The sequence below is a fragment of the Sceloporus occidentalis genome, unplaced genomic scaffold (genome assembly GCF_023333645.1).
Source record: "Sceloporus occidentalis isolate IW3139 unplaced genomic scaffold, rSceOcc1.0.p SCAF_529, whole genome shotgun sequence".
Taxonomy (NCBI): domain Eukaryota; kingdom Metazoa; phylum Chordata; class Lepidosauria; order Squamata; family Phrynosomatidae; genus Sceloporus; species Sceloporus occidentalis.
In genome coordinates, this window is record NW_028317509.1 from 7,501 (window position 1) to 117,500 (window position 110,000).

General features: G+C 41.1%; 1 protein-coding gene and 1 non-coding gene across 2 annotated transcripts; one reads left to right on the forward strand and one right to left on the reverse strand.

Annotated features, from left to right (window-relative positions):
- Positions 1-13,707: 13,707 nt before the first annotated feature.
- On the reverse strand, positions 13,708-13,837 carry LOC149271371 (small nucleolar RNA SNORA35). The gene has a single exon (XR_016279761.1). It is a non-coding gene; the product is annotated as a small nucleolar RNA SNORA35 (small nucleolar RNA).
- Positions 13,838-33,833: 19,996 nt separating this feature from the next.
- On the forward strand, positions 33,834-101,797 carry LOC149271372 (gephyrin-like). The gene is made up of 10 exons (XM_089507502.1): positions 33,834-33,975; positions 36,518-36,655; positions 37,068-37,160; positions 48,516-48,571; positions 59,274-59,393; positions 65,095-65,153; positions 65,737-65,890; positions 93,246-93,367; positions 96,156-96,243; positions 101,720-101,797. The coding sequence occupies exons 1-10, from the start codon at positions 33,834-33,836 to the stop codon at positions 101,795-101,797; spliced, it is 1,050 nt and encodes a 349-aa protein (XP_089363628.1).
- The last annotated feature ends 8,203 nt before the right edge of the window (positions 101,798-110,000 follow it).

A 110,000-nucleotide genomic window follows, 5' to 3' on the forward strand; every position in this document is an offset into this window, starting at 1 on the left:
CACTGATTTCTGGCCTAGAAAGTTTTGTGACTACAAATTCAGGACTCAGGATAATTAAAAATTAAATAGTTCTATTTATTCTAGGGATGCACCAAAATGAAAATTCTGGACCAAAACATTCACGGTTCACTTAGCCAAAACCGAAAATGACCCCCCACCTTTAAAAATAATAATAAAAACTCACATTTTTAATAAAAGTAGGTAACACACCACAACTGGACAAAAAAAATTAGCAATATGACTTGGCATGATAGGAGTGTGATTGCTAACAGCAATCACACTCCTATCATACCCAGGCAGCCAGTACATTCTGGTACAGGGTGGCTGTAAGTGATGTGCAGACCCCATACTGATGGCAGCATCAATACACAAGGGGGGCAGCTAGCTATGTTTCAGCATGTACTGGCTGACTTGGCATGATAGGAGTGTGATTGCTAACAGCAATCACAGTCCCATCATGCCTAGGTTCCAGCACTTACACATCCAACCAGTAAATGCTGTTAGCAATCACACTCCTATCATGCCAAGTCAGCCAGTACATGCTGGTACAGGGTGGCTGTAAGTGATGTGCAGACCCCATACTGCTGGCAGCATCAATACACAAGGGGGGCAACTAGCTATGTTTCAGCATGTACTGGCTGACTTGGCATGATAGGAGTGTGATTGCTAACAGCAATCACAGTCCCATCATGCCTAATTTCCAGCACTTACACATCCAACCAGTAAATGCTGTAACCTAGGCATGATGGGACTGTGATTGCTGTTAGCAATCACACTCCTATCATGCCAAGTCATGCTGGTACAGGGTGGCTGTAAGTGATGTGCAGACCCCATACTGCTGGCAGCATCAATACACAAGGGGGGCAGCTAGCTATGTTTCAGCATGTACTGGCTGACTTGGCATGATAGGAGTGTGATTGCTAACAGCAATCACAGTCCCATCTTGCCTAGGTTCCAGCACCTTCACATCCAACAAGTAAATGCTGTAACCTAGGCATGATGGGACTGTGATTGCTATTAGCAATCACACTCCTATCATGCCAAGTCAGCCAGTATATGCTGGTAAAGGGTGGCTGTAAGTGATGTGCAGACCCCATACTGCTGGCAGCATCAATACACAAGGGGGGCAGCTAGCTATGTTTCAGCATGTACTGGCTGACTTGGCATGATAGGAGTGTGATTGCTAACATCAATCACAGTCCAATCATGCCTAGGTTCCAGCACTAACACATCCATTCTATCACACACACACTCATTCATTCACAGATTCATTCCCTCAATTCAAACACCCTCCCCACCCCCTTACCTACACTGCAGCTCCTCGATGCCGCTCACAGTCTTCAGCAGAGGGCGCGGCCTCCCTCTGCGTTCTCTGGTACTGCACAGAGGATGTGATGTGATGTAATGTCACGTGAACTCTGCTGGGTTCCGGTTCCTCTGTGCAGTACAGAAGACCCTCCCACAGGTAAGTAGCAGGGCTCGAGGTGCGGACCGTGTAAGATCGGTTGCCCTGGCCCTGGGGGGGATTTCTTAATTATCGGTCCCCCCCGCATGAGTTACTGGGGGGATCTGTCCCCCCGTCCCCCCCGGTTCCTACGCCCATGCCCACTCATGATTCGCTCATAATTAATTTTTGCGGTGAGAATTTCACCTTTAGAATAGACCATGGAGTCAAAAGGGTTGGAAATATATAGCTCCACCACCTTGCAATGTGATTTTTTTTCAGCTCCACCAACTTTATATGGACTGTAGAAGCATATTGTGCGCACAAAATTTTGGCTCTGGGAAAAATTTTGCACAACTGAAATTTTCTGCGCACATCACCCAAGAAAAATTAGAGGGAACATTGCTTGTAAGTTATATAGTTTTATATAAAAATTGTTAAAATGTTTGCCTATATCATTAGGAGTCATATAACAATTTTCACCTTTTACTAGTTTAGAAATGCGGTTAGCTGCTCTTTGTGTTCTTAATTTGTTTGAAAGCATCTTATAAATCCTATCGCCCCTACAATAGAATCTTAATTTTAGTTTCCTCATATTCTGCGCTATCCTTTCGGTTTGATGCTGTTCAATTTGCTTTTGAATCTCAAACACTTTGATAGCTCTTGTGTGGGTTCTCTATTATTTGCAACCAATAGTTTGAGCTTAATATAAAGGGAGGTTAGATCCAGGACCTTTTTCTTTGGTGTTCTTTATTCATTTTAATTAGATATCCCCTAAATACAGCTTTATAGGTACACCAAGTGTTTGGAACAGAGATGTCCTACGAAAGGTTCTCTCTGAAAAAGCAAAGTGCCTTACGTTCTAAAAATTCAGTGTTATCTTTATTGTACAAGAGGCAATCTCGCATCTTCCAGGTAGAACTGGATTTTCGTGGGACTGCATCTTTTAACTGAAACATCAGAATATTGTGGTCTGACCAACTGTTGTCAATAATATTAATCTTTTGAATATTGCTTACTGCCTCCACGTTACCCCACACCATGTCGAAAAATGCACTCTTGAGAGGTGGGTATAATTTTTCTCGGTTGGATTAAGAGTTTTCCAATATCTAATAAATTAAAATTATTTAAGGTTTTATTCAGGGCTTTAGATTGCTTGATTAACTTATTGTTAATTGTGCTGGCCTTAAGGAGTTTTTTGTCCATCGAGAAGTCTAACGCACAATAAAATTGGCCTGCCACAATACATATGCCTTTTTTAATTTGATCCGTTTGCCCCATAATTTTATTCAGAATAACCACTGGAGCCACATTGGGAAGATATATATTGACTAATGTATACATAACTTTGTTTATATTGCAAGGCAAAATCATAAACCGCCCATCAGGGTCTAACTCTTGATGTAGAATTTCCACCTTGAGATTGATTGCAAAAATAATCGCTACCCCCTTTTTTCTTTTTTAATGATTGGAAGCGTGAACGATTAAAGGGAACCTTTTTCTACCCCAATTTAGGTTTTCCTTGTGGCGCCAATGAGTTTCCTGGGCCATGCAGATCTCCACTTGATTCTCCACTAAATAATCATTACATAAGTGTTACATTACCTCAACTATTAAGCCAGTATCACAACCTCATGCTGACGAGTCCCATGAAGGACGAAACAGCTGTCCATGAGTGGTGATCTGGCTATTGTACCTCTTCCTGAGTTTTATCTAAAGGCTGTCTTGTATAGCGGGCAATTACTTTCAAGGGATCCATGTATAAAGTGGATATAGAGGCAAAGGTGATAATTGTTAACCTTATTTGCATGTGCCTACCCAGAATCCCTTGTGGTTGTGAAAGCACCATGAGATTTCTGAGGGAAAAGCAAGCCTTCTGGCTTGTCTGGTGTCTGTAGATGAGTGTTTAATAATACTTCTACTTCCACTAAATAATTATATACTTGTGCTCTTTTATTTGGTGTATTTAGGCCCTGGGTGTTTACCAAAATAAACGTAACCATACTTGCGAGAAACTCCCCTCTTACTCTTCCCCACCTATCCCCCGACACCTGTAACATTAGACATATAAATAACATATAACAGCAAAAATATTTTTCGCAAGGAGACTAACACAGTCCCAATTGGTCTCCTAGCCCGATTGCCCCTGCACGGGCGGGGCTCACCCAGCCATCTTCTGCCTTTCTCTTAATGAGCATACCAGCTGCTGGAGAGAAGTGCCAACTGCCCCTTCTCTCAGCCATTGGGGAGTGATGCCGCCTGCATCCCTTTCCTGTTGCTCCTGCTGCAGCTGGGGAGATGGGCCAGTTGTGCCATCTCTCGGGCCCTCAGTCAGCCGCTGGGGAGTGATGCCGCCTGCATTCTTTCCCTGGTGCTCCTGCTGCCGCTGGCGAGTGAGGCTGGGTTCCTTCGCTACCAGACTTGTGAGCTGCCGCTGGGGATATAGGCCTACTGCGCCTTCTCCCCCGCTCTCACTCAGCCACTGGGGATTGATGATGCCTGCAACCCATCCCTGGTGCTCTGGCTGCCGCTGGGGAGATGGGCCGGCTGCCGCATCTCCTGTTTAGGTGTTGGTTCCCAGGGTAATGCATGCTTGGGTTAGTCCTGACTCTGGGCACTCCACTGTTGCACATTCTCACCTCTGTGGATTGTAAACAGTTTTTGAGTCTATGGTTACAGTCCCTTGTCAGGATTTTTGTTTTCAGAGTCACTGGAACAAGTCTTTTGCAAAAAACCGAAGTCTTACCTTCGAGTCAATGGAGGTTACTCTGTGCCGAGATCACCAGTGTTCATCCCTTGGCGATCCAGTGGGGGCAATTGCCTCTACCGAGAACTGGGAAATTTCCAGAATAAAGAGGTAAGTCCCAAGTCCTGGACTTACCTCTTTATGTCCCTGATTTCCAGCAACCTTGTATTGCATGATCCAATAGTAGTAGCATGACTATGTGTGAGCTCTGTTTAAGACAAACAAAGGGTTATCAGGGTAAGTAAGTTGTATATGTATGTGCTTGTTTCTGGGTATGTTAGTGTGTGTGTGTGTTTTGAGGTATGCTTGCGTGTGTGTCTGGGTATGTTTTAGTGTATGAGTATTCATTTGTTAGTGCGTGTGTGGGTAGTCTCTTAATGTGTGGTAGTATGTGTGTGTCATTTGGGTAGGTTAGTCTGTGTGTGAAAATGTTAGCATGTGCGTATGTTGGGAAATTTTATCATGTGTGTGTCTTGTGTTAGAGTCTCTAGGTGTATGTGTTAGTGTGGATCTGCTACTGGTTTATTCTTACACCTACACTCGCTGGCCACTTTATTAGGTACACGTGTTCAAAACACAAATAGCTAATCAGCCAACTCAACTCAATGCGTTTAGGCATCTAGACATGGTCAACATGAGTCTGAGTATTTTAGAAACTGCCGATCTACTGGGATTTTCATGCACAAGCATCTCTACAGATGGTCCGAAAAAGAGAAAATGTCCAGTGAGCAGGAGTTGTGTGGAAGAAAGCACCTTGTTGATATCAGAGGAAAATGGACAGACAGGTTTGAGATGACAGAAAGGCAACAGTAACTCAAATAGCCACTCATAACAACCAAGGTATGTGGAATACCATCTCTGAACACACACCACCACACCAGGTGCCACTCCTGTCAGCTAAGAACAGGAAAAAACTGAGGCTACAATTCGCACATGCTCACCAAAATTGGACAATGGAAGACTGGAAGAACGTTGCCTGGTCTGAAGAGTCTCCATTCCAGCTGCGATATTCAGATGGCAGGGTCAGCCTTGTATCAATTGTTCAAGCTGCTGGTGGTGGTGTAATGGTGTGGGTAAGATTTCCTTTGCACACTTTAGGACCCTTAGTACCAATTGAGCATCGTTTAAAGCGACAGCCTATCTGAGTATTGTTGCTAACTATGTCCATTCCTTTATGACCACAGTGTACCCATCTTCTGATGGCTACTTCCAGCAGGATAATGCACCATGTCACAAAGCTCACATTATTTAAAACTGGTTTCTTTAACATTACAATGAGTTCACTGCGCTCCAGTGGCCTCCACAGTCACCAGATCTCAATCCAATAGAGCACATTTGGGATGTGGGAGATTCCCATCATGGACAGCGGCTTCCTAAACTTAACCACTTGCTCGAGGAATGTCTGTGTATGCATACACAGATGTGTATATGTGTATATCTGTCACCCACAAATGGTTGTGGTTTAATTATAAGCCATACCATTTATCACCATAAATAATAAAATGTGAATAATAGTCCACCCCAACTCAGACATAAAATCCAGAGATGAATGATTTGCAGTGACATTTTCTTCATGATGTTCCATTCCACACATATACATAGGCTTAAGACAAATACAATACCTTATCATATGTAGAATAAAACCACTCTTTTATTAGAGATGCTGTATTATTAATGACATAAAGAATTAGAATGTTCACAGCTTTCAGGAAGTCACCACACCGTTCACTCCCATGCTGGAGTACAGGATGGTATCCACCTTTCCTTAAATAGGGCTATCGTGTAATAAGTTTCTTCAATACTTGACTTCCCTCTAGTGAGTTGTGTTTTATAATTAAGCGCTGGTGTTCTGTGTATGTAGTTTCTGTTTATGTAATTTGTGCTGCATGTTACTTAGGTTAAATAATTCTATCTACATCTGTAATCAGCTACAGTATCTTAGTGCTATTGGCATGCTAGTCTGTTAGACAAGCTAACCTGTCATGTCGCCAAAATGGGTGGGTAATAGGTGAGCTGCAAATACTCTACAAGCTGTGAGCAGTGTTGTGGTTTCAACTTCTTTACTTTACGAAACATGAAAGGCAAGCACTGACAGATTTCTCCAGCAGGTCTAGTTTTATTCAAATTACAATCAGTATAAGGTATTGATATCAGTGCACACAAATTGCTTTAGCATTTTTATATTGACTATGTTTTAGTATGTTTAGATCAAAGCAGACATAGTTAAAAAAAAGACAACAAAAAACAACTGAATATATAACACATTGATATTGCCTATATTTTATAGTTTGCCAGTTAATATTTTTTAAAAGCATTCACTTGCTCATTACCTTTCTTGTGGAATAGAACACATGGAAGCCTGCACAAACTTCCTCTTCTTATTGACTGTTCAACTTATACATTTCTTAAAGTATGTGAAGCAAGTTTGTAAATAAGTAAGGCTCCATTGTGTGGGAAAGACCTTCAGCTAGTTTCTAATCTGCTGTTAAGAAAAAAACTACTTAAGATTTAGTTTAGTCCTTTCATGACTGAGATATTGTGAACATGTTCTGTCTTTGCCAACAAAATGTTGTAATTAAAATAGCAAGATTTGAACAAAATTTGTGTCAAAGCATGTGCTTAACATTTTAAAAATGTTAACCAAAGCTCATTGTGTATACATATCTGATTTTGTTCAAAATTGATATGCCAAGTGGATGTTCATAGTAGGATGCACAGTATTGCCTAACACATTTTCAATTGTTTGTGTGGTAATACCATGGGCGTAGGAACCGGGGAGGACAGATTCCCCAAGTAAATCTTCCAAGGGGACTCGATAATGAAGAAATCCCCCCCAGGGCCACAGGAATCCCCCCAATCGAAACGCTGTACGGCACCCAGGCTGAGGAGAGAGGTGCAGAGCGGTCGCTCATTAAAGAGTTTTCAGCAACCGCTTGGCGGCGCCACTCTGCTCCCTACCGCCACCCGCCTCAGCGCTGCCCTGACTGCAGTGAGCGGAAGGCATCTGTCTCGGTGCCGGTGCTTCACACTGAGCGCCGGAATATGATGTCATATGTCGGTGCTCAGCAGTGAAGCTACGCGCAATGTGGCAGAGCAGCGAGACAGAGGCCTCGCCCTCCCACCACAGGACTTTAACACGCTAGGGAGAGGGTAGATAGTTAAGAAGGGGGGCTAGATAGTGTGAGAAGAGGGGAGAGGGGTAGATAGTGAGAAAGGGTGATAGAAAATAAGAAGGGGGGTTAGTAAGAATATTGAAATAAAGAGTGAGAATTAGAGAGAATGAAATATGTGGATGAATTGTGTGAATGAGTAAGAGAATGAATTAATGTGTGGATGAATTGCTTGAATGATTTGTGAGAAGGTATTAATGTGTGGATGAATTGCTTGAATGATTTGTGAGAAGGCATTAATGTGTGGATGAATTGCTTGAATGATTTGTGAGAAGGTATTAATGTGTGGATGAATTGCTTGAATGATTTGTGAGAAGGCATTAATGGATATATGTATCATGGATGTGACTTAGGGAAAGGCAAAGATGGCTTAAGCAGGGTGTTTGAGCCTTGGGGACCAAGATGGCACAGACAGCGTGTTTATGGGACAAAGATAGCAGGCGGGCTGTTAGGTGACAAAGTTGGCTCACTCTTGACTGTAATCTGTTTGTGTAATCTGGGTGCTGGTCAGGTTCTATGTGGGGAATGTGGACGCCAGGGCTGGCTTTGGGTTGAGCAACCTGTGATCTATGTCTGTAATTTATGGGGGTTTTATCTATACCTTTAATGCTGAGTTTTTATGTGAATTCCAGTTGATTTATACCTGCAAAGCTGGGTTTATGTGTTTTTCAATTGCTCTGTATCTGCTATGCTATGTTTCCATTATTTCCATTATTTATGTATACCTGCAAATATAGGGTTTGTATGTCATATCAGTTGATCTATACATGCAAGTGCTGTTTCATGTGTTTATTTGATCTATACCTGAACTACAGGGAGTAAGTAAAAGAGAGGCATGGCTTAGTGAATGAGTGGACAAAGGGACTCTGGGGATGATTATGGAGGAGAGGACCTCCCAATGTCACAGTAGAGTCAGAAGGAGGGAAGACTGCACTGACTCTCTGTCTTCCCCTAACCTGCAGCCAGTGTGGCAAATATTTTTTTTGGTGCGGGAGCGGAGGGAGTGATTGCATGCTAGGGAGTGTGGAGCAGAGCCCAAGGAAATGCTTGCCTATGGTCCAATTTTCCAATATTTCAAAAAAAGTTTTTGGTTACAAAGATTAGCTGTTTTTCCCCTCTATATTTAATGTATTAAACATACATTATTTTTACCAGTGTTTCAAGTAGGGATGCACCGATATATCGGTGACCAAAATATATCGGCTGAAAAGGGCATTGTCGGCAAAATGCCAAAATTAAAAAAACGGCTGAAAATAATCGTCCGGTGGGCCAGGCTGCTTACCGTTGCGTCGGTCGCACACACTGTGCGAGCAGTGTCTCTGGTACCGGCCAGAAAAAGCAGGAACCCAGCGGAGTCATGTGAATGCACATCACATGACTCTGCTCCGATCTTTCTTCCCCTGGGGGCGGGACAAGAGAAGTTGCTCGCACAGCAACACACAGAGGGAAGCAGCCAGGCCCCTGCAGAAGTCTGCAAGTGAGAGATCTACAGTTCAGGTAAGGGGGTGGGGGAGGGTGTATGAGCAAGTATGTGTGATTAAGGGAATGAATTAGTATATGAATGTTTGTGAATGAGTGTGTGATAGCATGGATGTGTAAGTGTGGGAGGATAACATGGCTTAGGGAGCCTGTAATCACACCCTTATCATGCCCAGGTTCTAGCTTGTCTTGGCTACCTGGGCATGATAGGACTGTGATTGCTGTTAGCAATCATAAATATCTAATATTGCTGTTGGGTTTTTTGGTCCAATTTTTAACAACACTTTTATTAAAAGTAAGTAACACACTAAAATTGGACAGAAAAATTAAATAACAATATTAATATATATATATAAATGCACTGTTAAACAATCACACCCCTATCATGCTAAGTCAGCCAATACATGCATGATAGGAGTGTGATTGGTGTTTACAATATATGTAATGTTATTGAAATTTTTTTGTACAACTTTGGTGTGTTACTTACTTTTAATAAGTATGGTTATTTTTTTTTTTAAAAGGTGGGGGGGGCATTTTCGGTTTCGGCCAAGTGAATCCTGAATTTTCGCTTTCGGTTTAGAATCTTCATTTTGGTGCATCCCTAGTTTCAAGTTATATATTACTGTACATGTTTGCAAAAAAAGAGATGGGGAGAAAGCGGGATAGGGGATAGTGAGGAAAGAGGTATCTGATGGGAAGCAAAAAGGGCTATCTGATGGGGGAAAAATGCTATCCCCCCAGATTTTTAGGGGTTCCTACACCCATGGGTAATACCAACATAAATCATCAACATAAATTTAAAACATCACTATGAGGGTTATTCTGAGAGCAACCTTGAGAAGACTGTTATTTAATATGTGACCCAATGTGTCTGCTTCTTGATTCAACAATATAAGTGTCTCTGCTTATTTTCAATCTTTTGTTTTTGTTCATGCAATAGCTCCACTATAAGTTGGAAGGGCTTAAAGATGAACTCAGAAGGAATAGAGGCTGCGAAACAAGAGTAACTATTACTGATCAAAGGAGCTGCTTCCATTCGCAAAAAAGACGCTTTGCGCTATGAGTTTGAGCTCCTTACTCTATTTTGTGAAGATTCCAGACTTTCATTTTACTTCCTTAGCTTTGTCTCTCCACTAACATTTTTCTCTTATTAGCTCTTCTCTTGTGTACTTTGGATATCTGTTCTTTTTTTCCGCACTAGTTCTTAATAGACTACTTGTTTATTTGTAGGAGATTTATGTTGTTATAGTTTCATTTCACTGTTAACTTTATTTTTAAGCACTTTTATTCACTTGTCTGTTCCCCAACTATATCAAACCATGAAAGTCTTACATTTGTAGGGAATGTTATTTTGTAGATTTAGTTTCACTTCGTTACATGATTTGTTCTACCAATTCATCCTGTCCTAATATTTATTTTGGTTCAGGTTTTGTTTCTTGAATTTAAAAATAACCTACACAACATAGATTATATTGCACATATTTATTTTGTCAGTAATTGCTTATTAAAGACAATGTATCAGTAATTATTGCTTTAAAATATAGTGTCTATATTTTAGAGGTTAAATGTACATTAATCCAATCTACTTGTTTCCACTTAAAATAACCGGTTTTTTTAATGTTCGGGTAGTAAAGTGTTATATAACGATTAAAGAAAGAGATATATTTGTAATGAAAGGCAGAAAAAATACACCAACATAATAGAATCTTCATAATTTTAACTGCTTTGTTTCTGTGACTTGTCCAGCCTTGACAATATCAGTGTGTGTACAAACAGAATTAATTCCTTGACCCTCTCCTATATAGAGAGAGAGATAGAACCACTTGAATTTCAGCATAATGGCATGATACTGATATGGAACTGTTTCAGTTTAGCTAGAATGCTGATCCTTGTTAATTTTTTATTTATAACTCTCTTATTTGAGACTATTTAGAAAGATAACTACACACCGTATGGCAACATCATATTATTTGTGCCTTGTTATAGCAGAAAGAAACTGATCTCTAGTCAACACATTGTAAGTACTGAACAAGTACCTGTGCCCTAATAAGTGCTGGCAATCTTTTAATAGTATTTTCACCGTCACCCCATTAGGATATTGTCAGTACATTAAAGTATTACTTGTCAAGACATCTCTTTCACAAACCTATCATATGGTTCCTAGCGGTCTTTTATTCTTTGTTAATTCCTGGGCCAGACCTTCCAAATAGATAAATGTATTTGTAATTTTCCTATTGTGTCCATTGATCAGATATTTAACTGTGATAAGAATTGTCATGTAATATCAGTTCTGATAGCACATAGTAAATTTGATCGAGGCTCAATGGTAAATATTTATTCCGGTTGAAGATGTTTATCTTTAGCATTATCAAATTTAATAAGCAAATCTGAACCAAAACCAGAAGACATTAACTTAATACATGTTTGTCAACTTTGGTTTTTCTTTCAAACATTGTTTTTTTCCCAGGAAGAACAGTCATAAACCATCATTAGTTGCAACATTACTGTCATAAATTAATCCATTGTAGCAATTAAGCTGTGTTGCTTGATAGAATTCAACCTGTTGTGTTAATATAAACATCTGCAATTTATGGGCAGGCGTATGTAAGGGAATTTGTGCTTGTAATAAAAAACAGGTCTGTCTATCATAAAGCCTTTTACAAGACATAAGTGGATTTGAATAATCATGCTGTGCTTTGCTAAAATAGTGCATAATAGCATCCCTTAGGTACATATATTAAGCAACAAAAGTCCAGTTTGATGTAACACTATTTTAAAAAGTCTACATTAAAAAGTGATCCTAATGATGTTTTTGTGAATATTATCCTAGATACAAATATACTTTTAGGACTTTCCAAGTCATAAGAGCCTGTCCAAGAATTGCTTGGTTGTTATAATGGTTGGAACACATTTCCAAACTGTGTCCATTTTGTAGTAATTTGTATTTATGGACTTGTGCTCTTGATAACAAGTTAATTGCTTTCTTTACAGGTCCAGTCCAGATGTAGCAGCAAGGAGAACATACTTCGAGCTAGTAAGTATGCACTGAAACTTTTCAGCAATGTCTTTCTGTAGAGTATAGGAATCTGTGGATATGAGTTAATTTATAGTCAAATAAACATAAAGAAAGTTCTTTGGGTATTAGAATAGCATGCAACAGTGCTTAGTGTGTGTGTGCTGTTGCTGATGGAGAGAGAAAAGACTGACCTCCTTTGCTCTACAAGAAAAAAAAAGGGTGAACTGAAATAGTTTTACAATGTGCTTTAGTAAAGAAATTAGTTGGTTTCAGAGCGAATTTTCCTCTTTTTTGCACAAAGCTGATATCAGGGATGTTGTACATTACCAATGTTGTACGTTCCCTTGCTGTAACAAAACTGTTACTTAACCTGGCTTATTTTTTTCATTTTGTACCCTTTGGGACCGAGGCTGTTTTAACACTATTGCGGTGCATGTGTTCAGCTGTAATTTTCTTCTCTCTCATTTAGTGTACCCACACAAGTTATATATTGTTTTTTTCAGGACAAGATGGGCTTTATCATTATTTTGATCATTTCATCTTATTTACTATAAAAAAATAATAATTATAAAACATGGTAAAAATGTGAAAAAAAACCCCACCTTTTATTTGAAACATCTTTTACTCACCTACAAAAGGAAGTAAAAACACTAGCTAAATAGATTCTATTATTTGTCCTGAGTTTAGAAATACACAATGTTTTTATGTGTTTGGGTTTTTTTTGCTCTTTTTTGTAAGTTATAGGGCAATAAGGACAAGTAGTGTTTTATGATTTCCAAACTTTTTTTTACAAATCTGGTCATTCTGCCTCCATCTCCTCTTTGGAATATCTTTGACACTGGTTAACTCAATTTATCCCCTTCAAACCATATATTTTTGAAAACTAGACGCCCCAGGGTATTTTAAATGCCTTTATTTGAACCCTTTCCATGCACTAATGATACAACTAGGGCTGCAACTAACAATTATTTTCATAATCGATAAATTGGCCGATTATTTTTTCGATTAATCGGATAAAAACAAAAAAATATGCAAAATTTAAAGAATGCACATAATTAATAGATGCCAAAGAAATTCTACCTGCCCCATCAGGGGTTAATATATCAACAGAAGAAACACGGGGCAAATGAACATAAAAATAAAGATAATATTCCAGGCTTAGTTTACCCAGTGGTGCTTATTTGTCCCGTTTTTCTTTTGTTGATATATTAACCCCTGGTGGGGCAGCTAGAAATGGAAGTAAAGGGAAGTAGCGGAGGTTGCGCACAGACTCCCACTGGCTGACAGAGAGGATCCAGGTCTCCTGCAGTGCTGCGGGGGATCTGGATTCTACTGTTACCATTACATAAGTTATGGTGGGTAAAGGTGATGGAAACCCTTCCACTTAAATTAAAGGGGTAGTAGAAGTATTATTAAACGCTCCTCTACAAACACCAGACAAGCCAGAAGGCTTGTTTTTCCCTCAGAAATCTCATGGTGCTGCCACGACCACAAGGGATTCTGGGTAGGCGCATGCAAATAAGATTAACAATTATTACCTTTGCCTCTATTTGAGATCGGATTATAGAAGGAGGGGAGTTTTTCAGAGCATTTGCTCTGAAAAAACTCATTTTATAAATCGATAAAAATCGATTCAACTAATTGATAATGAAAATCGTTGACAACGATTTTCATAATCGATTATCGATTTTATCGATTCGTTGTTGCAGCCCTATATACAACCACACTTTGTCAAACTTTATAATAGGATTTTTTTTTCACACAAATTGTGTTTTAATTATAAATATACAGGTCCTGGTATATGTCACATAAAAGGTAACATTTGGGACATGTGTAATTCACTGTTTACATTTTTTGTACCCAACTTTCAGAAGAGGCAGGCTACAAGAAAGCCTGGCCTGTCTCCAAGAAGGGATTAGGTCTAGCACCGTTAAGCCAACCCTCAGCCACAGAATAGACACAGGGGACACATGTCAGTGCAAATAAGGGCTTATAAAAATGGTGCCGCCAAAAACAGCTAAAAAGCATTAAACGTAAAAATGTTTTTTTTCAAAAATACAAAAGTGGAGCAGGAAAAATATTAAGTATAAAAAAAAAATGCTGATGTGCAATATCACTGCCTGTGCAGTGATTAACCGTAAGGAAGGGGTTAAAATAAAAAAGGGACCTCTGTGGTGAAACATTTATATTTTATATTGTTTGGTAAAAGTGGAATACCTGCTTTGGAATACGACCGGTAAAGATCTGCCTCCCAGATCTTTACCGGTCAAAGGCAGATGTTTATAAACATTGCCTTTGACTGGGGAAATCAAGATCACTCTCCTGATCGGGGTGTCAATCACTGGATGCACACAGATAACCTCCGCTGCTGCCGGCACTTCCGCCGGGGCTTCTATGGTGGAGCACCGGAAGGTCATGTGTACATCCATCATAGAAGCCCTGGCGGATGTACTGGCCAGCAGCAGCAGAGGTTTGCATTGCACAGACCTCCACCGGCTGCCCCACTAGACACCAGGGAGTCTGAAGCACGGGTCACAAGTAAATGGATGCACTGGTAAGTCGGGGGGGTTAAGAGTGGCATGGGGGGTTCATTGGTATTCTGGAGGCAGAGTGGCATATAGGGGGGGTTAAAATGCATGTCAGGGGGCAGAGTGGCATATCTGGGTGTATAAGGCATATCTTGGAGGCAGCGTAGCAGATAGGGGTTAAATGGCATATCTGGGGGAAGAGTGGCTTATTAGGGAGGCAGAGTGGCCTATAAGGGAGTATAAGGCATATCTGGGTGGCAGATGTGCATAACTGGGTCAGAGTGGCAAATAAAAGGAAATAAAAACAAAAAAATAATTTTTCTCAATCATTTTATTAAATATGAAAAAATAGTTTACATGTGAATTTAATAATTACTAGTAAAACTTTTTTTCTGACAGGGTAGTCTTATATTCAGGCTTTTCCCCCTAAATTAATATTTAAATTTTGGGAGGTCGTCCTTTAATTGAGCAAATACGGTATTCCAAACTCATGGCAAGGCCACCATGCAAATACTGTGAAATACTCAAGGTTGTTCTATTTTGCAGGAAAAAAAACATATACTTTGGATGAGGTGGGTTGGGCGCTGAGACTTACACTATATCGACAAAGGTATTGGGACACCTGTCCATTACACCAACAGAAACTTTTATGACATTGGTTTTTAAATACATAGACATTAATATGTAGTGAGTCCCCCTTTTGCTGCTATACCAGCCTCTATGCTTGGACATGTTGGACAATGCTATGCTTCCAATTTTGTGGAAACAATTTGGGAAAGGTCCTTTTCTATTCCAGCATGACTGAGTTGAATGAGTTTGGTGTGGAAGAACTTGACTGGCCTGTACAGCCCCTGACCTCAACCCCATCAAACACCTTTGGAATGAACTGTAATGGAGATTGCGAGCCAGGCCTTCTTGTCTTGTCACTGCCTGACTTCTCAAATGCCCTACTTGATAAATGGGGGAACATTTCTCCAAATTCTTATGGAAAGTCTTCCCAGAAGAGTGGAAGCAGTTATAAGTGCAAAGTGGGGACCAACTACATATTTATGTTGATGTATTTAGAATGCATGTCGCAAAAGTCCCCATTGATGTAATAGTCAGGTGTTCCAATACTTTTATCCATATAGTGTATTACTAAATTAATTTGGCAGTATACAAATATGGACAAATATACAACTTGAAAACACTGATATCCTGTAATAGCTGCCTTATGATTTCCAAAAATAGTACATTAATATATTTTGAGCTATTTTAGTCATACTAAATGATGGATTGTATGTAGGAATATGGTTTTGAAATATGTCCTACTTCTCCTTAAAAAGTAATTAAACTTCTAAAAGTTTCTATACTTCAACTTGTAAAAAATAATATTGTTTCAGTACTGCTGTTGCTCAAGAGATTACTGTATTTCCCCATGTATAAGACGCACCTTTTTTTAGAAAAATTTGGGGTCTAATTTGGGGCCGCACCAGAAGATCTGCAGATATTTTCAAAAAGTATGATTGAAATAATACCGTTTGTATAGAGACTTGAATATAGAACCATAAAAGAACTGATTAACCACAGCAAGAGTGCCTATTTGGCAGTCAGGTACTTACATTATTAAAATGTTGATATTTTATTCGTCAAAAGTGGAAGTTTTAGGAAGACATGAATCCCATTACTTCTGGCTTAAAGCTAGCACAGCATTCCACAATAAGAGCATCATACACAGTCAAACGCTGTGGTGGTAGTGTGACGGTCTGATATTCAGACATTTTAAAAACACCGTTTGAGTTCTTTTAAAGCATGCGGCCACCGCTATATTCTATATGGTGCATGTTAGAATATTCTTTGTCTTGAATATCTAAGCTTCTCCAGTGATCAAACAGCAATCAAGACCACAGCTTCTATGTCTTATTAATAAGGTTTATTCGATAACAAATTATCAATTCATACAATACCAATGCTGGAACAAATGTTGATAAAAGGTACTGTAGGCTAAGTATCTTGGTGAGATGAAGATGAGAGCGTGGAAAGAGCGTGGAAAGAGACCTTGTCCTTGTAGTCATGCCAATTTATACCCCTCTACATTTGGTTAGGGTATACGTAAAGGAATCCTATTGGAACAGTAATAGGATACACCGGCATTCCACAGAAGACCCTCTAAGCTACGTCACTTAATTGATACCATATGTTCCTAGCACTCAAGTTGCATTCAGGCCTAAAATGTGCAGAACAAAATAAAAGTATAAAAATGATTTCTTACACTTCCCCCTGTTTATGGTTATGTACCATAAATAAATGTTTGCTGTCCATTCATACAACATTCGTATCACATTCATATCACATTCAGTGAGTGCAGGAAGATATGTAAACGATAATATTATAAAAAAGAATCTGTGGAAGACTGATGCATCCTACGTCTTAAAGTTTCCCTTAATATCATCTCTCCTTGCTTTATCTTTTCTCGAATAATTAAATATGATTTTCTTATTCTACATAATAAACATATTTGAAAAATAATACATATAAAAGACACAAATAAAACAATAATAAATGGATGTAACAAAACATTGGTGATAGCGGAGCCAACAGATGATTTTGCCATAATTTCTGTTGACTTAGCAAAGTTTTTCCACCAAGATGTACCTGAGACTATTGACCATTCATGTTCTATGTTTTTGAGTTTACCTTGCTCATGTTGAAATACAATCTGTGCTTCTTTTAATTGTTTTTGCAAGACATTTAAAAATCCTACATCTTTCCTTATCTCATTTGCCCACTTTTGCCATGGAAATTCACTTACTTGTGATAAATTAAACTGTAGTGGCAAAACATTTAATTTTTGAGAATTAATTTGAGAAACATTAATCTGAGTTCCATATATATAGATTGCTATTGGATCGCCATCAATACAATACAGACCTTTCGATAATATTTCTGTATGCGTACATTTAGGAAACATTGCTTTAATCAATTCCCCATTAGACATTACCTGTACACATACTCTACCTTTCTCTATAGGCGTTACAAGATCGTTAGATGTTTTCACACTTTGAATTGTACCTGAACATGAGCTCTGGTTATGAAAACATGAATGATATATAGTCTCAGCTTGATGAGACAAACAAATAATTTTGGACACAAAATGTAAACATGCAGACAAGTCTAACTGTTCCGGTTCTGACATATCTGTGGAAAAAACAAAATCAGGATACTCTAATTTATAAAATAATAATTGTGTACTACTGACAGGTATTCCCAATACTCTCATCGGGAATAATGTTTCTTCTTTACCTGCCATTGGTATTAAAGATGTACCTTTACACACATCATTACTACATCCTAACCATTTATTTACCCATAAATCAGTATGATTTCGAGCAAATGTAAATTCTTCAGGTAAACTACGTAGAATTCCTAGAGGAGTAATACCACCTTGGAATGCTTGTGCCATTATTTTGAAGTCAGTAGAATATTCAATTTGGATTTCCAAGCAAGCTCTGGCTACTTCTGATATATCAGCATTAGTCATTAAAGCCATGGTTGCTTCCTGGAGATGTTGCACTGCAGGTCCTATCACAGAAGCTGTTTTTATTATCATATTCTCCAAGATTTTGTTTAAACCTTGTTGAATATGTGTTTCTTTACTTCCTATTAACCCTGCAGTTTCCAAATCAGACTTTAGTGTCTTAATATCCATAGTATTAAGTATACTTTCTACTGTATTTACACCTGTTAAAATTCCTTGTATTACATTTCTCTTTTTCCTATTCAAATTTGTATTATTTCTACCAAACCAGTCATCAACACCTCTTTCCATATTTAATAAATATTTTTTGCATTGTGGAAATCTAGATGAAATTTTCCATTCTGATATATTAAAATTCCAAATTATTGTTATAAATTTACCATCTAAAACAGGGGTGGGCAATTAATTTTCCCATGGGGCCACATGAGAAATTGGAATGGTTTTAGAGGGCCAGACCTCTACAAACTACAAACTCCGAAGCCTTGTCCATTTTGTTAACTTATGTGCTGTTTAATAAAGTTATTCAAGCCTACGTCATTGGTAGAGGTGCTTGAATAAGTAAGGCCTGAATAACTATTAGCACAGCACAGAAGTGAACAAAATGAACAAGGCTTCGGAGTGCATACCGTATTTTTCGCTCTATAAGACGCACCTGCTGATAAGACGCACCTAGATTTTAGAGGAGAAAAAAAAGGAAAAAATATTTTGAGCTAAAAAATGGGCTAAAATATTTATTACAATAACTGAATAAGCTATGAACACAGTAAGACACACGCAGTAAGACACACACAGACACAGTAAGACACACACAGACACAGTAAGACACACACAGACACAGTGAGACACACACAGACACAGTAAGACACAGTAAGACACACACAGACACAGTGAGACACACACAGACACAGTAAGACACACACAGACACAGTGAGACACACACAGACACAGTGAGACACACACAGACACAGTAAGATACACACAGACACAGTGAGACACACACAGACACAGTGAGACACACACAGACACAGTAAGACACACACAGACACAGTAAGACACACACAGACACAGTGAGACACACACAGACACAGTAAGACACACACAGACACAGTAAGACACACACAGACACAGTAAGACACACAGACACAGTGAGACACACACAGACACAGTAAGACACACACAGACACAGTAAGACACACACAGACACAGTGAGACACACACAGACACAGTAAGACACACACAGACACAGTAAGACACACACAGACACAGTGAGACACACACAGACACAGTAAGATACACACACACACAAACACAGTAAGACACACACACACAGTAAGACCTCCCTCCCTAACCCCCCTTCTCAGTATCTCCCCTCTAACTCCCTAACCCCCCCTTCTCAGTATCTCCCCTCTAACTCCCTAACCCCCCCTTCTCAGGATCTCCCCCCCCCCGCCCCGGTCACTTACCTTAAACTCCTGTGTTGGAAGCGTGAGGCGTTTGTCTCGGGTGCCGGCGCTTCACTGCTGATCGCCGGCGTCTGACGTCATATGCCGGCGCCCAGCGTAAAGCGCCGGCACCCGAGACAAACGCTTCCAACACAGGAGTTTAAGGTAAGTGACCGGGGCGGGGGGGGACACCGGACTCATTGGTGAGTCACCAGGACACTCTTTGCGGGCCGGTCCGAGCTATTCAGCGGGCCGGATGTGGCCCGCGGGCCGTGCTTTGCCCAGGTCTGATCTAAAAGGAGAGGTTTGGAATGGAGATAGTTTACCTGAAATGGACTTGATTCTTTAAAAATTTTGTTTTCACACACAGATATTGTTGGTGAGATGACAGTAACATTTACATCTACACATTTCCTTTCAAAATTTTTCAATCTTAAACAACACTGATAATTCCCCTTGTCATTGAGAGTAGGCTGGTCTTTATGATATGTAAATCTCTTCTCAGACCATTCTACTCTACCTACTAGACCTCTATGTATCATACTCGGATTTGCATTAGAAAAACTTCCCAGGAACTCATCACCCTTAATCCATGTCATTAAAGACTCAGGAGATAACACCGACTCAATACTACATGTCAACACTAATTGATCCCTTCCTTCTAGGATCTCTATAGAATTAGGAAATACTTCTATATTAGGAATAATCAAATCTGTTACAGTTATTGCCATTTCCACATTTACAAACTTTGAATCCCTAAATGCTTCTATTTTCCATACTATAGGTGTATTTGATATGTTATTTTGTAGTATTGTTCCTGGTTGCAGAAATTTATACCATACTTGTTCCGTGTATAATACCTTTGTTCTAGTTTCTCCATCTTTAGTTACTGCCAAACCTGGAGTATTTGGTGCTAGATCTCCAGACCAATTTACTATCACATCACCATGTATAACTACACTCAAGTACGCTACTTCATTTATAATATGATCCCAAGACCCAAATTTTTCATCATCTTGTGTGTAGGTCCCTTTAGTCCAACTAAATAAATGTTTAGGCCCTATCGTAACATTTAACCTTACATTACTTTGTCTAGTAAAGTTAATTCTAATGTTACATACTGATAAGTACCCTTTCATTACACCAAAACACACATGACCATTAAAATCATCAATTTCTCTCTTCTTTCTAATAATGTCTGGGAACACTCGAGTTTCGTTAATTTGGCTAGTTAGTTGTCGAATCTGCAGATCTTCAATTTGTGGATCCTCCTTAAAACAGTCAATCATCAGTATAGTCGTCATCAGAACTGCTATAAACAAAAAAGATTGTCTCTTCTTGAAAGTCAAATGTCTTTGCCATAAGGAACTTTTGTTGGAGTCTGCATCACCCATGGATCTGTTTTGTACACACTAGGGAAAACAAAATATACAATATCAATATTTAGTTATATACAATTTACATTGATCAGAATGAACCCAAAAACATTTTTGTCTGCGTTTGTTACTCGCATTATCCAATGGTCGTTGAACTTTTAACATTATCTTGCCCATTGTATCTATAATGTTATACGGGCCTTCCCAATTTGCCTCCCATGGACCAGTTTTCCTAAAAGTTTTTATCATGACCATACCCCCCTTTGAAAACTTTGAAAAATCTGGAGGTGCCATTTTCTGCATACGGGTTGCTGCAAATGGAAGGAGCTCTGCTAAGTTATCTTGCAACAATTGTAACCATTTTGTTTTAGTAATAGCATCTTTTTGTGGCGTGGACAAATATGGTTCATGAGGGAAAGCAAGTGGCATTTTTTTACCAGTCATAAGTTCAAATGGTGTATACTGTGTAGCTGATGATGTTGTACCTCTAATACCCATAAGAACAGCTGGGAGAGCTTCTACCCACGTATTACCTTTGTCAAGTAACATTTTTGCAAGTCTTGATTTCAATGTTCTGTTCATACGTTCCACAATACCAGATGATTGTGGGTGATATGGAACATGAAATAGTTGGTCTATTCCCAAAAGTGCGCATAAAGACTGCATAACCTTACCAGTGAAATGAGTACCTCTATCGGATTCAAGCATTCTAGGAAAACCCCATCTGCTGAAGATATGACACCACAAAGCTTGTGCTGTACAAAAAGAATCATCTTTCCTTAATGGTATACATTCTACCCATTTAGAAAATACATCTACTACCACTAAGGCATATTTCAACCCATTTTTTCCTGCTGGTAATGGACCTATGAAATCTATTTGCAATGTAGACCATGGACCATCTGCTGGTGCTATGCGTTGCATTGGTGGTTTTTGTCCTTTGGGCCTAGGATTTACCTGTGCACAGATGAGACATGATTGCACTACTTGCTGTACTGTTTCTTCCATTTTTTCCCAATAAAATTTCTCCTTTAGTACTTCTAACAACCTCTTTTGTCCTATATGACCTAGGCTTTCATGATTATACTGTGTAAAGAAAGTCTTCAAATGTTCAGGCATAACAGGACGTAATTCTCCATTTTGGTCATGACACAAAACCCCGTTCTCATGAACAAATGGAGGTTTCGGATCAACCCGAGAGGCAGCAAGGGATGGATCCTTTGCTTGTTCCTCTGCAAATGAGGGAGACTGCGTACTTGCCTTTTTTACCAATGCTATGACTATAGGTTCAGTTTGGTATACGGGTTCACCTGTTAAAGCTGCCCGTTTGGCTAACATGTCAGCTGTTTCATTCCCTACACTGTGAAAATCTTTGTCCTTTCTATGTGCTGGTACTTTAACTATGGCATGAAATTCTGGAACTTGAAAAGCAAGTTCAAATATAGCTTCAAGTGAATCTTTGTGTGTTAACACTTTGTTTGAAGCATCTACAAAGCCTCTTCTTTTCCATATTGGTAAATGTTCTGTCAATGATCTTACTACATATGAACTATCACTATAGATCACTAGGGGGCCTTTACTTTCTTTGTCCTCAATCTCCAATGCAGTTTTTACAGCTTCCAATTCTGCTCTTTGTGCTGAGAAGTGTCCTGGCAATTTATGTTCAATTGAATACCCTCTTTCTGGATACCAAATGGAATATCCTGTGTAATACTTTCCATCTGAACAAAATCTGGACCCATCAACAAATACAGATTCATCAAATTTTCCTACCTCCTTTCTGAAAACCGAAGGAAGATCATCTTCTAAGTTTACAATACACTCATGTGGTTTACCTTCATATTGCATAAGTTGTGGAAGCACATACTTAGCCTTATGATCCACCGTGATTCTTTTAGAAGACAATGCCAACAACCACTGTGAAAATCTCTGATTTGAAACACCTGGTATACCCTTTTCAAGTAAAAGTTTCAAAGGTGTATGTGGTGTTTGGAGAATGATATCTTTAAACCCCACTATGTGCTCAGATGCCATTACAGCAAAATGCACTCCAACTAAATGCCTTGCACAAACATCCAATCCTCTTTCCACTGGGGAAAGAACCTTGGAAAAGTATCCTACAATTCTCCATGTTTCTTGTTGCAATTGTAAAAGTACTGCTGAGACAGCCGTCTCAGACATATGTACTTGAATAGCAAACGGTGCAGTAGGATGTATGGTAGCTAAAGTAGGTGCCCTTTGCAGATCTTGTTTAAGAACTTCAAAAGAATTTTGATGCTCTTCCTGCCATGGACCAAAACAAGATTCATTATCTTTTAACAGGTCATATAACGGTTTTGCTTTTTCAGCAAATCCTTCAATGAATTCCCTGGAAAAATTCATCAATCCCAAAAACTGTCTTAATGCCTTAAGTGATGTTGGTACTGGAAGTGAAGCAATTGTTTTAATTCTTTCCTGTACTGGCTTTCTATGTCCTGGACCAATATGAACCCCTAAGTATTGTACTTCTGGTTGCATCAGTTTCACCTTACGTGTGTTCAATTTTAACCCAGATTCCTGCAACAGAGAAAATAATTCAGTCAAAAGAATCAAATGTTCTTCTTCAGTTTCAGTTTGCAGAAGCATGTCATCAACATATTGTAGCAAGCATTCTGGTTTAGAAAATTTAGACAAAACATTTGCCAATGCCTGGTGAAAATAAGTTGGTGAACTGTGAAATCCTTGGGGTAAAACAGTAAACACATATTGCTGATTCTGAAAAGTAAAAGCAAATTTATACTGACAGCTCTGCGTGAGAGGTACTGAAAAGAAACCATTACTCACATCTAACACAGTAAAAACTTTAGCATTTGCCAGTAGTCGTGACATCATATCTGGAGTATCTGCTACCACATGTGCTGAAGCTGGTGTGTATTTGTTTAATACTCTTAAATCAATAGTTAATCTCCATGAATCATCAGTTTTTTTAACAGGCCATAGAGGGTTGTTGCATGGACTGTTTGATTTCCTTACCACCCCTCTTTGTTCCAGATCATTTACCACACTTGCAATTGAATTTATTGCTTCTGGTGGAAACCTGTATTGTCGCTGAGCTGGAGGATCAGGTCCCTGTATATCAATCATTACATCTTTGAATCTCCCACATTCATTTTTACTTTGTGCCCAAAGTAAAGGAAATTTTTGTACTATCTCTTTAAGACATTGGTTATTACCAGTATATGGCCATTGTATTTCTGTAGAAATTGCCTCTACTGGACATACAAATCCCAAATCACCGTATTCTGAGGGATCTACCAACACTGGTTTTCTACCCTTAGCATCTTTCCAAATAGCCTTATTTCCAAGATCAACAATCCAACCTCTTTTCTGCATTACATCAGTACCAATAATATTATCAACATCCTTGCAATACCAAATATCAATTTTCGTTTTTAAATATCCTGGTATTTCTAAAGGAATATCTGATATTAATGTTGCAGTAGCACCACCTGTTTTGTCAAATCCTATAACAGTACATTTAGGTGCCTCGTGTGACAACGGTAACGTCAAGCTGGTTACACTTAGCTGTGCTCCTGTGTCAATCAAGAATTCAGTATCATGACCCTTTAGAAAACCCCGTACATGAGGTCTGCCACAACCATCCAAATAAACCGGAGCCAAAAATTCAAGTGGACGCGGGGGCAGGGTCTCAGACCGTCATTGTGGAACAAGTAATTTATCCTTAGCATTGCATGTGTTATCAACATAACTATGTCTGTTTTCTAAAGCAACATTATTTGCAGTAGCTACAATTTCCCTGACTTCTCTAATGAGTGGTGCATATGGAGATTCTCTCTGTGATGTAGTGTGTACTGGATTCCTTCTATCTATTTGGTCAGACGTGTGAATAAATCCATTTGATTTCCCTTGTCCTTTACATTGCATATCATAAAAAAGTTTACGACATTGTTTTTTAATGTGACCTGGTTTGTTACAATAGAAACACTGTATAGGTTCTTTGTTCCAAATCCTTTGTCCCCTGGGAGCCAACATGTGGTTCCTTTTAAACTCCTGAGGAGGGGAAGGGGGATGAAAGGAATTAACCCTTTCCTTTCTGTGTGTGTAAAAACTTTTGTTAATAGCAGCCACATTCATTTTAACCTTTTCATTTTTGCGTTCCCTTCTGATTTTATCAATAAACGCAGCAGCAGCCTCAAGTGTTTGCATATCCGAAGCAATTGCAATACTAGTAGGATCCAAATATTTAAACTTTTTAACAAACACTTGTATCATAGAAGCAGGACATTCATCATCAGAAATTTTAAAAACTATTCTATATGCCTGCTCAAATCTTAACAAAAAAGAAAATGGATCCTCTGAAATTGTAGGTTTCAGGTTTTCTAGTATGTCAAGTGTTGGATTTTCATTTCCAGTTGTAAACTTAATCAACTGTTGGAGTCTATCCTTATCTGTTCCATGGATGATTTCATCATCCTCCACTATAGGAGTACTTATTGGAGCTACTAATCTTCTACTCATGTATGTAGGCAACCAAATTTTAAATAATCTGTTTCGTTGTTCATTAGCCAAATTATGCTTCTCTGTATTCGATTCAAATACATCTGCATTACCAAATGCATCCAAATTAGAATTATACGGCGGTATTTCTTTAAGTAATTTCATTAACTCGCTTTGTATCTGTAATTTTAATTTTGCTGCTTTATTTCTAAGCTTCTTCCTTTGCAGTTCCTGTTCTGAACTGACCTCTGGTTCATCCTCTACATTTTCTGGAATTAAGCTGTGTCTTTGTCTATCTCCCCTTGTAATTACACAAACTTGTTTCAAATCTTTCTGCAATTTTGTAATTAACAAATTCTTAATTTCTAAGCAATCCGACAAATCAGAAATCTCTTCAGTTAATAAATCACATTTAGGACATTCCTTTTCTATTGCACACACATTGTGCATCTCATTTTTAACCATGTCACTACTCTGTGAATTACTTTGACTAACATCATTATTAGTCAGATTAACACCACCATCAAGTAATGTATTAAAAATCTTAATCATTTTCATTACGTTTCTCAACTTTTGTTTCTCCTTATTCACAGAAAATATCTTTTTGTCTATCTTCTTATTTGCATCTTCACATTGACGCCATAAATCATGCCACAAAGCTGAATCACTAGCCGTATAAGGAACAAACGTAAATTCAAGTTTACTTCCGGAAGACAAAGTATTAATAAAATCCATACTTACCGTAGATCAGTTGCTTGCTCAATCTGCTCTCACTACGATACACGGTTCTGGAATGCTCTTGCTTCTCACCACGTGGTCTGGTAATGGTCTGGTAGTGTCGAATTACACTTTCTTCTGATCACACTGCTAGGTTTGTTTTTTTTTTAGTCAGAGGATCTCTTTGATCTCTTCAGACAACTGCACACTATCCCCCCTTTGTCGGAAGAGGAAAAGTAAAAAACAAACGTGCAGTAAAGGCTCGCCGTAGAAAACTGACTAAAGACTGGCTGGCTCGTCAATTTGTTAGAATATTCTTTGTCTTGAATATCTAAGCTTCTCCAGTGATCAAACAGCAATCAAGACCACAGCTTCTATGTCTTATTAATAAGGTTTATTCGATAACAAATTATCAATTCATACAATACCAATGCTGGAACAAATGTTGATAAAAGGTACTGTAGGCTAAGTATCTTGGTGAGATGAAGATGAGAGCGTGGAAAGAGCGTGGAAAGAGACCTTGTCCTTGTAGTCATGCCAATTTATACCCCTTTACATTTGGTTAGGGTATACGTAAAGGAATCCTATTGGAACAGTAATAGGATACACCGGCATTCCACAGAAGACCCTCTAAGCTACGTCACTTAATTGATACCATATGTTCCTAGCACTCAAGTTGCATTCAGGCCTAAAATGTGCAGAACAAAATAAAAGTATAAAAATGATTTCTTACAGTGCACATTGTTGCTCCAGGGTGTGATCACACGGGGCCCCTTGAGCAGTTTTTGGTGTTGCGAAATACTTTGCTGTCGAGGCATTACAGCAACATCACTTTGGTGAAAAAACAATCCTTGATCACTTTCTCGGCTCATTCAATACCATGGCACGTCATAGGTCTTTAAGCGGTTAACATTGGCATTTTGTGTTTGTCTTTAGCTGTAATTTTCTTATTTCTCATTTACTGTACCCACACAAGGTTTTTTTAGGTACACTATTTTGATCGTATCATATATGTATAAAATATAGTGAAAAAAATTCATGTTTTACTTGATAAATCTTTTACTCATTTACAAAAGCTATTGAGAAAAACTGCTAAATAGACTAATATGTGTCCTGAGTTTAGAAATACCCAATGATTTTCTTTTTGGGGGGGCTAAAAGGCCACATTTGGTTAGTATGCATTTTTCAAATTTAAATTTTGACATGTGGGCATCCTGTCCCATGTGATATTTAGGACATCATTGACGCTGGCGAATTCAATTACCCCATCAAACCATATCTATCTTTGAAAAACCCCTTTGCTTGAGGGGTAAAATGCCACATTAAGGAGGTGTGTATTTTTTGGAATTTTTACATCTGGTCTGTCTGTAACCATTTCCTATTTATGGGGCATCTTTTGAACCCAGCCAATTCAATTTACCCCATCAAACCATACATTTAAAACTAGACACCTCATGGGCATTTCAAATGGTTATATTTTAACACTTTCCATGCAAAGATTTTTATGAATAAATAGCACTAATTTTAGGACTCGCTCATATTTGTTGGAAATGCAAGTTTGCTCTCTGGAGGGATTACTGTGCATCCTGGAGAAGGTTTTCCTGGTGGCTAGTATGGAGCGAGCAAACGGGATCACTGCTTCAGATTTTGGTGTTGCTGAATGCCTCGACATTGGTGGCAATTACTTTTTCAAAGCACTGTAAATAAGCTATACACATTTTCTTAGCATCTGAACTAGCCATTGCCAGGACATGGGGGAAAAACCTACCTTCTATTGGAGGATTAAAAAAATGTTGAAACCCGTAGAAGAAATCAATGAATGTCTGCTAAATTTGAAGATGGAGTGATTTATTTGTAATTATCTGCTACTAATGCTTTGAAATTCTTAATGCCATCAATCCACTTGCAATGAGTTCACATTAAATGATTTAACTACCTTGTACGACCACACACACACACACACAGGGGCGTGAATCTACATTAAACCCTGAATCTACATTAAACGGCTGCGCGGCCGCCCATTTAAGTGGCCGATTCGGCCACGCCAGGGCCGTCTTTAATGCCCGCAGCATCCGCGGTGGGCCGGCCGAACTGGCCGGCACACCGAGATGCCATTGCAGCCGATGTGGCTGTGACTCTTAAAGACATGCTGGCCACTTTAAAATCATTAGTGTCCTGTTCCTTGTGACTCCGCCCCCTTGAGCGGCACGTCGCATCGTCAATGTGATGGGCCGCTCAAGGGGGCGTAGTCACATGGAACAGCTCTCGTGACAGCTAGAAGAGCACGTTGGTGGACAGCAGCAGTGAAGGATGGCAGCAAAAACGTAAGTATTAAAAAAAAAAAAAATAGTTGGGGTAATAGGCGGAAGGGGAGCCATATTCAAAGGGGGGGCTGCATTGGGACAACAATTAAATGCAAAATGGGGGTGGCTAGGGGTATAAGTACAAAACAGGGTGGTTGGGGCACCACATAAATCAATACACAAAGGTGGGGGTGGGTGGCTGGGTTCAATATACATGGGTCAGTCATTAACAATGCAAAGGGGGGCATCAATACACAAGGGAGGGGGGCTGGCTGGGGACACATAAATAAACACACAAGGGTGTTGGGGCATAATGTACAAAGGGGGCTGGCTGGGGGCACAAATCCGCATGGGGCAATACACAAGGGTGTGGGGGGAAATACATTAAAACCAAAGGGGGGGCTGGCTGGGGCATCAATACACAAGGGGGAAAAACAAACAAACAGCAAACCAGTGTGGAAAGCATTTTGGATGTGGGTGTCAGTGTCGCAGAGCCTGTCCTGGTGTGTGTGTGTTTGAGTGTAGGTGTCCTGGTTTGTGTGTGTGTTTGGATATCGGTGTGGCAGAGCCTGTCCTGGTGTGTGTGTGTGTGTGTGTTTGGGTGTCGGTGTGGCAGAGCTTGTACTGGTGTGTATGTTTGGGTGTCGGTGTTGCAGAGCTTGTACTGGTGTCACGCTGGGCTGTTTGGGGACAAAGTTGCTCACTCTGGACTGTAATTTGTTAACGTTATCTTGGTGCTGGTCAGGTTCTATGTGGGCAGTGTGGACACCAGGGCTGGCTTTGGGGATGTGCATCCTGTGATCTATGCCTGTAATTTAGGGGGTTTTATCTATACCTTTAATGCTTAGTTGTTATGTGATTTCCAGTTGATCTGTACCTGCAAAGCTGAGTTTGTTATTCTGTTGATCTGTACCTGCTATGCTATGTTTCCATACATTATTTATGTATACCTGCAAATACAGGGTTTGTATTTCTTATTCAGTTGATCTATGCATGCACGTGCTGTTTACATGTGTTGTTTATTTTATCTATACCTGAACTACAGGGAGTAAGTAAAACAGAGGTGTGAATGAGGATGATTACAGGCAGGGGCCCAAGGAAATGCCTAGGGTCCAATTTTTCCATATTTAAAATTTATTTTGTTACAAAGATTAGCTGTTTTTAATATATTAAACATATTTTTTTTTACTCCCAGTCCCATCACATTACATCAATATGCGTTAGAAAATCAGGAAAAGGTGGGCATGGATAGTGTGCTGATTCGGTGGCGCAACGGGCCACTTGACTAGACTTGCCCCCCAGGCCTTAGGCTGCCAGCCCTCCCCTGCACACGCACGCACACGCACGCACACGCACGCACACGCACACGCACGCACCACACGCACATATATATATATATATATACAGTATTTTCTGCTGTTTCAGTTTAGATGGTGGCAATTTGCATATACTCCAGAATGTTATGAAGAGTGATCAGATGAATTGCAATCAATTGCAAAGTCCCTTTTTGCCATTAAAATGAACTTAATCCCACAAAAACATTTTCACTGCATTTCAGCCCTGTCCAGCTGACATCATGTCATGTGGACAAGACTGGAGATCACTCTGTTATGCTGATTGAGTTAGCTTTAACCCCTTAACGACCTTTGACGGTTCAGGACCAATATGCAAAAACCTACTGTTAACGACCTTTGACGGTCCTGAACCGTCATCAAATGAAAAAAAGCTTAGAAAGTGATCAAGTGTATGGCAGACGTCCGTTTTAAAAGAGTTTAGGAGGCGATCGACGATCACCTCCTAAACTTCAATGGCGTCGCTGAAATGCCTCAATAGCGTGGCATTCAGCGACACCAAACACCCACCCCAGGACGCGTCGTGACCACCCCGGAGAGCGGTCACAACCGCCGCTGCCAGAGATTCTGCGACTCTCCAGACCCTCCTGAGAATCTGGCTCCACTTGCAGCTTGAATACAGGTACTTCATTCAACCATGCAAGTCAATGAAAAAAAATTGCTAAAAAAATAAATAAAAATGTGGTAACATTTAAAAATAATTATGCAGTGATGTCACCAGAGGAACGATCCAGTACAAGCAAAATGTAAAAAAATAAATAATAAAATAACTAAAATAAATAAATAAAGTTTATTATTATGAGCAAGTGCTAAAATGAACGCTTTATCTTCTCAAAAATCTCAACATAGAAAGTTAAAATTAAAACATTTTAAATACCCAAGGGGTGTCTAATTTAATAAAAATGAATGGTTTGTTGAGGTAAATTGGAGTGGCCGGGCTCCAAGATAGGGCATAGGCACAGACTGACCAAAATGGAGAAAAAAATGTGGCATTTTAAATCCCCAAAAACCCGACAAAACCATGCATGTGGGGTATCACTGAACTCAGGAGTTGTTGCTGAACACATATTGGGGTGTTGTTTGATATATGAATTCATTCCTGAAGTACAATTTGTGTGAAAAAAATACTACCACAAAGTTTGGCAAAGGCTGGTGGTAGAATCTCATGCATAAAAAAGGGTTCAAATACCAGCATTTGGGGGTGTTGTGGTCGTGGCCTGTTTTATGCAAAATTATGCTAATATTTAAATACACAATTTAGACAAAACACATCTAACAATACAACAATAAATTTGATTCAGGAATACAGTTAAATTATGTAAAGACGAATACCAACAGATGTTATGATATATAATGATATACTTTATTAATACCTCTAGCGGTAAAAACAATATATCGAAAAAGGCTACCATAACAAAGTTACAGAAAGTCAACAATTTTATTCTAATAACATTGTAATAACATATGTACTTAACTTCAGAGACTATCAGCATATCAAATGACTCCTTTGGTGCTCAGTTTCCAAAATGGCTCTAGATACCAGGATCATATAGAAGACTTTAAAGGATTCTTTCAGTAGTAGTTTTCTAATTTTTAGTTACAATACTAGGCACTAAACTAGTCCTAGCTTCTTGGCACTTAACTAGCCCAAGATGGAAGTGCAGCTTTCTATTTCATACTTTTTTTCTGGCAAACTTTTGCAGCTCCCTTAGCTTCTGCCATGCTGCTTCCTTCCTCTCCTTCCAGTCTCCTCTCCTCCTCCCCCGTCTTCCTGGAGTTCCTGATATCCCATTGTTCCTGGTATAGCCCACATGGCTTTTCATGTAGGTAGTCATTATCTAAACAATAGATGTACACATCACTCACTCTCTAATGCTACCTGGTGGTAGAGGTAATGCACTTCTAAAACAATAGAAGTATAAACAATAGAACTAATTGATATTGTAATATATGCCACAGTTAGGGGAGTGGTTTATCCAAAGGAAGATACAGATGTTGCGTCTGTGACATGAATCATTAATAATGGACAACGCAATCCATGTCCACAACAGGGGGTGTCTAGTTTTCAAAGATATATGGTTTGATGGGGTAAATTGAATTAGCCGGTTTCAAAGATGTTCCAAAGAGCAGATGGAGCCAGAATGACCAAATGCTAAAAGTCTGTGTTTAAAACCTGGATTACGCATGTCCCAAAAGTAGCTTTTTACCAGCCAAACAATCTGACAAACCTATGCATGTGGGGTATCAGGGTACTCAGGAGACAGTGACATACACCAGGAGCTGTATATTTATAACTAAATTACAATTTGTAAAAAAATACTATAACAAAGTTTGACAAAGTGTGGTTGTATAATTGGTGCATGGAAGGGGTTAAAATACCTGCATTTGAAATACCCTGGGGTGTCTAGTTTTCAAAAATATATGGTTTGATGGGGATAAAATGAGTAATCCGGCTTCAAAGATGTTCCAAAGAGGAGATTTCCATGGTTTGGAAATCATAAAATGCTACTTGTACTTATTGCCCTATAATTTACAAAAAAACAGCAAAAAAACTAACACAGTGGGTATTTCTAAACTCAGGACAAATAGTAGAATCTACTTAGCCATGTTTTTTTTATAGTAAATAAGATGATATCTTAGATATGATATCAAAATAATGGTATCTGAAGAAAGCCCATCTTGTCCTGCAAACAACAATATATCACTTGTGTGGGTTCACTAAATGGGAGAGGAGAAAATTACAGCTGAACACAAGCACCGCAAAAGTGTTAAAACAGCCTCAGTCCCAAAGGGTACAAAAATTAAAAAAAAGCCCGGTCCTTAAGGGGTTCAAAGGAGGGTGGTGCTTGGCATCATTGTTCTTTCTTTGTTAACTATGGTTACCTGCAAGTAAACATGTGCTGTCATCATTGCTTTGCACAAAAAGGGTTTCACATGCAAGAATATTGCTGCTAGTAAGATTGCACCCAAATCAACCATTTATGGGATCATCAAGAACTTCAAGGAGAGAGGTTCAGTTGTTGTGAAGAATGCGTTAGGCCACCAAGAAAGTCCAGCAAGCACCAGGACCGCCTCCTAAAGTTGATTCAACTGCGGGATCGGGGCACCACCAGTGCAGAGCTTGTTCAGGAATGGCATCAGACATGTGCATCTGCATGCACAGTGAGTATGGCCTGATGTCAAGAAGGGCAGCAAAGAAGCCACTTCTCTCCAGGAAAAGCATCAAGGACAGACTGATATTCTGCACTGGACTGCTGAGGATTGGGGTGAAGTCATTTTCTCTGATGAATCCCCTTTCCAATTGTTTGGGGCATCTGGAAAAAAAAGCTTATCTGGAGAAGACAAAGATGAGTGCTACCATCAGCCAACAGTCATGCCAACAGTAAAACATCCTGAGACCATTCATGTGTGGGGTGCTTCTCAGCCAAGGAACTGTGCTCACTTTTTTGGCCTAAGAACACAGCCATGAATAAAGAATGGTACCAATACAAGAGTAACTTATCGCAAACCATCCAAGAACAGTTTGGTTATGAACAATGCCTTTGTGATGGACTACCTTGCTATAAGGCAAACGTGATAACTAAGTGTCTCAGGGAATAAAACTTACATTTTGGGTCCATGGTCAGGAAACTGCCCAGACCTTAATCCCATTGAGAACTTGTGGTCAATCCTCAAGAGGCGGGTGGACAAACAAAAACCCACAAATTCTGACAAACTCCAAGCATTGATTTTACAAGAATGTGCTGCCATCTCTCAGGATGTGGCCCAGGAGTTGATTTACAGCATGCTAGGGCGGATTCCAGAGGTCTTGAAAAAGAAGGGTCAACACTGCAAATATTGACTCTTTGCATAAACTTAATGTAATTTGAAACATATGAAATTATAATTATTATACTTCAGTATACCGTAGTGTGTGTGTGTATATATATGACAGCAACTCAATGCATTTGGTCAAGGCAACTTGCTGAAGTGCAAACCAAGCATCAGAATGGGGAAGAAAGGGAATTTAAGCGATTTTGAACCTGGCATGGTTGTTGGTGCCAGATGAGCTGGTCTGAGTATTTCAGAAACTGCTGATCTGCTGGGATTTTCCCCTCCTTACAATCAAGGTATACAGAATACCCTCTCTGAACACACAACATGTCATACCTTGAAGCAGATGGGCTACAGCAGCAGAAGACCACACCGGATGCCACTCCTGTCAGCTAAAAACTCACAATTCTCACAGGCTCACCAAAATTGGACAATGGAACCCCTGAAGAACATTGCTTGGTCTAATGAGTCTCGATTCCAGCTGCGACATTCAGATGGAAGGGATCCGTTCTGCCTTGTATCAATGGTTGGGGTTGGTGGTGGTGATATGACCACAATGTACCCATCTTTTGATGGTTACTTCACGCAGGATAATGCATCATACCACAAAGCTCACATCATCTCAAACTGGCCTTCACTGTACTATAGTCACCAAATCTCAATCCAATAGAGTACCTTTGGGATGAGGTAGAACAAGAGATTTGCATTATGGGTGTGCAGCCGACAAATCTGCAAGCAAATATTTGGTAACTTTATGTGTGTTATTTGGATTGGTATATTTAAGAAAATAGGAAGAAAATGCATTCCCATACTTTTTTTGCATTTTTACCATGTGATGCACTTAAAGCAGGAATTTATAAATAGTTTTAAATAAAATATATGTATAACTTTAAACACTGGAGGAACTAGCTATTTCCTCTGATGATCAGAGTGAGAAATACAGTAGAATGTGGTACTATTGGATGGAGTATGTCGAGAGTCCGGATGCTCGGTTTATGCTGGGACTCTAGGTGTGGGCATGGCGCTTGGGGTGCTGTTGAAGAGGCTCTCCCTACCCACCCTATCCCCCCCCTTTTTTTTCCCTACCATTGCTCCGTACTGCCCAGTTTCTCTGTTTCCTTTCCTCTTCCTGTAGCCCCTTGTCTTGTCTTCTTTGTTCCTCACTTGTGATGTCAGTACTGCTGGTCAGCTCATTCCACACGGCTGCCAGTTAAGGGTTGTACTTTGATTACAGATGCAAGCACGTACTACTGTCGTTATGTATTTGCATTTTTTGTACTTCCTGTGATCTCTTATGTGAATGTATTATATTCTGCCACTCCCGCTGCGTCTGGACTTATGTTCCTCACTTGTGATGTCAAATCTGCTGGTCAGCTCATTCCACACTGCTGCCAGTCGAGGGTTGTACTTTGATTACGGATGCAATTACTTGCTACTGTCGCTTTGTATTTGCATTTTTTGTACTTCCTGTGATCTCTTATGTGACTGTATTACATTCTGCCAGTCCCGCTGCGTCGGGACTTACATTTTCCTTCCCCTTCTCTCTTTTGGTGTATTGTTCTTCCCCTCTACCCTTTCCCCCACCTCCTGCTATAATTGTAAAAACCCAATAAAAATATATTACCAAAAAAACCCAAAAAAACTTTAAACTGTTTATAAGGTTATGTAAATGGTGCTGGAAACAGGAAAAAAGCTCCTCATGTTTAATTTTATTTTGGGGTGCATACATATTGCAGTGTTGAAAAAGCAAAATACATGCTGAAAGGTTGTATAAGTTTATTTAATTTTTTAGCGATCTCACCTCTAAATTTGTTTTATATGATTGAGAGAAATACATAGATATTTAGTGCTGCTGGCGAAAGATGAACATGCTGAGTACTTCACTCACAATCACTAATTTACACATCTGTACAGCGTTATAATAGCCCATCTAAGATGCCATTTTTCTAGCATATATAGATGCAACTAAGATATTTCAGTTCCCTTATTAATTTTGTAGCCCTCCTTTGCAACTTTCCATAATGTCTTTTTTTTAAGAAGTAGCCAGAACTCCACCACACATTGAAGATGAGGTCTTACCATCGTCTTTTAAAGATGCAAGGTGGTATCTTACTCCTGTGAATCAATAATCAATGTACCAGAAGTGGGGCGTAAGAACATGTGGAACATGCATATAAACAATAGGAATAAAAAGGTCCCAGCCAAGTCCAGATAGTGATAAAGTCCCTGGTGTGAACCTGCTTCAGTATCGGACTTTATCACTATCTGGACTTAGCTGGGACCTTTTTATTACCGTTGTTTATATGCATAACAAATCGGTTATGCCAACGTGCTTATAAATTTTCTGGATTCATAATCTTCTTATTCCTAAGAAGATGCTGCACCATTTGTGGTCTTTTACTTATATTTCAGATCTTGAGAAAAATCTAAGTTCTATTGATGAGTCTCCTTTGAAGTAACTTTTGTGAGTGCATTTAACACATCATACATTCACTTTTTATCAGAGCTTATTACACTGTTGTTTTTTATTATTATTTTTCCACATCTTCTTGCGCCTCACTTCTGGTGCATTGACTATATGAACATTTGTGAGGAGTGTTGTTTGGGAGCTGCAGAACGTGTAGGGTATATTTTTATTTAATTACATTTTTCACGTGTTTGGTGGTCTTCTTTGTCTTTCCTGTGAATCAATACCCTGATTACAAATACCCCTGGGAGTACTTTTTGCCACTGCTTTGTTCTAGTAGACTTCCTTCTGCAAACCTGCAGGCTGCTAGTGTAGATATGTCCTTTTTATGACCAGTGCCCAGAATTGTGTTGCATATTTGGGGTGAGGTCTTTGAAGCAAGATAATATCCTCCTCCCATGAACGAATACCCTGTTTTGTATTTGGCAATATCTAAAAATGTGGAAATGCACTACTAAATACTTTTGGTAGTAATTTTAATTTGGAAGCTGTAGCACTTAAATAAAATAATATCGTAATCTTGTAATTGTTTGAAAATTCTCTTGTACTTTAGTATAAAAAAGCCTCTGTCTCTTGGTGATATATATTTTTTTGTCATATGTAAAGTTATTGTTACGTAATATGTTTATTCTGTTGTGTGTTTTTTTTAGGTCACAGTGCTGTCGATATCACCAAGGTAGCCAGAAGACATCGTATGTCTCCCTTTCCATTAACATCTATGGACAAAGCCTTCATCACTGTTTTGGAAATGACTCCAGTTCTTGGAACTGAAATTATAAATTATAGAGGTATCCATTTGTTGTACAAATGAAAACCAGACACCCAATTGACAAAAATCAGGAGGCTAGAGGGTCTGTAAAAGTGGTTCATGGGTGTCACAACACTATCTTGTTAAGATGAGGAACAATGCAATTACAGCATTTAAGGATGCTTAGTGCATGCAATAGACAAGTGTACAACTTCATTCATCTCATTATTAATTTACTTGGATGAAAAAGATTTATTCCAACAAAGCAAGTTTATATAGAAGTACAGCTTTATCATGGATAAAATTATGTATCATCCAAATATAGTATATATTGCATGCTCCTCTGTCTGTAACCTTTTGAAAGAATATAAATAAAGCAATACAATGCAATTGAATGCATTTGTGCTTAAAATTAAGAGCACTCATTTATATTGATTGTGTTTTAATTGTAGATGGAATGGGTCGAGTTCTTGCCCAAGAGGTTTATGCAAAAGACAACCTACCACCATTCCCTGCATCAGTGAAGGATGGATATGCAGTAAGAGGTAACTCCTCCTTAACCCGAAACAACCTGAGGCATTTAATTGTAAGATTTGAAGTGAGCAAAGATTTTTTTTTTATTGTTTCCCTACCTTCTCTGCCAACCACTTTGGCTTCTGCATCTTCTTCACCTTCTCTTAAATCTTCAATCCTTAAACCAAGAGCACCAACTGAGGGCAATATGCCTGCATCTCCTCCAATCATGGAGGGGAGGGGGTCGTTACTGCAAGCCCCGCCATATTGCTCTCAGCTGAACTGAGGGCAATATGGTGGGGTTGCGGTGACATCATCTCCCCGGTCGTCTAAGGAGAGGATGTCATTGCATATACCGTCAATATGGGGGCACTTGTAGTGACGTCCTCCTCCCCCAATTGGAGGATCAGAAGAGGATGTCACCTCAAGCGGCAAAATATTGCCCTCAGTTGCTGCTTTCGGTGACGTCCTCTTCCAGTCTATGTCTGCGGAGATGCGGACAAAGAAATAAGATACCATATTAAGGATTGAAGGCAGAAGAGAAGGGAAAAGATAGAAGATGAAGATGTGAAAGTGGTCGGCAGAAAAGGTAGGCAAATATTTAGAGAGTGTGAGTGAATGTGGATTTCACATTTTGGAAATTTTGAACTTTTAGCTTTGTTTTCGTCCACTTCATAGGGGTTCTTGCCTCGCTTTCAGGTATGTACGAATCGCAGAATTTACCAAAATTCTGTAAATTTGCAATTCGTACCAATCCAAATGCACAAGTCTCATATACATACACACTATATGGACTATGGGACAACTGATTACTAAACCAACAGGGTCTACATAATTTGTATTTCGTCCCCACTTTGCAGCTATATAAGTTTGTAGGTCAGGTACTGATGGATGAAAAGGCATGGCCCGCAAGCTATGTTCCAGTTCATCCAAAGGATGGTTTTGAGATCAGGGCTCTGGGCGGGCAAGTTAAGTCTTTTTGAACTAAACTCATCCAACATGTTTTTACGGGCCTTGCTTTTTGCACCGGGGCACAGTCATGCTGGAATAGAAAAGGGTCTTCCCCAAACTATTCCCACAAAAGTGAAAGCATGGTATTGTCCAAAAAATTGAAGCATTAAGATTTCCCTTCACTGGAAGTAATGGGCCTAGCCAAACCCCTGAAACACAGCCCCAGATCATTATCCCTCCTCCACCAAGCTTTATAGTTGGCACAATGCAGTCAGGCAGGTAATGTTCTCCTGGCACCAAACCCAGACACGCCCATCAACCTGCTAAGCAAGGAAGCATGATTTGTCACTCGGGGAACACGTTTCTACTGCTCCAATGACAGCATGCTTAATCCGATGCTTGGCGTTATACTTGGTGATGTGAGGCTTGCATGCAGCTGCTCACCCATGGAAACCCATTCCATGAAGCTTCCACTACATAGTTTTTGTGCTGATTTTAATTGCAGTGGAAGTTTGGAACTCTATGTCTCATTCTTTAACATCACAAGGACCTGGCATTTAAACAGGGGTGTGTAAACTTTTTATATCCATTATAGTGTATATACAGTATGTGTACATTTACATATTGTGTCAGAATCCAGGACCATATGTACATCAGCCATAGAATACAAAGAGGACTTTATCCTGGCTTCTAGCACGCCTGGCTTATAAACTCAGGCCTATTCAGTAGGTCTGAAAGAGAAGGAAAGGGTCTCAGGATATGGCTGCACTGGGATAGTGTGTTTAGAGACCTGCAAGTTAGCTGTCAGCCAAGAAGTGGGCAGAGAATGAGACAGATTATGAGGGTCTGCTTGAGTGAAGATAATGTGATTGTAGCTAAAGTCACTGGCATGGAAATCTCAAAGGTGGGGAGAACAAATGGTTTCTTATCACAATGCAAGTTGAAGGTATTAGGAGAATAAATTGTATGTTTACTAGACTTGGGCACCAGGGGGCTCTTCGTGTTCGTCTTCGTGCTCGTCTTCGGGGGGAAAAAAACCTTCGTATTCCGCGAATATTCGCCCGTTCCTGTCTTCTCTTCGGGCGAATATTCGCGGACATTCTTCGTGCTCGTTTAATCTTCGTTTCCTTCCCGGTTGCCTAGCAGGGGTTAATACGGGGTTAACAACACATCGGAGCAGCAGCAGCTGCCGTGAAGGAACGTGTGTGCAACTCTATTGGTCGTTTCGGCAGGGGGCTGGTCTGGCATCAACAAGTGAATTGCAGAACGCACTTCATTCGTTGATGGCAGGCCAGCCCCCTGCCGAAACGACCAATAGAGTTGCACACACGTACTGAGGTGTACTGTACACAAAATGACCTAGAGACAAATGCTCCAAGGAACTTGGCCTCCGTTTATCATACACAGTCACACATCCATAGATGTTTAATAAAAGAATAGGGATTATTTTACATTTTTAAATTGATTTTGGACCACTTGTAATACATGCCTAACATTTGCTACCTATTCACAATGGCATACTTTGCAACAACCCAACTTTTACTGGACAGGACTGGAAAAAAGCAGGACTGTCCACCAAAATCTTAGGTGTGTTGGCAGGTATGCGGATGGAAAAATGTTGGACAAGAACTAAAAAATAGCTTAGGGTTAATGTACGGTTATGTTTAAGATTAGTAGCAGTGCACTGGTTTGGTTAAAGATGTATTATGTCTAAATAATAATTTAATTTTAATTTTAATGGGTTTTAAAAAATTAAGGGGTTTATTTAAATGTATTTTAAAGTTAGATTTATTATTTAGTACTTTATTATATTTATTTAATGTTTATACTAGTGCTACCTTCCGAGCTATAACTACCAACGTGTATTTGCATACCTAGATAGCTAAATTAGATGGGACAGGACTGGAAAAAAGCAGGACTGTCCCTGAAAAAGTTGGGTCTGTTGGCAGGTATGTGGATGGAAAAATGTTATAGTATGAAGTGTGAGTTATAGCGTTAATGCTAGTGAGTGTAGAAGTGAAGGCCAGGACAAATAACAAGAGGAAAGGTCCTTGTGATTTGTGCATTGTACGTGTATGTGTTATGTGTGTTATGTGTGTTGTCACTGTGTGTTATATGTGTTATGTATTATGTCACTGTGTTATTTGTGTTATTGTGTTATGTTTGGTTGGTTGGTTGTGTATCAGAAGGAAAATAATGAAATGGAAATGGAAAAGGAAATGGAAAAGGCGAATGAGTGGGCAATTGGCGACCCACTCACCTGTTTCACCCCAGAGCAAAGCATCCAAACACTGTCAGTCCTAGACGTTTGGCAGCGGACTTCCAGAGCTCAGACACAAGGCCCTAGCGTAGCAGGCGTTGCCACACCGCAAACAGACGCAGCCAGGGGGGAGAAACTGCCCTTACCATTAGGGACATTTTGGGCATGACTCTAGCCAGGAAGCGAACTGGCACAGAAGAGATGCTGGCACAACCACCACCACCACCAGCAGCAGCAGCATTGAAAAATGGGAAAGGCGAATGAGTGGGCAATTGGCGACCCACTCACCTGTTTCACCCCAGGGCAAAGCACCCAAACACTGTCAGTCTTAGATGTTTGGCAGCAGACTTCCAGAGCTCAGACACTAGGCCCTAGCGTAAGCTGGCCACTCTGGCGGAGGTAGCAGGCGTTGCCACACCGCAGACAGAGGCAGCCAGGGGGGAGAAACTGCCCTTACCGTTAGGGACATTTTGGGCATGACTCTAGCCAGGAAGCAAACTGGCACGGAAGAGATGCTGGCACCACCACCACAACCACCACCAGCAGCAGCAGTGAAAAATGGGAAAGGCGAATGAGTGGGCAATTGGCGACCCACTCACCTGTTTCACCCCAGGGCAAAGCACCCAAACACTGTCAGTCTTAGACGTTTGGCAGCAGACTTCCAGAGCTCAGACACTAGGCCCTAGCGTAAGCTGGCCACTCCGGCGGAGGTAGCAGGCGTTGCCACACCGCAAACAGACGCAGCCAGGGGGGAGAAACTGCCCTTACCATTAGGGACATTTTGGGCATGACTCTAGCCAGGAAGCGAACTGGCACAGAAGAGATGCTGGCACCACCACAACCACCACCACAACCACCACCAGCAGCAGCATTGAAAAATGGGAAAGGTGAATGAGTGGGCAATTGGCGACCCACTCACCTGTTTCACCCCAGGGCAAAGCACCCAAACACTGTCAGTCTTAGATGTTTGGCAGCAGACTTCCAGAGCTCAGACACTAGGCCCTAGCGTAAGCTGGCTACACTGGCGGAGGTAGCAGGCGTTGCCACACCGCAGCAAGTGCAACCAGGGGGGAGAAACTGCCCTTACCATTAGGGACATTTGAGGCATGACACTAGCCAGGAAGCGAACTGGCAGAGAAGAGACGCTGGCACCACCACCACCAGCAGCAGTAGCAGCATTGGGAAAGGCGAATGAGTGGGCAATTGGCGACCCGCTCACCTGTTTCACCCCAGGGCAAAGCATCCAAAGACTGTCAGTCCTTGGCGTTTAGGAGCGGACTTCCAGAACTCAGACACTAGGCCCTAGCGTAAATTGGCTACACCGGCGGAGGTAGCAGGCATTGCCACACCGCAGCAAGTGCAACCAGGGGGAGAAACTACCCTCTCCATTAGGGACATTTGAGGCATGATTTCAGCCAGGAAGCGAACTGGCAAAAGATACTGGCACCACCACCAGCAGCAGCGTTGGAAACGGAAAAAGGTGAATGAGTGGTCAATTGACGACCCGCTCACCTGTTTCACCCCAGGGCAAAGCATCCGAAGACTGTCAGTCCTTGGCGTTTGGGAGCGGACTTCCAGAACTCAGACACTAGGCCCTAGCGTAAATTGGCTACACCGGCGGAGGTAGCAGACGTTGCCACACCACAAACACGTGCAACCAGGGGGAGAAACTACCTTAAACATTACAGAGAAAAAAAATTAACTTTCCAAGCTAAGAGCTGGGTAACCCAACTTGGGCAGATTGAATTTAAGAAAGGCAATCTGCTCCATCAGATGAGGTGCCATGCGTGAGCGCTGTGGACTCAGTATGTTTCCAGTCATAGAAAACACGCGCTCACTTTGAACAGTGGTTGGCGGACATGATAGTAGCTGCTGCGCAACCCATGAGAGTGCAGGCCACACACTCTTCTTTTCATCCCAGTAGCTAAGAGGATCAACATTAGGCGCAGAAGGAACTTCACAGAGGTAAAGTTTGACCATTTCAGCAGCACTACTCTCCTTTCTGCTGCTAGCTCTGTCAGATGGTCCAACTATACTCCCAAGTGCCTCTTCCCAAAACGCAGCTGCTCCACTCAGCTGTGTTGTGCTGCTTGTGGCACTGCTGCTGATGCTGCTGCTAGGAGTAGCAGACCACATCATCTCTTCCTCCTCCTGCACCTCTCCCTCCTCGGACAGCATTCCCATTTTACGTTGCCAGTCACGCACCTTGTTGACCAATTGCTCCCGGTAGCTACTGAGAACATTAAATTTCAAAGCTAGCTTTCCCTTAATTCTTGGATCGCAAAGGCACGCTAGCATCATTTCGGGACTCTTTTCCATTCGTTTGCGAAGGTGTACTTTTAGCAGATCCTTCAGCTTCCTGGCTATGGCTGCTACGTCAGGATGTAGAGTGCCACCTTGAACAGCCTCACGGTTTCCAAGGAACACATCCATCTTGCTGCCTAGATGGGAGAACACTGGGATTACCTGGGCCAGACTGGCAGTGTTTGAGCTTAAATTTTCTGTGGCATCCCTGAATGGTTTAAGGACTGCCACTAGCTGGGCGATCACTGTCCAATCCTCCCTATTCAATGGAGAGGTAATCCCAATATTGTGCTCTGAGGCAAGATTATGGATTGCCCTCTGCTGCTCCAAAATCCTCTCCAGCATGTCTAACGTGGAGTTCCACCGTGTACTGACATCCTGGCGTATGCAGTGTACGGGAAGACCTGACCTCTCTTGCTCTTCCCTCAAAAGTTGGCTAGCCTTAACACTATGGTGAAAGTGCCCAGCGATCTTTCTGCAGCGGGACAGGACTACTGCTGCCACATTAGTTCCTTCTGACATTGCTGCCTTCACTACAAGATGGATGATGTGGGCTGCACAGCGCACACCAACAATATGACCATCTCGCAGCGCTTTCACCATATTGGCACCTCCGTCAGTTACCACAAAACCAACTTCAACATTGGTGCCCGCCTCTGCTCCCACCCAAAGGCTAAACATTTTCCTCATTGCATGCAGAATATTTTGGGAAGTGTGCTTTTCATCCATCACTTCTGCATGGAGAAGGAAAGATCGGTAGCCTGCTGCAGCAGCTTCCTTAGACACACCGGGCTGCCACCAGTGTGCTGTCAAAGAAAGAAAGGCATGCTGGCCGCTAGGTGCACTCCACAAATCTGTAGTGAAATGAACAGACTGACCAGCAGCCTTGGAAAGCTCCTCTTTCACTGCTGCAACACAGGACCGATACAATGAGGGGACAATGTTCCTGCTGAAAGTGGAACGTGACGGAACTGTATATTGTGGAGCCACAGCCGCCATCAATTGTTTGAAAGGCTCCCCTTCGATCATAGAGAAGGATGCCCCTCCAACAGCAATGAACTGACCAATCAGTCGCGTTACTTTATTGGCCTGCTGTTTGGGCATTGACCTTTTGGATTGGAATGCCACAAATTGTTCCAGGGTGGGCTGGACATGCAGTGCTCCAACCTGCCTTGGTCTCTGGCTTATAACAAAAAAGAATCGAACCAAGTCTAGAAAATAGGAAAAAATGTTAAATAAATGTATAAAGGATAACTTCCCTTTTTATTCTTTCTCTTCACTATGTTGGATACGCAGCTGCAACCCTTAGAAACACTCTCCAGGTGTCGTTGTAGTAAAGTCAGAAATCCACTAGGGGGCTCTCGTGTATCTCAACAAAACAAAAAACAAATAATAGTGGAGATGTAGAGCTATATTTCACAGTCAATATGTCCCAAATTTTGCACTCACACTTAGTCTGAGTTGATCAGGGTAATATCTCAACCGTCCGCCTGGTGGATTACGGATGCGGCATATATAAAACAAAACACATAAACAAGCCAGTAGTGTAATATTGCTTAAAAGTCTCTGGCTGCCAGCACTAGCTGCTGCTGCTGCTGCTATTGGCTCAGAAGAAGAAGCTGTTGGGGTTTTTCCACGGCCACCAGCTATGCTGCCTGCACTAAGTTTTACTTCTGCATCTTTCCCCAATAGCACAGCGTTGTGTTGAGTGCTGAGGTGATGCTTCATGCTAGCACTGGTAAAATGGCCAGACACTTTCCCTCTGCTTATTAGCTTCCCACAATGTTTGCACTTTCCATAGCGCCCTTCTTCAACATTTTCAAAGTGCTCCCAAATTGGGGCGCGCATAGCCTTGGAGTGTGCCTTGGGTGCTGCTCCTACTGCTCGGGGTGGATGAACAGAGGCAGAACTAGTGGTGGTGGGACTGGTGGTAACAGTACTGGCCATAGTGGGACTGCTAAATGCTTTAGATTTGCTAGGTTTTGCTGCTGCTGCTGCTGGTGGTGGTGGTGATGGTGATGATCGTAGCGGAGAAGGTGGAGGCTCAGGGGAAAATTGTGCACTACTCATTTGGACACTGCTCCCTGAGGAATCTGATTCATGACCACTCATCTCCTCTACTTCCTCTGGCTCATAGTCTAGCTCTTCATTAGCCAGATCGAATGGAATTCCTGCTAGGCTGGAGCTAAGACTGATATCGTCGTGAGACTCGTGACTAGTAGTAGTGTGAGCAGGAAGAATAGACTCTGCACTTGGCCTCTCAGTCTCAGGCTCCTCTGTTACCTCGCTAGGTGGAGTCCCACTATGTGTAGCCCTCTCTCTAACTGTCTTTACAAAAATTTTGTAAGGACTTGGTGGCTTGCTAGAGGTACTAGGAGGACATGGCGTGGCGGTACCAGTGGGAACAGTAGGCGCAGCACTAGTGGTGGTAGAGGCGGTGGGGGTGGTGGTGGTGGTGGTTTTCCCTACAAAGGAATGAGATCGCTTTTGTTTGGGACCCCTCTGAGTCTTGCTGCTAATTTGGCTCTGCTTGGTACCTTGCATGCTGCTTGTGGATGGGGAAGATGCTGCTTGGGGCAAAAGGCACTTCTTTTTAGTCACTGGGCTGGTACTACTTGTGCTACCCTTTAACTTTGAACGTGCTTCTGGTGCTTTAGGCTTTCCGTAAAAAACCATAGAGCTTGTGGGCCTAGCCGCACTACTACTGCCTGCTTTTGGTGCCTTTCCTTTACTTGATGATCCTTCAAGCAATGCTTCCCCAAATGATAAGCGAGAGCTTGGCCTACTTGGCCGACTAGACTGACGCAAAGGCTGCATCTTAGAACTGCTGGTGGTGGTGGTAGATGGAGCTTGTCCCTCCTTAGTCCCAAAAGGAGGATCCATTTCAAATTTTGTGTTGTGTGTGTAGTGTAGTGTAGTGTTTAAAAAACTATAAAAAAATAAAAAATAAAAAAAAGGAAAAACGAATTAAAGACAAAAAAATTAGAGGAAGTTCTCTTCAGTGCTACTGCTTAAAAACTAAAACTATGCACTACTGCACTGTGCTGTTGTGTGCAATCTGGCAAAGTGCTAAAGTTATTTAAATTATTAACTCAAGATTAACTATTTAATAACTAGCAGTATTTTATTTTTAATTTGAATTGACACGGGCCTAAGAGCTTAGCCTACTACTATGCTAGCCTAAAGCTATATTTCCTTATTATAAGTCTACCTCTAGGCAGACGCTCTCAAACCCACTAAGCTAAAGTGAGGTTAAATCAGATTCAGTATGATTTATTAATTAATATTAAGTTATATAATATTAATAGATTAGAAATAATTTACTTATATATTATGTATTATAGATAGAAGAATATAGATTATGAATTAGAATTTAGAATTAGAATTACTTATATTATAGATTATGAATTAGAATTTATATTGTTATATATTATTTATAATATATTATAGATTAAGATTAAAGAAGATTAGAATTATTTTAGTACTACAGCTAGTAGCTTGAAGCTTTGCTTAGTACAGCTCGTCACAGTCAATTTTTCTTGAAAAGAATTAGAAATAAAATAAAATGTCACAGCAAAACAGTTAGCTTCACTGCTTGCTGAACAAAAACACACAGCACTTATGCGGCTGCACTCACTAGCCCAACAAGTTCACTTCACTGATGGACTGAGGTGAGCAAAACACTAAGGGTACTTTTAATAAAATTGAAATAAAATGTAAAATAAATGAGAAAATCTTTGCAAAACAGTTAACGTCACTGCTTGCTGATCAAAAAAAAACACAGCACTTATGCGGCTGCACTCACTAGCCCAACAAGTTCACTTCACTGATGGACTGAGGTGAGCAAAACAAATGAAATAAAATGAAAGATTATTAATTAAGAAAAATTGACTTGGTCTCTTGCTGTTGCTAAAACAAAGCACAAACTATAGAGCTGCAGCACCAGTACTAATAAGATTAGCTGAACTATACGCTAGTAGTAATTAATTAATATTATTACTTTTATTTATAGCTAATTTTATTAACTATTAAGATAAGAAAGAATTATAGAATTATTGATATTACTGATTTTAGATTAGACACTAGTAGATGTCTTGAATGTCTACAGTACACTCTACACTAGTATACTATTACTAACTATAACTGACAAATATATATATAATTTTATAATGAATTCAATTATTAATTATATTAATTAATATTACTGATTTTAAATTAGACACTAGTAGATGAATGTCTACAGTACACTCTACACTAGTATACTATAGTATATATATATATGACTGACAAATATATATATATATAATATTATAATGAACTATTAAATTATAGACTCTATTAAATTATTATTTATAAATTCTATTTAATTTATTTAAGCAGGACAGGCAGTAGGCACTAGTGCCAGCCCAGGGCAAGGGCACCCCAGTGCCACTGAGACACTGGGTGCACTGTCAACTCAACAGCACTTACACTACAGTTGATGACAAATTAAATAAAAATTAAATTAATCAAATTATTATTATTAATTATATTAAGTAGCACTGAAGTGAGGATGAAGTACACTGTGAGAAATGGCAGGCTAAGGCTTACCAGTCTCACACAGAACAGAACAATCTCTCTGTAACGCTCAGATGCAGCACAGCAGTGTTGCCAAAGCAGTCACAGCGAAAAATGAATGGATCTCTCAGGCAAGCTCTGGTCTTATAAAGGCGCCTTCAGAATTCAAAAAACAGCAGCACAGGCATTGGACGAGACCCTTAGCGTGACGTCACAAGAGTGAGCTGATTGGACAGACGAGATCAGCTCACTCCTGTTTGAAATTTTGGCGGCTGCGCGGCAAAAACGAAGACGATCACAAAGAATCTTCGATTCTTCGTGGTTGTGAGTCTTCGTCTTCTCCTACGTTTTGCCGGCACTGTATTCTCTTCGGCGTGTCTTCGGAACGAACAAAAAAACGGCCTCTTCGTGCTCGTTTTCATGTTCGCCCGAAGACGAATGCGCAAGTCTAATGTTTACTTAAACACATTGGTTTTTAGTAGAAATTTGAATCTTACAGAACAAGGTATTGAATTACAAAGAATAGGTACAACATGGATAATATTTTTGATACAGTAGTTGGAAGATACGGTAACGGTTGAAGAGAGAAGTACGTTTTTGGACAGGACAAAGAGCGATTAGTATTTGAAGCTAAATTAAGAGATTTATAGGGGCACAGTGTTAAGGGATCATTAGGTCAGCACCAGAAACTGAGTTTTTTTAGCGTAAAAGTGGCCAGTGAAGAGACTGGCACGATAAGACAGCAGATGAAAAAATGGTGGAGGACAAGAGAGATCAGTAAGAGGGAAATTGCAATAATCGAAATGGGATATATCAAATGAATCCGTATTTTAGCCATTTCTTGTGCAAGTAAAGGACAAATTTGAGATACATTTTGCTGGCATCCAGCTATATTCTCTAACTAAGGAAAGTCGATGTTTGAGCAGAGAAAGTGATCAAAATACCATATGGCTGACAACGATGTCTGCCATGAATGTCTGGATGGATTTGAGCCACATTTTGCTGGTGAAGGTGACAGGATTTGGTGTAAGTGATTCAATGTTAGTGGTGAAGGAGAAAGTGTGGTCAAGTGTTAAACCAAAGCCATGAACATGGGCTGTTGAGTTGATTGTGGAAATCTGAGGTGTTGGAGATTAGGGTATGGAAAGAATTAAAATACCATTGTGGTGTCTAGTTTTCTAAAACATATGACTTAATGGGGTAAATTCAATTTGTGAAAAAGATGTCACAAATAAGGTGGAGGTTGACCAGCCTTAAGAAAATAGTTGCACACAAAAATATATGTTCTCCTTGATTTAATATGGATATTTTTCAGCTGCTGATGGGCCTGGGGATCGTTTCATCATTGGTGAATCCCAAGCTGGTGAACAAGTAAGTTTCTTTTATGCATATGTGTATGTTTGTCTCTACTTACATGCAGTCAGCAAGTTCATGGACAATGATAATGCTTTTGTTGTTTTTGGCTCTGTACTCCAGCATCTTGTATTTAATATTAAACAATCTATTTCATCTTTAATTTTGAAGGTACTCAAGTCTATAAATGAAGATACGGCTTTATTTATACACTATCTAGGATAAAAACTGTAGGATTCTGGGTTTTAGCTACTCATTGTCTAGAACCATACCTCAGACAGTGGTGCTATATAGTTATTGAGGTTTGTTTAATAATGGAATGAGGAGTTGAGAGTTTGAAGGACAGTTATGGTTTCAACTCTCTCACTTCACTATTATGAAGTGACAAAAGAGAGACTGAGCTGAATTAACTATACACTATAGAGGGCCAGAAGTGAAAGCACACTGGGCTTGGGCCTTCATAATGAATAGTGAGTTGAAACAGCATCTCTCTTGGATATTCTCCCATCGACTCTCCCTGTTCTCTTTCTACCAGCACATTTCTCTCCCATTTAAAAAAACAATACTTGCTGAGGGAAAAAAACAAGAACTTGTAAACATCCATGTTAGGTATGGGGAGGGGGAGGCATAATAGTAGCCAAACCAGTACTTAAGGGGAACTCTCACCAATGTTTTTTTATTAATAGTATCCAACTAAAAATGAGTTTTCAAAAATCTTCTATTTTTTTATTTATTTATTTTTTTAACAGTTCTAGTTTTGTTAGGACTGTTATCTTAACCTAATATACTAGATCCTGACTACTTATCAAACTGCTTGTGCTTAACAATGCACACTTAATTATAATGATAGAACTAATATCATAACACTGCCGCCACCAAGACAATTTAGAAATGGGATACTTTGGCCCCAAGTAAAAACCCACAAAGTATGCTTTCACGCAATATCTATGCAATTTCAAATTACCAATAAATGAATCTAATCACGTAACATTCTTTACCGGACAAAGGCAGAACTTAATAAAGGAATATTTATTATGAACAAAAAATAGTCACAGCCCTTAGGGTGACATGGGCCTGCAGCAATTCGAATTTTGAATCTTGGCTTCCAATGCCTCCTACTCCACATTGCTTCTCACCGTATGTTTTATTTCATGACATGACGGAGGGGGGCTGCATTTGGAATGTACCTTTTACTAGCGATTCTTGCCTTATTATGCCTATGGACTTTGTCCATGTCATTGTCGATGCTTCTATTTTGTGACACCTCCCTCTGTCTATATATTGTCTGTTCCCTTAAATCAATAAAATGTAATTTACCAAAAAAAAAGTCACAGTGCATACACAAATATATGATAAACAGATTATTTACAGCACACAGATTAAAATAAAAAGGAGAATTTAACAAAAAACCTACTCCTTGGGGAGTAAAGTAACAGGTTTTCGGTCTGTAGGGCTCCGGCAAGGAAATATGGCAATTTACTCAAATTTAGATCTTGCCCCCCTAGTAAGCAATCTAGACCAACTTCCCATCATGAAATTTATACCTCTTTAGTTCATCTCAAGTTTCCAAGCCGGGCCAAAGGTGCTATAAGTGGAGGGAAGGTGTACCGATAGGAGCCATAAGTGACCTCCCCCTTGTGTTGTGGAACAATACCAGTCCAAATAGAGAATTCTTATTTTATTTTCTCTCCTGTGCAAATTATGTAGTCGTATTTGTACTCTTTTAGTAGGGTGTGCTTGTAATAGGCACAAAAGGAGGCGGGATTATTATTTTGTGGGTGATAATGTACCTTTTGGATGTGACCCTGGAAGACTGTTAACGGTCACTTAGTATATCAAAAGAATCCACTACTTATGAAGGGATACAGGCGTATCGTGGATTATTCAGACAGTTTACATTGAAGTTAGATTTAGAGGCAACTGATCTGTAACATTTCACACCTTGCAGGTTGGAGTCCCAACTTCAAAAGATGACTTCATGTTGTGAAGCCTTGTACCACCACATGCCTATACAATCAAACTAAACCCTCTCATGCTACCATCTCTACCGGGTTGCTAATTTGTGTGTCCACTACAGAAATTGGCGTGATATTATTATTATTATTATCTTTTATTTATAAAGTGCCAAACAATTTACAATACATATATTCAAGGGGTATGACAAGACTAGAATAGACAGACAAACCGATACATCAGGTGAAGAGGGCTGTGCTTGCAAGCTTACAATCTTTTACCGTATTTGCTTCATTATAAAACAAGGTTTTTTCAGAGCAAATGCTCGGTAAATTGGGGGGCATATAGGGGGGAATAATGCATAATCTGTGGGGCATAGTGGTAAATAGGGGGTGTGAGCCATATCAGGGAGACAGAGTGGCAAATAGGGGGGTATAAGGCATACCTGAGCGGACAGAGTGGCATGTAGGGGGTATAAGGCATATCTGGGGCCAGAGGAGCATATAGGGAGTATAAGGCATATCGGGGTAGAGTGGCATATATGGGGTTTAGGGCATATCTGGGGGCAGAGTAGCAAGCTGTGGGGCAGATGTGCATAACTGGGGGGGCAGGTTGGCAAATAAAAGGAAATAAAAACAAAACATGCAATTTGTACTAAATATGAAAAAAGAGTTCACATTTGAATTAATATTTACTAATAAAACTTTTTCGTATAAGATATTCTTATATTCAGGCTTTTTCTTTTTTTTCTAAATTAATAATTACATTTTGGGGGGTCATCTTATAATTGAGCAAATATGGTATTTTGCATAACCAAGCAAAGGCCCCGTCTGATTATGCGCCATATATGCAGTCTGTCTGTTTAAGAGAAGTTAGTTGATCGATTTCTGAACTTATATGATATTGCTGAAATGCGTTGCTATCAAGGCATTCAGCTACCGGAGTTGTAAATTCATACCTGCAGAGTAAAATGTGTGTAAACAAAACATTAAAAAAAAAGAAATACTACCACAAACATTGACAAAGGCTGATGGTAAAATTACTGCATGGAAATACCAGCATTTTAAATACCCTGGGGTGTGTAGTTTTCAAAAATATATGGTTTGAAGGGCAAAAAACTAAAACAAAACTAAACATGAGCACCGGAGAAATGTTAAAACAAAGAGTGCAAAAATAAAAAAACCGCTCTGTCCTTAAGGGATTTAATTTACCAATGGAAGCAATTTATAATAATTGCCTATAATCCTGCGCTCAGAAGGACTTTTCCTGTATGTTATATGGTTTATTTTTTGTTATCTGAAAGTAATAATTTGATCTTTATTATTATTATGTACGGTATTTGCCCGAATATAGGCCGCACTTTTTCCCCCACTTTAAGGGGCAGGCAGCAGGGTTAGGATCCAGATCCCCTGCAGCGCTGCAGGAGGAACTGGATCCTACTCTCCGGCAGCCGGGGAGGTCTACACGATGCGCTGAGACAGCCTTCCCTGCCAGCACTTCCCACCGGGGGAGTGCCAGCAAGGGAGACTGTTAACCCCTTTGTGACAAAGGCTGATTTTACTTTTTGTACCCTTCGTGACAATGGCCGTTTTAACATTTCTGCGCTGCTCATGTTTAGCTGTAATGTTCTTCTTTCCCGTTTATTGAACCCACACACATTAGATATTGTTTTTTTCAGGACAAGAAGGGCTTTCTTTAGATGACATTGTTTTGATTGTATCATATTACTTACTATTAAAAAAAGTATAAAATATGGTGAAAAATTTTGAAAAAAATGACTGTTTCTAACTTTTAGTTGAAAAATCTTTTACTCATCTATAAAAGGTAATAAAAAAACCTGCTAAATAGATTCTACTATTTGTCCTGAGTTTAGAAATACCCAATGTTTTTATGTTTTTTTGCTTTTTTCTGCACGTTATGGAGCAATAAGTACAGGTAGCGTTTTGCTATTTCAAAGCCATTTTTTCCAAATCTGGTAATTCTTCCCCCCATGTGCCATTTCGGGTATCTTTGAAGCCGGCCAATGCAATTTACCCCATCAAATCATATATTTTTGAAAACTAGACAGCCCAGGGTATTCCAAATGCTGGTATTTTAACCCTTTCCAAGCACTTATTCTACCATCAGCCTTTGTCAAACTTTATGGTAGTAATTTTTTTGCATTTGTTTTTTCACACACATTTTACTTTAGGTATGAATAAACAGGTTCTGGTATATGTCACTATCAAAAAACACCCCAATATGTGTTTAGCAACATCTCCTGAGTACAGCGATACCTCACATGAATGATTTTGCCTGGCTGTTTGGGGGCAAAAGGGCCACATTTGGGGCATGCACATTTTTCAATGTTGAACTTTGGCATTTGGGGATCCACTGCCCATGCCCTATTTGGTACATCTTTGAGCCGGGCCATTTCAGTGTGCCCAACAAAACCATATATTTTTGAAAACTAGACACCCCAGGGTATTTTAAATGCTGGTATTTTAACTCTTTGCATGCACACATTTTACCACCAGCATTTTTTCAAAGTTTGCAGTAGTATTTTTGTGTGTGTATTTTTCCCACACACACCTACTTTATGTATGAATTTACAGCTCCTGGTATATGCCGCTGTCACACGACACCCCAATATGTGTTCAGCAACATCTCCTGAGTACAGTGATACCCCACATGCATGGGTTTGTCATTTTTGGGGGGAACTAAAAGGCCACATTTGGTACGTGTACATTTTTCTAATTGGAAATTAGATGTGTGGCCACCTTGTTGAACCCGGCCAATTCAATTTACCCCATCAAATCATACATTTTTTTAAAGTAGACACCCCATGGGCATTTAATATGCCAGTATTTTAACTCTTTCCATGCGAGAATTGTTTTAAGCTAATATGCTAATTTTAGGACTTGCTCACAAAAATATATTTTTTATATATATATATATTTTTTTGCCTTTTTTTTTTTATTTTTTTAACATTTTTTTTCAACTTGAAGGTTCCCCTGATAGTGACATCAGTGGGAAATTATTTTTACATTTTACTGTTTTTTTACTATTTTTTTTCTAATTATTATTAATTTTATTTTATTTTTAATTTATTTTTTCTAATCACACTGTGATTAGAAAGCTGAGCTCCATTGACTTGCATGGTTGAATGCAGTACCTATATTCAACCTGCAAGTGGAGCCAGAGTTCTCTAGAGGGTCTGGAGACCGTCTAGCGAACTTTTTAGACTTTATTGTTTTTCTTTATTGAATTTTCCCGGACTGCCGCCATCTTGCTGATGGCGAAGATCACCGGCAGCTGCGGCTGTGACCGCTCTCCGGAGCGGTCACAGTCCATCCCCAGGTAAGTGTTTGGTGTCGCTGGATGCCTCTTTTAAAACGGGCGTCCTGGCACGTCATTTGTCGTTATCGACTTGAATTTCCGTGACATGCCCGGACCGGCAATTGTCATCAAGGGGTTAAAGCACATCGAAAAGACGTGCCGGCAGCGGATGTTGTGTCCGCTCGCATCGCCGCAGCCAGTGAACATCTGCGCAATGTGCTTTAACAATCTCCCTTGCCGGCACTTCCCACGGCGCAGATGTCCCCAGCCGGCCCCGCTAGACACCAGGGAGTCTGAATTGGTAAGTCAAGGGGAGGGCAGAGTGGCAGCATATCTCGGGGGGGCAGAGTGGCAGCATATCTGGGGGAGCAGAGTGGCAGCATATCTGGAGGAGGCAGGATGGCAGCATATCTGGGGCGGGCAGAGTGGCAGCATATCTTGGGCGGGCAGAGTGGCAGCATATCTGGGGCGGGCAGAGTGGCAGCATATCTGGGGCGGGCAGAGTGGCAGCATATCTGGGGGAGCAGAGTGGCAGCATATCTGGTGGGGAAGGGTGGCAGCATATTTAGAGGGGGCAGGGTGGCAGCATATCTGGTGCGGCAGAGTGGCATATCTGGTGGAGCAGAGTGGCATATCTGGGGGCAAAGGTGTATATCTATAGGTAAGGTGCATTAAAATGGCTATTGGTTTTTTGTTTGTATGTAATATATGTTGGCTAACTGCATAATAGATACCAAAAATGTTAAAACACAGTGTGTTAGAGTACTGTTTTACTATTCCACTAAAGTGTATTTTTTCTAAAAATCTAAGTTTTTCTTTATAAAGGCACCTAACCTTTAGGGTGCAGCCTATAATCGAGCCAATACGGTATGTTATGCATCTACATAGCCAAACAGACACTCTCCATTAAACAGTTTGAAGGGAAAATTGAGATACCCTTTACTCACCATAATAACTGGTAGCCTTTTAAATTCACGTATGGAGGCAGGTGCCCCTGTCAAACAGTCCAATGGCTCATAAAAAGGCCTTTTGCTGACTTTAATACCGTATTTGCAAATGCTCTGAAAAATACTCTTATAATCGAGGTCGTCTTCTAATCAGACCTCAAAAAAATGTCCGCTGGGGCCAGGCTGCTTACCGGTGCTTTGGTTGCGAGCAGCGTCTCTTCTGCTAGCAGCAGGAGAACAGGAAGCTAGCAGAGGGTCACATATGTCGCAAGTATGTGCGATTAATGGAATGAATGAGTATTTAAATGTTTGTGAATGAGAGTGTGTGTGATAGCATGGATGTGTAAGGGGGGTGGTGGTGGTAGCATGCCATAGGGAGGCTGTACTCACACTCCTATCATCCCCAGGTTCCAGCATGTACTGGCTGCCTTGGCTTGATAGGAGTGTGATTGCTGTTGGCAGTTATATATATATATATATACTCCAGAAATGCCTTTTAACCCCCTATATGCCACTCTGCCCCATGATATGCCTTTTAACCCCCTATATGCCACTCTGGCATATAGAGGGTTAAAAGGCACATCATGGGGCAGAGTGGCAAATAGGGGGTATAAGGCATTTCTGGGGGCAGAGTGGCAACCCTGGGGGCAGATGTGCATAACTGGGGGGGGGGCAGGTTGGCAAATAAAAGGAAATAAAAAAATATATATTTGTCTCAATCATAGCTTTTATTAAATAGGAAAAAATTGTTAACGTTAATATTTACTAGAAAATATGTCAAAAGTGTCAAAAGCAGTAGAAAGGTCCACCAGGATTAAGCATGGGGTAGTGGCCCTTGGGCAGTCTCAGTAGAGTGTCGAGGGTGAAAACCAGATTGAAGACTGTCAAGTAGGGAGTTGGAATCAAGAAAACGTAGTTAATTGGGTATAAACAATTCTTTAAAGAAGCTTGGAGACGAGAGCAAGTAGAGAGATGGGACGGTAAATGGACAGATCAGTCGGGTCAAGAGAGGGATTTTTCAAGATTGGCGTAATGGTAGCATGCTTGACAGAGGATGGGGCAGATCCACAGATCCAGCAGTGAGGGAGAGGTTGAAGATGTGAGCTAGAGTAGGGACAAGAGTAGATGAAAGCGACTGGTGAGATGGGAAGGGATCGGGTCAAGGGGGCATGTGGTTGGACAAGAGGAAAGAAGAAGAACATATACCTCCTCAGCAGAGAGTTGATGTAATGTAGTTTATTATGGAAATATGTGGCAAACTCAGAGGCGTTAAGGTTAGTGGAGAGGGTAGTAGGGATAGGTCGAAGAAGGGAATTGAAAGTGCTAAAGAGTCATTTAGGGTTATGAGACAGGGAGGTGAAGTAGGTTTCTTTAGCAAGGTTGAGAGCGGAGTAGTAGGAACATAGCATAAGTTTGTAGTGCAGAAAGTCAGCCATGGCGTAGTTCTCCAACTACACTTAGCAGTGCAGAAACAATGTCGTAGGTGTCGGGTGCCAGGGTTGGAAACGTGGACGTTGTGAAGAGCAAGTAGTAACTGGGGCTACATCCTCAAGAGCAGATGTGAGAGTAGAGTTATAGAGAAAGGTAGCGTTGTTAGGGTATGACATGTTAGAGATAGGAGAGAGGAGAGGAAGTAAATTGGTTGAGAACTTCTGAAGGTTAATAGAGCTGAGGTCTCTGGTTAGGCAAGGATGGGGTGCAGGGGGGTGAATAGGAGACAAGGTTAGAGCAGGAAAGGAAGTAGTGGTCAGAGAAGGGGAAAGTGGAGTTAGAGAGATTAGTCAGAGAGCACATGCTAGAAGAAATAAGGTCCAGGGTGTGACCATCATCATGAGAAGGGGAGTTAATATGTTGTGTGAGATCGAAAGAATAGAATACATTTTTTAAGCCAAGGGACTTAATGGGGTGTCTACTGGCATGTTGAAGTCCCCAAAGATAACAGAAAGAACATCAGAGGAGATAAAGAGAGGCAGCCATGAGGAGAAGTGGTTAAGAAAGATGTTAGCTGGGCCAGGGGGACGGTATATAACAGCTATGCTTAAGGGGATGGGATTAAATAGTCGGATAGCATGGACTTCAAATGATGAGAAAGAGAGTGATGGAGTAGAGGGAATAGGCTGACATGTACAAGTTGGGGAGAGTAAAAAACCTACCCCACTACCCTTCCTGTCATCAGATCTGGGAGTGTGAGTGTGAGGTGGAGGCCACCATAGGTGAGAGCAGCGGGAGAGGCAGTGTTACAAGAGGTTAACCAGGTTTTGGTTAGAGCGAGAAGGTGCAGGGAACTAGAGGTAAAGTGGTCATGTAAGGCTGTTAGTTTGTTAGACAGAACGTGCATTATAGAATGCAAAGGTAAATGGAGGGTGGGGTAGGATGATTAGCAGGGTATGTTGACAAGATTATTGACATTTCTGGAATGTTGCTTGGGAGAGGATGAGGATGAGAGAGCCAAAGGAGGGCCAGGATTTGGGGAAATATCCCCAGCTGCTAAAAGAAGTAGAAGAGAGAGTGAGAGGAGGTGGGAATAGGATTTGTGTGAGCAGAGAGATTGCTGGGAGTGAGGGGAGGTAGGGGAAAGGGAGGAGGTGAAGTTAAAAAGTGCTTGGGATGAGAGAAGGGGGAGAAGAAAGTAATGATGGTGCAATACGGACATTGTCTGGAGGTGCTGGTGGCTGGAGAGAGAGAGATAACTGTTCTACTACTAATAGAGGAAAGTGAAAGGATGAACAAGAGGATTGTGAGCGTGGTAATTGGAGACAGGTGGTAATGGGAATGGAATGGTGGTGGAGCAAACACAATGAGCAGTAGGCAGCATTTGATGAGAGTTCAATGTAGTATTGATTGCAGGGAGCCTTCAGGTTCCTCTTTGGTTTTGTTTTTCTTCCTTCGTAAACTCCAAAACAGTGGCTCTTAGGAAAATTGACACACAGATGGAAAGTGGCTTGTGCCTCCAGTGTCCGTTCTGATAAAGGGATGGCTGCTTGTTAGGTATTTACCAATTGATTAATTACCCTGTAATAAAATCACAGACACATGAGGGAGAGGAGAGGATAGCTAATGCATGATTGATAACATGCAGGGTAAAGGCAAAAAAGTGGAATACCTGGACAATTCATTTAGCAGGGCAGCCAGTAATGATGCTGATTACAGGTAGGGTAAAGGCAAAAAAGAGTAACTCTAAGACTAACATCTATACTTACACCGATTAGCCATAACATTATGCCTAATATTGTGTAGGTCCCCCTTTTGCCCCCAAAACAGCCCTTACCCATCAAGGGATGGACTACACTAGACTAGATCCTTTAAGTCCTGTTTAAGTTGAGGGGTAGGTGCTCCATGGATCTTTTTCCAGCACATCCCACAAATGCTCAGTCGTATTGAGATCTGGGGAGGCAGAACTCGTTGTTGTGTTCCCCAATGCATTTCTGAAGCATTTTTGCTTTGTAGCAGGGCGCATTATCCTGCTGAAAGAGGCCAATGCCATCAGGGAATACCATGTCCATGACGAGGTGTACATGGACTTCAACAATGCTTAGGTAAGTAGTACGTGTCAAAGTGACATCCACTTGAATGGCTGGACCCAAAGCTTTCTGACAGAACATTGCTCAAAGCACCATTCTGCTACCGGCTTGCCTTTTTCCCATAATGCATCCTGGTGCCATGTGTTCTCCGGGTAAGCCATGCACACGCACCTGGCCATCCACGTGATGTAAAAGAAAATGTGATTCATCAGACCAAGCCACCTTCTTCCATTGCACCGTGGTCCAGTTCTTATGTTCACGTGCCTATTTTAGGCACTTTTGGCAGTGGACAGGGGTCAACATGGGCACCGTGCATGCACCGTGTGTTCTGACATCTTTCTGTTAGAACCAGCATTGACTTTTTCAGTGATTTGAGCTACATGGGCCAGCCTTCACTACTGTGCATCAGTGAGCGTTGGCTGCCCATGACTTTGTCGCCAGTTCACCACTTTTCCTTCCTTGGACCACTTTTGACAGGTACTGGCCACTGCAGACGAAGAACACCCCACAAGAGCTGCAGTTTGGGGGATTTTCTGATCAGTCATCTAGCCATCACAATTTGAATTTTGTCAAAGTCTCTCACATCCTTACGCTTGCCAGTTTTTCCTGCTTCTAACACATCAATTTTGAGAATTAAATATTCACTTGCTGTCTAATATTTCACACCCACTGACAGGTGCCATAAGAACAAGATAATCACTTCACCTGTCAGTGTTCATAATGTTATGGCTGATCGGTGTATACTCTTCTTGTGTGTCTAAGTGATTACTAATGACATGACATGTCCTAGTGTCCATTCTCCTCTAAAGTGCCACCTTTAGAGGAGCTGTGCTGTTAAACTGACTACAGTCGTCTTCTTGCACCAGAACAGAGGTTTGTTACCACATTCAATGCAACAATGGTTGCTGTTTCAAATTATAGCATTGTTTACATGGAAAAGAGATGTCATAACTGTAAAGGAAATTTGTTCTTCATTTTCAGCCAACTCAGACAGTGATGCCAGGGCAAGTGATGAGGGTAACAACAGGTGCTCCAATCCCATGTGGTGCTGATGCAGTTGTACAAGTTGAAGACACAGAGCTCATTAGAGAATCAGATGATGTAAGTAATGGAACTCTTAAATGTTAATTTTGCCATCGTAACATTTTTGTTTATTTTTATTAAAAATCAGTCTGAATAGGTTTACAAATATTTTAACTATTTGGGTTCCAGGGGCTTTGACATATGTGCTTTACTATGAGGACAGGTGAATTTTCATAGCCATGTTAATTAGGTTAGCCTTTAAACCAGCTTACACTGTGTATAAATCTAAATATTTTCATTCAGGACAGATTAAGCTATTTATACATGCAGACTGTGCATCACATTGCATGATAAGAACATTGAAACAGTTTCTGCATTATTCCATCTTAAAAGGCAAACCAATTAGTAAAAGTGATGAAAACCTTGTTTTTGGGTTTTTTTGAAAGCCTCACCCCATTTAAGTAAATTTATGAAATATATATCGCAGATTTCCTCTAGTGCAGGGTTGTATGTAGCTGCTAATGGTATATGTGTAGTGGTATCCTTGGTATTGTATTGTAAAAAGTGATCCCAGGGTGTTCTCAGTGCAGATTTTATTTTCTTTGTTGTTATCCTGGTTTTGTGTCCATTTTGTTTGAATGGTTCCGATAGTGTTTCCAGTTTCTTATTACGATCCTCATTGTTGGAGCAAATGCGGTGGTATCTGATGCCTTGGCTGTAAATAATACCTTGCTTAGAGTGGGAATGGTGAAAGGTGTATCTGGGGAGGTAGCAGTATTATTATTATACTTTATTTATAAAGCGCCGACAGATTCTGCAGCGCTGTACAGGATGAACATTTTACAGATAACTTTTTCTGTGGACAGTGATTTTTATTGTTCTGTCCAAGAAGTGTACACATTTAGCAGAAAACTGCAGTTTTAGTTTAATTGATGGATTACATGTGTTAAATGAGTTATGTTAATAGTATTTCCTTTCCTTCTATCCATATAATGCATATGCCATCTATGTAGCTGTCATTTTGTCAGGTTTGTAGCAGTATGTCAATGAATCTAAATAAGCCATAAAGAATTAAATTTTATCAAAAGTTTTACATTTCTTTTACCTTTATGACCCCCACTGGTGATGCATGACCCCAGCATAACACAGCTTTTCTGAAACAAAGTTGCACGTATAATCTTCCGAGCAGGGGTAAACGTCTGGTCTCTGAGTTGTATAAATGTGCCACATGAGATTGCTGTGTATGGTCGCAATGACTCTTGTGGGTAGTATAATCGGTTCTTCGTGTATTTCTGTATGGGAAGCATGAAATGTCATATACAAAGTATCTGCTTTCAAATTTTTGGAAGCTGGATGAAAGGAGATCACGTAGTTGTAGCACATGACGAATAAAGCCCGTCTGGCCTGCCTGGGATTCAGTCTTTTTTTTTTCTTCAAATATAATAGATTTTTATGATTGAGAATCTTCTAAAGCCAATTTGATGGCAAGTAATTCACGATTGCCTACATCTCTCAGCCGCGGTGAACATCTTTGAGAAGTAAGAGCAAGGATGCAGTCTATTAGATTTATCCTCTCTTTGAGATAAGATAGCTCCTGTGCTGACTTCTGATGCTTCTACCTTCAAGATAAAAGGTAAACCTGGATCTGGACAACATAGAATGGGTGCTGATGTAAAAGCCAATTTCAATTTGGCATAACAAGAATTTCATAATGTCCATATCTAGCATATCCCCTTTTATGGAAATCAGATTGTAGGCTCCCTGAAGATCAAGTTTTGTAAAAATTGTAACATGTTTTATTTGATCATAGAGTTCTGTGATAAGTGGAAGGGGATACTATTTCTTAATGGTAATCTTATTCACTCCTAAAATAAATCCATTTTTTAAGCCTTCATCGATGTCCTGTACTAAGGCTTGATTATCTGGTTGAGATAGAGGATACGTATGTCCTGTAGGAGGGTTTGTCTATGACAATAATTTGATTTCACAATCATAGGTAATTTCTCCACATCATAATTTCTCTTTCTTAGAACATACATCCAAATAATCTCAATACTGGAAAATACTAGTTTACATGGACCTTCAAACGTTAATTCTAGGGCACATTTTTTTTTTAATTTTTTTTTTTAGTAAGGATACTGCAATAGTTCTTAAACCAAATCGTAATTTTACGTTCTTTTCGATAAATCTGCAGCCAAGACACCCCCAGAAGCAGATGGGGGCTGGACAAAACATCAAACTTTAATTCTTCAGTATGGAGTGCCCCAACCATGACCCCTATTGTATGTGTCCTTAATGAAATAATTCCTGAGCTTAAAGGGGTACCATCTAAGGCTGCAATCAAACTCTTGACTGTTTTATTAACTGGAGGAATTCCTTAATTCATAGCCCATGATTTGTCAATGAGGTTCCCTGCTGCTTCTGAATCAGTGAAAGCTGTTGTACTCTCAGAGAGATGGGAAGTGTGGTAACGAAAGAACGTCCTAGCTTCAATTAGCCTAAGCGTTTCCCAATTTCTTGGGGCAAAGCTTAGCCTTGTGTCCTTTTGGCCACAATACAGAAAAAGTCCCAAAACTTTGTTTTTCGTCAGAAGAAAGGTGTAATTGTATCTCCAGAGGTTCCGCATCTGACGTGTTAGTTTCCATATGAGAAATGTTAGTTGGATGTGTGGAAGGACGAAAGATGCAATTAACTCCTCTAGGTCACACTGTAAGTCTCAATATGCAGGAAGCATTGGTTTAAGAAGCCTCTGCACTTGTGTCCGGAATATTTATTCAGTAACAGCATCTAAGTGGTGTGCAAGAAACCTTTGACGCCCTTTCTAAATTCAGATGCTGCTCATTGAGATGATGAAAGGGTAATATTGATTGCCATTGATCTTAAAAGAGCAGTCACCTCATCTATTTTTTGTTCTAGGTTTGATATCCCTCCACCAATCAGATATGCCTATTCCCCTAAATAAGGGGGGGGGGGCTCAGTTTATATCAGGGCTTTAACAGGGCTATGAATATTCATATTGACATCCACCACGATGTTCGGCGCACACTCTTCACTGATTCTCAGCCATTTTGCCGGCTGCAAGCTCCCAGGATGCTGGCAAGAGCCCCTACCATATATGATCTAATGCAACAAATGTGAAGCAGGATGCTACGTTGGAGAAACCAGTCAGACACTGAACCTAAGGATGAACCTACATAGACACCTCAAAATAGAAGTACTGAAGGGAAACTTTGAAAACACACAAGCCAGTAAAACATTTGAAGTAGAGATGACTAGCCATTTCAACACTAAGAACACCTGATTTAACATGGACATAGGATTTCTGTCACATTACCAGATATTGTATGTGATTTTATTCTAATTTATGCATTCTCCTCATGTTACAGGCCTGACTTAATTTATCCTACGAGATGTGCATGATTTATTTTACCAATGTAATCATTAACCTCACTCCCTCTGCCCCCCAGATTCTTCTCACACTAGCTAAACTAATTTCCATCCACCGTAAACTGCTTTGACCTGTACCTTATCTGTCTCTATTGTGCTCCTTAACCCCTATATTGCTGCCCATGTCTCACTTAGATGTCTGTGGTTAGTATTGCTTTTGAATTGACAAAGGAAGATTTATACTCCCAAAAGCTCATCCTTAAAATGTAATGTTAGTCCAAAAAAAAGGGGTTTTTTTATTGCAATGCTCCATTTCTATTTCTAAATTTACACTACTCGATTAACCTGGCTATCTCAATCTCCATGTATATTTTCTAAATATCTTGGTGAATGTGACAGTCAATCAGTTTATTCCTTATATTATTTTGGCCTCATACCTGTTTTCCTGTGTTACACCTGTGGTTCCCTGTATACCCCTAATGTTGGTCGGATCCCACCTTCCTCCTGCTTGGCGCCTCACCGGGACCTAGCCGTAAATTCATGGAACAGTGCGGAGGCTAGGAACTGCGGCAATGCCTGCCGACAATTGGAACAGTGTTGCTACGGACGCCCTTTGCCCCACCACGTCACTCTTTTGAGGGTACTTTAAGCATGTGGTGGGCAACACTCAGTGGTGGTTACAGAGAGGGAGCTCATTCGGGAACCCTGGTTTTATTACCAATCTTTAGGACGGGGGTTTACCCTGCCACGGCTGTGGAACTCTGGCCCGGCTACCGCGCAGAGTGTTCCCGGGGATGTTTCCGCCGCTGATCATGTCACTGTTTGGATCATAACATCTTCGAACCCTGAGCTCTCCATTGGTACCCCAGGATTGATGCACTCGCTCTGGATAACCCCGAAATAGTGACTATTTGCCGGGCGGGCATTGCTGGCCATACAACTGTATGGCGGCGCTAGGCTGTCTGGTGGTTGATTGGATTATACCTATAATCCTATCAGAGCCGTAGCTAGCTCTTTCTGCGCTCGAGGCGAGAATGGAAAATTGTGCCCCCCAGCTTTAGTTTTTTAGAGGTTATTTTATTTAACCTGCCCTTATCATTGCCTTTACACACACGCATACACTGCCCTTACACACGACTGCCCATAAACACACATATATACATACATACACTGCCCTTACACACTGCCTTTACACACACCTGCCCATTAACACGCATACACATAGACTGCCCTTAAACACACCTGCCCATTAACACACACACACACATATATACTGCCCTTACACATATATACACACACCAGCTTGTATGTGTGTGGGTCGCACTAATGTTTCATTGAGAATATACAGAAAATACACATTATTACTCCTATAGTTATATAATGATCCAGACACAGACATGGTACAGCTTGACCCTTATGATCATATAGTGAGCCATACATTGATGACAGTATAGCATCAATGCCATCTGCCAGAGGAAGTGGTTATGGCAAACTCAATAAAAGAGTTCAAAAGGAGCCTGGACGTGTTTCTTGAAAGCAATAATATTACAAGTTATGGATATTAGATTAATAGGGACAGAACGTTGATCCAGGGATTTATTCTGATTGCCATATTTGGAGTCGGGAAGGAATTTTCCCCCTGGTATGGGGCAATTGGCATCTGCTTTATAAGGGTTTTTTTGCCTTCCTCTGGATCAACACAGTAGGGACACAATATGTATATAGGTTGAACTTGATGGACTTTGGTCTTTTTTCAACCTTATGAACTATGTTACTATGTATCACTGCCATCATCATAATTATCATTTGCATTTTGTTCCTTTTTCCCCTCACACTTTCACCCAGGCTCTCTGATCCTCTCTCACTCTTACTCTCTTTCACACGCTCTCAATGTCTCCCCACTTTCTCTGCCACTGCTTCCGCATCCCTGTCTCCCTTACCTCAGCTGCACTTGTTGTCTTGCCTTTTCTAGTTCCTCTGTCTTCTTTTTTTGGTCACCTTCTCCCTGGGTCATCAACTTCATCTACCTCTCTGTGTACCAGGCTTCCCGGAGCACTTCTACATAAGGGCAGAGCCTCTAAACATACCCATGGTTCCACTCTTTGGCGCAAAGTACTCCAAGAGCCAGAATAATGCTTCACCCCCTGCGCTCCCCCTGCTGTTGCGTCACTAGGTGTGGCTCTAGTTAAAGGTGCAGTTACCACTGCAGATCTCATGCGGAATGCACCTTGATTCCTGGTGGGCCGCATTTGGCTTGCGGGCTTCATATTGGACGCCCTGGCTTATAGCATATCCCATATATGATGAACTCAAAGGGTTAAAGTATTTTTACCAAATGCTTTTGAGTGGTGTTTTTATTTGCTTTAACTCTTTTTGTATTTTTCCGTTGTAGGGGACAGAAGAGTTGGAAGTTCGCATCTTAGTACAAGCCCGGCCAGGCCAGGATATCAGGTGGGATTTGCTAATAAAAATTTTAGCTTTCTTTCAAAGTAAGACGGTACTGCTGAGTCTGAAGAAAAATACTGAAACAAGTTACATGATGGAGTGTCTCCTTGTAGAGCCCTGCGCGGGACTGTTTTCTTAATCCCGCTCCCGCTGAATTTCTGACCATTACCGCCCGCTCCCGCAACATGTGTTCCGCTCCCACAACATATGTGTCCACTACCGCCCGATCCCGCAACATATGTGTCCAATTCCGCCTTACCTGAACTGCAGGTTTCCTGCACACTCCTGCAAGGCTGCCTTCGCGTTGCTCGCACAAAACGTCTCTTCTCTTGTCCCACCCAGGAACCCAGCAGCGTCACGTGAAGTGATGTACATTCACATGACTCTGCTGGGTTCCTGTGTGGCCAACGCGAAGGCAGCCTTGCAGGAGTGTGCTGGATTACTGGGACATAAAAAATAATTCCTAGAGGTAAAAATAATTCATTTGTTTTACATATAGATAAGCAAGGCAGCCAACAAATCTGTTATTGTAAGTAAAGCAAATACAATTTAAGAATGGTAACTGAAACTTTATATATGCTGTTTCTAGGCCAATAGGTCATGATATTAAAAGAGGTGAATGCATATTGGCAAAAGGCACACACATGGGACCTTCTGAAATCGGCCTGCTGGCAACTGTTGGCGTTACAGAAGTGGAAGTCCACAAATTTCCAGTGGTTGCAGTTATGTCAACAGGAAATGAGGTTTGTATGAGCTTTTTCTGGCGTTTCTAACATACAGTGTTCAAATATGAGCTGTTTCAATTTGTTAAATTGAGTTTAGCTTATCAAATAATTATTAAAATTTTAAAAAAAAAAAGATAAATAACCAATGATAACATTAGAAAGTTTCGGTCCTTTCCGTCTGTTGTAGTCATTGCCTGTTTTAGGCAAAATTATGCTAACGTTTAGTAAAGAACCACAATTTTGACAAACAGGTCTAACAGTACAACAATAAATTTGATTCCAGAATACAGTTAAATTATGTAAAGATTAATTTCAAGAGACGTTATGATATATAATGATATACTTTATTAATACCTCTGGCGGTAAAAACAATATTGAAAAGGATATCTTAACAAAGTTAGAGATAGACAACAATTATATTCTATATACATTGTATTAATCAAATAACATGTATTTAACTTCATGGAGGATGAGCATCCCATATGGCTCCTTTGATGTTAAGTGTCCAAAATGGCTCTTAATTCCAGATTTTATAAAGAAGTAATTTAAAGGATTTTTTTAGTAGTTTTATTATTTTTAGTTACAATGCTAGGCTCTAAACCAGCCCTAGCTTCTTGGCACTTAACTAGCCCAGGATGGAAGAATAGCTTACTATTTCATAGTTTTTCTCTGGAAAACTTTAACAGCTCCCTTAGCCACTGCCATGTTGCTTCCTCACACTTCTTCCACCATATCTTCCTCCTCCCCTAGAGTTCCTGGTATCTCATGGTCCCTGTTGTATCTCATGGTCCATGTGCCCACGGCCGGCCTTTGGGGTGTGCGAGCGGTGCGTCTGCACAGGGCACCATGGCAGCAGGGGCACAACTAGGTGACCACATGCCCGAGATTGCCCGGATCACGTGCAGCCTAACTGAAACGCCGTCTTTTTTCAATTTTTCTTAATTGATGCGGAGGAGAGAGGGGGGCGCAGAGCGGTCGCTCATAAAATTTTTCAGCAACTGCTCGGCGCCCCTCTGTCTCCTCCGCGAGGCTTCTACCTCGGTTGCGGTGCCAGCATGTCATGCTGAGCACCGGAATAGGACGTCATATTCCGGCACTCAGCAGTGAAGCAGCGCGCATCGCGGCAGAGAAGGGAGACAGAGGCCTCGCAATCCCACTGCAAGACATGTGAACCCTCAACTTTAGTGCCAAAAGAATGTCCAACTGAATCTCGTGTGACGCTCCTCCATCTTATCCATTAATATCATCTTCTTTATAAAGCTTTACCCCTGGTCCATCCTCATACTACCAGGGCTGATTTGGATATTCAAATGGATTTCTAATCCAAATCAGTTCCTTGGGTTCATGCTCTGACATCCTATTTAACCCCAATTCCCACGCTATAATCTTTTGTGGTCAGCAGTGTGAATTTCGTTGACGAATAGTTTTCGTCATAGTTCTCGTCAGCTGCGTGTTTTACATGACGGAAACCAAACCAAACCAAAGTCATTGCAATTTTCATCAACAAAGGAAAACACGACGACTGTCCCTCCCAAACATTATCGTTGTGTTTTTATAACCTGATCCACAGCATTTTCGCAGCATCCATGAAAGCCTCACAAGTGAAGCCGTGGATCATGGAAAAAAGCACTCACCCCCCAAAAAAATGGCCACCGCCGAACCAATCATCGAAGATACCGGCTAAAACAGAGCTCAGGAAGCGATCAGCAATTCCTAAGCTTAATCGGTGTTGATGACATTCCTCGATATTGAAGCATTAAGCAACACAACTCCTCTACCCCAATCGCCTTGTGATTGCTCCGAAGAGCAACCACAAGCACCATCAGTAAATGGCATTGCTGCCACTCACAAGATGGCGGCGCCATCAATGAGTTCACAGAAGGTCTATCCAGGTAAGTCAATGGAGCCCAGCTCACTATCACAATGTGATTAGTAAAATAAATGATAATAATAATAAAAAGAAAAAAATTGGTAAAAATAATGCCCCACTGTCATCCAAAAAAAGTCCAAATATAAAATATATGGTTTGATGGGGTAAATTGAATTGGTTTTTTTAGTTGATTAAAATCTGCTGGAGATTTAGTCAAATAAAACTAGACTAAAACTAAAACAATTCAGATGACTTAAATATGACTAAAACTAAAATGGCATTTTAGTCATAAGACTGACTAAAACTAAATCAACATTTCCTGTCAAAATTAACACTGGTGTTAATTTACCAGGGATTAATGTTTACCGTATTTGCCCGAATTTAGGCCGCACTTTTTTCCCCCACTTTAAGTCTTTAAAGTGGGGGTGCGGCCTATATTCGGGGTCTAGCGCCCGACGCCCGGGACATGCAGTTCCGGGCGCCAGGCAGGCAGCAGGGTAAGGATACAGATCCCCCGCAGCTGTGCAGGGAACCTGCATCCTACTCTCCGATACGCTCAGACAGCCTCCCCTGCCGGCACTTTCGACGGGGGAGTGCTGGCACGGGAGGTTGTCTAAGCACATCGCGCAGACGTTCACCGGCAGCGGCGATGCTCGTAAAACAACCTCCGCTGCCGGCACGTCTGCTTTAACAATCTCCCTTGCCGGGAATTCCCACGGTGGGAGTCCCATCAAGGAAGATTGTTAAAGCACATCGTGCAGACATGCCGGCAGCGGAGGTTGTTTATGCTCACCGGTGAACGTCTGCGCGGTAAGCTTTAACAATCCTCCTTACCAGTGCGGAGTCCCAGGTGTCTTGCGGGGCCGGCGGGGGAAATCTATTCTACGCAGAACGGTATACAACTTGTATACAAAGTTGTATACCACTCTGCGTAGAATAGATGTCCCCCGCCGGCCCCGCAAGACACCGGGGACTCTGGGAGTCTGCACTGGTAAGTCTAGGGGAGGGGGGCACATCTCGGGGGGGGGGACACAGAGTGGCAGCATATCTCGGGGGGGGACACACAGAGTGGCAGCATATCTCGGGGGGGCACAGAGTGGCAGCATATCTCGGGGGGGCACAGAGTGGCAGCATGTCTCGGGGGGGCACAGAGTGGCAGCATATCTATTACACTTTAAATTACATTTTTTCTTTAACAAAGCACCTTTTAGGGTGCGGCCTATACTCGAGCCAATACGGTATATATATATATATATATATATATATATATATATATATATATATATATATATATATATAGTAGAAGTATTATTAAACACTCATCTACAGACACCAGACAAGCCAGAAGGCTTGTTTTTCCCTCAGAAATCTCATGGTGCTTCCACAACCACAAGGGATTCTGGGTAGGCGCATGCAAATAAGGTTAACAATTATCACCTTTGCCTCTATATCCACTTTATACATGGATGGATGTAGATGAGTGTTTAATAATACTTCTACTACCCCTTAAATTTAAGTGGAAGGGTTTCCATCACCTTTTACCCACCATAACTTATGTAATGGTATTTCTTAGCTACCCCAAGCCTCAACTATTAAGCCAGTATCACAACCTCATGCTGACGAGTCCCATGAAGGACGAAACAGCTGTCCATGAGTGGTGATCTGGCTATTGTGCCTCTTCACGAGTTTTGTCTAAAGGTTGTCTTGTACAGCGGGCAATTACTTTCAAGGGATCCATGTATAAAGTGCCGGAACTCTGATCTCTGACAGCCGGGGAAGGTCTGCGCGATGGACGCAGACAACCCCCGCTGCTAGCCACACCTCCTTCCGGCTGCAGCGGAAGTTGTCTACACGAATCGCGTAGACATCTTCACGCTGCCCCAGCTACACACCGGGGACTCAAGTACCGGTAAGTGGGGGGGGGGCAGGAGGATCCAGGTCCCATGCAGCTGCGGAGGATCTGGATCTTAGTCGTCTCATAGTCAGACCTATTTGAGGTATGATTATTATAAGAGCATTTGCTCTGAAAAAAACCTCGTCTTATAATCGAGCAAATACGGTGTATATATATATATATATATATATATGTATGTGTATATATATATATATATATATATGTATGTGTATATATATATATATATGCATATATATGTACATATATATATATATATATATATATGTGTATATTTATATATATGTACATACATACATACAGTGGATATAAGAAGTCAACTCACACCTGTTAAAATGCCAGTGCCCGTGTTTAACCTGCAGGGAGAACCCAGAGTTCTCAGAAGGGTCTGGAGAGACCCTCTTGGAAACCTGTTTATTTTTTTAAAGGACCCCACTATCTTCCGAGAGGCAAAAATCTCTCTATATTGTATATGATCTATTGCCCTATATTTTGCATATATTTTATGTAGTAACTGTATGTGCATGCAAAAAATAAAATTACGATCCCCCTCGTATTTCATTTAAAAATATAAATTAAAAAAAGAACCTTTCTCTGCCACCCTATGCACATTGGTTTCCTTCCTTCCACATTGGTTAAAAGAACCTGTGGGGGAGGACTGTGACATGAGGGGTTAAAATCGACTTAATTCCCTCTACCTTAAGTCTACCTAGTTGGTGGGAAATGTGCTCCACTCAGGCACCCAAAGTTGCCACCTGTAACAAAACAGTAGTCACTTACCTTTACTTACCACTTACCTTTTAAATAGCCCATGCAGCAATTATCAAGAAATTATTGGTATAAATACCTGGTTATAAATAAATTGCAATAATTGTTAGGTTGACCATTAACATTTATAAAATTCCTATAACTTTCAAGGAATTATAGGGCAAATATTAAAAAATATACAGTGCTGTTTCAAAGTCTTGCATTACCATACCGTGACTCAGCTAGGACTAGGCAGTCCCGCTGACGTTGGTGGGCATTCCTGCTGATGTCAGGAGTCTTTCCCACTTACATTGCGGGAAACACCCCCATTTAAAGGTGAAATGGGCAGGTAGTGGGATCTGTCAAGACCCCGCTCCAGCGACCCGGAGGATTCAGGTGTTGACCCGGAGAACCAGAGAAGCTGTTCTTCTCCCGAAGTTCTCCAGGTAAAACCCAGAGAGTTCCCAGGTATGTGCATTATTGTTACTGTTAGTATACTGGTTTGTAATGTAATCAATTCCAAAAGAAGCAATAAATTATTCACAAGGTATTGATTCATGGAAAGACAACTCAAGGTACTTAACTAGGAGCACTTAGGCACTTTTCATGCAGCAGTTTTGCCACCAATCACTGCCAAACATAGCCATGATATACATACATACATATTTTTAATCACTTTAAGGTTGGTTATCATTTTTTGCATAGGTTATGTCCAAGTGCGCACAAATTCACCAAAATATATTCCGCTACATCTTAAGATCATGGAAATACCCCACATAACATGTTTCTCTCAATACACAACATATGACAGGGTGAAAAGGACACATTTCACATGTATGTCACTCTTTTTTCTTCTTTGGTGTCCCTGCTTTTGTGGACTACAACACCCATCAACATCATGAACAGTCTGGCTATACTAGAGTATACTACAAAAGGTCATCTATTTACTAAAATGTTTCTTTTATTATTATTATTATGATTTTGTTGTGGAAGGTTTGCTTGAGGGCTTGACTAGTTGTGACACGGTGTCTGATCCCCTGCATGGCAGAAGTTTGCTTGGCAGCCAGCCCTCTGATGGAACCATTTGGTAGAGCTGTGCACAGATTCGCACAATGCTACTATAGCCATGGTGTATCATGCCATCATTATAGGCACACCTTTTTATGAAAAGATGGCACATCTGGATGGTTTAAAGGGGTGCAAAGAAAGCTGCATAAATGCATGATTTTACTATTTCATTACGAAAAGTAATGATTTTATGAAAGATACGAAGGCGAGTATTGTGCATATCTCTTTCTTTACTTGAAACAGCAGCACAGAAAAAACATAGCCAAAAAAACATAACATAGCAGGGATGTCCATAGACTTCAAATAATTCCCAGGTAGAACTGAAATCTCCAGCTTTCATATGAACTTGAAATCTCCAGATATGAAACAACTGCAGCAGTAAAAACAAAAACTTGCCTCCGTGCCTTTCATAAAATCATGACTTTCTGTTATGCAATAGTAAAATCATGCAATTTTATTACAAGACACGGAGGTTCCTATTGTGCAAATATAAAGCTCGCTGTAGGTGGGCGAGACAATCTTAACTCCTTTCAGCAGATGGCATACGAGGGGATGCTGACCTGCCGGAACTCCAAAAAATCCAGAATGCGACGCAGAAATAGCCGAGTGGTAAATAACGAAGACAGAAAAGTGACCACCAGTACAAATTCCCCAGGCTAAGCTATAAGAACCCCTGCAATTTACCAAGCCATGAGGGGTAATTGCCCCTCCGAAATCAATGGGTGCGGCTGACCGGAGGGATCCCGCAACAGAAAAGGGTCGGGCCCAATGCTCCTGGTAATGTTGATTGCCAACTCCAACACCTGAGGGAACCATGACTGGGCCGGCCACCAAGAGGCAACCAGAACGATCGTTGCTAACTGACGATCATCAAAAAAGGGGGAAAAGCATAATTGTGTACTGAAGGAAAGCATCCACCCCTAGCGCTTCTGGATCTGGTCTCCAACTGAAGAAACGGAGCAGTTGACGGTTTAGGCGAGAGGCAAAAATATCCACCTGGAGCGGAACCCATAGCTGGTGAATCTTTGAAAAAACACTGGGCGCCTACCTCAAGTCATTATTCCCTCAGAACACGCAAGTTCCAATCTGCCGTTACCTTGGATAAACCCAGAATGTAGTATGCATGGACCATCGAATTGTGTTTGAGACAATACTACCAAAAATACTTTGCCAGTTATGCCAACAGAGCAGATCTAGGTTCCTTCCCAGTTGTTTATATAACGTACAGCCAAGATGTTGTCCATGCTCATACAAGTGACTGGACGATGTGCCAACAAACTCTTCGCCACAAAGGAACCTCCAGAAGTTCCAGACAATTGATATGAACACTGGCTTCTTCCCTGGACAATCTGTCCCCTGTTGACACTGCTCAGCAATGGGCTCCCCAACCGTGGAGACTTGCATCAGACTCTATGGAAAGATCTGGACGCAATCCTAAAAAAATGGCTCTGCTGTTCCACACATCTAGGATCAGGATCCACCATGCGGCTCGTCCCTGGTCTCCCTATCTAATTCGATGAGATCCTTGTATGACCTGCCCCTCCGAAGATGAAAGAGCGTCAAAGTTATAACGCGCGGTAATGAAGCGGAGCCAGAAAAATCGCCTGGATCGAATATATCAACAGGCCGATCAGCTGTGCTAATCGACGACTAGAAATTTGACATTGTTTCAGGGAATGACGTATCTCCTTATGAATAGCACAACCAACGGGAGAAATAAGGATTCCTCTACCGAGTCTAAGACGAAACCTAGAAATTTCTAAACAGTGTATAGAAACTAATTGGGACTTCTCCCAAATTATGAGGAACCCCGAATGATGTGTATGACTCATGGCCCACTGCAGATGACGGTAGGATGTATCCAGGGACTGGAATGTTGTCCAGATAGACAATGAGATGGATCCTCTTGCTCCGTAGAAGGACCGTGACCATGACCAGTAGCTTGGTAAAACACCAAGATGCTGATGAGAGCCCGAAGGATAGACACAACACGCCAGAGAAACTGCAGAAAATCCCTGGAATGAGGGTCTATTGGTACAGTCAAATAGGCATCTTTTAGATCCAATTTGACCATCCAGTCCCCAAGAGTAGTAAATCTCGTATCTTGAAATGGTGGGATCTGACCCACGAGTTTAACTGCTGAAGGTTTATAACTAGACGTGTCTGGCCACCTTTCTTAGGTTCAGGAAAGATGTTGCTTATAAAATCATGGTTCCCTCTACTGCCTCTCGTGACTCCGAAGGAATTTCAGACATTACCTCTTCATCTGACATTCTCAGCTCTCTGATGCATTTCCACTTCCTTCCCTCTCTTGTGGTTACATTTAAAAATAGTTATGAGAGGAACCATAAAAACATTTGGTATTTCTAAACTCAGGACAAATAGTAGAATCTATTTAGATGTTTTTTTCATTAGCTTTTTTGGAAGTTTAAAAGAATTTTCTAGTAAAATGAGTTTTTTTTTTCAATTTTTCTTCATATTTTATTATTATTTTTATAGGAAATTAGATATGATGAAAAAAGCCCTTCTTGTCCTAAAGAAACAATATATAACTTGTGTGGGTACACTAAATGAGTGAGGAGAAAATTACATCTAAACATGAGCACCACAAAAGTGTTAAAACAGCTTTGGTCCTAAGGAAAAACACAGCCTGGTCCTTAAGGGGTTAAGTAAAGAAAGAGAAATGCATAGGTGCATTCTTATATACTCAATGTAACACCCAATCCCATCAGAAACTTGATAGGGGTGGGGCGGAAGCACAGCATTTTTAAATATTTTTTAACCCTGTCTATCCACATTAGCAGAGGATGGGAGAGATGTGATATATAGGTCATATACCCCCAGGGCTTTTTAGTTACCTTCCCCAACCCCCCACTAGACACAGGATAGGATAGAGGGAGCAATCACACCCCTTGCCCCTAGAAGAACAGCCTCACAGCAGAATTGGTAGAGGCGAAAATTTAACCCCTTAACGTCCATTGCCGGGTCAGGCACGTCATGCAAAACGGCCACTTAACGACCTATGACGTGCCTGACATGTCATCAGACTTAAACAAGCTTAGAAAGTGATCAACGATCACTTTCTAAGCTTAAACGGTGTTGCTGTAATGCCTCGATGTCGAGGCATTCAGCAACACCGAGATCGGCATGATGGGCCATCTCTGGCCCCTCCCCGGGGCGTCAACATCCGCCATACATTGTATGGCGGCGGACGCCCGTTTTAAAAGCGTTTAGGAGGCGATCAACGATCACCTCCTAAACTTCAATGGTGTCGCTGGAATGCCTCGATCAGGAGGCATCCAGTGACACCAAATACTTACCCCAGGGCGGGCTGTAACCGCTCCGGAGAGCGGTCACAGCCGCAGCTGCACGCAGTCTTCGCCATCCGCAAGATGGCGGCGGCCCGGGAAAAAAAATAATAAAGTTGAAAAAGTTCACTAGACGGTCTCCAGAGCCTCTAGAGAACTCTGGCTCCACTTGCAGGTTGAATACAGGTACTGCATTCAACCATACAAGTCAATGGAGCCCAGCTTTCTAATCACTATGTGATTAGTAAAATATTTAAAAAAAAAAATTAAAAAAAGAAAAAGCTTAAAAAAAACATGGTAACATTTAAAAATTATTATGCTTTAGAGGAACTATCCAGTTCCAGCAAAATGTAAAAAAAAAAGTCCAAAAAGAGTAAAATAAATAAAATAAAAAAATAAAGTTTATTATTATGAGCAAGTGCTAAAATTAGCGCTGTATCTTCCCAAAAATCCTGATGTGGAAAAATTTAAATAAAAGCATTTCAAATACCCAAGGGGTGTCTAATTTAAAAAAATGAATGGTTTGATGGGGTAAATTGGAGTGGCCGGGCTCAAAGATAGCGCATAGGCACAGACTGACCGAAATGGGGGAAAAAAAAGCGCACTTCCAAAATGTGGCATTTTAACCCCAAACACCAGACAAACCCATACATGTGGGGTATGACTGAACTCGGGAGATTTTCCTGAACACATATTAGGGTGTTGTTTGATAGTGACGTATACCTGGAGCTATAAATTTATACCCAAAGTACAATTTGTGTGAAAAAAATACTACCACAAAGCGTGGCAAAGGCTGGTGGTAGCATCTGATGCATGGAAAGGGTTAAATGCTACCATTTTAAGTACCTTGGGGTGTCTAGTTTTCAAAAATATATGGTTTTATGAGGTAAATTATAGTGGCCAGGCTCAAAGATAGGGCATAGGCACAGACTGACCAAAATAGGGGAAAAAAAGCGCATTTCGCAAATGTGGCCTTTTAACCCCAAACAGCAGTCAAACCCATGCATGGGTGGTATCACTGTACTCGAGAGATGTTGTTGAACACATATTAGGGTGTTGTTCGATAGTGACGTATACCTGGAGCTATAAATGTATACCCAAAGTACAATTTGTGTAAAAAAAAAATACCAAAAAAATACTAACACAAAGTGTGGCAAAGGCTGGTGGTAGAATCTCATACATGGAAAGGGTTAAAATACTAGCATTTGAAATACCTTGGGGTGTCTAGTTTTCAAAAATATATGGTTTGATGGGGTAAATTGAATTAGCCGGCTTCAAAGATGGTCCTATTAGGACATGGGGCAGAATGACCAGATGTAAAAGTTCCAAGTTAAAAAAATGTGCACTTCCTAAATGTGGCGTTTTACCTCCCAAACAACCTGACAAACCCATGCATGGGGGGTATGACTGTACTCGGGAGATGTTGCTGAACACATATTGGGGTGTTGTTTGAAAGTGATGTATACCAGGAGCTGTAAATCCATACCTGAAGAGCGATAAAAAACACAAAATAAATTACTGCCACAAAGTTTGACAAAGACTGGTGGTAGAATTAGTGCATGGAAAGAGTTAAAATTCTAGCATTTGAAATACCTTGGGGTGTCTAGGTTTTAAAAATATATGATTTAATGGGGTAAATTGCATTGGCCGGCTTCAAAGATACCCGAAATGGCACATGGGGGGAAGAATTACCAGATTTGGAAAAAATGGTTTTGAAATAGCAAAACGCTACTTGTACTTAATGCTCCATAACGTGCAGAAAAAAGCAAAAAAACATAAAAACATTGGGTATTTCTAAACTCAGGACAAATAGTAGAATATATTTAGTAGGTTTTTTCATGAGCTTTTTTGGATGAATAAAAGATTTTTGGGGTAAAAGTCAGAAAATATGGGGTTTTTTTACATTTTTCATCATATTTTATTATTTTTTTTATGGGAAATTAGATAATATGATTAAAAGAAAGCCCTTCTTGTCCTGAAAAAACCAACATATAATTTGTGTGGGTTCACTAAATAAGTAAAGAGAAAATTACATCTAAACACGAACACCGCAAAAGTGTTAAAACAGCCTCGGTCCCAATGGTACAAAAGGTAAAACACAGCCTGGTCCTTAAGGGGTTAACCATGCTTTCTATAGGCATAAAGCTATCCTGAATCTAATACAAGCCTAAGGACTGATTAAGGTCCTTAGTCTTTACATAAACAATGGACAGACAAGATAGGCTGAATGGTTCTTATCAACTGTCAGATTCTATGTTAATATAAATCAATATAAATATAATACCAATAACAAAAGTAGGTGGGGTAAATGTGATGGAAAACCCTTCCACTTAAAATCAAGGGAATAGCAGAAGCATTATTAAGATAATCAGCATCTTGTGGTGCTGCCACAACCACAAGGGATTCTGGGTAGGCACATGCAAGTAAGATTAACAATGATCACTTCTCGCCTCTATATACACTTTATACATGGATCACTTGAGAGCAAATGTCCACTGTACCACAGCCTTTAGACAAAACTCTGGAAAGAGGTGCAGTAGCCAGGTTACCACTCATGGACAGCTGTTTCGTCCTTAATGGGACTCGTCAGCATGAGGTTGTGATACTGGCTTGATACTTGAGGCTTGGAGAAGCACAAAAATAGCAATAACAAAAGTTATGGTGGGCTAAAGGTGATGGAAAACTCTTCCACTTAAATTAAGGGTATAGTAGAAGCATTATTAAGCACTAATCTACATCCACCAGAAATAAAGACATTGAAATCATAACTGTCAGCTCTCCATTTAGTGAATAAACCCCATTTCACCATAACAAGAACCTCCCAAACGTGCTAAAGTTGCCTTCCTCTAAGGTAAAGTGACCAGATTTATAAAATTGGCAAACGGTAAAAAACTATTTTGTAAGCATATTTTCTTCAAACTATATATGCACTGTATTTAGTTTATGAAGTGATTGTATGATATATACGTTATTTCTCACATTTTGTCCATGAGATAAAAAAAAATACTACTTAGAATCTTTTGGGCAGATTGAGAGTATCATGAGGCCTGGTGTTGAGGATTAAAATAGGATCTAAACTCCTCGGCATTGATGTGTACTGGATAACATGAGTGCTCGGATGACATGAGTGCTCGGCATATAATATAGGATAGAATCTTATGTGATGGGATTGGGAGTACATTAGCACACAAAAAAAAAGGCATCATACACGGAATGCCTGAAACCACAATTTAGTGCCACTAATCCTGCAGATTAAAATATATTAAATAACACAAAACCTTTACTTTTCCTCTCACTGATTTCTGATCCTAGAAACCACACAAGGACAGGCTTTGCCACACGACACCCAAACACACAGACACCAGGAAAGACTCTGCCACACAGACACCAGGACAGGCTCTGCCACACAGACACCCAAACACACAGACACCAGGACAGGTTCTGCCACACAGACACCCAAACACACACACCAGGACATGGTCTGCCGCACAGACACCAAAACACACACACCAGGACGGGCTCTGCCACACCAACACCCATACACACACACACCAGGACAGGCTCTTCCACACCAACACCCATACACACACACCAGGACAGGCCAAGCAACAAGGAAGCATAAAAATTTATTTTCTACACTGCTTTGTCATTAACCCCCTTTTTTATTTTTGCCCCTTGTGTATTAATGCCCCAGCCAGGCCTCCCTTTTATTATGATTAATGTGTTTCTCCCCACAACCTTGTGTATCGCCCCTTTGTGGATTTATGCCCCCACACCTTTCTGTTTTGAGTTATGTGATAGCCCCCATCTAGACCCCTCTTAATATTGATTTACGTGATGCCAACCCCCCTGCCTTGTCTATTGATGTCCCCACTGCCATGTGTATTACCCCCAGCCACCCAACCCCTCTGTTTATATTGTTTTTGTATTTAATTTTTAATGGTGTCCCAAGGCAATTCCTCCTCCCCTCCCTTGAATATGGGTCCCCTGCCTGTCCTGTATTTTTTGGAAATACTTATATTTTTGCTTTGCTTTTCTCCTGCTCTCCGACGTAACGATCCTCTCCCTGTCACGAGGAACTCTTCTGTGAGCCTCACTGAGACATTGCCGCTGGGCGGCACAGTATGTGCACGACCGCTTTAATTTTATTAGGTGGCCGGCGGAGCAGTCTTATGGCCGCTGTGAACCTCGCGCCCGCACGACGTCCGCTTTGTATGTTGGTCTGTTGTGGAATATAACCCTCAACACCCTTGGCCAGACTGATGATGAGGGTGTGGGAGTAGTTGTTTACAAAAGCAGGTGCACCAGGGGTCAAAAAGGGCAGCATTATTATGGAAATGTATATGTATTTTCTCCCTAGATTGTGTATAAAAACATAGAAAGCGACAACAGATAAGACCCATTGGGCCCATCCAGTCTGCCCAACCTCTGAGTACTTTCCTTAGTCCTTGGCCTTATCTTAACTCAAGCTTAGCTTTATGCCGATCCCATGCTTGCTTAAGCGCTTTCACTGTATTAACATCTACCACTTCTGCTGCAAGGCTGTTCCATACATCCACTACCCTTTCAGTAAAGTAATTTCCTAATGTTACTTTTAAACCTTTGCCCCTCTAGCTTAAGACTATGTCCTCTCATTGTGGCGGTATTTCTCCCTTTAAATAAACTCTCATCCTTTTCATGTTGACTCCCTTTAAGTATTTATTTTTATTTATTTATTTATAAATCTTTATTTTCTTAGTATAAAAAAACAAAAGGAACAAACACAAGCATAGATACTAAGTACAACAATACATCAGAGAAAAGCAGAGTACAACATAAATACACTTAAGCAGACTCAATAGTGTCAATCATAGTGATTGTATATTATTATTATTATTTATTGTTTTATATAGCGCCATCAAATTCTGTATAATTTGTATAATTGTCTTTCCATTTTTATCTGGAATTTCAACTGAGAAACTACCATACCCCATGGGATAGTGAGCAATTGTAATTTTCACGGCAATAAAACAGTGGATAATAAATTGTTTTTCCTTAGTGCTAGTATTTGGCCAATCTAGATGTAATAAGGCAGTTAAAGGGGATTGATTAATGGTCTTTGATGTTTGAGTAAAAATAAGATCATATATCTTAGACCAAAGATTTTTAACACCTGTACAATTCCACCAAATATGGATAACGTTTCCCTTTTTCAATTTACATCTCCAGCAAATTTCAGAGCAATTGGTATACATCTTGTGTAGCCTCGTAGGGACCATCTGTTCAGAATTTTAAATTGAGTTTCTGCTAACGACAGCGAATGAATAGTTACCGTAACAACAAACCAATTGTACCAATTATCATGATCGATCTTAGTATTTAGTTTTTTTCCCAGATTTTTAAATTTAGGTAAATTGTATAGTTTCTCATAGTATTGGTTGAACTGTTTATCTATTAATTCTGGTGTAAGGTATAACTTATTATCCACAATTACCATTAATACGATTATTAGTTTTTATTTTCTCAATCAATTTGTCATCATTTTATCTGCTCTGTTACTGCGACAAAAAAAATTTGTTCTTCATTTCTCCATTGTGCGGACTGTTCTCTCAGTTTTTTCAGGTTTATCTATAGAAGGATGTTTTTTATTTTCTGATATCACCTGGTTAACCCCTTAAGGACAATACTGTTTCTTACTCTTTCCTTAGATACCATTAATGTTATCATATCCTCAAATTTACTATAAAAAAAAGATACAATTTTTCCCACTTTTTAAACAAAAAAACTTTTACTCATCTGCAAAAACTAATGAAAAAACCTGCTAAATAGATTCTACTATTTGTCCTGAGTTTAGAAATACCCAGTGTTTTTATGTTTTTTTGCTTTTTTCTGCACATTATGGGGCAATAAGTACCAGTGGCGTTTTTCTATTTCAAAAACCATTTTTATTATTATTATCTTTTATTTATATAGCGCCAACAATTTACGCAGCGCTTAATACAATACATAAGTTCAAGGGATATGACAAGACGAGAATTGACAGACTAAGACAAACCGATACATTAGGTGGAGAGAGCCCTGCTCGCAAGCTTACAATCTAGAGGGAAATGGGTGACAAACTAAGGCACAGAGAAAGGGTGAGAGGTAGTGCGGGGGGTATCAGTGACGGGTGAGAGGTAGTGTGGGGGGTATAAGGCACAGAGAAAGGGTGAGAGGTAGTGCGGGGTTATCAGTGACGGGTGAGAGGTAGTGTGGGGGTATAAGGCACAGAGAAAGGGTGAGAGGTAGTGTGGTGGTTGTCTCAATGACAAGGAAGTTTTAGCAGCTAAGGTGGAATGCTTCTCTGAAGAAGTGGGTTTTGGGATTTTTGTTGACTGTTGGGAGGGAGGGTGAAAGCTGAAAGTTCAGTAGAAGTAGATTCCAGAGATATGGGGCAGCTTGAGTGAAATCTTGTAGACGGGAAAAGGAAGAGGTGATAAGTGAGGAGGAGAGCCTTTGTTAGGAAACAGTTAAGGACTGGAGGGAGTTTATGGTTGGAGATGATGGGAATAAAATTGGTTAGGTTGACCATGTTGGTTAAGTTTGGTGGTTGCGAGTGATAGGAATAGGGAGGAATATGTGGGGGACAGAAGTAGCAGAGCAGAGGTACTGGGATAGCTGTGATGGCAGAGGGATGGTATTTGGAATGGTTTAATGGGGAGAAGTGGGTACTAAAGGGATCCAAAGAGTTGGTGCCCTCTACTGGCATGTTTAAATAGATCTGGTAATTAACTGTCTATATATTAGGACAACACTGGGGCGGGTGGGAGAGGGGCAGGGAGGGCGGGCAAAAATTCAGTTGTTGTGGGGAAGATGGAGGAGTATGGGCATTCCTAGGCTATCAAGCACAGATAGACAGAAAAGGGTATAGAAACAGGAAAATTATAATAACAATACAGAAAACAAATAACAGATAATTATGGAGATCTCTTGGTCCAGTCTGTATACCTTTTAGCAAAGTATGGAGGTTTGCTTAGGCTTCAGTTGTTGTGGGGAAGATGGAGGAGTGTATTGCAGGCTTTGAGGGCTGTAATAGAGAGTGTTAAATGGTGATAAAGTGGACGGGGGCAGTAAGAGGGCAGATATAGGAGATAAGGGGTTAGTGGAGCAGAAAGATAGAAAGTAAAATATAACACACTTAAGTAGTGACAGGCATCACATACATTTTACCAACTAATAACAATCAGTGAAAAAATGCTGCAATTCCCAGTATGGGCATTCCTAGGCTATCAAGCACAGATAGACAGAAAAGGGTATAGAAACAGGAAAATTATAATAACAATACAGAAAACAAATAACAGATAATTATGGAGATCTCTTGGTCCAGTCTGTATACCTTTTAGCAAAGTATGGAGGTTTGCTTAGGCTTCAGTTGTTGTGGGGAAGATGGAGGAGTGTATTGCAGGCTTTGAGGGCTGTAATAGAGAGTGTTAAATGGTGATAAAGTGGACGGGGGCAGTAAGAGGGCAGATATAGGAGATAAGGGGTTAGTGGAGCAGAAAGATAGAAAGTAAAATATAACACACTTAAGTAGTGACAGGCATCACATACATTTTACCAACTAATAACAATCAGTGAAAAAATGCTGCAATTCCCAGTATGGGCATTCCTAGGCTATCAAGCACAGATAGACAGAAAAGGGTATAGAAACAGGAAAATTATAATAACAATACAGAAAACAAATAACAGATAATTATGGAGATCTCTTGGTCCAGTCTGTATACCTTTTAGCAAAGTATGGAGGTTTGCTTAGGCTTCAGTTGTTGTGGGGAAGATGGAGGAGTGTATTGCAGGCTTTGAGGGCTGTAATAGAGAGTGTTAAATGGTGATAAAGTGGACGGGGGCAGTAAGAGGGCAGATATAGGAGATAAGGGGTTAGTGGAGCAGAAAGATAGAAAGTAAAATATAACACACTTAAGTAGTGACAGGCATCACATACATTTTACCAACTAATAACAATCAGTGAAAAAATGCTGCAATTCCCAGTATGGGCATTCCTAGGCTATCAAGCACAGATAGACAGAAAAGGGTATAGAAACAGGAAAATTATAATAACAATACAGAAAACAAATAACAGATAATTATGGAGATCTCTTGGTCCAGTCTGTATACCTTTCAGCAAAGTATGGAGGTTTGCTTAGGCTTCAGTTGTTGTGGGGAAGATGGAGGAGTGTATTGCAGGCTTTGAGGGCTGTAATAGAGAGTGTTAAATGGTGATAAAGTGGACGGGGGCAGTAAGAGGGCAGATATAGGAGATAAGGGGTTAGTGGAGCAGAAAGATAGAAAGTAAAATATAACACACTTAAGTAGTGACAGGCATCACATACATTTTACCAACTAATAACAATCAGTGAAAAAATGCTGCAATTCCCAGTATGGGCATTCCTAGGCTATCAAGCACAGATAGACAGAAAAGGGTATAGAAACAGGAAAATTATAATAACAATACAGAAAACAAATAACAGATAATTATGGAGATCTCTTGGTCCAGTCTGTATACCTTTTAGCAAAGTATGGAGGTTTGCTTAGGCTTCAGTTGTTGTGGGGAAGATGGAGGAGTGTATTGCAGGCTTTGAGGGCTGTAATAGAGAGTGTTAAATGGTGATAAAGTGGACGGGGGCAGTAAGAGGGCAGATATAGGAGATAAGGGGTTAGTGGAGCAGAAAGATAGAAAGTAAAATATAACACACTTAAGTAGTGACAGGCATCACATACATTTTACCAACTAATAACAATCAGTGAAAAAATGCTGCAATTCCCAGTATGGGCATTCCTAGGCTATCAAGCACAGATAGACAGAAAAGGGTATAGAAACAGGAAAATTATAATAACAATACAGAAAACAAATAACAGATAATTATGGAGATCTCTTGGTCCAGTCTGTATACCTTTTAGCAAAGTATGGAGGTTTGCTTAGGCTTCAGTTGTTGTGGGGAAGATGGAGGAGTGTATTGCAGGCTTTGAGGGCTGTAATAGAGAGTGTTAAATGGTGATAAAGTGGACGGGGGCAGTAAGAGGGCAGATATAGGAGATAAGGGGTTAGTGGAGCAGAAAGATAGAAAGTAAAATATAACACACTTAAGTAGTGACAGGCATCACATACATTTTACCAACTAATAACAATCAGTGAAAAAATGCTGCAATTCCCAGTATGGGCATTCCTAGGCTATCAAGCACAGATAGACAGAAAAGGGTATAGAAACAGGAAAATTATAATAACAATACAGAAAACAAATAACAGATAATTATGGAGATCTCTTGGTCCAGTCTGTATACCTTTTAGCAAAGTATGGAGGTTTGCTTAGGCTTCAGTTGTTGTGGGGAAGATGGAGGAGTGTATTGCAGGCTTTGAGGGCTGTAATAGAGAGTGTTAAATGGTGATAAAGTGGACGGGGGCAGTAAGAGGGCAGATATAGGAGATAAGGGGTTAGTGGAGCAGAAAGATAGAAAGTAAAATATAACACACTTAAGTAGTGACAGGCATCACATACATTTTACCAACTAATAACAATCAGTGAAAAAATGCTGCAATTCCCAGTATGGGCATTCCTAGGCTATCAAGCACAGATAGACAGAAAAGGGTATAGAAACAGGAAAATTATAATAACAATACAGAAAACAAATAACAGATAATTACGGAGATCTCTTGGTCCAGTCTGTATACCTTTCAGCAAAGTATGGAGGTTTGCTTAGGCTTCAGTTGTTGTGGGGAAGATGGAGGAGTGTATTGCAGGCTTTGAGGGCTGTAATAGAGAGTGTTAAATGGTGATAAAGTGGACGGGGGCAGTAAGAGGGCAGATATAGGAGATAAGGGGTTAGTGGAGCAGAAAGATAGAAAGTAAAATATAACACACTTAAGTAGTGACAGGCATCACATACATTTTACCAACTAATAACAATCAGTGAAAAAATGCTGCAATTCCCAGTATGGGCATTCCTAGGCTATCAAGCACAGATAGACAGAAAAGGGTATAGAAACAGGAAAATTATAATAACAATACAGAAAACAAATAACAGATAATTATGGAGATCTCTTGGTCCAGTCTGTATACCTTTCAGCAAAGTATGGAGGTTTGCTTAGGCTTCAGTTGTTGTGGGGAAGATGGAGGAGTGTATTGCAGGCTTTGAGGGCTGTAATAGAGAGTGTTAAATGGTGATAAAGTGGACGGGGGCAGTAAGAGGGCAGATATAGGAGATAAGGGGTTAGTGGAGCAGAAAGATAGAAAGTAAAATATAACACACTTAAGTAGTGACAGGCATCACATACATTTTACCAACTAATAACAATCAGTGAAAAAATGCTGCAATTCCCAGTATGGGCATTCCTAGGCTATCAAGCACAGATAGACAGAAAAGGGTATAGAAACAGGAAAATTATAATAACAATAAAGAAAACAAATAACAGATAATTATGGAGATCTCTTGGTCCAGTCTGTATACCTTTTAGCAAAGTATGGAGGTTTGCTTAGGCTTCAGTTGTTGTGGGGAAGATGGAGGAGTGTATTGCAGGCTTTAAGGGCTTTTAGCAAAGTATGGAGGTTTGCTTAGGCTTCAGTTGTTGTGGGGAAGATGGAGGAGTGTATTGCAGGCTTTGAGGGCTTTTAGCAAAGTATGGAGGTTTGCTTAGGCTTCAGTTGTTGTGGGGAAGATGGAGGAGTGTATTGCAGGCTTTGAGGGCTTTTAGCAAAATTTTTTTAGCAAAAAATTTTTTACCCAAAGCTGGTCATTCTGCCCCATGTCCTATTTCGGGTATCTTTGAATTTACCCCATCAAACAAAATATTTTTGAAAACTATACACCCCAAGGTATTTGAAATGCTGGTATTTTAAAACTTACTGAATTAATAGTAAACGTCAAGTATACTATAAGTAATTTTAATTTTATAAAGTTGGAGCGCTTATTGCACTTTGAGGATGGAGTAATAGTTCTGCCTATGTAATCAACACTTGCTCTTTAAAAAATAGGGAGGAAAAGGAGACAATAACATCTTGGGGTACTGTTTCTGGTAGCCCATTCGGACGTCTCAGTCTGTGGAATTTTTCCATTATTAGGTCAGGATTCTCTATTGTCACACTCAGGGCTTTATGTACCCAGCAAAAAAGATTTAAGTTGATCTTGAGAAACCGTCTCCGGAATATTACGGAAGCAGAGATTTGTTCTTCTTGATCTATCCTCCAGATCTCTAACTTTTTGATCAATTTTATCTACTCTTTGGGATACATTTGCAATAGTTTCCTTCAGAGTTAACCAGTTCAGATCAAGATTTGATATTTTAGTTTCAACAGATAGGATTCACTTAGCTCTTATTTGATTTCTATAGAGCCTTTGGCTATTTCCTTCTTGATTTCGTCAAAATGAGCAACCATGAAGTCTTGAGACACAGATGAAGAAGGACTGAGATCCTGTAGTTCGTCCCACTGAGATGTTACCGACATATTTAGGTTTTTATCCTTGCTTCTCTATTGCGAGGGAGAGAAAAATTCCGCCACGGAGCCAAGTTGTTTATCTTTTTATCTCTTTTAGGTTGCTCTTTAGAGAGGTCCCTATTCATGTTTCTTTTAGAAGCCGTACTGTAAAGCGGGAGAAATATTCACAGAATGTGAATAGTGAATAAGTCATTAAATTTGAGGTCGTCTTCAAAGTTCAAACGCAAAAAAAGCAGCGTCCTGTCTCTGCAAGACTTGTCAGGCTTTATGGGGAGACTTGTTTAGGAGAGCCACTTTTTATTCTCTTCTTCTCCTTTTCTTTTTCTTCCTCTCTCCTCTCTTACTTTTTATTCCTCCCGCTTCCTCCCTGCTCTTAACGTTACCATGCTGCTCTTTCAAACTGCACCTACATGATAAATCCTCTTCATCCTTCACACTGAAACGGCATTTAGATGACTTGGCTGAAATGCCTAGTGGAAACTCCTACCACCTCGTTCAGTCAACCCTGGAAGGAAAACAACGCTGGGGGGAACGAGCGGTACATGCAGACGGAGCCAGAGTAGAACGCCGTGTATCTTAACAGTGTCTCAGCCCTCCCGCGTCTCGGATCCATCTTTCCCAGCAGCGAGTGCGCGGACCCACCTCCTATGACGTGCATGTGGTCACAATCAAAACTCCCTTTAAGTACCTTATTTAAATGTTTCTATCATATCCCCCCTGTCTTGTCTTTTTCCAGGATATATATATATATATATATATATATATATATTAAGATCCTTTAACCGTTCCTGGGAAGTTTTATCCAGTAATCCATGAACCATTTTAGTAGCCCTTCTCTGAACTCTCTCTAGCATATGCATTTCCTTCTGAAGATACAGTCTCCAATACTGTACACGATACTCCAAATGAGGTCTCGCCAGTGTTCCGTATAACGGCATAAGCACTTCCCTCTTTCTACTGCTAATACATGTCCCTATACAACAAAGCATTGTGCTAGCATTTCCCGCTCCCACTGACTTTAATCAAAAAAATCAGTAAGATTAGTTTGGCATGATCTTCCGAAAGGTAAACTCTATTGTTTTTGATCTTGAAACGCATGTGACTTTACATGTTAATCCAATCCTTTAACACCTTAAGGACCAGGCTGTTTTTATTTTTAGTACCTTTTGGGACCAAGGCTGTTTTAAAACTTTAGCTGTGCTTGTGTTTAGCTGTAATTTTCTCTTTACCCATTTATGATCATATCTTCTAATTTCTTATTTAACAAATAATAAAATATGATGGAAAATTTAAAAGAAAAATAAGAAAACTTTCTCACTTTTATTTGAAAAATCTTTTACTCATCTAAAAAAGCTAATATAGAAACATGCTAAATAGATTCTACTATTTGTCCTGAGTTTAGAAATACCCAATGTTTTATGGGGTTTTTATTGTATTTTTTCTGCATGTTATTGGGTAATAAGTAGCGTTTTGCTATTTCAAAACCATTTTTTTCCAAATATGATCATCCTGCCCCGTGTGCTATCTTGGGTATCTTTAAAGCCAGCCAGTGCAATTTACCCCATCAAACCATATATTTTTGAAAACTAGACACCTGAAGGTATTTCAAATACTGGTATTTAACCCTTCCATGCACTAATTATACTACCACCCTTTGTCAAACTTTGTGGTAGTAATTTATTTTGTGTTTTTCTTTTCACAAAAATTGCACTTCATGTATGAATTTACAGCTCCTGCTGTAAACAAGACTCCAATATGTGTTCCAGCAACATCTCCTGAGTACAGTGATGCCTCACATGCATAGGTTTGTCAGGTTGTTAGGTAAAATGCCGCATTTAGGAAGTGCGCATTTTTTAACTTGGAACTTTGACATCTGGTCCTACTGCCCCAATGTCCTGATAAGGCCATCTTTGAAGCCAGCCAATTTAATTTACCCCATCAAACCATATATTATTTTTTAACGATTTTTTAATGATTTTGGCCACTTATTTAACTTTTGTTTTTGTGTGGTATGACCACACAGTCTGATGATCACCAGATCCCAAACATACAGAAATATCCATGAACAAATCTCTGTTTGTGAACACTAAATCTAATATGACCTCCTTTGTAGACATGACCTTTAGCTTGTCATTTAACAACCGGCCTGGGCTTCTCTTCCTTCTGGATGCCCTGTGCACTGAATGAGCTGGCTGTTAAGGACAACATCCTTTTCCAGGAATCCCACTTCTGAGTCAGCCTCCCCCTCAAGAGGCCTGGGGACCAGCCTCCTCCCTACAGACTATGGGCCCTGGCCTTGGAAGGGGTTTCTGTTTTGGGAGGTGGAGAACTGCGGAGCACTACTTCTTCTACCTGATACAGAGTGCCATGTTTCCCAGAGACCAGAGACTCTAAGGACTGTGAAGCTCGGACACAGACTTGTGGCGTCTGCATTCTGGGAGGAGATTTATGTGTGGTGTTACTCTCCATCCGGTCAGGACTTACAGGACAGAGAGCTCCATGGCCAGTATTTGCACCAGCATCTGAAATCCAGACGGTTTCAGCCAGAAGTCAGGGAACCGCCCGTGTTTTGTAAATTTGTTGGGATGGAGAAACTCTGGACTGGCTTCCCTCTTCCTCATCCCTCTCTCGCAATGCTTCAATATGCCTCTTCAGAGCTCTGACCTCAGCTTCCAGAGAGACTAATTGCTTGCACTTGCCACAGTGATATGGACAAAGAAACTGCTGTTCCTAGCATGCATACATATGGCTTGATGTGCTCTGAGGGAGACCTCCAAGCTTGCTCATACTTTATGGAGGGATGTGAGTACACAGAATTGTGACAATATCTAGCTTACATTGGTTTCTCTTACAGCTCGTGTGTTGCACTAACTCCTGTGGTGCACAAACTGGCCACTTACAGAAAGCAAGTCACTTAGAGAAATGCAAGCCACTTATTATGAGCTCTGTGAGTTTAATCACTTACTTTATACAGAGTAACACAATTAATTATAAGCCCATCCCTTAACTAATTACGCACTAAAAAAAGTGGAGAACACACAGTTAACCAAAACACACAATTTTTGTTTTCTTGTCACAAACCCTTCAACCTTCTTATTGCTGGTTGAGATGCAAACCCACTGTTGGTATATTTATAATAATAATATATAAATAGTGATATATTGTAATATATTAGAATTTAGTATTTAATTAAAAAAAAATGCATTTCTTGTTTTCATTTCCTTTTATTTCCAACATGCCCCCCAGTTATGCATATCTACCCCCCCCCTGATATGCCACCCTGCCCCCCCCCCCGACTTACCAATGCATCCCCAGATTGTCGTCCGTGCTGGTGTCTAGTTGGGACAGCCAATGAACGTCTGAGTGATGCGCGTAGACAACCTCTGCTGCTACCTGGCACTTCTACCGGGGCTTCTATGACTGAGCACCGGAAGGTCATGTCACGCCAGCGCTCGGTCATAGAGGTCCTAGCAGAAGTGCCGGGTAGCAGCGGAGATTTTCTGCGCGCATCGCGCAGACGTCCACCGGCTGCCAGGGAAGGAGGATCCAGGTCCCCTGCAGCATTGTGGGGGATCTGGATCTTAGTCTAGTTATATTTAGTTTAGAAATAATGGAGGCAAATGTTTATCCTGTTTTTTGTGTTTGTGCCATATAATCATGTAGTTCTATTTATATAGTTTGTTGGACTATAAATATAAAAAGTGCCTTAATCAAAACTATGCAAAATATGTGGGGGCATACCAAAATCAAAAAGAAGAATAGTGGTTGCAAAAACCATCCAGATTTTAGGAAATACTATACACGTAGGAAATAAAGGGTTAAATGTACATCTACTTAAAAGATAGTGTAGCAATAAACCATCTACTGTAAATCGCAATGATATTAACACAATACCGTGATTTATGAAGTCTGCCTTTCCAGTTATTCAGCTATTTAAAATAGTAACCATTCTCATTCAAGACAGGCATAACATTTCTCTAAATTACCTGTAGCTAAAATCACTTTAGTTTGGGTATTTTTGTTAAATAATTTGTTACTAAATCACCCAGTGTATTAGGTAGACAGGAAGCTTGTTGAAAAAAGCACCAACTAAGAAGTTTTAAGAAGGATACACACAAGGATCCTCCCTATCTTGTAGTGATGGGAAGTTCGGATCATTAAAGTGAATCGGATCATTTCGATTCGTTCACTGAAATGATCCGATTCATGATCCGGATCTTCGGATCACTCAGTGTGTCTGCACGGAGTTACTGTTTTCCAGTAACTCCGTGCAGGCACACTAACGATTGGCCCCGCCCCTTTCATTATGAATCCTCCCCCCTGCCTCCAGTGATGTCAATGAAGGCAGAGAGTCGTTCAAAGATTCGGATCTTACAGGGATCCGAATCTTACAGTGATCCGGATCACTGTAAGATCCGGATCATTGTAAGATCCGGATCATTGTAAGATCCGGATCATTGTAAGATCCGGATCTTTGAACGACTCTCTGCCTTCATTGGCATTGTAATCATTCAGAGAATGTCACCATACTGTTATAAATAATACATTCATAATCACTGCCCCCAGGATTTACATTCCCCTTTACCTGCAACTGCACCTTAAGCTAACTTTATTAAATTAATTAAATTAACCCTCACCATTAAATTAACCCTAAACACCCCATCAACCATGACTGCCCTAAAATTAACCCTTAACACCCCATCAACCATGACTGCCCCTAAAATTAACCCTTAACACCCCATTAAGCATAACTGCCCCCAAATTAACCCTAAACACCCCATTAAGCATAACTGCCCCCAAATAAACACTAAAGACCCCATTAAACATAACTGCCCCCAAATTAACACTAAAGACCCCTTTAAGCATAACTGCCCCCAAATTAACACTAAAGACCCCATTAAGCATAACTGCCCCCAAATTAACCCTAAACACCCCATTAAGCATAACTGCCCCCAAATTAACCCTAAACACCTCATTAAGCATAAATGCCCCTAAATTAACACTAAAAACCCCATTAAGCATAACTGCCCCCAAATTAACCCTAAACACCTCATTAAGCATAACTGCCCCTAAATTAACACTAAAGACCCATTAAGCATAACTGCCCCCAAATTAACCCTAAACACCTCATTAAGCATAACTGCCCCTAAATTAACACTAAAGACCCCATTAAGCATAACTGCCCCTAAATTATCCTTAAACACCCCATTAAGCATAACTGCCCCTAAATTAACACTAAAGACCCCATTAAGCATAACTGCCCCTAAATTATCCTTAAACACCCCATTAAGCATAACTGCCCCTAAATTAACACTAAAGACCCCATTAAGCATAACTGCCCCTAAATTATCCTTAAACACCCCATTAAGCATAACTGCCCCCAAATTAACACTAAAGACCCCATCAACCATACCAATTTATTAGGTAATTTATCTGGAGTACATGCAATTAATTTAGGGGCAGTTATGGTTAATGGAGTATTTAGGGTTAATTTCAGGGGCCGTTGTGGTTAATGGGGTCTTTAGGGTTAATTTCAGGGGCCGTTATGGTTAATGGGATCTTTACGGTTAATTTCAGGGGCAGTTATGGTTGATGGGGTATAAGGGTTAATTTTATGCTGATGATTGAGGGTTAATTTAATTAATTTAATAAAGTTAACTGTAGGTGCAGTTATAGGTAAAGGGGGGCAAACTCAGGGGAATCTAAATCCTGGGGGCAGTGTGAACATTATTAATGTATTTATTTATAAAAGTATGGTATCAGTGATTTTCTCTGAATGATTCGAATCTCTGTAAGATTCGGATCCTTGTAAGATCCGGATCCCTGTAAGATTCGAATCATTCGACTCTTCGGTTCATTCGACTCTTCGGTTCATTCGACTCTTCGGTTCATTCGACTCTTCGGATCATTCGACTCTTTGAACGAATCTCTGACTCTATGAGTCATCGTTCCTGTGAGAATTAATGAGCTGTAACCTGACCCCAGAGTGCTCTGCAGATGACTCACAGCTCTAGGATCAGGTTACAGCTGCATGATGATTCACAGACTGAACCGCTACAAACGAATCGTTCAGTCTAGTGAACCGACTCATCCGGATCACTAAAAAGAACCGGATCAAATGAACGATTCGTTCATGATCCGGACATCACTACTATCTTGGAGGCAAGCCCAACTGTTGCCTGTGCTAGGCTTTGTATCCATGTATGTTATTAAATGTTGTTTTCCTTTAGATATCCAGTGCTGCAGTATTCTTTACTTCTAAGGAGGGGCATACCTAGAGTATTTCACACACAAGGCTGATCCTGTATGTGGCACCCCCCACACTTTAAAATGTAAAGACACCCACACAAAAAAATATGTTTGCAAGGATATTTTTGCAAATTTGTAAACTGTCAATTGGAAGAAAACTAGAAATCTGAAAAAAATATATTAACATAAACAGTAACTAAGTAAGTTTAAATAAATAACTTTTACTGAACAGATATGGTACAGCATAACTCATATCACTATATACTGAGCCAGACATTGTCATGGCTGGACTCTGCCCTTGAAACAGCTTGCCCCCTTAACACTTACACACTTATTCATTCACCCTCCCATACCCACCTGCAGATTTCACTGGTCCGGCCGAGCAGCACTGAGACCGCAGTCCCGCAGCTTACCCCTATGGCGCCCGCACACTGTGTGAGGAAACCATTCAGGAATCTATTTACTAACCCTAGAGTTTATTATTTTTTCATAGAATGCAGTTTGTAGATATTTAAGACAAGTACAGCCATTGGCTCAACAAATACTCCGTTGCCAAACATCGTTAAGCACCTACAAGTTGTCCCAACCTGAGTCGCTTGAACTTCAAAAGGAACTCAGTAGTTCATCTTAGGTGGAAATACATGTGCCTTTGTCACGAAACATTTTCTGAAGGTATCCATAACCAGATGAAAACTTTAACATGGTAAGTTGAGTAGAGCATTCAACTAACTTAAATGCCATCATTCATTTTGTTTTGTATAATCTCTTTATTTAGTTGTTGAATCCTGAAGATGACCTTCTGCCAGGAAAAATCCGTGATAGCAATCGATCAACTCTACTTGCAACAATTCAGGAACATGGCTATCCTACCATCAATTTGGGTATTGTGGGAGATAAGTAAGTTCCTAATTTAAGGCTTTAAATAAGCCTGTCTTCATGTGCTTGCTTAAATACAACATATGACCAAAAATATGTGCGCACCCCTCCTAATTATTGAGTTTAAGTGTTTCAGTCACGTCCATTTCTAACAGGTGTATAAAATCGAGTACATGGAAATGCCATCTCCACAAACAGTGGCAGTAGAATGTGTCATACTGAAGAACTCAGTGACTTTGGACGTGGCAATGTCATAGGGTGCCACCCTTAGTCAGTTTGTGAAATTTCTGACCTGCTAGATTTGTCCCAGCCCACTGTAAGTGGTATTGTGTAGTGGAAGTGTATAGGAATTGACAACAGCTCAGCCACAGTGAGGCACACTCCAAGTTCGGTGTGGAGGATCTTTAGTGTCTTTCACAGAGCACTGATGATAACCCCATTGAAATTAGTGGAAGGACTATCCAAACATCTGTTCAGACAGCCACCTGTAGCCATGGGCGTAGGAACCCCTAAAAATCTGGGGGGGACAGCATTTTCCCCCATCAGATCCCCACTTTCTCACACTATCTACCCCCTCTCACACTTTCTTACTATCTACACCCCTCCCTACCCTCCCTTCTCATTAGCTACCCTCTCTCTACCCTCCCTTCTCACTAGCTACCCTCTCCCTATCGCCCCCTTCTCACTAGCTACCCTCTCCCTACCACCCCCTTCACACTAGCTACCCTCTCCCTACTCCCCCTTCTCACTAGCTACCCTCTCCCTACCCCCCTCTTCTCACTAGCTACCCCAGGGGTGTCCAAGGTTTTTCTGCAGTGGGCCACTTCATCAGAATTGTATACGTGCGCGGGCAACACTCATTTTTCACTGTGAGAAAATATGGCCTTTAATAAAATATGCAGATTAAAATAAAGTAAATAACACAAAACCTTTACTTTTCCTCTCACTGATTTCTGGGCCTAGAAAGTTTTGTGACTACAAATTCAGGACTCAGGATAATTTAAAATGAAATAGTTCTATTTATTCTAGGGATGCACCAAAATGAAAATTCTGGACCAAAACATTCACGGTTCACTTAGCCAAAACCGAAAATGTCCCCCCACCTTTAAAAATAATAATAAAAACTAAAATTTTTAATAAAAGTAGGTAACACACCACAATTGGACAAAAAAAATTAGCAATATGACTTGGCATGATAGGAGTGTGATTGCTAACAGCAATCACACTCCTATCATACCCAGGCAGCTAGTACATTCTGGTACAGGGTGGCTGTAAGTGATGTGCAGACCCCATACTGCTGGCAGCATCAATACACAAGGGGGGCAGCTAGCTATGTTTCAGCATGTACTGGCTGACTTGGCATGATAGGAGTGTGATTGCTAACAGCAATCACAGTCCCATCTTGCCTAGGTTCCAGCACCTTCACATCCAACCAGTAAATGCTGTAACCTAGGCATGATGGGACTGTGATTGCTGTTAGCGATCACACTCCTATCATGCCAAGTCAGCCAGTACATGCTGGTACACGGTGGCTGTAAGTGATGTGCAGACCCCATACTGCTGGCAGCATCAATACACAAGGGGGGCAGCTAGCTATGTTTCAGCATGTACTGGCTGACTTGGCATGATAGGAGTGTGATTGCTAACAGCAATCACAGTCCCATCTTGCCTAGGTTCCAGCACCTTCACATCCAACCAGTAAATGCTGTAACCTAGGCATGATGGGACTGTGATTGCTGTTAGCAATCACACTCCTATCATGCCAAGTCAGCCAGTACATGCTGGTAAAGGGTGGCTGTAAGTGATGTGCAGACCCCATATTGCTGGCAGCATAAATACACAAGGGGGGCAGCTAGCTATGTTTCAGCATGTACTGGCTGACTTGGCATGATAGGAGTGTGATTGCTAACAGCAATCACAGTCCCATCTTTCCTAGGTTCCAGCACCTTCACATCCAACCAGTAAATGCTGTAACCTAGGCATGATGGGACTGTGATTGCTGTTAGCAATCACAGTCCTATCATGCCAAGTCAGCCAGTACATGCTGGTAAAGGGTGGCTGTAAGTGATGTGCAGATCCCATACTGCTGGCAGCATCAATACACAAGGGGGGCAGCTAGCTATGTTTCAGCATGTACTGGCTGACTTGGCATGATAGGAGTGTGATTGCTAACAGCAATCACAGTCCCATCATGCCTAGGTTCCAGCACTTACACATCCAACCAGTAAATGCTGTAACCTAGGCATGATGGGACTGTGATTGCTGTTAGCGATCACACTCCTATCATGCCAAGTCAGCCAGTACATGCTGGTACACGGTGGCTGTAAGTGATGTGCAGACCCCATACTGCTGGCAGCATCAATACACAAGGGGGGCAGCTAGCTATGTTTCAGCATGTACTGGCTGACTTGGCATGATATGAGTGTGATTGCTAACATCAATCACAGTCCAATCATGCCTAGGTTCCAGCACTTACACATCCATTCTATCACACACACACACTCATTCATTCACAGATTCATTCCCTCTATCAGGCATACTGATAGCTTTCACTGAAGGTCAGTATATCACATACAGGGAGATGTGTTCGGCCAAACATTTAGCCTGGGTGTGGAAAGAAACAAATGGGGATATTCTGTGCACAGATAACATGACAACTTAAATGGAACACATAGCTATCATATTGAAGTAGGTATGCAACAGGCTATGTATTTATTTATTTATTTTTTAAATTTTTTGGCGCTTTTGTTTTGTTTGTTGCATACATAGTTTAGCAAAGTGTGGCATTTTGTTTTATTTGTTTCTGCAGCCCAGATGACTTACTAAATGCCTTAAATGAAGGTATTAGCCGTGCTGATGTCATCATCACATCAGGGGGTGTTTCAATGGGAGAAAAGGTAAGAACAGGCTTTCTAAAAAGATAACTATTACCAGTCAGGTAAATACAGTAGCGTCAGATTTCATGAACTTTATGATCTTGTAATCTACTGATGTTGTATAACTGCTCTATCACATAAAGCAACTCAGGGAAACTACGGTACCTTAGTAGGTTTCTACACAAGGCCTTCCAGTATTTCATTATATTAGTGAATACCAGAAACCACTGAAACCCATTTTTTTATATATACAAAAAATAAAAAATGGATGGTGTTTGTGTGTGTGTGTGTATGTATGCATGTATGCAAAGTGCAGTGTTTCATCTGATTGTTTTCAAGCGGAAGAGCTCAGTAACAGCAAATTAAAGTCCTCTTTTTAAAGGGGAGATATGTGACGGAACTACATTGCCGGGCCAGACACAGCCTTCCCCCTGATCTATGCAGTCTTGTGGGCACTTGCTCATATTTAACCTGAGCATCTGGACCATGGTTCCTCATGTGGGTAAATGTGGGTAGTTGCTTGTCAATACAGGTTAAAATGTACACAGACTATCTGCTCACACCCCTTCCATGGTCATTGTTTCCCTACACCTTACGTTAGTTTTTTAAATTGTTCTAGTTAAATCTTGTTAATCATTTGTGATGTTATTCAATTATCTACTGATATAATTGAGCCCTTTTGAGTTCTGTTGTTTAAAACCTGGTTGTTGTCTTGACGTATCTGTGTATAAATATGCTGTATTCTGTCCAATAAAATGTTCATTCTTACCCTATTCAATCGAAGGTAGTTGTGTCTACTTATTGGGTATACATGGCAGGGTTCCAAGGAGTGCATGCTGACTGGTGCGGAGGGATTTCGGGGACATCAACAGGATACATCTAGGTGATCTCTGGGAGTTACTACAGCTCTCTTGGTGAACGATTGATTTGGCACCCTCAGATAGAAATTTTCTGAAACAAAGGCAATTTCCAGTATATTTTCTGGTGTTCTGTTTAAATACTGGTGTGTTTTCACCCCAACATTGGTGCTGTCTGATGCTTGGGGTGGGCTGCTGTAATAATTCATTGCCTTTTTCAGGACCGTACATGCGCTGAGTATGTTACGCTACGGCTAGCAACAGAGCTGGAAAATCGGTATCGGGCAATGCAGTGGCATGCAGAGCGCTTGCTTATATTGGGGGACTCCGATGGAATGTTCTCCAGAATGTTCTCCAGACTTTGGTGGCCTGGAATTATTACTGGATAATCTGCAGGGGGATCTGGCCTTCTGCATGGATTGAGGAAATCTGGAATTTCAGGGAGTTGGACCTCCCAGCTACTCGGACTGAGAGGTGATTTAGACTTTTATTTTTTATTACACAGGAGTGGGAACTGGAGAAGGCATATAAAAAACTGGTCGACCATGGTAAACGGTATACCCTAGAGGCTGATTGCAACGGTCACACACCATCCAACCCTGCCACCCTAGCTGAAGCACTGGCATCAGGGCAGAGTGTCACTGGCCTCTGTTCTCATTGTCTGAAAAACAAGACAGACAGCCCATCTCCCCTGAGGCTGCCGGAGCATAAGGGAGGGGGATGCAGGCGGCAGCACGCCTCAACGGCTGAGTGAGTGCCCAGGAGATGGTGCAACTGGCCCATCTCCCCAGAAGCACCAGGAAAGTGATGCAGGCGGCAGGGAAATGCAGGTGTTTACCATCCTTCCCATGACTACAATTGCGACCCCCTACTGGGTTGAGGTGAGCTGAGTGCTGTGACAGAACCCTCCATTACTGGAGCCACTGGAGAGTCCTAACAGCCAGCCTCTTCCCTATTGACTATGGGCTCTGATGTTGTAAAGACTTCTGTGGCTAACCCCAGCAGTATATCATACCATCACTTGCTGAGGGGATTATCTTCATTTTGGTTATACCCTACACTGAGTCTCGGCTAGTGACTGGGAAACCGGGGAAAGAGTGTGTTGTCCCAGGCTAAAGGAGCACAATTCAGCGGAGGAAGTCGGTCGGACTAGCCAGATCAGATCCGTGACAAGTGCAAATACTGAGCCATGTGCAAAGATGGGCCTGATGGAGAAAATGTGTGGATTGCTGTGTCTTGGATTGGATTCAATAAATTCAGTTTTCACCTCAACATAAACTCCAATTGCAGAGTGGCATATAGGGGTATAAGGCATTTCTGGTGCAAAGTGGCATATAGGGGGTATAAGGCATTTCTGGAGGCAGAGTGGCATATAGGGGGTATAAGGCATTTCTGGAGGCAGAGTGGCATATAGGGGGTATAAGGCATTTCTGGAGGCAGAGTGGCATATAGGGGGTTAAAAGGCATATCATGGGGCAGAGTGGCATATAGGGGGTTAAAAGGTATATCATGGGGCAGAGTGGCATATAGAAGGGTGTGAAGAACTCGTGGATGTGTCCAGTCTTGGGCACAGGTCGATCCGTCACATTGGTGGTAGCAGTGGGATGTACTCCTTGCCGACCAGAGCGGACCAAAGCAACTAGCCGCCTAACAAAGTTGTACCCTGACGAGAAAGAGCCAAACGGATCCACAGATGGAGTGGATTGAACAGTCACCAGGATGTGCGTGGAAGGGAGTCGAGACCCTCAAATCGGAGACTCCAGTATGGGAGTTTGAGAGACGGACCCGAGCCCGGCTTGTGAGATGGAGAGCGGCCCTAGAAAAGTGGAGCGCCCACCAAGGTACACATCTGCCCACCCTAGAACAACGAGTCAGGGACCAGGTGAATGGGAGGCTCTACTTGTTCGGGGGACCTGCGTCTCCAGGTGAGGTTGCGGAGCTAGAGAGGCTGGTCCGACAAGAGATTGGGCTCGAAGAGGAGTACCGAGCCGTATACTGGGAAGCTCGAGGCCCGCAGCAAAAATCCAGAAAGCCCCATTCTCAGGAAGGGATGGATGTTGGCGGGCCTGGCCTGTTGTGGGAGGCATTCGAGGAAAGGGATGACTTTGGCAATGGCAACATGGACCGATGGTGGGACATTAGTGACAAGCGCCGGAGAGCCCTGCCACCCACTGCAATAAGTGAACTCAGTCAAGTCCTTGCGGGACTAGTAGACAGAGAATGGTGCCTCAAGGCAGAATACTTGGCGCTGTTCGAGGGGCACTACGCCCTGCAGTGTGAGCCCACAGATGTCACAGAGCGAGCTCCGGAGGCCGCTCTCTGTAATTGGCAAGCCTCAGGACTTGAAGGTTCAGCCACTCTGCCCCTGGTACTGCAGCCACAGCCCGAAGAGGTGAAAGTGGGAGATCACTTTTGGGAGGAAGTCTTCTGAGGGATGATGGACCGCATGCATTCGCCGGAATTTAAGGCAGCGGTCTATGGGTCTCCACTAGAGGCGGCAGAAGCACCCACATCCGGGCAGAGGGACGCTATTCTCTGCCCAGCACCATGCACCCCTCCTACTCCAGCTGAAGCGAGGCAGAGTGCCGCTGGCCTCTGCCCGCCCCACAGTGAAGGGTCCCTGCCTGCTAGCAGGGACCCACCAGGACAGAGCCACGTGATCCTCTGCCCAGCACCGCAAAATGCCAGACCGGCAGAAGAGCCGGCCACGGGGCAGAGTGCTGCTGGCCTCTGCTCATCCCCCAGCACAGTGTCCCCACCGGCTAACGAGGACCAACCAGAAGCGCTGGCACCCGGAGAGAGCGTCACTGACCTCTGTCCTGCATCAGCAATCCTCGCTCCGGCTGAAGCGACGGCAACAGGGCAGAGTGCTGCTGGCCTCTGCCCGCCCCACAGCGAAGGGTCCCTACCTGCTAGCAGGGAACCACCAGCAGAAGAGCTGGCTACAGGGCAGAGTGACGCTGTTCTCTGCCCAGCACCGTTCCCTACACCAGCAGAAGCACTGACCTCTGCCCTGCACTGCTTACACCCCCATTATCTGGCTCTCCCCAGCACGAGCATCCGGGAAGGGGTGCAGGCGGCGACCCTCCCCAGCGGCCGTCACCAATTATGGGAGGAAGGGCAACTTTGGAGTGGGCTGTTGTTGTTTGGGTGGGGGAATGTGGAGCTGACTCGGGACAAGCCCGCAGTCAGGGTTACCATGGGAGGGTTCCATCAGGTTGGGAGGGAGCCGGGTCTGGGCTGAGGGCCCAGAGGGGAAAGGAAGCCCTGGAGAAAGGTCTCCCGTGCCTGCAGAGGAGACCAAAGAGGGATGCCCACTGGAGAGGCTTCTGGGCTGGCCTCTTACCCATTGACTACGGGCCAGGGTCAGGCCCAGGAGACTTGGTGACTGACATGGGGCTGCCAGGTAGAGACAGTAGAGGCCCGGTCATCCCCAAGCCGATCCGTTAGGTATCTGGCTGTGTCTGCCGGACGTTTGCACAAGAGGGGAGTAATGTGAAGAACCATGTCTGATCTTCACTGTTATTATTATTATATTTATTTGTACCCTGTTTGAATGTGCCTTTGTGTGGGGTGGATTAGCTCAAAGACCCTTCCACCTCCTCCTCTGCAGTATGTGTTCTCAAGGGAGTTCTGTTTTAACCTCAAGGCATGAAGTCCTGTCTCATGATTGAGGGAAGTGCTGGTCTGTGACTGCTTTCTTCGGACAGCCACAGCATGTCCACTTACTGGGAGAGGGAAGGAGCTGACGGGCGGATGTGTCCAGTCTTGGGGCACAGGTCGATCTGTCCCAAAGGGTATAAGGCATATCAGGGATGCAGATTGGCATATAGGAGGGTATAAGGCATATCAGGAAGGCAGATTGGCATATAGGAGGGTATAAGGCATAACAGGGAGGCAGAGTGGCATATAGGAGGGTATAAGGCATATCAAGGAGGCAGATTGGCATATAGGAGGGTATAAGGCATAACAGGGAGGCAGAATGGCATATAGGGGGATATAAGGCATTTCTGGGGGAAAATGTGCATAACTCGGGAGGGCATTTTCCTTTTTTCCTAAATTAATATTCAGATTTTGGGGGGTCGTCTTATAATCAGGGTCATCTTATAATCGAGCAAATACGGTATTTTAACATCATTAAAGAATAGAGTAGCATCTGCACTCGTAATTAAAGTCATGTTATACCAGGAACATCGAAGCTCTGCCAGTTGTATCTGAAGTCCAAGAAAGAGCAAGTAGTACTAATTTATATGGCTTTCCTATAACAGTTGCCCAACTCAACCACATCTTTACACACCATCTGAGATGATAAAAGGAGTGCTGAAATAATGTGGAGTGAAAACTTAACCACAAACTGGCAATGCTATTCAGAGTTAAATAAAATATTGAGAATTGTTGATTTCCAGTATGTGCCAACAGGCATATTTTTTACATTTGTGAAAATAATGTTTTTTTGGGGAAATACTGTATATTTTGTCAAAGAAATTCGTTTTTCAGAAATGCTGAAATAAAAGCAGATTTTGAACCCTAAATATGTACACTTATACCAGAATACCAGAGTGATTTGTAAATAAATACATGTATGTTGTACATTTTATATACAGTATACATATACATATTTATTTTCCTTTTTAATTCAGGATTACCTTAAGCAGGTGCTGGACATTGATCTTCATGCGCAAATACACTTTGGTCGAGTATTTATGAAACCAGGGTAGGTACATAGTGTTGTATGTATAATGAAACTGTTACGTTTGTGTCACATTTCTTTATCGCACATTACAGCATATTATTTCATCTGAAAACAGGTGCCATTGGTGGTAATTATTGAATAAATATTAGATTTGGGCTCTGGTTCGGTGGAAAATCGTTTTTGGAAATGCTATTCGTCTGTCCGGTTGCCATGGAAACAAAAAATAAACGGGTAGAAGACTGAATAGGGAACTTGAGACCAATGGATGGAAGAAAGAGCGTCAAAATTAGCTTAGAGTTGAGAATATGGAGGTTAAGAATAGTAGTGAACTGGTAATATGATCTTACTTTTTAATAGGTGTTAAATAAATAAAATGAAATAATTCTTTAATATCTATTAAAGATGAACCAGTCCGCTTCTATCCTTAAGCTTTACCTATAAGTTTATATAACCTAATTATTAATTATAATATTAAGTATAAACTAATATTCATAAATTAAATACAATTAAAAAATAAATATTTTTAAATTACTTTATATACTTTAATAATAATAATTAAATAATTGAAAATAAATTATATTACTTCTAGTGCCTGCCTGGTTATTGTCTTAGGAGTCAGAGTTGACAAAAGTTTACTTAGGGGTTATTTATTAACTAATATTTATTTTTGGAGTAATAAAATTAATTAGGATTAGGAACTGGGTTAGGTTATATCTTATGATGTGTTATGTGTGAGAGTGTGTTATTAGTGTATATTAGTGAGTGACGTGTTATGTGTGTGTGCATGCACCACTATGATGTATTTACTATTTATTTAGTGAGAGTGTGTGTGTATAGCATGTGTAGAACTAGAAAGGGCAAATAACAGGAAAGATCCTTATGAATATTTTTTGTGTTTTGTTTAGTTAGTTGATTGAATCATAAGGGGGAAAAGCAAGAAAAAAGACTCATAAGGGAAAAAAAGAATAGGAAAACGCAGGATTTGCAAAGAAATAGTAAACGAAAAAGTAGGCCCTAGCGTTAGCTGGCTGCCCTGATGGAGGTAGCAGGTATTGCCAAAAGGCAAACAGATGCATTCTGAGGGGAGAAACTACCTTTACCATTTCAAGGGTCAGTCCTTGAGGTTTGGGAGCGGACTTCCAGATCTCAAACACTAGATGAGAACTATTAGCTTTACCATTTTTGGATTACTTTTGTGAAAATGAGTACCCCAATTTGGGCAGAATTTAAGAAAGGCAATCTGCTCCATCATGTGTGGAAAACACACGCTCACTTTGAACAGTGGTTGGCAGACATCATAGCAAATGAAAGTGCAGGCCACAGACTCTTCTTTTCATCCCAGTAGCTAAGAGGGGTCAACATTAGGCGCAAAGGAAATTCACAGAGGTAAAGTGACCATTTTACCAACACTACTCTCCTTTCTGTTGCTAGCTTTGTCAGTAAGTCCGACTACAATTCTAAGCACCTCTTTCAAAAATGCAGCTGCTCCACTCAGCTGTGTTCTGCTCCTTGTGGAACTGCTGCTGACTATGCTGCTAGGAGTAGCACACAACATCATAGTCCAGCTCTTCATTAGCCAGATCAAATTAAATTCATGCTAAGCTGGAGCCATCGTAGAAGCCTGGCGGAAGTGTTGGGTAACAGCGGAGATTGTCTGCGTGCATCGTGCAGACAACCTCCGCTGTTACCCGACACTTCCGCCGGGGCTTCTATGGCGGAGCACAGGCATGACCTTCCGGTGCTCAGTCATAGAAGCCCCAGCGGTAGTCCCGGGTAGCAGCGGAGGTTGTCTGTGTGCATCGCACAGAAGTCCACCAGCTGCCCCCACTTGACACCAGGGAGTCTGGAGCACCGGGAACAAGTCCAGAGATGCATCGGTGAGTCAGGGGGCTTTTTTTTATTTCTTGATGAATTACATAGTATAATAGACTAGTAATTGTCTGGTATATTAGCACAAGATGTAACACAGCTGACAGAAGCACTGAAGAAAAAATCCTCTTAAATTAGACGCTGTGAGAAATGGCAGACTGAGGCTAGTGAAGTCTCACACAGAAGAATTACAGTTCTCAGTTCTCGCTTTGTAAATGCTCAGATGCAGCACACCAGTGTCGCATAAAGCAGTCACAGTGAAATTAACGGATTCCCCTGCCTGCTCTAGTAGACTGCTTTTTTTTTTCTTTGATGCAGCACAGCCATTGGACAAGCCCTCTTCATGGTCACCAATGTGACCCCTCTTGATGCACGCAAAATGTCAAGGTTCTCTTCCTCTTAGTGTAGTTAAAATGGCGGTCACGGCAACGGAACAAATGGACGAAGATTTTTGTTCTGTGCGCATTTGTTCTCTTTTTCTTTATCCATTGTTGCATTCGTTCATTATTCATATGAATGGACGAAATGGCAAAATTCGGCACCAAAACACATTCTACGAAAACGAAGGTGCAAGTCTAATTAATATTAATGTTTTAGTGATTTTCTTTTATTATTAATTCTCACCTACTGTTTTTACATTTTTTAGAAATAAAAAAGTTTGATAAGAATGTGTTGTGCTTTCACATCTTTCAACAGCTTATTGTGTGCTTTATTTTTGTAAAGTGTCAAATGACAAATAAGCAAGTTGCAAGCTGAATTCAGTTAATATACCAATACTCCTGTAGAGGAGGAGGGAGTTAATGAGGAGGAGGATAGAGAAAAGAAGGATGATAGAAAACTGAAAAAATAATTTGGCAGGAGAGGCGTGTCAGGTTTAATTAGGCCTTGAAAAGACTATTGAGTTGCATTAAGAAGAAAAGCAGACACTGAAAAACATCGCATTGTAGGAGCCAGATCGGTTGACGTGTGAGAGCTTCTTGAAGGTGTAGATTTCCTAAACTTTAGAAACCCAGTCCTTAAATAAAGGTGGGGTTGTGGATTTCCAGAGAGTGAGCATTAGGAGTTTAGAAGCATTAAGTAAATGCTTAGTGATTGATACTGATCTTATATTGTGAGATGAGTCTACTGGTGTGGTGCTTGGGCAGACTGGATGGGCCGAATGGTTCTTATCTGCCGTCACTTTCTATGTAAGTGAAGAATGGTGGGTCATTTGTGAGTTTATTGAAAGTATCTATTAGCCAGTAATAACAGATGTGATTTCTGAATCAGTGGTAAGTATTGCACTCATGATATTTCCAATACCTACTGATGAAGCCACTACAGACTTACCGATCTGGGGCAAAACGCATTGAGGTTGAGGATTTCTAGGACTTTTTTATATCTCTGAACTTTTTTTTTATTTATTTAATATTATACTTATATTTTTTGTTTAAATATTCTATATACATTCCCTGTTTATATATCTTTTTTTCCCCCTAATAAATTCACCAATGTGGTTTTTCATTAATTTGTGATAATTTGCACATCCTTTATGGAGTTTAGCACTTTTAGATCCAATTGTGATTCTTCTTTTTTGGCTTATGGATCCACACACAATTTTTTTGCACTATTTTGCAACGAAGCACTGCAGCACTTTAAGAACCTGAAAATACTTGAAGATCATCATTCCAACCAGGATCTTTGGAAAAGACTTATTGTAAGACGTATTAGCACGTTTGAATATGCTCAACTTCTTGTTAGTGCAATCTACTTTTATTTTCCTTATATTTAGGTGAGATACTGCACAATCTTGTCCCTTCTCTTTCTTCAGTCACATATTTAGATTTGAAGATATTGAGAAGAGCCTGAATATCACAGAAATATCGTGATTGCAATAGATTGAGAAAAAACATCTGTTATTATTGGCTACTACATAATTCTTTTCTCTTTTTTTTCTTCCAAATTTACAAGAGCACCCCTAAGTGGAAGTGTGTTTTTGATATCAGCATCTGGAGAATGCTGTTCTAGGGTAGCAGCTGTTAAGTAGGGGAAGTATTTTTTTTATAAGTTTGTCGGTAGAGGATTGCTGACTGAAAGTCACATCTATATAACAATTTATCACCATATTGTTCATACTGGTACCCTTGTCACTTTTTAGTACACCTCAGGGTTCAGCCAGGGGAACTCACCAAGTGTGCTGTGTTGAATCCACTGCCTGGACCATAAAGGTATCGCTCAAGCAATGATCCTAAGGATCCTAATTGAGGTTTGCATCTCTATTTACATTGTTCTGTAATACTTGATTGGAATGCTGGGTATGTCTCTTCACACTATCTGCACCTCGCTTAATCTTAAATTTTTCTGTTGATATGCACCATCAAATTTATATTAATGATCCTAAGAAGGTGCGTAGTGAGATAGTTTTTAAGAAAGTCAGAGCTAAGCCTCTGCAGTGCTTTGACTTACTCTCGGTTGGATGTTATGCCATATGAACCTCAACGTCACGTGCCTAAGCAACTTGAAAAAGGCATAGGGTATGGTTTGGAAGAGGTACAAGAGATTCATTTTTATGGTGTTTTTGTGGCCCTGCCATGTGAGAGGCCATCCTGTCAAAAGCTTTTTCAGGGTCACTGGAGAGTAGCAAAAAATACCCCCTCCCCTGTGGTCCATTATGTATAGCCTCAAGGGCACAAATGGTATTGTACTTGACTTCTATTTCTGGGATGAAGCTGTCTTGTTCAGCACGTACTTAAATTGGAATCTAAGGTTTTAGTCTCAGTGGTGCAGTACCTTGGCCAGGATTTTAACGTCCGTGTTTAATAAAGAGATCAGCTGATAGCTTTGTGGGAGTTTTGGGTCTTTCCAATCATTAGGTAAAACTGTAATTGTGGCCATCGTCGTGTGGATATCTAATGGCTGTCGTTCAAGGAGGGAGTTAAACAGTGTAGCTAACGGGGCGTGGCTTGGATGGCTAAGAAGTAAGTCGCAAGATCGTGGAGCTCCTCCAGCTTTTATTCATTATATACTACCTTCACTACGTTTTTGGAACCTGGTTAAGATTTTTCCGTTTCCAATCTACTTCTGAGATGTCGGTGAACAGAAATAGATAGTCTGTTCAAAAGTTACCTGGCTTTTTTGAGCCTGAACCGAAGAGGAAGACGGCTTCCCGCCCCTTGGCTTCTACTCGTGGGGGTGAGGGGGAGGAGGAGGCCACGCTGTTTCCAGGCGCTGCTATCCCGCCAACTTCTCCGACTCCTTCCACTGATGATCCTGAAAACCAGATTGTCACCATTACATCGATGAAATATTTATTGGAGGATATGAGACACAAGTTTCGTCAGAACATTGAGGACACCTTCTCTGCTGTCCAAAAAGGACTGCAAGATCTGGGAGAACGCACACACCATCTGGAAAACAAAATGGAGGACTTTTCCACCGCTCATAACACGGTGGTAGATGCTTGCGATTCCAATCAGTCAGAGGTGGACTCCCTCCGTCTTAAATTGAGCGATTTGGAAGACCGATCGCGTCGTAATAATATCCGCATTCGGGGTATTTCAGAGGCTGTTACGCCGGACAACTTACAGGCCTATGTCACCTCCCTCATGCGGGCTGTGCTGAATCTGCATTGAACGGCAGCATTGACCGTATTCACCGTCTACCACGACCTAAATCGCTGAAAGGCTCTCCCCCCTGAGATGTTATTCTCCACGTTCACTATTATGAAATCAAAGAGAGGTTCATGTCGAAGGTGAGGCTCAATTCAGATGTTCCTGAGCAATATCATCATTTACAGCTTTTTAATAACCTCTCCCAATATACCTTACAACAACGGAAATCCTTCTCTGAGATTACCGCTGCACTACGATCCCACAAAATTTCCTATAAATGGGCCTCTTAATCGCTAAGGACGGGATGACCCACTCGGTTCGGTCTCCTAAAGAAGGCACAACGTTGCTGGTGGAGTGGGGCTTGGATGTGCTACAACCGAATCTCCCACCTGTGCAAGCGGCGGCTCACTCCTCTTCCTCCTCGCCTAAGCGGTTGGCTCGAGAATGGTCCACACCGTCTTCTAAACGCACAGTTCCTAAGAGGTAATTGTCTCACACCTCTTTCCAACATAGAAACGGAAAACTGATGGACACCATCAGACTCTTTTCTTTCTTTTTTTTTTTTTTTTTTCTCCCCTACATTTTGATGTCTCCGGACCTGCATCACGCCTCTACACGGACACCCTACTCCACATTTTCTTCGACTCCGCCACACATATTTTCCTGTCTCCATGGCACGTTGTCAACACATGCCTGCAATCTTTCCAAGATCGCTGTGACTGTTCTCCGTCGGCTACCCGGGACTTTTGGAAATGACGCCTGACATCCTTGCGACCTACTTTCCCTGGCAGCACTTTTCGACATATGCGTGAGATACCATTAACTTTTATTGTACCGGGTTTTTTTTACCTGAATGTTTTCTTTTTGTTCCACGTTATGCTACTATTGTCACATTGGTCGACTTCCTTGCCTACACCTGAGAGTCTCAACTATTCATTTCTCGCATTTTTCCTTGCCCTTTTAGGACATTTCTATCCGCCATTCCCTTTTGTAATGCTAACTACTCAATGTTGGACACGCACACACACAACACATTTTTCCCAAATTTTTTTTTTTTTTCTCTCCTTGTACCTACATACACCATGGTTCACTTAATCACACGTTATTTCAATTTCTTTTGCACTACTTATACTGGAGGTCTCCTCTTTCACACTCTTCCCTTCTCAGGTAGATCTCTTCCTCATCCCCTGGGTGCCTTATTTTCGAAACACAGGGCTTTATTTCTACCACCCCCCCACGCGGCCTCTTGCTCAATGGACCGCAAGTTTCGGACCTTTGTTCAACTCATTATGTTTTGGTTTAAATGTTATTTTTGTTATGGCTCGGATCAACTGTCAGACACCTGCTGTACTCACCTCAAATTATACCTTTCCACGCAATGTAAACCTTCTGCTGTCTATCTCTCGGACTTTATGACCCACTCAGTCATCATGTTTTGTTTCTTTGCATTGCTTTATGTACAGAGACCGGGCGCGGTCTTCTCCTCCTACTGTCACTGGTGGTCTTCCTTGGGGGTCTCCGTTGTTTTGTATTATTTACAAGGTGTGACCAATTTTACCAATTTTTACTACTTCTGTTCCGCGGATTGTACAGCTCCCTCTTTTTTCTTTCTATTTTTAACATATGGCGTCTGTTAATTTAATGTCACTCAATGCAAACGGGCTTAATACACCATACAAACGTAGGATGCTGTACTTAGAGGCTAAAAAAGCTCACGCGCACATTTTGTGCATCCAAGAAACACACTTTAAACATTCTAAGCCCCCGAGTTGCTTCCTGAAAGATAAATTCTATGGCCAAAATGTGTACTGTCCAAGACTGACCGCCTTAAGAAAGGCCATTTTATTCTGGGCAGTGACCTTAATGCTCTCTTAAACCCGATATTAGACACTTCTACTACCTTTAGGGGCAGTTATGGTAAAAGGGTGAAGTCACTAGCTACTTCTCTTGCTAAGTTCTTTCACTCCTTTCAACTTTACGATACGTGGCGCCTACATCACCCTTTGGATAGGGATTATTCTTTCTCTTCGGCAGTGCATAAATCATACTCGAGAATTGACCTTGTTTTGGTTGATAAACTTATACTCCAACTGGTTCGGGACTGCTCTATTGGTGTTATCAATTGGTCGGATCATGCGCCTGTGTTTCTAACGTTGCAAGTCGCTCATTCTTTTATTGGCAAGGGATCTTGGCGCCTCAATAATTCCATACTCTCCGATGAGACGTTAAAATCTCAGGTCCACTCTCATCTGGACCTATACTTTACAGAAAACCAAAACCCACATACTTCGATAGAAACACTGTGGAATGCCCATAAGGCGGTCATTCGAGGCGAATTTATCAGTATCGCTTCCCATTTAAAGAAACAAAAAGCCCAAGCCGCTGATAAAGACTCCCTGCTATTGCGACTTTATGACCTTGAGACCCTTAATAAACAAAACCCCTCTGACCAGTTGATTGCTGATATTGCATCAGTTAAACTCCAACTGTCCACGATTAAAGCTGAACACACATCCCAAATGCTATTGCGCTTACGCCAGCGCTTCTACTCCAAAGGAAACAAAGCAGACTCTATGTTAGCAAATAAGCTTAGACATTCGGCGGCCCTGGCGCATCCCCAATTTGTTTTATCACCTCAAGGAGTCCCACTTAAAAACCCTTCTCATATAGCTGATAGGTTTGCCAATTTTTATTCTTCCTTATATAACCTTTGTGACGATACCTCTACACCTCAGCCCACAGCTGCATCTATTAATTATCTCGTTGCTA

What these genes read in the sequence shown, in the direction of transcription:
- LOC149271372 (XM_089507502.1), top strand. Translation starts at nt 33,834, where the DNA reads ATGGAACCCCTGAAGAACATTGCTTGGTCTAATGAGTCTCGATTCCAG. An exon ending in AATCCCAAGCTGGTGAACAA is followed by an intron (nt 48,572 to 59,273) that starts GTAAGTTTCTTT and finishes CTTCATTTTCAG; the next exon opens with CCAACTCAGACAGTGATGCC. An exon ending in TCATTAGAGAATCAGATGAT is followed by an intron (nt 59,394 to 65,094) that starts GTAAGTAATGGA and finishes TTTCCGTTGTAG; the next exon opens with GGGACAGAAGAGTTGGAAGT.